This window comes from Taurulus bubalis (assembly GCF_910589615.1).
Source record: "Taurulus bubalis genome assembly, chromosome: 6".
Classification (NCBI taxonomy): domain Eukaryota; kingdom Metazoa; phylum Chordata; class Actinopteri; order Perciformes; family Cottidae; genus Taurulus; species Taurulus bubalis.
In genome coordinates this window covers 44,707-154,126 of record NC_136594.1, presented here as the reverse complement: position 1 = coordinate 154,126, position 109,420 = coordinate 44,707, and the positions used below count along the sequence as shown (strand labels likewise).

At 47.6% G+C, this 109,420-nt stretch overlaps 4 protein-coding genes across 4 annotated transcripts; 3 read left to right on the top strand and 1 right to left on the bottom strand.

Annotated features, from left to right (window-relative positions):
• Positions 1–373: 373 nt before the first annotated feature.
• On the top strand, positions 374–6,033 carry eif4a3 (eukaryotic translation initiation factor 4A3). The gene is made up of 11 exons (XM_079219598.1): positions 374–599; positions 1,498–1,570; positions 1,648–1,777; positions 1,855–1,987; positions 3,237–3,317; positions 3,399–3,540; positions 3,742–3,880; positions 3,961–4,076; positions 4,183–4,290; positions 4,843–4,970; positions 5,041–6,033. The coding sequence occupies exons 1-11, from the start codon at positions 449–451 to the stop codon at positions 5,055–5,057; spliced, it is 1,218 nt and encodes a 405-aa protein (XP_079075724.1). The 5' UTR covers positions 374–448; the 3' UTR covers positions 5,058–6,033.
• Positions 6,034–6,051: 18 nt separating this feature from the next.
• Positions 6,052–13,659, bottom strand: soul4 (heme-binding protein soul4). The gene is made up of 6 exons (XM_079219599.1): positions 13,597–13,659; positions 11,656–11,848; positions 10,281–10,366; positions 9,468–9,609; positions 8,927–9,104; positions 6,052–6,898 (listed from the first exon to the last, which is right to left on the bottom strand). The coding sequence occupies exons 1-6, from the start codon at positions 13,612–13,614 to the stop codon at positions 6,724–6,726; spliced, it is 792 nt and encodes a 263-aa protein (XP_079075725.1). The 5' UTR covers positions 13,615–13,659; the 3' UTR covers positions 6,052–6,723.
• A 35,861-nt stretch (positions 13,660–49,520) lies between these two features.
• tmem178a (transmembrane protein 178a) lies at positions 49,521–60,653 on the top strand (the record flags this gene model as incomplete). The annotated part of the gene is made up of 4 exons (XM_079219844.1): positions 49,521–50,103; positions 52,626–52,739; positions 60,056–60,193; positions 60,412–60,653. The coding sequence occupies 4 exons, from the start codon at positions 49,521–49,523 to the stop codon at positions 60,651–60,653; spliced, it is 1,077 nt and encodes a 358-aa protein (XP_079075970.1).
• A 6,288-nt stretch (positions 60,654–66,941) lies between these two features.
• sos1 (son of sevenless homolog 1) lies at positions 66,942–102,709 on the top strand. Its single transcript, XM_079219472.1, has 22 exons — positions 66,942–67,242; positions 68,880–69,005; positions 69,525–69,656; positions 69,741–69,905; positions 70,953–71,162; positions 71,769–71,912; positions 76,305–76,415; positions 76,522–76,620; positions 78,473–78,600; positions 88,327–88,988; positions 90,316–90,397; positions 92,776–92,892; positions 93,206–93,309; positions 93,611–93,833; positions 94,226–94,345; positions 95,109–95,271; positions 95,832–95,949; positions 96,040–96,212; positions 96,715–96,831; positions 98,484–98,757; positions 99,121–99,242; positions 101,754–102,709. Exons 1-22 carry the CDS (start codon positions 67,156–67,158, stop codon positions 102,189–102,191), a joined length of 3,915 nt encoding a protein of 1,304 aa, XP_079075598.1. The 5' UTR covers positions 66,942–67,155; the 3' UTR covers positions 102,192–102,709.
• The last annotated feature ends 6,711 nt before the right edge of the window (positions 102,710–109,420 follow it).

The window sequence follows — 109,420 nt, the reverse complement described above, 5'->3', positions numbered from 1 at the left end:
TTAACTATTCCTGATTGTACTACCTTAACTATTCCTGACTGTACTACCTTAACTATTCCTGACTGTTCTACCTTAACTATTCCTGACTGTACTACCTTAACTATTCCTGACTGTACTACCTTAACTATTCCTGACTGTACTACCTTAACTATTCCTGATTGTACTACCTTAACTATTCCTGATTGTAGTACCTTAACTATTCCTGATTGTAGTACCTTAACTATTCCTGACTGTTCTACCTTAACTATTCCTCTGACGCTGTGCGGTGCTGTGACCCTCCTGGCCTTTAGGTGTCGCTGTTCTCCCGCCCGCTGTTCCCTCAACCGGAAGCAGACCGCGTCGCATCCTCTACGTCATCAGCGCTACCCCGCTCTTTCTTCCGCGTGCTAGCAGCAGAACGTCGCACTCTTTTCTTGTTGTTGGTCTCACAGAAACAGCGCAGAGGAAGATGGCTGCTGTCGGGCTGCAGAGGAAGAGGCTCCTGCGGGACGAGGACATGACCAAGGTGGAGTTCGAGACCAGCGAGGAGGTGGACGTCACCCCCACCTTCGACACGATGGGCCTCCGGGAGGACCTGCTCCGCGGCATCTACGCTTACGGTACGACGGGGATCCACGCGGCCTCCTGGGCGAGGGGGTTAGCTTAGAATGCTAAAGCTAACTGTTTATCTCCGCGACGAGTTCAAGCAAAATAGAAGTTAATTCTACTGAAGTTCATCTTTTTAGTTTACAGAAGCTCCACGTGTATCATGTTATTTACTTTATACGGTTTGGTGTTTTAATATTAATCTGTTCCTCCAGTTAGCAGTAGCTTTAGTTAGCATTAGCTTGTTAGCAGTACCTTGAGTCAAGCGGAAGTATAGTGAGCCTCCACTGGGTCTGCTGGTCTCAGCTCCCACTGGGTCTGCTGGTCTCAGCTCCCACTGGGTCTGCTGGTCTCAGCTCCCACTGGGTCTGCTGGTCTCAGCTCCCACTGGGTCTGCTGGTCTCAGCTCCCACTGGGTCTGCTCAGGGTTCTTACGTTCATGGAAAACCTGGCACAGTCATAGAGTTTTAAAATGGTTATTTCCAGGCCTGGAAAAATCCCCAAAAGTGTAGTAAAAGTCATGTAAATGTGTTATATTCATGTGTTCATGTCGTTCATTTACTCCGAGTTTGAGATAATGAATATGCTTTTAAAAGAAAGACTCAAAATATAAGCAGGAATACATACAGGCATCTATATAAATGTTTATTCTTTTAATCAAAATCTTGTCTCATTCATTTGAGTCATTTAAGGTTTACTGTATGCTTTGTGTTCTCATTGTTAGTTTAAATACTACATTTACTCACTTTTTACTGTTTACACCCAGATTTCACTAAATGCTTGTAATGGACATTTGGGTTAAAGTCATGGAGAAGTTTTGGAAACCATTAGTCAAAATGTGTATGAACCCTGTCTACTGGTCTCAGAGGCCTGATGGTGCTGAATGACTCATTTAAAGGTTTTGTCTTTCAGGTTTTGAGAAGCCGTCAGCGATCCAGCAGAGAGCCATCAAGCAGATCATCAAGGGCCGGGACGTCATCGCCCAGTAAGACCTGAACTATAGGGACCTGTGGGGATTACCAATGTTCTGTAGGTGTTCTCTAACGGCCGGTCTCTGTTCAGGTCTCAGTCTGGAACAGGGAAGACCGCCACCTTCTGCGTGTCGGTGCTGCAGTGCCTGGACATCCAGGTCCGGGAGACCCAGGCCCTGATCCTGGCTCCCACCAGAGAGCTGGCCGGGCAGATCCAGAAGGTAAGCCCCGCCCACACGTCCACCGCCGGCCAATCGTCTGAGCTCTGGTGGTCTCTGATGGTCTGTCTCTGGTCCAGGTGCTGCTGGCTCTGGGGGACTACATGAACGTGCAGTGCCACGCCTGCATCGGAGGGACCAACGTGGGCGAGGACATCAGGAAGCTGGACTACGGCCAGCACGTGGTCTCAGGGACCCCCGGACGTGTGTTTGGTGAGTAACACGAGACCAGAGCCCTTCATAGACCTGCTGCTCTCTTTACGTAGAGACCACGTCAAAGGGATCTGCCCCCTCGCATGCTAAGTACCTGTTATTCATATATCTCTGGGCATACTTCATATTTAAACGTGGACCCGAATGGACCCGAGGACCCCCTGCATGGTGGAGGCGGACCAAAGCAGTCCTCTGGTTGGTCTTCCTCCGTGAGCTGAGTCAGCATGGTGCGCGTTAGGGCTGTGCGGTATACCGGTTCAAACCGTATACCGGTTTCAAAATTACACGGCCAAAGTGCATGCTGGGAAGTTGGGCGGCGAACAGCTGTTTGTGTGGCGTGTCTTCCGGTCTGCCTCTTCCTGTTTTTTTCGGTGCTGTAATTTTATAACAAGTGTGAACCATGACTGAGCCCAGTTACACTGACAGGTAAGTAGCTCCACTGCCTCCCAGTATTAAACTGTAAAAAGTCAATGTTGTTGCTGCTGTTGTTGTGGCTATGGACGGCTGTCTAATTGACTGGTGCTGTTAATGGAATCAATGTGTTTACTTGTTTAAAAAAATATATACCGTGAAACCGCCAGAATCTTACAAAATACCGTGGTATGAATTTTTGGCCATACCGCCCAGCCCTAGTGCTCGTCCACGTGGCCGTAAGTCCAGTCGGGTTTGTTACCTTAATCACGTTGTACCTACTAGGGGTGGGAATCACCAGAGGTCCACGATTCTATTTATACTGCGATGTATTGAGATTTATTCCCTTTTTTCCACCACAATTTGGGTGGATAGGTGGATTTCACGTGAGGAAGTGCGTCTGAATGACGGCCGCTTCAGCGCTGCTAGAGGACCCGCAGCCAGTTTGATGCTTTTTCTAACGTCTTTGAGCAGCGGCCTGTCTGCATGTTGTCCTGTGTGTTGCGCAACAGCTGTGAGAGCAGCGGCGCTACGAGTGACAGGAAGTCCAGACGGTTGATTTAAACGCGGACGGCGCATTTCTAATTTCTAAGTTCGTTAAATTATCATAATTATTAGAGGAAATTGTGAGGGTATTTGGTCCCCTCGGTTGGAGGCCAGGTCTGCTATTGGTCTCCTCGGAGGCCAGGTCTGCTATTGGTCCCCTCGGTTGGAGGCCAGGTCTGCTATTGGTCTCCTCGGAGGCCAGGTCTGCTATTGGTCCCCTCGGTTGGAGGCCAGGTCTGCTATTGGTCCTCTCAGTCGGAGGCGACCAATAGGAGTTTGTTTGTTTCCTCAGACATGATTCGCCGCAGGAGTCTGAGGACCAGAGCCATCAAGATGCTGGTCCTGGACGAGGCGGACGAGATGCTCAACAAAGGTGAGACTGAGCGTGTGCAGAAGCTGTGATGTCACATCTTTTTAAATGGCGATGTCATCGCTGACCTCTGACCCGGTCCAGGCTTCAAGGAGCAGATCTACGACGTGTACCGCTACCTGCCTCCGGCCACGCAGGTGGTCCTGATCAGCGCCACGCTGCCGCACGAGATCCTGGAGATGACCAACAAGTTCATGACGGACCCCATCCGCATCCTCGTCAAACGGTAGACCAGGACCCTGTAGACCGACCAGGACCCTGTAGACCGACCAGGACCCTGTAGACCGACCAGGACCCTGTAGACAGAACCCCGTGTAGTGTATTATAATAGAACCGTGTAGTGTATTATAATAGAACCTCAATATTCCTCAGTGACTACACACGTATACATGTGTACTAATACTCGTACGTGTGTATTAATACTCAGAGACGAGCTGACCCTGGAGGGCATCAAGCAGTTCTTCGTGGCCGTGGAGAGGGAGGAGTGGAAGTTCGACACGCTGTGTGATCTGTACGACACGCTGACCATCACGCAGGCCGTCATCTTCTGCAACACCAAGAGGAAGGTCAGCTCCTCCTCCTCCTCACGGGTCACCTGACCAGCGCCGCAAAGCCTTCTGGGAAGCTGAGTCTGTGTGTGTTTCAGGTGGACTGGCTGACGGAGAAGATGAGAGAGGCCAACTTCACGGTGTCGTCAATGCACGGAGACATGCCCCAGAAGGAGAGGGAGTCCATCATGAAGGAGTTCAGATCCGGAGCCAGGTGAGACCTGTCGACCAGACCGGGACCCCCCTGTCGACCAGACCCCCCCCCCCTCCCGTAGACCAGACCCTGTGGCTTGTTCCTCATGATTGTTGGTCTGTTGCAGTCGTGTGTTGATCTCTACGGACGTTTGGGCTCGAGGTCTCGACGTTCCTCAAGTTTCTCTGATCATCAACTACGACCTGCCGAACAACCGAGAGCTCTACATCCACAGGTACGCCTCACACCTGTATCACTGCACGGGAAGTAGTCCCACAGGTACGCCTCACACCTGTATCACTGCACGGGAAGTAGTCCCACAGGTACGCCTCATACCTGTATCACTGCACGGGAAGTAGTCCCACAGGTGCGCCTCACACCTGTATCACTGCACGGGAAGTAGTCCCACAGGTGCGCCTCACACCTGTATCACTGCACGGGAAGTAGTCCCACAGGTGCGCCTCACACCTGTATCACTGCACGGGAAGTAGTCCCACAGGTGCGCCTCACACCTGTATCACTGCACGGGAAGTAGTCCCACAGGTACGCCTCACACCTGTATCACTGCACGGGAAGTAGTCCCACAGGTGCGCCTCACACCTGTATCACTGCACGGGAAGTAGTCCCACAGGTGCGCCTCACACCTGTATCACTGCACGGGAAGTAGTCCCACAGGTGCGCCTCACACCTGTATCACTACATGAATATGATTTAAAAGTAATCAACAGTAGTGATACTCTTGAATAAAAGTGAAATAGTTCCCAGTTGAAACTCTGACCTCCTCCAGGATTGGTCGGTCCGGGCGTTACGGCCGTAAGGGCGTGGCCATCAACTTTGTGAAGAACGACGACATCCGCATCCTGCGGGACATCGAGCAGTACTACTCCACCCAGATCGACGAGATGCCCATGAACGGTACGCCAATCAGTGTTCAGATCAATACTTCAGGATCAATACTAATCAATAATAATCTTTGTCTCTGCAGTGGCTGATCTGATCTGACCCCGCCTCCTCTTGGAGCCCCGCCCTTTTACTTCCTTGTCTTTTTATTTCGTCATCAGTTTAACGTTCAAACGACTTTGAGATGTTTTTGTAAATAAAGTTGTTTTGGTTTCACTTCAATTTTATCAACCTTCTGCTCATGAAGATGTTTTAACACTTATTAACCATTTAATATAACCTGATGCAGACGATGTGGGTTGATGCCCCAAGTCCCTGTCATGTGATCACATGACTCACTTTATCATGTGATCGTATCACTGTATAATGATATTATTGTCTGAGGGTTCTTGATCTGGACTCTCAACTGAACACTTCAGACTTCTTTTGACACAAAGTTTTATTGTGAAAGGGAACAGGAAGTAACTTATTACATAATATAAGGTGCAGGATTAAAACACTACATATTTATCAAACTACTACAAGTTCATCTTTTACAAAAATATTCACTTTCTTGTGAAAAACTTCTTGTGAACTCGGCCTGGACCAGAATCAAGGACCTGGACCAGAATCAAGGGCCTGGACCAGAATCAAGGGCCTGGACCAGAATCAAGACCTGGACCAGAATCAAGGGCCTGGACCTAAACCAGAATCAAGGGCCTGGGCCAGAATCAAGGGCCTGGACCAGAATTAAGACCTGGACCAGAATCAAGGGCCTGGACCTGGACCAGAATCAAGGACCTGGACCAGAATTAAGGGCCTGGACCAGAATCAAGACCTGGACCAGAATCAAGGGCCTGGACCAGAATCAAGGACCTGGACCAGGACCAGGACCAGAATCAAGGGCCTGGACCAAAATCGAGGCCTGGACCAGGACCAGAATCGAGGCCTGGACCAGAATCGAGGGCCTGGACCAGAATCAAGGGCCTGGACCAGAATCAAGACCTGGACCAGAATCAAGGGCCTGGACCTGGACCAGAATCAAGGACCTGGACCTGGACCAGAATCAAGGACCTGGACCAGGACCAGAATCAAGGGCCTGGACCAAAATCGAGGCCTGGACCAGAATCGAGGGCCTGGACCTGGACCAGAATCGAGGGCCTGGACCAGGACCAGAATCGAGGCCTGGACCAAAATCGAGGGCCTGGGCCTGGACCAAAATCGAGGGCCTGGACCAGGACCAGAATCAAGGGCCTGGACCAAAATCGAGGCCTGGACCAGGACCAGAATCGAGGCCTGGACCAGAATCGAGGGCCTGGACCTGGACCAGAATCGAGGGCCTGGACCAGGACCAGAATCGAGGGCCTGGACCAGGACCAGAATCGAGGACCTGGACCAGGACCAGAATCGAGGGCCTGGGCCTGGACCTGGAACAGGACCAGAATCGAGGGCCTGGACCTGGACCAGGACCAGAATCGAGGACCTGGACCAGGACCAGAATCAAGGGCCTGGACCAGGACCAGAATCAAGGGCCTGGACCTGGACCAGAATCGAGGGCCTGGACATTAACTGTTGAACTGCTCCTTTCATGCTTTCATGTTTATGAGATCATATGAAGGTATGAATGTGTCAAAGGCATTCTGATTGACAGGAGAGGGCGGGACTTAGTCTCAGGTCTCACAAACCTGCTCTGATTGGTCACTTCGACAACAAAAATGAAACTCCTCTACAGCGAGCAGGTCAACACAGGCCAATCGGAGGCGAGCAGCAGAGCATGCTGGGAAGGCGTCTACGGGTCTCGCCTGAGGAACCAGATCTCGTTCCTGCGGTGGGCGACGCCCGGGTTCTCGTAGGCCGCCACCATGAACTGGTCTCTGCGGAGGTCGGCGGTGACACCCAGGACGTCCCACAGCAGGCGGCGCTGCTGGGTCAGGGTCTCCTCTGTGGTCGACCCGAAGAACGTCCTGCAGCCAATCAGAGAGCAGAACGGTAATTACTGTCGCTCTGACGGGACATGAACACACCACAAGTTAACTCTTTATTCAGGGCCAGTCTGTGACTGTAACGGTGCATTCAGGGCCAGAGACTGTAACGGTGCATTCAGGGCCAGAGACTGTAACTAACGGTGCATTCAGGGCCAGTGACTGTAACTAACGGTGCATTCAGGGCCAGTGACTGTAACTAACGGTGCATTCAGGGCCAGTGACTGTAACGGTGCATTCAGGGCCTGTGACTGTAACGGTGCATTCAGGGCCTGTGACTGTAACTAACGGTGCATTCAGGGCCAGTGACTGTAACTAACGGTGCATTCAGGGCCAGTCTGTGACTAACGGTGCATTCAGGGCCAGTGACTGTAACTAACGGTGCATTCAGGGCCAGTGACTGTAACTAACGGTGCATTCAGGGCCAGAGACTGTAACTAACGGTGCATTCAGGGCCAGTGACTGTAACTAACGGTGCATTCAGGGCCAGTGACTATAACTAACGGTGCATTCAGGGCCAGTGACTGTAACTAACGGTGCATTCAGGGACAGTGACTAACGGTGCATTCAGGGCCTGTGACTGTAACTAACGGTGCATTCAGGGCCAGTGACTGTAACTAACGGTGCATTCAGGGCCAGTGACTGTAACTAACGGTGCATTCAGGGCCAGTGACTGTAACTAACGGTGCATTCAGGGCCAGTCTGTGACTAACGGTGCATTCAGGGTCAGTGACTGTAACTAACGGTGCATTCAGGGCCAGAGACTGTAACTAACGGTGCATTCAGGGCCAGTGACTGTAACTAACGGTGCATTCAGGGCCAGAGACTGTAACTAACGGTGCATTCAGGGCCAGTGACTGTAACTAACGGTGCATTCAGGGCCAGAGACTGTAACTAACGGTGCATTCAGGGCCAGTGACTGTAACGGTGCATTCAGGGCCAGTGACTGTAACTAACGGTGCATTCAGGGACAGTCTGTGACTAACGGTGCATTCAGGGCCAGTGGCTGTAATGGTGCATTCAGGGCCAGTGAATTCTTTCAGGATTCGACTGTTTATCTCTGAGCAATGCCGTGTTCACACCGGACGCGACGCGAATTTGCGGCGCGACCAGTTTACATGTAAAGTCAATCCACAGACGCGCTGCGGCGCGAACTTGCGGCGAGATAGACGCGTTGGAGGCGGCGCGAACAGAACGTTTGACCTGGGGCGAACAAAGCGAAGGACGCGGCGCGAATTCGCGTGAGTTGAATTATCCCAACTCTGGCGGAGAAATCGCGTGACGCAAAGTTGCGGCAGCCAATCAGCGTTGAGAATCAGCGTTGAGAAGCTCCGCCCGTCACCACCGCCGTCTCCCCGTTGCTGAATGAAACTGCTGCTGCTCCGCCTGAACCAGCGCTGACAGCGGCTTCATTGAGACGCTGTTGTGGGACTACGGGTAATATTATGAACCCAGACACCATGGAGTTTGATGTTCCGACATATGTGGAGTTTACACAACAAGTATAAAGCAGAACTGGTGGTTATTTCCATGGTGGATGGCATAATCGGTATCGTTTTACGGAGATACGTGAGACGCAGTTCCTGGAGGAGTCGGTGAAATTCAGCGAGCTGTGTGCGGCTACGGATGATGTTATGAACCCGAACACGAGGGCGTTTCATGTTCCCACATGTTTAGGACTTCCACAACAAGTATAAAGCAGAACTAGTGGTTATTTATTCCATGGTCGATAGCGGAAATGAAAGCTTCGTCGCTTGTCTCTCACAGAGGCAAGCAACAGAGCTAAGCCACGCCCCTTTGGTCGCGCCACAAATTCGCGTTTGGTGTGAACGCCCTCTTTCTACTCGCGCGAGTAAACTTCCGCGGTGGACGCGGCGCCGCAAATTCGCGTCGCGTCCGGTGTGAACACGGCATCAGGATCAATGTGATCCTACGTTTCTTTACAGCGTTTGATATGAAGGATGATGATGATGATGATGATGATGATGATGCTGATGATGATGCTCTGACCTGGCGATGACTCTGATTGGCTCTCTGTACATGATGGTGACGTCGGGGTCGGATGGTTGGGGCGGGCGGGTCTGGAACTCTGCCGGCAGGAAGTAGTTGGTCTGCACGTCTTTCCTCAACGCACCGCCGTCTACCAGGACGGCGGTGACCACCGGCACCGTCATGCCCAGATACCGGCCTGCAGCCATCAATACAGCAATACTTCAATACCGATCACCTGTAGCCATCAATATGATCAATACTGATCACTGCTGGTAGCCTGCAGGGATCAATATGATCAATCACTTCAATACTGATCGCCTGCAGCAATCAATACCATCATCATTTCAATACCGATCACCAGTAGGCGATCAATACTGATCACATCTCATATACAGAGGGTGAAATAAGTATTGAACAACTCAGTGAATATATTTCTAAAGGAGTTATTGATATTAATGTTCACCAGATGTTGATAACGAGTGATCAGTTAGAGTGGTCAATGGGAGTGGGCGGGGTCAGTGGGAGTGGGCGGAGTCAGTGGGAGTGGACGGGGTCTGACCTGCAGAGTTCTCGTTGCAGATGAAGCGCATCAGTTTCATGAAGCCCATCGAGATGCTCTGTTCATACAGATCCTCTCCTTTAGTCACACAGGCCCAATGGCCTGCTGGGTAAAGACGCTCCTCATACAGCACCTCCCCCATCTGTAAGGGAGGAGGAGACATTACATCCAGCACCTCCTCATCTGTAAGGGAGGAGGAGTCATTACATACAGCACCACATCTGTAGGAGAGGAGGAGTCATTACATACAGCACCTCCCCATCTGTAAGGGAGGAGGAGTCATTACATACAGCACCTCCCCATCTGTAAGAGAGGAGGAGTCATTACATACAGCACCACATCTGTAAGGGAGGAGGAGTCATTACATACAGCACCTCCCCATCTGTAAGAGAGGAGGAGTCATTACATACAGCACCACATCTGTAAGGGAGGAGGAGTCATTACATACAGCACCTCCCCATCTGTAAGAGAGGAGGAGTCATTACATACAGCACCACATCTGTAAGGGAGGAGGAGTCATTACATACAGCACCTCCCCATCTGTAGGAGAGGAGGAGTCATTACATACAGCACCACATCTGTAAGGGAGGAGGAGTCATTACATACAGCACCTCCCCATCTGTAAGGGAGGAGGAGTCATTACATACAGCACCTCCCCATCTGTAAGGGAGGAGGAGTCATTACATACAGCACCTCCTCTGTAGGAGAGGAGGAGTCAGAACTGGTACAGTGATGAATACTGTGTCTGGACTAGTACTGTATACTAGTATATAGTACTGTATACTAGTACTAGTATATAGTACTAGTGTTTACCTTCTCATGGCAGGATACTGGAGTGAAGGGCAAGGGCTCCCTCTGCTGGTGGTTGCGGGTCATTTCCTGTATGGGGGCCATCATTTCTGGAATACAAAGTTCAGACACGAGTCAGCTGACTGAGAACCCTATACAGGCTCCGCCCCCTCACCTGGAGGAACTGACACTACTAGGTACAGGCTCCGCCCCCTCACCTGGAGGAACTGACACATGGTGGGTACAGGCTCCGCCCCCTCACCTGGAGGAACTGACACTACTAGGTACAGGCTCTGCCCCCTCACCTGGAGGAACTGACACATGGTGGGTACAGGCTGCGCCCCCTCACCTGGAGGAACTGACACATGGTGGGTACAGGCTCCGCCCCCTCACCTGGAGGAACTGACACTACTAGGTACAGGCTCTGCCCCCTCACCTGGAGGAACTGCCACATGGTGGGTACAGGCTCCGCCCCCTCACCTGGAGGAACTGACACTACTAGGTACAGGCTCCGCCCCCTCACCTGGAGGAACTGACACATGGTGGGTACAGGCTCCGCCCCCTCACCTGGAGGAACTGACACATGGTGGGTACAGGCTCCGCCCCCTCACCTGGAGGAACTGACACATGGTGGGTACAGGCTCCGCCCCCTCACCTGGAGGAACTAACACATGGTGGGTACAGGCTCCGCCCCCTCACCTGGAGGAACTGACACTACTTGGTACAGGCTCCGCCCCCTCACCTGGAGGAACTGACACATGGTGGGTACAGGCTCCGCCCCCTCACCTGGAGGAACTGACACATGGTGGGTACAGGCTCCGCCCCCTCACCTGGAGGAACTGACACATGGTGGGTACAGGCTGCGCCCCCTCACCTGGAGGAACTGACACATGGTGGGTACAGGCTCCGCCCCCTCACCTGGAGGAACTGACACTACTAGGTACAGGCTCTGCCCCCTCACCTGGAGGAACTGCCACATGGTGGGTACAGGCTCCGCCCCCTCACCTGGAGGAACTGACACTACTAGGTACAGGCTCCGCCCCCTCACCTGGAGGAACTGACACATGGTGGGTACAGGCTCCGCCCCCTCACCTGGAGGAACTGACACATGGTGGGTACAGGCTCCGCCCCCTCACCTGGAGGAACTGACACATGGTGGGTACAGGCTCCGCCCCCTCACCTGGAGGAACTGACACTACTTGGTACAGGCTCCGCCCCCTCACCTGGAGGAACTGACACATGGTGGGTACAGGCTCCGCCCCCTCACCTGGAGGAACTGACACATGGTGGGTACAGGCTCCGCCCCCTCACCTGGAGGAACTGACACATGGTGGGTACAGGCTCCGCCCCCTCACCTGGAGGAACTGACACATGGTGGGTACAGGCTCCGCCCCCTCACCTGGAGGAACTGACACATGGTGGGTACTGGCCACTGCCTGCCAGTGTGTCAGCAGCCGGTCCCGGTCCTCTTCACCCATTGGTTCTGGGTTGTCAGTGATGTCATCATCCAGCTGATCGTCGTCTAGTCCGTCCAGATCTTCCAGAGAGATCAGAGCCATGCTGAGGACCAGGTGACCTTTGACCTGAAGACACTGAGAAGAGACGGATTGTATGTATGTATTATGTATTGTTGCTGGACCAGAAAAGAACACAATGACACAATAGTCTGTATAGAGAATATATATATATATATATATATATATATATATATATATACATATATATATATATATATATATACATACATACATACATACATACATACATACATACATACAGGTAAAAGCCAGTGAATTAGAATATTTTGAAAAACTTGATTTATTTCAGTAATTGCATTCAAAAGGTGTAACTTGTACATTATATTTATTCATTGCACACAGATGCATTCAAATGTTTATTTCATTTAATTTTGATGATTTGAAGTGGCAACAAATGAAAAAATCCAAAATTCCGTGTAAAACTTGCTGGTATACGGCTGCGTTGACCCTGGATCTCAGGAAACAGAGTGGACCGACACCAGCAGATGACATGGCACCCCAAACCATCACTGATGGGGGAAACTTTACACTAGACTTCAGGCAACGTGGATCCTGTGCCTCCCAGAGTCTGGAGGAGGACAGGAGAGGCACAGGATCCACGTTGTCAACGCAGCCGTATACCAGCAAGTTTTAGAGCACTTCATGCTTCCTGCTGCTGACCTGCTCTATGGAGATGGAGATTTCAAGTTCCAACAGGACTTGGCGCCTGCACACAGCGCAAAATCTACCCGTGCCTGGTTTACGGACCATGGTATTTCTGTTCTAAATTGGCCAGCCAACTCCCCTGACCTTAGCCCCATAGAAAATCTGTGGGGTATTGTGAAAAGGAAGATGCAGAATGCCAGACCCAAAAACGCAGAAGAGTTGAAGGCCACTATCAGAGCAACCTGGGCTCTCAAAACACCTGAGCAGTGCCAGAAACTCATGGACTCCATGCCACGCCGCATTAACGCAGTAATTGAGGCAAAAGGAGCTCCAACCAAGTATTGAGTATTGTACATGCTCATATTTTTCATTTTCATACTTTTCAGTTGGCCAACATTTCTAAAAATCCCTTTTTTGTATCAGCCTTAAGTAATATTCTAATTTTGTGACACACGGAATTTTGGATTTTCATTTGTTGCAACTTCAAATCATCAAAATTAAATGAAATAAACATTTGAATGCATCAGTCTGTGTGCAATGAATAAATATAATGTACAAGTTACACCTTTTGAATGCAATTACTGAAATAAATCAAGTTTTTCAAAATATTCTAATTCACTGGCTTTTACCTGTATATATATGTGTATGTATATATATATATGTGTATATATATGTGTATGTATATATATATATGTGTATATATATATGTGTGTATATACATATATATGTGTGTATATACATATATATGTGTGTATATATATATATATATATATATATATATATATATATATATATATATATATATATATATACACACATATATATGTATATACACACATATATATGTATATACACACATACATATAAATATACATGTTTTTATTTGTATAGCTGAGGAAGCTGCGGTCCATCAGCACCAGGTCCTCACGCCCGTCGGCAGTCGGGCTCATTAGCCTCGTGATCTTAACCCGGTTCAGTTCTGGGTCCGGAGCTCCGAGAGAGAAACCAGGTGGACCCAGATCTTGGTCCAGACCCGGTCCAGACCCGCATCAGACCCTATAGCCCCGCCGGGGTCCAGAACCGGACCGGGTCTAGAGACTAGCTGTTAGCACGAGTCGTTAGCTCGGGTTACAAGCCGGGTCAGGACCGGTCCTCACCTGGTTCTGGTCGCACATGCACAGGTGAGTCCGGGTCCGGGCCTCCGTCACAACAACACGACGCTGCTCCTTCTTCTTCTGTTTCCGGTTCACTACACTTTTTGGGACGCTTCAAAATAAAAGCTTGCAAAGTCTGTTTTACTTTAACGTCTGCGTGTTGAGACTGTAGCGACTCATCAGTGACGTCACAGTGAGAAGAGTTTAACCGGATTGTAACTGGATTTCACGCAATGAACAAACAACTGTTCCTTTTCCTCCTTTTATTTTGGTAGGTTCCGCCTATTGAGCATTAAGATGAAAACCCTTTCAGTAGAAAACACAGAAATATATGAATGTTCACAACACAGCTCTGGAGACGCTGAGTCATCACGGCATTCTCTCTGACCTGTTTATTATTAACATGTATTTATTATCATATATTCATTATTAACATATATTTATTATTAACACCTATTTATTATCACCTATTTATGATTATCATCTATTTATTTTTATCATCTATTTACTATGAACATGCAGTTAAACCTGTGTTTATTATTAACATCTATTTATTATGAACATCATCTATTTATTAACTTACTAACTACTAACCAGTGATCTTTAACACAACTTGAGCACCTTGTTCTGTTCACCTTAAAGCCCTCACTCTATCACCCTGTATGACTCCTCTATCACCCTGTATGACTCCTCTATCACCCTGTATGACTCCTCTATCACCCTGTATGACTCCTCTATCACCCTGTGTCTCCTCTATCACCCTGTATGACTCCTCTATCACCCTGTGACTCCTCTATCACCCTGTATGACTCCTCTATCACCCTGTGACTCCTCTATCACCCTGTGACTCCTCTATCACCCTGTATGACTCCTCTATCACCCTGTGACTCCTCTATCACCCTGTGACTCCTCTATCACCCTGTGACTCCTCTATCACCCTGTATGACTCCTCTATCACCCTGTGTCTCCTCTATCACCCTGTATGACTCCTCTATCACCCTGTGACTCCTCTATCACCCTGTATGACTCCTCTAGCACCCTGTGACTCCTCTATCACCCTGTATGACTCCTCTAACACCCTGTATGACTCCTCTATCACCCTGTGACTCCTCTATCACCCTGTATGACTCCTCTATCACCCTGTGACTCCTCTATCACCCTGTGTCTCTATCACCCTGTATGACTCCTCTATCACCCTGTATGACTCCTCTAACACCCTGTGACTCCTCTATCACCCTGTGTCTCTATCACCCTGTGACTCCTCTATCACCCTGTATGACTCCTCTATCACCCTGTATGACTCCTCTAACACCCTGTGACTCCTCTATCACCCTGTGTCTCTATCACCCTGTGACTCCTCTATCACCCTGTATGACTCCTCTATCACCCTGTATGACTCCTCTATCACCCTGTGTCTCTATCACCCTGTGTCTCTACCACCCTGTGACTCCTCTATCACCCTGTATGACTCCTCTATCATCCTGTGTGACTCCTCTATCACCCTGTGACTCCTCTATCACCCCGTGTGTCTCCTCTATCACCCTGTATGACTCCTCTATCACCCTGTATGACTCCTCTATCACCCCGTGTGTCTCCTCTATCACCCTGTATGACTCCTCTATCACCCTGTATGACTCCTCTATCACCCTGTGTCTCCTCTATCACCCTGTATGACTCCTCTATCACCCTGTGACTCCTCTATCACCCTGTATGACTCCTCTATCACCCTGTATGACTCCTCTATCACCCTGTGACTCCTCTATCACCCTGTATGACTCCTCTATCACCCTGTGACTCCTCTATCACCCTGTGTCTCTATCACCCTGTGACTCCTCTATCACCCTGTGTCTCTATCACCCTGTGACTCCTCTATCACCCTGTATGACTCCTCTATCACCCTGTATGACTCCTCTATCACCCTGTATGACTCGTCTATCATCCTGTGTGACTCCTCTATCACCCTGTGACTCCTCTATCACCCCGTGTGTCTCCTCTATCACCCTGTATGACTCCTCTATCATCCCGTGTGACTCCTCTATCACCCTGTATGACTCCTCTATCACCCTGTATGACTCCTCTATCACCCCGTGTGTCTCCTCTATCACCCTGTATGACTCCTCTATCATCCTGTATGACTCCTCTATCACCCTGTATGACTCCTCTATCACCCTGTGTCTCCTCTATCACCCTGTATGACTCCTCTATCACCCCGTGTGTCTCCTCTATCACCCTGTGACTCCTCTATCACCCTGTATGACTCCTCTATCACCCTGTATGACTCCTCTATCATCCCGTGTGACTCCTCTATCACCCTGTATGACTCCTCTATCACCCTGTATGACTCCTCTATCATCCTGTGTCTCCTCTATCACCCTGTATTACTCCTCTATCACCCCGTGTCTCCTCTATCACCCTGTATGACTCCTCTATCACCCTGTATGACTCCTCTATCACCCTGGGACTCCTCTATCACCCTGTATGTCTTCTCTATCACCCTGGGACTCCTCTATCACCCTGTGTCTCCTCTATCACCCTGTATGACTCCTCTATCACCCTGTGTCTCCTCTATCACCCTGTATGACTCCTCTATCACCCTGTATGACTCCTCTATCACCCTGTATGTCTTCTCTATCACCCTGTATGACTCCTCTATCTCCTTGTATGACTCCTCTATCACCCTGTATGACTCCTCTATCATTCCGTGTCTCCTCTATCATCCTGTGTCTCCTCTATCACCCTGTATGACTCCTCTATCACCCTGTGTCTCCTCTATCACCCTTTATGACTCCTCTATCACCCTGTGTCTCCTCTATCACCCTGTATGACTCCTCTATCATCCTGTGTCTCCTCTATCACCCTGTATGACTCCTCTATCATCCTGTGTCTCCTTTATCACCCTGTATGACTCCTCTATCACCCCGTGTCTCCTCTATCACCCTGTATGACTCCTCTATCACCCTGTATGACTCCTCTATCACCCTGTATGACTCCTCTATCACCCTGGGACTCCTCTATCACCCTGTGTCTCCTCTATCACCCTGTGTGTCTCCTCTATCACCCTGTGTGTCTCCTCTATCACCCTATATGACTCCTCTATCACCCTGTATGACTCCTCTATCACCCTGTATGACTCCTCTATCACCCTGTGTGACTCCTCTATCACCCTGTATGACTCCTCTATCACCCTGTATGACTCCTCTATCACCCTGTGTGTCTCCTCTATCACCCTGTGTGTCTCCTCTATCACCCTATATGACTCCTCTATCACCCTGTATGACTCCTCTATCACCCTGTGTGACTCCTCTATCACCCTGTATGACTCCTCTATCACCCTGTATGACTCCTCTATCACCCCGTGTCTCCTCTATCACCCTGTATGACTCCTCTATCACCCTGTGTGACTCCTCTATCACCCCGTGTCTCCTCTATCACCCTGTATGACTCCTCTATCACCCTGTATGACTCCTCTATCACCCTGTGTGACTCCTCTATCATCCTGTGTCTCCTCTATCACCCTGTATGACTCCTCTATCACCCTGTATGACTCCTCTCTTACCCTGTATGACTCCTCTATCACCCTGTATGACTCCTCTATCACCCTGTATGACTCCTCTATCACCCTGTATGACTCCTCTATCACCCTGTATGACTCCTCTATCACCCTGTATGACTCCTCTATCACCCTGTATGACTCTTCTATCACCCTGTATGACTAATCTATCACCCTGTATGACTCCTCTATCACCCTGTATGACTCCTCTCTTACCCTGTATGACTCCTCTATCACCCTGTATGACTAATCTATCACCCTGTATGACTCCTCTATCACCCTGTATGACTCTTCTATCACCCTGTATGACTCCTCTATCACCCTGTATGACTCTTCTATCACCCTGTATGACTAATCTATCACCCTGTATGACTCCTCTATCACCCTGTATGACTCCTCTATCACCCTGTATGACTCCTCTATCACCCTGTATGACTCCTCTATCACCCTGTGTGACTCCTCTATCACCCTGTATGACTCCTCTATCACCCTGTGTGACTCCTCTATCACCCCGTGTCTCCTCTATCACCCTGTATGACTCCTCTATCACCCTGTATGACTCCTCTATCACCCTGTGTGACTCCTCTATCACCCCGTGTCTCCTCTATCACCCTGTATGACTCCTCTATCACCCTGTGTGTCTCCTCTATCACCCTGTATGACTCCTCTATCACCCTGTATGACTCCTCTATCACCCTGTGTGACTCCTCTATCATCCTGTGTCTCCTCTATCACCCTGTATGACTCCTCTCTTACCCTGTATGACTCCTCTATCACCCTGTATGACTCCTCTATCACCCTGTATGACTCTTCTATCACCCTGTATGACTCCTCTATCACCCTGTATGACTCCTCTATCACCCTGTATGACTCTTCTATCACCCTGTATGACTCCTCTATCACCCTGTATGACTCTTCTATCACCATGTGTCTCCTTTATCACCCTCTGACTCCTCTATCACCCTGTATGACTCCTCTATCACCCTGTATGACTAATCTATCACCCTGTATGACTCCTCTATCACCCTGTATGACTCCTCTATCACCCTGTATGACTCCTCTATCACCCTGTGTCTCCTCTATCACCCTGTATGACTCCTCTATCACCCTGTATGACTCCTCTATCACCCTGTGTGACTCCTCTATCACCCCGTGTCTCCTCTATCACCCTGTATGACTCCTCTATCACCCTGTGTGACTCCTCTATCACCTTGTATGACTCCTCTATCACCCTGTGTGTCTCCTCTATCACCCTGTATGACTCCTCTATCACCTTGTATGACTCCTCTATCACCCTGTATGACTCCTCTATTACCCTGTGTGACTCCTCTATCATCCTGTGTCTCCTCTATCACCCTGTATGACTCCTCTCTTACCCTGTATGACTCCTCTATCACCCTGTATGACTCCTCTATCACCCTGTATGACTCTTCTATCACCCTGTATGACTCCTCTATCACCCTGTATGACTCCTCTATCACCCTGTGTGTCTCCTCTATCACCCTGTGTGTCTCCTCTATCACCCTATATGACTCCTCTATCACCCTGTATGACTCCTCTATCACCCTGTGTGACTCCTCTATCACCCTGTATGACTCCTCTATCACCCTGTATGACTCCTCTATCACCCCGTGTCTCCTCTATCACCCTGTATGACTCCTCTATCACCCTGTGTGACTCCTCTATCACCCCGTGTCTCCTCTATCACCCTGTATGACTCCTCTATCACCCTGTATGACTCCTCTATCACCCTGTGTGACTCCTCTATCATCCTGTGTCTCCTCTATCACCCTGTATGACTCCTCTATCACCCTGTATGACTCCTCTCTTACCCTGTATGACTCCTCTATCACCCTGTATGACTCCTCTATCACCCTGTATGACTCCTCTATCACCCTGTATGACTCCTCTATCACCCTGTATGACTCCTCTATCACCCTGTATGACTCCTCTATCACCCTGTATGACTCTTCTATCACCCTGTATGACTAATCTATCACCCTGTATGACTCCTCTATCACCCTGTATGACTCCTCTCTTACCCTGTATGACTCCTCTATCACCCTGTATGACTAATCTATCACCCTGTATGACTCCTCTATCACCCTGTATGACTCTTCTATCACCCTGTATGACTCCTCTATCACCCTGTATGACTCTTCTATCACCCTGTATGACTAATCTATCACCCTGTATGACTCCTCTATCACCCTGTATGACTCCTCTATCACCCTGTATGACTCCTCTATCACCCTGTATGACTCCTCTATCACCCTGTGTGACTCCTCTATCACCCTGTATGACTCCTCTATCACCCTGTGTGACTCCTCTATCACCCCGTGTCTCCTCTATCACCCTGTATGACTCCTCTATCACCCTGTATGACTCCTCTATCACCCTGTGTGACTCCTCTATCACCCCGTGTCTCCTCTATCACCCTGTATGACTCCTCTATCACCCTGTGTGTCTCCTCTATCACCCTGTATGACTCCTCTATCACCCTGTATGACTCCTCTATCACCCTGTGTGACTCCTCTATCATCCTGTGTCTCCTCTATCACCCTGTATGACTCCTCTCTTACCCTGTATGACTCCTCTATCACCCTGTATGACTCCTCTATCACCCTGTATGACTCTTCTATCACCCTGTATGACTCCTCTATCACCCTGTATGACTCCTCTATCACCCTGTATGACTCTTCTATCACCCTGTATGACTCCTCTATCACCCTGTATGACTCTTCTATCACCATGTGTCTCCTTTATCACCCTCTGACTCCTCTATCACCCTGTATGACTCCTCTATCACCCTGTATGACTAATCTATCACCCTGTATGACTCCTCTATCACCCTGTATGACTCCTCTATCACCCTGTATGACTCCTCTATCACCCTGTGTCTCCTCTATCACCCTGTATGACTCCTCTATCACCCTGTATGACTCCTCTATCACCCTGTGTGACTCCTCTATCACCCCGTGTCTCCTCTATCACCCTGTATGACTCCTCTATCACCCTGTGTGACTCCTCTATCACCTTGTATGACTCCTCTATCACCCTGTGTGTCTCCTCTATCACCCTGTATGACTCCTCTATCACCTTGTATGACTCCTCTATCACCCTGTATGACTCCTCTATTACCCTGTGTGACTCCTCTATCATCCTGTGTCTCCTCTATCACCCTGTATGACTCCTCTCTTACCCTGTATGACTCCTCTATCACCCTGTATGACTCCTCTATCACCCTGTATGACTCTTCTATCACCCTGTATGACTCCTCTATCACCCTGTGTGTCTCCTCTATCACCCTGTATGACTCCTCTATCACCCTGTATGACTCCTCTATCACCCTGTATGACTCCTCTATTACCCTGTGTGACTCCTCTATCATCCTGTGTCTCCTCTATCACCCTGTATGACTCCTCTCTTACCCTGTATGACTCCTCTATCACCCTGTATGACTCCTCTATCACCCTGTATGACTCTTCTATCACCCTGTATGACTCCTCTATCACCCTGTATGACTCCTCTATCACCCTGTATGACTCCTCTATCACCCTGTATGACTCCTCTATCACCCTGTATGACTCTTCTATCACCCTGTATGACTCCTCTATCACCCTGTATGACTCTTCTATCACCCTGTATGACTCCTCTATCACCCTGTATGACTCTTCTATCACCATGTGTCTCCTTTATCACCCTCTGACTCCTCTATCACCCTGTATGACTCCTCTATCACCCTGTATGACTAATCTATCACCCTGTATGACTCCTCTATCACCCTGTATGACTCTTCTATCACCCTGTATGACTAATCTATCACCCTGTATGACTAATCTATCACCCTGTATGACTCCTCTATCACCCTGTATGACTCTTCTATCACCATGTGTCTCCTTTATCACCCTCTGACTCCTCTATCACCCTGTATGACTCCTCTATCATCCAACAACACAAAGTGTTTCCTGTGTCAAGGGAGAGGAAGCACAGTGTGACTTCCGTGAGCCGGACGGAGGTCAGAGGTCATTCAGACCGGAGAAGAAGAAAACATGGCGGTGAGCTGAGCGCAGGACGTTAAGTTGAAATGTCAGCCGTCCATTTAAAAACATCCAGGCTGCATTTTCTTGACCGCACTTATTTTAAAGTGCTAGGACGCAGCGCCTCGGCCCCGCCCCCTGAAGGGATGCATTATTCAGAAGGTGCTGAGGTCGACACTCTAACTCACGGAGGAGAGGAGCGGTGAAGCAGCTGGGAACTAAAGGATGCAGGCGTCAGAGAACTTCACGACGCTCGGCAGCCAGCAGGCGGCGATAAAGACTACGTCACCGATACGCCAAACACCATGGAAGAAGACTTTGGTCACGTGACGGACGACAGGCCGAAATGTAGAGAGGGAAATACATTTAGAGGATGTGGAGTCAGTTTACGTCGATGACTGAAGAGAGGAGGCGGAGTCAGTTTACGTCGATGACTGAAGAGAGGAGGCGGAGTCTGTTTACATCAATGACTGAAGAGAGGAGGTGGAGTCTGTTTACATTGATGAAGAGAGGAGGCGGAGTCTGTTTACATTGATGACTAAAGAGAGAAGGCGGAGTCTGTTTACATTGTTGACTAAAGAGAGGAGGCGGAGTCTGTTTACATTGTTGACTAAAGAGAGGAGGCGGAGTCTGTTTACATCGATGACTGAAGAGAGGAGGCGGAGTCTGTTTACATTATTGACTAAAGAGAGGAGGCGGAGTCTGTTTACATTGATGACTGAAGAGAGGAGGCGGAGTCTGTTTACATCGATGACTGAAGAGAGGAGGCGGAGTCTGTTTACGTTGATGACTGAAGAGAGGAGGCGGAGTCTGTTTACATTGATGACTGGTGCAAAACAGTCAAAGCTGATGGACAATGTTTCCCTGATTGCTCATGTTTTCTTCAGTATTCCTCCAGAGTACTGGCTGTGAGACAGTATTCCTCCAGAGTACTGTCTGTGAGACAGTATTCCTCCAGAGTACTGTCTGTGAGACAGTATTCCTCCAGAGTACTGGCTGTGAGACAGTATTCCTCCAGAGTACTGGCTGTGAGACAGTATATTCTAGCACTGGAAGCACACAGAACAGAGGGAGTGTTCAGCAGTGTCCTCGTCCTCTCAGCAGAGGACACGTCACATTAAATACACTAACAGATAAACTGACAGCTGCAGATCTAAATCTTCGTCCTTCACTCTGAAAGCTGGTCAAGAGCTTGAGGTCAGAAACACAAACTCATGATCACTGAGTCTGAGGAAATACAGAGTACTGTCTGTTTAACGGTATTCATTCAGAGTACTGTCTGTTTAACGGTATTTATCTAAATAACACCTCGTTCTTTAAGCCCCGTACCTCTGAGTCGTTCCAGGTTAGGAATCATCCCTTATTGGGCTAGGCCCTTATTAGTCCCACAGTGGGGAAATGTATTCTCTGCATCATCCTTTGTATTTAAGGAGCAGTGGGCCCTAGTGAAGCACCCAGAGAGCTCAGGGACACTACAACATGTGAACGATGGGGAGACTGGGGATCGAACCAGTGACCGTTGTGATTTCAGGACGACCGCTCATCCCCATGAGCTACAGCCGCCCACTGACTCCAACAGCTCCATAGCCAGAGTCCCATGAGAGGCTGAGAGACAAAGGGTTGCTGGGGAGGAGGCAGAACACAGTCAGGCCTCTAACCCGTGGTCTCTAACCTGTGGCCTCTAACCTGTGGCCCCTAACCTGTGGTCTCTAACCTGTGGCTCCTAACCTGTGGCCTCTAATCTGTGGCCCCTAACCTGTGGCCCCTAACCTGTGGTCTCTAACCTGTGGCCTCTAACCTGTGGCCCCTAACCTGTGGCCCCTAACCTGTGGCCCCTAACCTGTGGCCCCTAACCTGTGGCCTCTAACCTTTGGCTTCTAACCTTTGGCTTCTAACCTGTGGCCTCTAACCTGTGGCCCCTAACCTGTGGCCCCTAACCTGTGGCCCCTAACCTGTGGCCTCTAACCTGTGGCCCCTAACCTGTGGCCCCTAACCTGTGGCCCCTAACCTGTGGCCTCTAACTTGTGGCCCCTAACCTGTGGCCTCTAACCTGTGGCCCCTAACCTGTGGCCCCTAACCTGTGGCCCCTAACCTGTGGCCTCTAACTTGTGGCCCCTAACCTGTGGCCTCTAACCTGTGGCCCCTAACCTGTGGCCTCTAACCTGTGGCCCATGTGGAGACTGACCAGCACAACGCTGCTGTGGGTGGAGACCTTGGACTCAGCTGGCTTATTCAGGGAGTAAGAGCCACATCTTTGTTTGTCACTATGTGGTTTAACTTGATGGTTTAAAAACACTTTTTTAACCTGAGACAATGGACTGCTCATCACCATGGAGACAATGGACTCCTCATCACCATGGAGACAATGGACTCCTCATCATCATGGAGACAACGGACTCCTCATCATCATGGAGACAATGGACTCCTCATCACCATGGAGACAATGGACTCCTCATCACCATGGAGGCAATGGACTCCTCATCATCATGGAGGCAATGGACTCCTCATCACCACCATGATCATGGAGACAATGGACTCCTCATCACCACCATGATCATGGAGACAATGGACTCCTCATCACCACCATGATCATGGAGACAATGGACTCCTTATCACTATAGAGACAATGGACTCCTCATCATCATGGAGACAATGGACTCCTCATCATCATGGAGACAATGGACTCCTCATCATCATGGAGACAATGGACTCCTCATCACCATGGAGACAATGGACTCCTCATCATCATGGAGACAATGGACTCCTCATCATCATGGAGACAATGGACTCTTCATCATCATGGAGACAATGGACTCTTCATCACTATAGAGACAATGGACTCCTCATCATCATGGAGACAATGGACTCTTCATCACTATAGAGACAATGGACTCCTCATCACCATGGAGACAATGGACTCCTCATCATCATGGAGACAATGGACTCCTCATCACCATGGAGACAATGGACTCCTCATCATCATGGAGACAATGGACTCCTCATCACCATGGAGACAATGGACTCCTCATCATCATGGAGACAATGGACTCCTCATCATCATGGAGACAATGGACTCCTCATCATCATAGAGACAATGGACTCCTCATCACTATAGAGACAATGGACTCCTCATCACTATAGAGACAATGGACTCCTCATCATCATGGAGACAATGGACTCCTCATCATCATGGAGACAATGGACTCCTCATCATCATGGAGACAAAGGACTCCTCATCACCACCATGATCATGGAGACAATGGACTCCTCATCACTATAGAGACAATGGACTCCTCATCATCATGGAGACAATGGACTCATCATCATGGAGACAATGGACTCCTCATCATCATGGAGACAATGGACTCCTCATCATCATAGAGACAATGGACTCCTCATAACCATGGAGACAATGGACTCCTCATCATCATGGAGACAATGGACTCCTCATCACCATGTGGAGACAATGGACTCCTCATCATCATGGAGACAATGGACTCCTCATCATCATGGAGACAATGGACTCTTCATCATCATGGAGACAATGGACTCTTCATCACTATAGAGACAATGGACTCCTCATCATCATGGAGACAATGGACTCTTCATCACTATAGAGACAATGGACTCCTCATCATCATGGAGACAATGGACTCCTCATCATCATGGAGACAATGGACTCCTCATCATCATGGAGACAATGGACTCCTCATCATCATGGAGACAATAGACTCCTCATCACTATAGAAACAATGGACTCCTCGTCATCATGGAGACAATGGACTCCTCGTCATCATGGAGACAATGGACTCCTCATCATCATGGAGACAATGGACTCCTCATCATCATGGAGACAATGGACTCCTCATCACTATAGAGACAATAGACTCCTCATCACCATGGAGACAATGGACTCCTCATCATCATGGAGACAATGGACTCCTCATCATCATAGAGACAATGGACTCCTCATCACTATAGAGACAATGGACTCCTCATCACTATAGAGACAATGGACTCCTCATCATCATGGAGACAATGGACTCCTCATCATCATGGAGACAATGGACTCCTCATCATCATGGAGACAATGGACTCCTCATCATCATGGAGACAATGGACTCCTCATCACCACCATGATCATGGAGACAATGGACTCCTCATCACTATAGAGACAATGGACTCCTCATCATCATGGAGACAATGGACTCCTCATCACCACCATGATCATGGAGACAATGGACTCCTCATCACTATAGAGACAATGGACTCCTCATCATCATGGAGACAATGGACTCCTCATCATCATGGAGACAATGGACTCCTCATCATCATAGAGACAATGGACTCCTCATCACCATGGAGACAATGGACTCTTCATCATCATGGAGACAATGGACTCCTCATCACCACCATGATCATGGAGACAATGGACTCCTCATCACTATAGAGACAATGGACTCCTCATCACCATGGAGACAATGGACTCCTCATCACCATGGAGACAATGGAATCCTCATCACCATGGAGACAAAGGACTCCTCATCACCACCATGACTGACCACCTGGTGACCTGGTGCAGCCAAAACAACCTGGAGCTCAACGCTCTGAAGACAGTGGAGATGGTTGTGGACTTCAGAAAGAATGCAGCACCACCCGTCCCTCTCATCCTGTGTGACTCCCCTCTCATCCTGTGTGACTCCCCCGTCGACGCTGTGGAGTCCTTCCGCTTCCTGGACTCCATCCTAACCCAGGACCTCAAGTGGGAGCTGAACATCAGTTCCATCACTAAGAAGGCCCAGCAGAGGATGTTCTTCCTGAGGCAGCTGAAGAAATTCAACCTGCCAAAGACAATGATGGTGCAGTTCTACACTGCCATCGGTGAGTCCATCCTCTGCTCCTCCATCACCGTCTGGCACGCTGCAGCCACTGCCAAGGACAAGGCCAGGCTGCAGCGCATCATCCGCTCTGCTGAGAGGTGATTGGCTGCAATCTGCCGTCCCTCCAGGACTTGTTCGCTTCCAAGACTCTGAAGCGAGCTAGAAAAATCATAGCTGACCCCTCTCACCCTGGACACAACCTGTTTGAGTCCCTTCCCTCTGGCAGGAGGTTGAGGTCCATCAGGACCAAGACCTCACGCCACACTAACAGTTTTTTCCCATTGGTTCGTCCTTCGAGTGACCGTCCTCAGAGGCTCCGCCCATCGGCTCGTCCTTTGAGTCACCGTCCTCAGAGGCTCAGCCCATCGGCTCGTCCTTCGAGTCACCGCCCTTCGAGGCTCCGCCCATTGGCTCGTCCTTTGAGTCACCGTCCTCAGAGGCTGCGCCCATCGGCTCGTCCTTTGAGTCACCGTCCTCAGAGGCTCCGCCCATCGACTCGTCCTTCGAGTCACCGTCCTCAAAGGCTCCGCCTGTCCTTTTGTCATTGTCCTGATTTGTTCCACCTTTGCCTTGTACACCTTGTGTCCTTGAGTATATTCTTTGTCAGTTCGGTCGCTTCTCATAAGTCGTGTTTCACCAGTTTCCTCCTGTAATCCTTCTCTCTTCTTGTTGCTTCTAATTAAATCACTGTATTGCTCCTCCTCCTTCTCTTCCTCCTCGTCCTCTTCAATACTCCATGATTTATTCATCAGGGGATCAACAGATCATTATTATTATACTCTGTTTCCTGGATCTCACCTCCCTCTACGATCTGCAGGCGAGAGGCGGGGCTACAACACAGTCAGACTCTCACAGATTGTGAATACAAACAAAGGTTTAGATGTGCGTGATGTCTCAGGGTAAATCATTATCTCCCTGCAGGGGGCACAGCGGTGCATCAGCCCAGCGGGTGGGCAGGGTGCTGCTGGTGGGCAGGGTGCAGCGGGTGGTGCTGCTGGTGGTGGTGCTGGTGGGTGGCGGCTCTGGTCACCTCGGGCGTATTGGTTGAGGTTTAATGAACCGAGCAGCCAGTGCTCCTCATTAACTCCCTGTTGACGCCTCCGGCTGCGACCGCCTCGCCCTAATGAGCCGGGAGATGAAGGCAGCGTGGGCGTCGTCATGGCGACTGGACAGCTGAGGGTGTGTAAAGACTTAAAGATGGACGCCTCACATCGAATGCTCTCATTACTGAGCAGAGTTCAGAAGTTTGTGGCCTTCAAAGCTGCAGGAAGTTTAACTGTGAAGGAAAGCAGTTACTTATCCTGACAAACTGGAACTAAAATGATCTTTAAAATGATCGTCAACGTGTTGGACTGACGGACGAGAAACCAGTAGAGGAAACCATCATGTGATGGGAAACCAGTAGAGGAAACCATCATGTGATGGGAAACCAGTATTTTGTACCATCAGCTGCTCATTACTAGGATACTCGTATCATCATGTATGTTCCAGCTTATCATTTCAGTTAATTACAGGCAATTCTTTTAATGAATAAATGAATAGATGAAATAATAGAGCGATGAATGGATGATGGAGGCGATGGTCAGTTGAAGCCACAAAGCTTGTGGGATCTGAACTCATCACCAGATATCAGTATGCAGACAGAGGCCCGGTGTTTCTATTATTCTGTCCATGTCCATGAAGGTGTTCAACATGTCAGAGACGCTCCCAGAGATCAAAGAGTCTTTGTTGCTGCCGGAGCGTTCCGGCCTCATTAAAGATGATCAGAACAAAGATGGAGGACGTATGAAACGCTCATTAAAGCTGATCAGAATAAAGATGGAGGACTTATGTATATGTAGTAACACTATGTAGTGACGCAATGTAGTGACATGATGTAGTGACACTATGTAGTGACATGATGTAGTGACACAATGTAATGACACAATGCAGTGACCGATGTAGTGACATGATGTAGTGACACAATGTAATGACACTATGTAGTGCCATGATGTAGTGACACTGTGTAGTGACACTTTGTAGTGACATGATATAGTGACACAATATAGTGACACTATGTAATGACACTACGTAGTGACATGATGTAGTGACATGATGTAGTGACACTACGTAGTGACATGATGTAGTGACATGATGTATTGACACTACGTAGTGACATGATGTAGTGACATGATGTAGTGACACTACGTAGTGACATGATGTAGTGACATGATGTAGTGACACTACGTAGTGACATGATGTAGTGACATGATGTAGTGACACTACGTAGTGACATGATGTAGTGACATGATGTAGTGACACTACGTAGTGACATGATGTAGTGACATGATGTAGTGACACTATGTAGTGACACTACGTAGTGACGTGATATAGTGACACAATATAGTGACACTATGTAATGACACTATGTAGTGACACTACGTAGTGACATGATGTAGTGACATGATGTAGTGACACTACGTAGTGACATGATGTAGTGACACTACGTAGTGACATGATGTAGTGACATGATGTAGTGACATGATGTAGTGACACTACGTATTGACATGATGTAGTGACATGATGTAGTGACATGATGTAGTGACACTACGTATTGACATGATGTAGTGACATGATGTAGTGACACTATGTAATGACACTACGTAGTGACATGATATAGTGACACAATATAGTGACACTATGTAATGACACTATGTAGTGACACTACGTAGTGACACTACGTAGTGACACTACGTAGTGACACTATGTAATGACACTATGTAGTGACACTATGTAGTGACACTATGTAATGACACTACGTAGTGACATGATATAGTGACACAATATAGTGACACTATGTAATGACACTATGTAGTGACACTATGTAGTGACACTATGTAATGACACTATGTAGTGACACTATGTAGTGACACTACGTAGTGACACTATGTAGTGACATGATGTAGTGACACTATGTAATGACACTATGTAATGACATGTAGTGACACTATGTAGTGACATGGTGTAGTGACACTATGTAGTGACATGATGTAGTGAAACTATGTAGTGACACTATGTAGTGACATGATGTAGTGACACTATGTAGTGACACAATATAGTGACACTACGTAGTGACATGATGTAGTGACATAATGTAGTGACATGATATAGTGACACTATGTAATGACACTACGTAGTGACATGATGTAGTGACATGATGTAGTGACATGATGTAGTGACACTATGTAATGACACTATGTAGTGACACTATGTAGTGACACTGTAGTGACACTATGTAGTGAATACGGCCCGGCTCAGGCGCCGCAACAAAGTACACTGAAGACGCAGCGGTCCGAGCAAAAACAATGACAATTGTCAAAAAGGCTTTTTTTGGGTGCGCACGAGAGCTGGCGACAACGGAGAGCCTGCGGTCGCTATCGAGAGCCCCTTGGCCGGCCCAGAGCCGGAGCTTTATTCCCCCAGGAGCACCGGGCCCAGGTGCGTCTCATCACACCGTCCTGCAGGAAGCAGAGGGACAGACAAACAGACAGACAGACAAACAGACAGACAGGTAAGCAGACAGACAGGCAGGGGAGCCGTCACACATGGTGTAGTGACACTATGTAGTGACACTGTAGTGACATGATGTAGTGACACTATGTAATGACACTACGTAGTGACACTATAGTGACATGATGTAGTGACACTATGTAATGACACTATGTAGTGACACTATGTAATGACACTATGTAGTGACACTATGTAGTGACACTATGTAATGACATGATGTAGTGACACTATGTAGTGACATGGTGTAGTGACACTATGTAGTGACATGATGTAGTGACACTATGTAGTGACACTATGTAGTGACACTATGTAGTGACACGATGTAGTGACACTATGTAGTGACACTATGTAATGACACTACGTAGTGACACTATGTAGTGACATGGTGTAGTGACACTATGTAATGACACTACGTAGTGACACTATGTAGTGACATGGTGTAGTGGCACTATGTAGTGACACTATGTAGTGACATGATGTAGTGACATGGTGTAGTGACACTCTGTAGTGACATGGTGTAGTGACACTATGTAGTGACACTCTGTAGTGACACTGTAGTGACATGGTGTAGTGACACTATGTAGTTACATGATGTAGTGACACTATGTAGTGACATGATGTAGTGACACTATGTAGTGACACTCTGTAGTGACACTCTGTAGTGACATGGTGTAGTGACACTATGTAGTTACATGATGTAGTGACACTATGTAGTGACATGATGTAGTGACACTATGTAGTGACATGGTGTAGTGACACTATGTGGTGACACTATGTAGTGACATGGTGTAGTGACACTATGTAGTGACATGGTGTAGTGACACTATGTAGTGACACTATGTAGTGACACTATGTAGTGACACTATGTAGTGACATGGTGTAGTGACACTATGTAGTGACATGGTGTAGTGACACTCTGTAGTGACATGGTGTAGTGACACTCTGTAGTGACATGGTGTAGTGACACTCTGTAGTCACACTATGTAGTGACATGATGTAGTAACACTATATAGTGATATGGTGTAGTGACACTATGTAGTGACACTATGTAGTGACGTGGTGTAGTGACACTATGTAGTGACATGGTGTAGTGACACTATGTAGTGACACTATGTAGTGACATGGTGTAGTGACACTATGTAGTGACACTATGTAGTGACATGGTGTAGTGACACTCTGTAGTGACATGGTGTAGTGACACTATGTGGTGACATGGTGTAGTGACACTATGTAGTGACATGGTGTAGTGACACTATGTAGTGACACTATGTAGTGACATGGTATAGTGACACTATGTAATGACACTACGTAGTGACACTATGTAGTGACATGGTGTAGTGACACTATGTAATGACACTACGTAGTGACACTATGTAGTGACATGGTGTAGTGACACTATGTAGTGACATGATGTAGTGACACTATGTAGTGACACAATGTAGTGACATGGTGTAGTGACACTATGTAATGACACTATGTAGTGACACTATGTAGTGACACTATGTAGTGACATGATGTAGTGACACTATGTAATGACACTATGTAGTGACACTATGTAATGACATGTAGTGACACTATGTAGTGACATGGTGTAGTGACACTATGTAGTGACACTCTGTAGTGACATGGTGTAGTGACACTCTGTAGTGACACTCTGTAGTGACACTCTGTAGTGACATAGTGTAGTGACACTATGTAGTTACATGATGTAGTGACACTATGTAGTGACATGATGTAGTGACACTATGTAGTGACATGGTGTAGTGACACTATGTGGTGACACTATGTAGTGACATGGTGTAGTGACACTATGTAGTGACATGGTGTAGTGACACTATGTAGTGACACTATGTAGTGACATGGTGTAGTGACACTATGTAGTGACATTATGTAGTGACACTATGTAGTGACATGGTGTAGTGACATGATGTAGTGACACTATGTAGTGACATGGTGTAGTGACACTATGTAGTGACACTACGTAGTGACACTATAAAGTGACATGGTGTAGTGACACTCTGTAGTGACATGGTGTAGTGACACTATGTAGTGACATGGTGTAGTGACACTATGTAGTGACACTCTGTAGTCACAATATGTAGTGACATGATGTAGTGACACTATGTAGTGACATGGTGTAGTGACACTATGTAGTGACACTATGTAGTGACATGGTGTAGTGACACTATGTAGTGACATGGTGTAGTGACACTATGTAGTGACACTATGTAGTGACACTATGTAGTGACATGGTGTAGTGACACTATGTAGTGACATGGTGTAGTGACACTATGTAGTGACACTATGTAGTGACATGGTGTAGTGACACTATGTATTGACACTACGTAGTGACACTATGTAGTGACATGGTGTAGTGACACTATGTAATGATGCTACGTAGTGACACTATGTAGTGACATGGTGTAGTGACACTATGTAGTGACATGATGTAGTGACACTATGTAGTGACACTATGTAGTGACACTATGTAGTGACACTATGTAGTGACATGATGTAGTGACACTATGTAGTGACATGGTGTCGTGACACTATGTAATGACACTACGTAGTAACACTATGTAGTGACATGGTGTAGTGACACTATGTAATGACACTACGTAGTGACACTATGTAGTGACATGGTGTAGTGGCACTATGTAGTGACATGGTGAAGTGACACTATGTAGTGACATGGTGTAGTGACACTATGTAGTGACATGATGTAGTGACACTATGTAGTGAAATGGTGTAGTGACACTATGTAGTGACACTGTAGTGACATGGTGTAGTGACACTATGTAGTTACATGATGTAGTGACACTATGTAGTGACATGGTGAAGTGACACTATGTAGTGACATGGTGTAGTGACACTATGTAGTGACATGATGTAGTGACACTATGTAGTGAAATGGTGTAGTGACACTATGTGGTGACACTATGTAGTGACATGGTGTAGTGACACTATGTAGTGACATGGTGTAGTGACACTATGTAGTGACACTATGTGGTGACATGGTGTAGTGACACTATGTAGTGACATGGTGTAGTGATACTATGTAGTGACACTACGTAGTGACACTATGTAGTGACATGGTGTAGTGACACTATGTAGTGACACTATGTAGTGACATGGTGTAGTGACACTATGTATTGACATGGTGTAGTGACACTCTGTAGTGACATGGTGTAGTGACACTATGTAGTGACACTCTGTAGTCACACTATGTAGTGACATGATGTATTGACACTATGTAGTGACATGGTGTAGTGACACTATGTAGTGACTCTATGTAGTGACTCTATGTAGTGACATGGTGTAGTGACACTATGTAGTGACATGGTGTAGTGACACTATGTAGTGACACTATGTAGTGACATGGTGTAGTGACACTATGTAGTGACATGGTGTAGTGACACTCTGTAGTGACATGATGTAGTGACACTATGTAATGACATGGTGTAGTGACACTATGTAGTGACATGGTGTAGTGACACTATGTAGTGACACTATGTAGTGACATGGTATAGTGACACTATGTAATGACACTACGTAGTGACACTATGTAGTGACACGATGTAATGACACTACGTAGTGACACTATGTAGTGACATGGTGTAGTGACACTCTATAGTGACATGATGTAGTGACACTATGTAGTGACACTATGTAGTGACATGGTATAGTGACACTATGTAATGACACTACGTAGTGACACTATGTAGTGACACTATGTAATGACACTACGTAGTGACACTACGTAGTGACACTATGTAATGACACTACGTAGTGACACTATGTAGTGACATGGTGTAGTGACGCTATGTACTGACATGGTATAGTGACACTATGTAGTGACATGGTGTAGTGCCACTATGTAGTGACACGATGTAGTGACACTATGTAGTGACATGATGTAGTGACACTATGTAGTGACATGGTGTAGTGACACTATGTAGTGACATGGTGTAGTGACACTTTGTAGTGACACTATGTAGTGACATGGTGTAGTGACACTATGTAGTGACATGGTGTAGTGACACTATGTAGTGATATGGTGTAGTGACACTATGTAGTGACATGATGTAGTGACACTATGTAATGACATGGTGTAGTGACACTATGTAGTGACATGGTGTAGTGACACCATGTAGTGACATGGTGTAGTGACACTATGTAATGCCACTACGTAGTGACACAATGTAGTGACATGGTGTAGTGACACTATGTAATGACACTACGTAGTGACACTATGTAGTGACATGGTGTAGTGACACTATGTAGTGACACGGTGTAGTGACACAGTGTAGTGACATGGTGTAGTGACACTATGTAGTGACACTATGTAGTGACATGGTGTAGTGACACTATGTAGTGACATGGTGTAGTGACACTATGTAGTGACATGGTGTAGTGACACTATGTAGTGACACGGTGTAGTAACATGGTGTAGTGACACTATGTAGTGACATGGTGTAGTGACACTCTGTAGTCACATGGTGTAGTGACACTATGTAGTGACATGGTGTAGTGACACTCTGTAGTGACATGGTGTAGTGACACTATGTAGTGACACTCTGTAGTGACATGGTGTAGTGACACTATGTAGTGACATGGTGTAGTGACACTCTAGTGACACGGTGTAGTGACATGGTGTAGTGACACTATGTAGTGACATGGTGTAGTGACACTATGTAGTGACACGGTGTAGTGACACTATGTAGTGACATGGTGTAGTGACACTATGTAATGACACTATGTAGTGACACTATGTAGTGACATGGTGTAGTGACACTATGTATTGACACTACGTAGTGACACTATGTAGTGACATGGTGTAGTGACACTATGTAGTGACGCTATGTACTGACATGGTATAGTGACACTATGTAGTGACATGGTGTAGTGCCACTATGTAGTGACATGATGTAGTGACACTATGTAGTGACATGGTGTAGTGACACTATGTAGTGACATGGTGTAGTGACACTATGTAGTGATATGGTGTAGTGACACTATGTAGTGACATGATGTAGTGACACTATGTAATGACATGGTGTAGTGACACTATGTAGTGACATGGTGTAGTGACACCATGTAGTGACATGGTGTAGTGACATGGTGTAGTGACACTATGTAGTGACACTACGTAGTGACACTATGTAGTGACACTATGTAGTGACATGGTGTAGTGACACTATGTAATGACACTACGTAGTGACACTATGTAGTGACATGGTGTAGTGACACTATGTAGTGACACGGTGTAGTGACACGGTGTAGTGACACGGTGTAGTGACATGGTGTAGTGACACTATGTAGTGACATGGTGTAGTGACACTCTGTAGTCACATGGTGTAGTGACACTATGTAGTGACATGGTGTAGTGACACTCTGTAGTGACATGGTGTAGTGACACTATGTAGTGACACTCTGTAGTCACACTATGTAGTGACATGATGTATTGACACTATGTAGTGACATGGTGTAGTGACACTATGTAGTGACTCTATGTAGTGACATGGTGTAGTGACACTATGTAGTGACATGGTGTAGTGACACTATGTAGTGACATGGTGTAGTGACACTATGTAGTGACATGGTGTAGTGACACTCTGTAGTGACATGATGTAGTGACACTATGTAATGACATGGTGTAGTGACACTATGTAGTGACATGGTGTAGTGACACTATGTAGTGACACTATGTAGTGACATGGTATAGTGACACTATGTAATGACACTACGTAGTGACACTATGTAGTGACACTATGTAATGACACTACGTAGTGACACTATGTAGTGACATGGTGTAGTGACACTCTATAGTGACATGATGTAGTGACACTATGTAGTGACACTATGTAGTGACATGGTATAGTGACACTATGTAATGACACTACGTAGTGACACTATGTAGTGACACTATGTAATGACACTACGTAGTGACACTATGTAGTGACACTATGTAATGACACTACGTAGTGACACTATGTAGTGACATGGTGTAGTGACGCTATGTACTGACATGGTATAGTGACACTATGTAGTGACATGGTGTAGTGCCACTATGTAGTGACACGATGTAGTGACACTATGTAGTGACATGATGTAGTGACACTATGTAGTGACATGGTGTAGTGGCACTATGTAGTGACATGGTGTAGTGCCACTATGTAGTGACATGATGTAGTGACACTATGTAGTGACATGATGTAGTGACACTATGTAGTGACATGGTGTAGTGACACTATGTAGTGACATGGTGTAGTGACACTTTGTAGTGACACTATGTAGTGACATGGTGTAGTGACACTATGTAGTGACATGGTGTAGTGACACTATGTAGTGATATGGTGTCGTGACACTATGTAATGACATGATGTAGTGACACTATGTATTGACATGGTGTAGTGACACTATGTAGTGACATGGTGTAGTGACACCATGTAGTGACATGGTGTAGTGACACTATGTAATGCCACTACGTAGTGACACAATGTAGTGACATGGTGTAGTGACACTATGTAATGACACTACGTAGTGACACTATGTAGTGACATGGTGTAGTGACACTATGTAGTGACACGGTGTAGTGACACAGTGTAGTGACATGGTGTAGTGACACTATGTAGTGACACTATGTAGTGACATGGTGTAGTGACACTATGTAGTGACATGGTGTAGTGACACTATGTAGTGACATGGTGTAGTGACACTATGTAGTGACACGGTGTAGTAACATGGTGTAGTGACACTATGTAGTGACATGGTGTAGTGACACTCTGTAGTCACATGGTGTAGTGACACTATGTAGTGACATGGTGTAGTGACACTCTGTAGTGACATGGTGTAGTGACACTATGTAGTGACACTCTGTAGTGACATGGTGTAGTGACACTATGTAGTGACATGGTGTAGTGACACTCTAGTGACACGGTGTAGTGACATGGTGTAGTGACACTATGTAGTGACATGGTGTAGTGACACTATGTAGTGACACGGTGTAGTGACACTATGTAGTGACATGGTGTAGTGACACTATGTAATGACACTATGTAGTGACACTATGTAGTGACATGGTGTAGTGACACTATGTATTGACACTACGTAGTGACACTATGTAGTGACATGGTGTAGTGACACTATGTAGTGACGCTATGTACTGACATGGTGTAGTGACACTATGTAGTGACACGGTGTAGTGACACTATGTAGTGACATGGTGTAGTGACACTATGTAATGACACTATGTAGTGACACTATGTAGTGACACTATGTAGTGACATGGTGTAGTGACACTCTGTAGTGACATGGTGTAGTGACACTATGTAGTGACACTCTGTAGTGACACTATGTAGTGACACTATGTAGTGACATGGTGTAGTGACACTATGTAGTGACACGGTGTAGTGACACGGTGTAGTGACATGGTGTAGTGACACTATGTAGTGACATGGTGTAGTGACACTCTGTAGTCACATGGTGTAGTGACACTATGTAGTGACATGGTGTAGTGACACTATGTAGTGACATGGTGTAGTGACACTCTGTAGTGACATGGTGTAGTGACACTATGTAGTGACACTATGTAGTGACACTCTGTAGTGACATGGTGTAGTGACACTCTGTAGTGACACGGTGTAGTGACATGGTGTAGTGACACTATGTAGTGACACTCTGTAGTGACATGGTGTAGTGACACTATGTAGTGACACTCTGTAGTGACACTATGTAGTGACATGGTGTAGTGACACTCTGTAGTGACACGGTGTAGTGACATGGTGTAGTGACACTATGTAGTGACACGGTGTAGTGACACTATGTAGTGACATGGTGTAGTGACACTATGTAATGACACTATGTAGTGACACTATGTAGTGACATGGTGTAGTGACACTCTGTAGTGACATGGTGTAGTGACACTATGTAGTGACACTCTGTAGTGACACTATGTAGTGACACTATGTAGTGACATGGTGTAGTGACACTCTGTAGTGACACGGTGTAGTGACATGGTGTAGTGACACTATGTAGTGACACGGTGTAGTGACATGGTGTAGTGACACTATGTAGTGACATGGTGTAGTGACACTATGTAATGACACTATGTAGTGACACTATGTAGTGACATGGTGTAGTGACACTCTGTAGTGACACGGTGTAGTGACACTATGTAGTGACACTATGTAGTGACACGGTGTAATGACACTATGTAGTGACACTATGTAGTGACATGGTGTAGTGACACTATGTAGTGACATGGTGTAGTGACACTATGTAATGACACTATGTAGTGACACTATGTAGTGACATGGTGTAGTGACACTATGTAATGACACTATGTAGTGACACTATGTAGTGACATGGTGTAGTGACACTCTGTAGTGACACGGTGTAGTGACATGGTGTAGTGACACTCTGTAGTGACACGGTGTAGTGACATGGTGTAGTGACACTATGTAGTGACATGGTGTAGTGACACTATGCAGTGACATGATGTAGTGACACTATGTAGTGACATGGTGTAGTGACACTCTGTAGTGACACGGTGTAGTGACATGGTGTAGTGACACTATGTAGTGACATGATGTAGTGACACTATGTTGTGACATGGTGTAGTGACACTCTGTAGTGACACGGTGTAGTGACATGGTGTAGTGACACTATGTAGTGACATGATGTAGTGACACTATGTAGTGACATGGTGTAGTGACACTCTGTAGTGACATGATGTAGTGACACTATGTAGTGACATGGTGTAGTGACACTATGTAGTGACATGGTGTAGTGACACTATGTTGTGACATGGTGTAGTGACACTATGTAGTGACACTATGTAGTGACATGGTGTAGTGACACTATGTAGTGACATGGTGTAGTGACATGGTGTAGTGACACTATGTTGTGACATGGTGTAGTGACACTATGTAGTGATGTAGTTCTCCAGTGCTGATGTTTCTTGCCCGACAGAGAAAAGAGATTATTTCATCATCAGTTTAATTTGTTTCATATTTGTTTTTATCGACATGTTTCAACCAGGCTGCAATCTCCACTACTTCACCTTCATGCAAAGAGTTTATATAAACACAGACAGAGACACCTACTCTCTCTCTCTCTCTCTCTCTCTCTCTCTCTCTCTCTCTCTCTCTCTCTCTCACACACACATACACATAGCAGCGATCAATGAATGTGTCCTCAGGGCTCACACACCTTCAGAGCAGCGTGTGTGTGTTGGTTCAACACAGTTCAGTCCTTGTCATAACTGATCAATAAGATGATTATTAATACAGATTCAAATCACTGAGGCTACATCCTCATCATCATTATGATGATGATGAGGATTGTTTTCAGGTCTCGATTATGTTGAATTACAAAGAGTCACGAGGCAGTGGAAAACTTTTAATGTGTAACAGCTGCAGGAAGTGCTGACAGTCAGCTGTTTGTTTCACAATTATGTTGAAATGTGACATTTTAGATTATTAGATAATAACTGAAAGTATTGATTGATGATAAACAGAGAAAAGTGCAGATTAAATCTCATCACACGATTTATTCTGATTCTCTTGTGAATATGAATTTGTCTGCAGGGATCTGAGGACCTGATGGAGGACAGGTTGCTATCTATCGATTGATCATCATCATCATCATCCTCTTCCTCCTGACCTCTACCATCCTGCTGTTTCAGCACTTCTACACAGATGACATTCACACCTCAGAGTGAAAACACTGCTGCACTCTGACTGAGCGTTAATTAAAATACAGCGCATGATACCCCCCCACACACACACACTCTCTCACACACACACACACACACACACACACACACACACACACACACACACACACACACACACAGCTTCAAGATGACGATCAATACCTTCTGACTGGCAGTCTGATGCTAGCAATGCTAATGACACACTCAGAGCAGAGGATCGTGGGAAACGGCCCACCCAGGTATTGATCAGTAGAGGTGAGGGTGTTGAATCCCTGGGGAGCAGACAGCAGCTGCCCAGGAGCTACTGAGCAGGGCAGCGAGGTGGAATCAGACCCTCTACCATCAACCAAAAGACCTGGTGTGTGATGTACCCCCTATCTACCAAAAGACCTGGTGTGTGATGTACCCCCTATCTACCAAAAGACCTGGTGTGTAACGCACCTCCTATCTACCAAATACCTTCTGTGTAAAGTACCTCCTATCTACCAAATACCTTCTGTGTAACGTACCCCCTATCTACCAAAAGACCTGGTGTGTGATGTACCCCCTATCTACCAAAAGACCTGGTGTGTAACGTACCCCCTATCTACCAAAAGACCTGGTGTGTAACGCACCTCCTATCTACCAAAGACCTTCTGCGTAACGTAACCCCTATCTACCAAAAGACCTGGTGTGTGATGTACCCCCTATCTACCAAAAGACCTGGTGTGTAACGTACCCCCTATCTACCAAAAGACCTGGTGTGTAACGCACCTCCTATCTACCAAAGACCTTCTGCGTAACGTACCCCCTATCTACCAAATACCTTCTGTGTAAAGTACCTCCTATCTACCAAATACCTTCTGTGTAACGTAACCCTTATCTACCAAAAGACCTGGTGTAACGTACCCCCTATCTACCAAAAACCTTCTGTGTAACGTACCCCCTATCTACCAAATACCTTCTGTGTAACGTACCCCCTATCTACCAAAAACCTTCTGTGTAACGTACCCCCTATCTACCAAATACCTTCTGTGTAACGTACCCCCTATCTACCAAAGACCTTTTGTGTAACGTACCCCCTATCTACCAAAGACCTTCTGTGTAACGTAACCCCTATCTACCAAATACCTTCTGTGTAACGCACCTCCTATCCACCAAAGACCTTCTGTGTAACGTACCCCCTATCTACCAAATACCTTCTGTGTAACGTACCCCCTATCTACCAAATACCTTCTGTGTAACGTACCCCCTATCTACCAAATACCTTCTGTGTAACGTAACCCTTATCTACCAAATACCTTCTGTGTAACGTACCCCCTATCTACCAAAGACCTTCTGTGTAACGTAACCCCTATCTACCAAATACCTTCTGTGTAACGCACCTCCTATCCACCAAAGACCTTCTGTGTAACGTACCCCCTATCTACCAAATACCTTCTGTGTAACGTACCGCCTATCTACCAAATACCTTCTGTGTAACGTACCCCCTATCTACCAAATACCTTCTGTGTAATGTAACCCTTATCTACCAAAAGACCTGGTGTAACGTACCCTCTATCCACCAAATACCTTCTGTGTAACGTACCCCCTATCTACCAAAAACCTTTTGTGTAACGTACCCCCTATCTACCAAATACCTTCTGTGTAACGTTCCCCCTATCTACCAAAGACCTTCTGTGTAACGTACCCCCTATCTACCAAATACCTTCTGTGTAACGCACCCCCTATCCACCAAAGACCTTCTGTGTAACGTACCCCCTATCTACCAAATACCTTCTGTGTAACGTACCCCCTATCTACCAAATACCTTCTGTGTAACGCACCTCCTATCCACCAAAGACCTTCTGTGTAACGTACCCCCTATCTACCAAATACCTTCTGTGTAACGTACCCCCTATCTACCAAATACCTTCTGTGTAACGTACCCCCTATCTACCAAATACCTTCTGTGTAACGCACCTCCTATCCACCAAAGACCTTCTGTGTAACGTAACCCCTATCTACCAAAAGACCTGGTGTAACGTACCCCCATCCACCAAATACCTTCTGTGTAACGTACCCCCTATCAACCAAAAACCTTCTGTGTAACGTACCCCCCATCTACCAAATACCTTCTGTGTAACGCACCTCCTATCCACCAAATACCTTCTGTGTAACGTAACCCCTATCTACCCCTAAAAGCTTTGGTCATGTTAATTTTCAATTGTTTAGTAGAGAAATATGATACAAATTCAAATACCTAGCCTTTAATAAATAGCCTTTATAACATATAATAATGACAAATACTTAACAGATTTTTACATTTCTCCTGAAAAAAGGAGCAAAATAACTTTGATCACAGACAGTCGATGCTCCACAAATGAAAGGCCAACCTGATTTTGCTTTCGAGAAGGACTTAACGAAGAAGTTCAGGAGTGAATGGAGGGACACTGTCCTACGCAAATTTCACTTGGCGGCCAACCATAGTCTCCTGCTCTACTAATGGTGAGTTATCTGGTTTCATCCAGCCTGCTGGCCCTATGGACGAGGCTAAATGATTGGTTGTTGGCCTATGTGTTTGTTCTTTCTTGGAAAAACAAACAAACAAACATGTTCTGCAAAGCAATGTCGTCTTAATTTCTGTTGTAGGCTAGCTGTTGGTTGGCCCTTTTCGTCGTTGCTGTGCTCCGCTCTGTTTCGGACAAACACCAGACAGTGTGTTGTTGTTGAGTGTGTTGTTATCGTTATTGTTGTTGTTAATGTTGTTGCTGGATGTGTTAGCCTAATCATTTTAGAACTTTTTAGGCCTATTTTTTTAAGTGTCTTGTGGCTGAATCTGCTATCTGCTGATCTTTCAATACAATATATTGTGGGACTTTACGGCTGTATTAATTGATTGCCATAGGCCTACGGTTCATGTCTAATTCTATTGGGTAGGCTACCTGCTCAGCTGGCTTATTTATTAGCTTGTGAGATTCTAAATAATACCGTATGTCACCTTTTTGTGGCGGAGTTCGATTATAGGTGAAAAGTTAAACTACTATGCTACCATAGGCTGTAAAAAAAAAAGTGCATCCCCCAAAGCTACGTAAGGCCCCCCCGCAAATCAGTGCCTGGCGCCGGGCCTGAACGTACCCCCTATCCACCAAAGACCTGGTGTGTAACGTACCCCCTATCCACCAAAGACCTGGTGTGTAACGTCGCCCCTATCCACCAAAGACGCTTGAGTTTAATCTGTAATCGTCTCTGGTATGAAACTCCAGCGATCAGTGTGCTCAGCTGCAGCTTCCAATCAAATAACAGATGAACAGCGAGGGGGCATGTCCAGCATTAAAAGACTTCCTGGAAGCCTGCATTCGGGGCTCCTCGATCATGCTTAAATGGAGTACCCTAACCCTAACCCTATGCAGGTAAAACACCACGACACAACAGTTTGTGACACATAAACAATTTGTAACACTAATAATGGTACATTTATAAAATTACACCACCGAACTGCATGCTGGGTAGAGCTCACCCACTTCACAACAAGAAGAACCTCCGTCGCAGGAAGACACAGACCCTTCCGGTCTGCTGGTTGCAATAACGGTGTTATCGGACACACTCAAGTAACTACAACTTTCTATGCCATTTAAGTTGGGTTAGCTTACTTTTTTATTAAGATGAGCTAGTAGGTTTTACAGTGTACTATAAACAAGTGTACTGTAAGTATATGTGAAAGTGTGATGGCCCTGCTGATGGAACCGGTCCTGCCTGCTGCCATGGCCCTGCTGATGGAACCGGCCTGGAACAGGTCCTGCCTGCTGCCATGGCCCTGCTGATGCCCCTCCTCTCTACCTCCTTCTGCTTAATGGATCGTGGCTATCTGGATCACAGTCCATGCCTACTACTCATTTTATGAATAATTTCTGTCATATTCATGTAATGTGCTGTAACTCTGTTACGTTATTCATTCTGGCCACATGACATCTATTGCTTCTGTCCATCCGGGGAGAGGGATCCTCCTCTGTTGCTCTCCTGAAGGCTTCTTCCCTTTTTTCCCTGTGAAAATCTTTATTTGGGGAGTTGTTCCTGATCCGATGTGAGGTCCTGGGACAGGGATGTTATGTGTACAGATTGTAAAGCCCTCTGAGGAAAACTTGTATTTGTGATGTTGGGTTATACAAAGTAAACTGAACTGAACTAATAGTAAAGTGCCATGTGTATTTAAATATGAGGTATGAAGGATGTGCAGGGGAGTGACCGGTAGGAAATTGTCCTCGGGGTGACAGAGTCAGTCAGTGGGGGACCCGGGCTCTGTTAATGAGCCCGACTGCCGACGGGTGTGAGGTCTTGGTCCTGATGGACCGCAGCGTCCTCAGCTATACAAATATATATATATATATATATATATATATATATATATATATATATATATATATATATATATATATAGCTTCCTCAAAAAGACAATCAGCATACTGACTGATAATGAAAAGAATCAATAGCTGCAGAGAAAAGCGCCCGGACAGCCAATCAGAGAGTCAAAGTCAGGGCGGGAGAGTCCGGGTCGTGTTACAGGAAGCAGCAGAGCCCAGCAGGGACACTCTGAATTATTGATCAACTTAATGGGTGAACTTTCATTTTTTTCTGCCGTCACTTTGAGTTTTGACTCCGAGAGTCACCTGAGATTTCCCATGAGCCTCAGTGACCAGGACGCCAAGGAGACTGGTCCTGACCGCCAGAGAGGAGGGGGGGGTTCTACGGTCGACCCCTCCTCCCTCGTCCACCAACGTGACACAAATCAACCTAAAGGGAAGCTCGCCTCTTCCCAGGAAAGAGGTCCAGACAGATCCTGATCCCTCAGAGGACCAGTCCAGACCTCTGTCTCTTATTTAGATCCACGTTCCCCTTCTTCTCCACACCAGATGCATGGAGAGACGCAAGGAATCGAGGAAACAACAATACATAATAATAACAGTCATTGTGTCCTTCATAAAAGTTGAGGGAAATAATAGATCAGGAAAAGATAATAATTTCTAATAAATGAAGAAAGTTGTTTGTGGTCCTTTTGTTTTTCAGACCTACTATGTATATATATATATATATATATATATATATATATATATATATATATATATGTGGCATCACAAGGGAACAGTATTCTCTCTACAGTATTGGAGGGGCGCTACATTCCCACTCATGATCAGAGCCCATACCAAATAGAAAGCACTACGAAGTGGAGGACCTCGTAACCTGGACTTTGCTGTGTTTTTGTTGTTGTTGTTGTTTTAAGCAACCACTTTCTCCTCCGGCACTCTTTATGTTTCTTGGTGGACTTTTTGATTTTTGATTCAAAGGACTTCCCTGAGTTGCCTGTGGTAAACATTTAAACCCTCTGATTGTGCCTGTTTTTCAGCTCTCTTGCACTGCCCCACCCTACCAGCCCTAGATATATGCTGTGACACTACAATATATACATATATACAATATATGTATGAATGTATGTATGTATGTATGTATGTATATAACGATGAAGGAATTCCATAATGTTAGCATGTCCAGAAAGATGAAGACCTGTCAGCTAACTTAAAGCATCAGGTGTCACATAAAGCTTGTGCTTTTGGTTTTTACTCCATTGCGTGTGATGGGAGCTCAGACGGAACGGTCTATGGCGAGCACAAAGGAATGGCCTCTATGGCGAACACCAAGGAACGTCTTCTATGGCGAGCACAAAGGAACGGCTTCTATGGCGAGCATGAAGGCCGTTCCTTTGTGCTCGCCATAGAGGCCGTTCCTCGGCACTCGCCAAAAAGGCCGTTCCTTTGTGCTCGCCATAGAGGCCGTGGTAGACTTTCAAGTTATATGGATCAATTCCAATGTGTTGTATTAACTCATTTGATTTCATAGACAGTGGATGTGTTCGAAGCACAAAGGAACGGCCTCTATGGCGAGCACAAAGGAACGGCCTCTATGGCGAGCACAAAGGAACGGCTTCTATGGCGAGCACAAAGGAACGGCCTCTATGGCAAGCACAAAGGAACGGCCTCTATGGTGAGCACAAAGGAACGGCCTCTATGGCAAGCACAAAGGAACGGCCTCTATGGTGAGCACAAAGGAACGGCCTCTATGGCAAGCACAAAGGAACGGCCTCTATGGCGAGCACAAAGGAACGGCTTCTATGGCGAGCACAAAGGAACGGCCTCTATGGCAAGCACAAAGGAACGGCCTCTATGGCGAGCACAAAGGAACGGCCTCTATGGCGAGCACAAAGGAACGGCCTCTATGGCGAGCGCCAAGAAACGGCCTCTATGGCGAGCACAAAGGAACGGCCTCTATGGCGAGCACAAAGGAACGGCCTCTATGGCGAGCACAAAGAAACGGCCTCTATGGCGAGCGCCAAGAAACGGCCTCTATGGCGAGCGCCAAGAAACGGCCTCTATGGCGAGCACAAAGAAACGGCCTCTATGGCGAGCGCCAAGAAACGGCCTCTATGGTGAGCACAAAGGAACGGCCTCTATGGCGAGCACAAATGAGCGGCCTCTATGGCGAGCGCCAAGAAACGGCCTCTATGGCGAGCGCCAAGGAACGGCCTCTATGGCGAGCACAAAGGAACGGCCTCTATGGCGAGCGCCAAGAAACGGCTTCTATGGCGAGCACTGAGGAACGGCCTCTATGGCTAGCACAAAGGAACGGCCTCTATGGCGAGCGCCAAGAAACGGCCTCTATGGCGAGCACAAAGGAACGGCCTCTATGGCGAGCACAAAGGAACGGCCTCTATGGCGAGCACAAAGAAACGGCCTCTATGGCGAGCGCCAAGAAACGGCCTCTATGGCGAGCGCCAAGAAACGGCCTCTATGGCGAGCACAAAGAAACGGCCTCTATGGCGAGGACAAAGGAATGGGCTCTATGGCGAGCACAAAGAAACGGCCTCTATGGCGAGGACAAAGAAACGGCCTCTATGGCGAGCACAAAGAAACGGCCTCTATGGCGAGCACAAAGAAACGGCCTCTATGGCGAAGACAAAGAAACGGCCTCTATGGCGAGCACAAAGAAACGGCCTCTATGGCGAGGACAAAGAAACGGCCTCTATGGCGAGCACAAAGAAACGGCCTCTATGGCGAGCACAAAGAAACGGCCTCTATGGCGAGGACAAAGAAACGGCCTCTATGGCGAGCACAAAGAAACGGCCTCTATGGCGAGGACAAAGGAATGGGCTCTATGGCGAGCACAAAGAAATGGCCTCTATGGCGAGCGCCAAGAAACGGCCTCTATGGCGAGCACAAAGGAACGGCCTCTATGGCGAGCACAAAGAAACGGCCTCTATGGCGAGCGCCAAGAAACGGCCTCCATGGCGAGCACAAAGGAACGGCCTCTATGGCGAGCGCCGAGAAACAGCCTCTATGGCGAGCACAAAGAAACAGCCTCTATGGCGAGCACAAAGAAACAGCCTCTATGGCGAGCACCGAGAAACGGCCTCTATGGCGAGCGCAAAGAATAGAAACAGCCTCTATGGCGAGCGCAAAGGAACGGCCCTATGGCGAGTGCAGAGGAACGGCCTCTATGGTGAGCACTGTTGTCAACATGATTTGAGCACGAGGCTCTACCACAAATTATTTCCAGTTTGCTCTCCGACGTTGACGCTGAACTCGACACCTCCACCATCAGTCTGAGGTTCTACTGAGACTCTACTGCTGAACATTACTGATTCTACTGAGACTCTACTGCAGAACATCACTGGTTCTACTGAGACTCTACAGAAAAGGACGTAAAGATTTAGTGACAGAAACATATCGATTGTGTGAATGCTTGAAACATTTCACCATCATCTCTTGTGTGTATATTTGTGTGTAAATATATAAATATAAATATGCGTTGGTGTGAGAGAGAGAGACTTGGACAGAAGGAGAGCGAGAAAGTCCACACCCAGCTCAGAGGCACCATTAAGTGACATGACGTGTTGTTACATGAGTACTTCCGGTCTTTGATTTCAGAATAAGAGTATGAAATACGAGCTTGGTGTTGATGCAAAGTAGACATTTCCTTAGGCTCGTTCAAAGAGCTGCTTCTCACCTGAATCCAGACCAAGGCAGCGGCAGCATCATCATCATCATAATCATCTTCATCATCATAGCAGCAGCAGCATCATCAGCAGCAGCATGATAGCATCAGCATCAGCAGCATCATCATCAGCAGCAGCATCATAGCATCATCATCATCAGCAGCATCATCAACAGCAGCAGCATCATAGCATCATCAGCAGCAGCATCATCAGCAGCAGCAGCATCATAGCATCAGCAGCAGCAGCAGCAGCAGCAGCAGCAGCATCATCATCAGCAGCAGCATCATAGCATCATCAGCAGCAGCAGCATCATCAACAGCAGCAGCATCATAGCATCATCAGCAGCATCATCATCATCATCATCAGCATCATAGCATCAGCAGCATCATCATCAGCAGCAGCATCATAGCATCAGCAGCAGCAGCATCAGCAGCAGCAGCAGCAGCAGCATCATCATCAGCAGCAGCATCATCAACAGCAGCATCATAGCATCAACAGCAGCATCATCATCATCATCAGCAGCAGCATCATAGCATCAGCAGAATCATCATCATCATCATCATCATCATCATCATCATCATCATCAGCAGCAACATCATAGCATCAGCAGCAGCAGCAGCAGCAGCATCATCAACAGCATCAGCAGCAGCATCATCATCATCATCATCATCATCATCATCATCATCAGCATCATAGCATCAGCAGCAGCATCATCATAGCATCAGCAGCAGCATCATAGCATCATCATCATCAGCAGCAGCATCATCATCATAATCATCTTCATCATCAAAGCAGCAGCAGCATCATCAACAGCATCATTGTCAGCAGCAGCATCATCATCAGCATCTTCATCATCATCAGCATCATAGCATCATCATCATCAGCAGCAGCATCATAGTATCATAATCATAGCATCAGCAGCAGCAGCATCGGCAGCATCATCCCAATCATCATCATAGCATCATCATCATCATAAAATCAGCATCATAGCATCATCATCATCATAGCATCATCATCATCATCATCATCATAGCATCAGCATCATAGCATCATCATAGCATCATCATCAGCATCATAGCATCATCATCATCATAGCATCATCATCATCATAGCATCATCATCATCATGCATTGTGGGTTGCGTTTAAACGAGATGCATTGTGGGTTATGTTTAAACGAGATGCATTGTGGGTTATGTTTAAACGGGATGCATTGTGGGTTATGTTTAAACGAGATGCATTGTGGGTTACATTTAAACGAGATGCATTGTGGGTTACATTCAAACGAGATGTTTAAATGTAACCCACAATGCGAGATGCATTGTGGGTTACATTTAAACGAGATGCATTGTGGGTTACATTTAAACGAGATGCATTGTGGGTTACATTCAAACGAGATGCATTGTGGGTTATGTTTAAACGAGATGCATTGTGGGTTATGTTTAAACGAGATGCATTGTGGGTTACATTTAAACGAGATGCATTGTGGGTTACATTCAAACGAGATGCATTGTGGGTTACATTCAAACGAGATGCATTGTGGGTTACATTCAAACGAGATGCATTGTGGGTTACATTCAAACGAGATGCATTGTGGGTTACATTCAAACGAGATGCATTGTGGGTTACATTCAAACGAGACGTGTAGAATAAAGTTATTTTGGTGAATTAAGACTTTTTGAAAGTGAGATTTGGTTGTTTGTGTTCATCAAACTTGATTTGTGACAAATATCTTTTATTTAATACTTTTGTTTACAGGAATAATATTTACATATATATATATATATATATATATATATATATATATATATATACACAAAGTCAAATAAATTGGTGAACAACATTATTATGTGATTAAATAACATTTGCTCATGCATTTCAACGACGGCACAACGAGTTCATTAAAACTCTAATGATGATGATGATGTCATACAGAGTCAGACTCTTCTCCATTAATTTATATAAACCCACGACGTCACGCAGGGAACACGTGACCCCTCTCTGTGCTCTGCGTACACGTCCTGAAGGTAACGGAGCTTTATTGTGAAGGCCGTCCCAGCGCACTTCCGGTGCTGCTGCGTGTTACCTGATGCACCTTGACGCGTCTCTGACGGTCCAGCAGTCGGCATGACAACGCGCTCTCGAGGGCAAACGGGGAACGGCTGACGGGCGCGAGGATGGCAGCAGAAGATGACCAGTGACGGGACCAGCAACGGGACCAGTAAGGGGACCAGTAAGGGGACCAGTGACGGGAGTGACGGGACCAGCCCCGGGACCAGCCCCGAGCCCTGCACCGGGACCCGCACCAGCCCCGGGCCCGGCGCGCTCCATGCCCCGGCCATGGCGAGCGCGCGGCCGGACCCGATGGCGGTGTCCGCGGTGAGCCTCGCGCTGGGCGTGCTCTCGCTGCTGCTGCTCGTGTCCTCCATCTGCAGCGACCACTGGTACGAGACGGACACGCGCCGGCACAAGAGCAACTGCGACCGCAACGGATCCGAGTCCAACGACCAGAAGAACCGGGACATGCCCATCTACCACCTGCCGCTGGTGGACACCGGCAGCGGCGGCTCGCGGCAGCGGGACGTGGCGCGCATGAAGCCCGTGCACGTGGGCAGCAGGGAGGACGAGCTGCTGGAGAACTGGAGGGCCATCCTGGGGATGGGCATCCTGGAGACGGAGTGCGGGAGGCCGCTGTTCTCCGGCCACTCCGGCCTCTGGAGGAAGTGCTACTTCAAGGGCCTGGACCCGGACATCGACAAGCTCATCCAGCGGGGTATTTATGTACCTGTGTGTGTATACATATATATATATATATACACACACACATATGTACACATATATACACATGTATTTATATACCTGTACCTGTAATGTATATATATATATATATATATATATATATATATATATATATATATATATGTATATATATATATATATATATATATATATATATATATATATATATATATATATATATATATATATATATATATATATATGCTCGATGAGCTTATGTCATATCTGTGCACGTGGACATGACAATGACTTCATATATTCTCTTATCAGGTAAAATGCAATGTAATGCACATATATTTATATATATATATATATATATATATATATATATATATATATATATATATGTATATATATATATATATATATATATATATATATATATATATATGTATATATATATATATGTATATGTATATGTTACCCCTACATTTTTGTTGACTAATCGATTAGCTGGTTGAATGAACACAGCTCTTTACATGTTGTTGTTGTTGTTACTGGAGATCTGCTATATAAATATAAATATATATAAATATATATATATATATATATATATATATATATATATATATATATATATATAAATATATATATATATATATATATATATATATATATATATATATATATATATATATATATATATATATTGTTGTTGGTAGCTCCTCCCCTCATGGTAGCTCCTCTCATCATAGTCCCTCAGGTTTCTTCCCCTTTTTTCCCTGTGAAAGGGTTTTTACTATCTTTATTGAGGGAATTTTTCCTGATCCGATGTGAGGTCCCGGGACAGGGATGTCATGTGTACAGATTGTCAAGCCCTCCGAGGCAAACTTGTATTTGTGATGTTGGGCTATACAAAATAAACTGAATTGAATTGAATTGAATTGAATCATGAAGCTCATTAGGTGCGGCTGTATCTCAGGGGGATGAGTGGTCGTCCCACAAGGTAGCCGGCTCGATCCTCAGTCCCCCATAGCTCACATGTCGAAGCGTCCTTGAGCAAGACACTGAACCCCTAGCTGCTCCCGGGCACCCCACAGGGCAGCCCACCGCCCCCCAACCAAGGATGGTCAAATGCAGAGAAGAATTTCCCCAAGGGGATTAATTAAGGATAATTTGTTCTTCTTCTTGCTCCTCCCCTCATTGTAGCTCCTCCTATCATGGTAGCTCCTCCTTGCATAGTAACTCCTCCTATCATGGTAGCTTCTCCCCTCATTGTAGCTCCTCTCATCGTGGAAGCTCCTCTCATCGTGGTAGCTCCTCTCATCGTAGTAGCTCCTCTCATCGTGGTAGCTCCTCTCATTGTGGTAGCTCCTCTCATCGTAGTAGCTCCTCTCATCGTGGAAGCTCCTCTCATCGTGGAAGCTCCTCTCATCGTGGTAGCTCCTCTCATCGTGGTAGCTCCTCTCATCGTGGTAGCTCCTCTCATCGTAGTAGCTCCTCTCATCGTTGTAGCTCCTCTCATCGTGGTAGCTCCTCTCATCGTGGTAGCTCCTCTCATCGTGGTAGCTCCTCTCATCGTAGTAGCTCCTCTCATTGTAGTAGCTCCTCTCATCGTAGTAGCTCCTCTCATCGTTGTAGCTCCTCTCATCGTAGTAGCTCCTCTCATCGTAGTAGCTCCTCTCATGGTTGTAGCTCCTCTCATTCGTTGTAGCTCCTCCCCTCATTGTAGCTCCTCCCCTCATGGTAGATCCTCTCATCATGGTAGCTCCTCCCCTCATGGTAGCTCCTCTCAACATGGTTGCTTCTCTCATTCGTAGTAGCTCCTCCCATCATTGTAGCTCCTCCCCTCATGGTAGATCCTCTCATCATGGTAGCTCCTCCTCTCATTGTAGCTCCTACCTTCACGGTAGCTCCTCCCCTCATGGAAGCTCCTCTCATCATGGTTGCTCCTCTCATCATTTTCGCTCTACCCCTCATGGAAGCTCCTCCCCTCATGGTTGCTCCTCTCATCATGGTAGCTCCTCCCCTCATGGTTGCTCCTTCCCTCATGGTTGCTCCTCTCATCGTGGTAGCTCCTCTCATCATGGTAGCTCCTCCCCTCATGCAAGCTCCTCCCCTCATGGTTGCTCCTCTCATCATGGTTGCTCCTCTCATCATGGTTTCTCCTCTCATCATGGTAGCTCCTCCCCTCATGTTTGCTCCTCCCCTCATGGTTTCTCCTCTCATCATGGTAGCTCCTCCCCTCATGGTAGTTCCTCCCCTCATGGTTGCTCCTCTCATCATGGTTTCTCCTCTCATCATGGTAGCTCCTCCCCTCATGGTAGCTCCTCCCCTCATGGTAGCTCCTCCCTTCACGGTAGCTCCTCCCCTCTTGGAAGCTCCTCCCCTCATGGTTGCTCCTCTCATCATGGTAGATATGTATTATATATATCTATATATTTATTTATATATAAAAATATATATAAATATAAGTATATATACATATTATGTGGTTCAGGTGGTTCTTCAGCTCCATTACTTACCTGTCAGGTAATCCACTGTCTTTTCTTTCAGGTATTGCAGATCGCTGCACAGCTGTGAAGTATCACTTCTCTCAGCCAATCAGACTGAGGAACATCCCTCTGAACCTCACCAGGACCATCCAGCAGGACGAGTGGCACCTGCTGCGTGAGTACTCGACCAGGAACCCCTGGACCTGGTGCCTGTAGAACCCTGACTGTTACTCGACCAGGAACCCCTGGACCTGGTGCCAGTAGAACCCTGACTGTTCCTTGACCAGGAACCCCTGGACCTGGTGTCTGTAGAACCCTGACTGTTACTCGACCAGGAACCCCTGGACCTGGTGTCTGTAGAACCCTGACTGTTACTCGACCAGGAACCCCTGGACCTGGTGCCTGTAGAACCCTGACTGTTACTCGACCAGGAACCCCTGGACCTGGTGCCTGTAGAAGAACCCTGACTGTTACTAGACCAGGAACCCCTGGACCTGGTGCCTGTAGAACCCTGACTGTTACTCGACCAGGAACCCCTGGGCCTGGTGCGTGTAGAACCCTGACTGTTACTAGACCAGGAACCCCTGGACCTGGTGCCTGTAGAACCCTGACTGTTACTAGACCAGGAACCCCTGGACCTGGTGCCTGTAGAAGAACCCTGACTGTTACTAGACCAGGAACCACTGGACCTGGTGCCTGTAGAACCCTGACTGTTACTAGACCAGGAACCCCTGGACCTGGTGCCTGTAGAACCCTGTTACTAGGCCAGGAACCCCTGGGCCTGGTGCCTGTAGAACCCTGACTGTTACTTGACCAGGAACCCCTGGACCTGGTGCCTGTAGAACCCTGACTGTTACTAGACCAGGAACCCCTGGACCTGGTGCCTGTAGAACCCTGACTATTACTCGACCAGGAACCCCTGGACCTGGTGGCTGTAGAACCCTGACTGTTAATAGGCCAGGAACCCCTGGACCTGGTGTCTGTAGAACCCTGACTGTTACTATGCCAGGAACCCCTAGACTTGGTGTCTGTAGAACCCTGACTGTTACTAGACCAGGAACCCCTGGACCTGGTGTCTGTAGAACCCTGACTACGACCAGGAACCCCTGGACCTGGCGCCTGTAGAACCCTGACTGTTACTCGACCGGGAACCCCTGGACCTGGTGCCTGTAGAACCCTGACTGTTATTAGACCAGGAACCCCTGGACCTGGTGCCTGTAGAACCCTGACTGTTGCTAGACCAGGAACCCCTGGACCTGGTGTCTGTAGAACCCTGACTGTTACTTGACCAGGAACCCCTGGACCTGGTGCCTGTAGAACCCTGACTGTTATTAGACCAGGAACCCCTGGACCTGGTGGCTGTAGAACCCTGACTGTTTCTCGACCAGGAACCCCTGGACCTGGTGCCTGTAGAACCCTGACTGTTACTCGACCAGGAACCCCTGGGCCTGGTGCCTGTATAACCCTGACTGTTACTAGACCAGGAACCCCTTGACCTGGTGCCTGTAGAACCCTGACTGTTGCTAGACCAGGAACCCCTTGACCTGGTGCCTGTAGAACCCTGACTGTTACTCCACCAGGAACCCCTGGGCCTGGTGCGTGTAGAACCCTTACTGTTTCTAGACCAGGAACCCCTGGACCTGGTGCCTGTAGAACCCTGACTGTTACTCAACCAGGAACCCATGGACCTGGTGCCTGTAGAACCCTGACTGTTACTAGACCAGGAACCCCTGGACCTGGTGTCTGTAGAACCCTGACTGTTACTGGACCAGGAACCCCTGGACCTGGTGCCTGTAGAAGAACCCTGACTGTTACTAGACCAGGAACCCCTGGACCTGGTGCCTGTAGAACCCTGACTGTTACTAGACCAGGAACCCCTGGACCTGGTGCCTGTAGAACCCTGACTGTTACTCAACCAAGAACCCCTGGACCTGGTGCCTGTAGAACCCTGTTACTAGGCCAGGAACCCCTGGGCCTGGTGCCTGTAGAACCCTGACTGTTACTAGACCAGGAACCCCTGGACCTGGTGCCTGTAGAACCCTGACTGTTACTAGACCAGGAACCCCTGGACCTGGTGCCTGTAGAACCCTGACTGTTTCTAGACCAGGAGCCCCTGGACCTGGTGCCTGTAGAACCCTGACAGTTACTCGACCAGGAACCCCTGGACCTGGTGCCTGTAGAACCCTGACTGTTACTCGACCAGGAACCCATGGACCTGGTGCCTGTAGAACCCTGACTGTTACTTGACCAGGAACCCCTGGACCTGGTGCCTGTAGAACCCTGACTGTTACTCGACCAGGAACCCCTGGACCTGGTGCCTGTAGAACCCTGACTGTTACTTGACCAGGATCCCCTGGACCTGGTGCCTGTAGAACCCTGACTGTTACTTGACCAGGAACCCCTGGACCTGGTGTCTGTAGAACCCTGACTGTTGCTCGACCAGGAACCCCTGGACCTGGTGCCTGTAGAACCCTGACTACGACCAGGAACCCCTGGACCTGGTGCCTGTAGAACCCTGACTGTTACTCGACCAGGAACCCCTGGACCTGGTGTCTGTAGAACCCTGACTGTTAATAGGCCAGGAACCCCTGGACCTGGTGCCTGTAGAACCCTGACTGTTACTAGACCAGGAACCCCTGGACCTGGTGCCTGTAGAACCCTGACAGTTACTCGACCAGGAACCCCTGGACCTGGTGCCTGTAGAACCCTGACTGTTACTCGACCAGGAACCCATGGACCTGGTGCCTGTAGAACCCTGACTGTTACTTGACCAGGAACCCCTGGACCTGGTGCCTGTAGAACCCTGACTGTTACTCGACCAGGAACCCCTGGACCTGGTGTCTGTAGAACCCTGACTGTTACTTGACCAGGATCCCCTGGACCTGGTGCCTGTAGAACCCTGACTGTTACTTGACCAGGAACCCCTGGACCTGGTGTCTGTAGAACCCTGACTACGACCAGGAACCCCTGGACCTGGTGCCTGTAGAACCCTGACTGTTACTTGACCAGGAACCCCTGGACCTGGTGCCTGTAGAACCCTGACTACGACCAGGAACCCCTGGACCTGGTGCCTGTAGAACCCTGACTGTTACTCGACCAGGAACCCCTGGACCTGGTGGCTGTAGAACCCTGACTGTTAATAGGCCAGGAACCCCTGGGCCTGGTGCCTTTAGAACCCTGACTGTTACTCGACCAGGAACCCCTGGACCTGGTGTCTGTAGAACCCTGACTGTTAATAGGCCAGGAACCCCTGGACCTGGTGCCGGTAGAACCCTGACTGTTACTATGCCAGAAACCCCTGGACTTGGTGTCTGTAGAACCCTGACTGTTACTAGACCAGGAACCCCTGGACCTGGTGTCTGTAGAACCCTGACTACGACCAGGAACCCCTGGACCTGGTGCCTGTAGAACCCTGACTGTTACTCGACCGGGAACCCCTGGACCTGGTGCCTGTAGAACCCTGACTGTTACTCGACCAGGAACCCCTGGGCCTGGTGCGTGTATAAACCTTACTGTTTTTAGACCAGGAACCCCTGGACCTGGTGCCTGTAGAACCCTGACTGTTACTCAACCAGGAACCCATGGACCTGGTGCCTGTATAACCCTGACTGTTACTAGACCAGGAACCCCTTGACCTGGTGCCTGTAGAACCCTGACTGTTACTCCACCAGGAACCCCTGGGCCTGGTGCATGTAGAACCCTTACTGTTTCTAGACCGGGAACCCCTGGACCTGGTGCCTGTAGAACCCTGACTGTTACTCAACCAGGAACCCATGGACCTGGTGCCTGTAGAACCCTGACTGTTTCTAGACCAGGAACCCCTGGACCTGGTGCCTGTAGAACCCTGACTGTTACTAAACCAGGAACCCCTGGACCTAGTGCCTGTAGAAGAACCCTGACTGTTACTAGACCAGGAACCCCTGGACCTGGTCCCTTTAGAACCCTGACTGTTACTAGACCAGGAACCCCTGGACCTGGTGCCTGTAGAACCCTGACTGTTACTCAACCAAGAACCCCTGGACCTGGTGCCTGTAGAACCCTGTTTCCAGGCCAGGAACCCCTGGGCCTGGTGCCTGTAGAACCCTGACTGTTACTAGACCAGGAACCCCTGGACCTGGTGCCTGTAGAACCCTGACTGTTTCTAGACCAGGAACCCCTGGACCTGGTGCCTGTAGAACCCTGACTGTTACTACACCAGGAACCCCTGGACCTGGTGCCTGTAGAACCCTGACTGTTACTCGACCAGGAACCCCTGGACCTGGTGCCTGTAGAACCCTGACTGTTACGCGACCAGGAACCCATGGACCTGGTGCCTGTAGAACCCTGACTGTTACTAGACCAGGAACCCCTGGACCTGGTGTCTGTAGAACCCTGACTGTTACTAGACCAGGAACCCCTGGACCTGGTGTCTGTAGAACCCTGACTGTTGCTCGACCAGGAACCCCTGGACCTGGTGCCTGTAGAACCCTGACTACGACCAGGAACCCCTGGACCTGGTGCCTGTAGAACCCTGACTGTTACTCGACCAGGAACCCCTGGACCTGGTGTCTGTAGAACCCTGACTGTTAATAGGCCAGGAACCCCTGGACCTGGTGCCTGTAGAACCCTGACTGTTACTAGACCAGGAACCCCTGGACCTGGTGCCTGTAGAACCCTGACAGTTACTCGACCAGGAACCCCTGGACCTGGTGCCTGTAGAACCCTGACTGTTACTCGACCAGGAACCCATGGACCTGGTGCCTGTAGAACCCTGACTGTTACTTGACCAGGAACCCCTGGACCTGGTGCCTGTAGAACCCTGACTGTTACTCGACCAGGAACCCCTGGACCTGGTGTCTGTAGAACCCTGACTGTTACTTGACCAGGATCCCCTGGACCTGGTGCCTGTAGAACCCTGACTGTTACTTGACCAGGAACCCCTGGACCTGGTGTCTGTAGAACCCTGACTGTTGCTCGACCAGGAACCCCTGGACCTGGTGCCTGTAGAACCCTGACTACGACCAGGAACCCCTGGACCTGGTGCCTGTAGAACCCTGACTGTTACTCGACCAGGAACCCCTGGACCTGGTGGCTGTAGAACCCTGACTGTTAATAGGCCAGGAACCCCTGGGCCTGGTGCCTTTAGAACCCTGACTGTTACTCGACCAGGAACCCCTGGACCTGGTGTCTGTAGAACCCTGACTGTTAATAGGCCAGGAACCCCTGGACCTGGTGCCGGTAGAACCCTGACTGTTACTATGCCAGGAACCCCTGGACTTGGTGTCTGTAGAACCCTGACTGTTACTAGACCAGGAACCCCTGGACCTGGTGTCTGTAGAACCCTGACTACGACCAGGAACCCCTGGACCTGGTGCCTGTAGAACCCTGACTGTTACTCGACCGGGAACCCCTGGACCTGGTGCCTGTAGAACCCTGACTGTTGCTAGACCAGGAACCCCTGGACCTGGTGTCTGTAGAACCCTGACTGTTACTTGACCAGGAACCCCTGGACCTGGTGCCTGTAGAACCCTGACTGTTATTAGACCAGGAACCCCTGGACCTGGTGCCTGTAGAACCCTGACTGTTTCTCGACCAGGAACCCCTGGACCTGGTGCCTGTAGAACCCTGACTGTTACTCGACCAGGAACCCCTGGGCCTGGTGCGTGTATAAACCTTACTGTTTTTAGACCAGGAACCCCTGGACCTGGTGCCTGTAGAACCCTGACTGTTACTCAACCAGGAACCCATGGACCTGGTGCCTGTATAACCCTGACTGTTACTAGACCAGGAACCCCTTGACCTGGTGCCTGTAGAACCCTGACTGTTACTCCACCAGGAACCCCTGGGCCTGGTGCATGTAGAACCCTTACTGTTTCTAGACCGGGAACCCCTGGACCTGGTGCCTGTAGAACCCTGACTGTTACTCAACCAGGAACCCCTGGACCTGGTGCCTGTAGAACCCTGACTGTTACTAAACCAGGAACCCCTGGACCTAGTGCCTGTAGAAGAACCCTGACTGTTACTAGACCAGGAACCCCTGGACCTGGTCCCTTTAGAACCCTGACTGTTACTAGACCAGGAACCCCTGGACCTGGTGCCTGTAGAACCCTGACTGTTACTCAACCAAGAACCCCTGGACCTGGTGCCTGTAGAACCCTGTTTCCAGGCCAGGAACCCCTGGGCCTGGTGCCTGTAGAACCCTGACTGTTACTAGACCAGGAACCCCTGGACCTGGTGCCTGTAGAACCCTGACTACGACCAGGAACCCCTGGACCTGGTGCCTGTAGAACCCTGACTGTTACTCGACCAGGAACCCATGGACCTGGTGCCTGTAGAACCCTGACTGTTACTCGACCAGGAACCCCTGGACCTGGTGCCTGTAGAACCCTGACTGTTTCTCGGCCAGGAACCCTTGGACCTGGTGCCGGTAGAACCCTGACTGTTACTCGACCAGGACCCCCTGGACCTGGTGTCTGTAGAACCCTGACTGTTTCTCGACCAGGAACCCCTGGACCTGATGCATGTAGAACCCTGACTACGACCAGGAACCCCTGGACCTGGTGCCTGTAGAACCCTGACTGTTACTCGACCAGGAACCCCTGGACCTGGTGCCTGTAGAACCCTGACTGTTTCTCGACCAGGAACCCCTGGACCTGGTGCTTGTAGAACCCTGACTGTTACTCGACCAGGAACCCCTGGGCCTGGTGTCTGTAGAACCCTGACTGTTTCTCGACCAGGAACCCCTGAACCTGGTGTCTGTAGAACCCTGACTGTTACTAGGCCAGGAACCCCTGGACCTGGTGTCTGTAGAACCCTGACTACGATCAGGAACCCCTGGACCTGGTGCCTGTAGAACCCTGACTGTTACTCGACCAGGAACCCCTGGACCTGGTGCCTGTAGAACCCTGACTGTTACTCCACCAGGAACCCATGGACCTGGTTTCTGTAGAACCCTGACTGTTACTCGACTAGGAACCCCTGGACCTGGTGCCTGTAGAACCCTGACTGTTACTCGACCAGGAACCCCTGGACCTGGTGCCTGTAGAACCCTGACTACGACCAGGAACCCCTGGACCTGGTGCCTGTAATACCCTGACTGTTACTCGACCAGGAACCCCTGGACCTGGTGCCTGTAGAACCCTGACTGTTACTCGACCAGGAACCCCTGGACCTGGTGCCTGTAGAACCCTGACTGTTACTCGACCAGGAACCCCTGGACCTGGTGCCTGTAGAACCCTGACTGTTTCTCGGCCAGGAACCCTTGGACCTGGTGCCGGTAGAACCCTGACTATTACTCGACCAGGAACCCCTGGACCTGGTGCCTGTAGAACCCTGACTGTTTCTCGACCAGGAACCCCTGGACCTGGTGCCTGTAGAACCCTGACTGTTACTCGACCAGGAACCCCTGGACCTGGTGCCTGTAGAACCCTGACTGTTACTCGACCAGGAACCCCTGGACCTAGTGCCTGTAGAACCCTGTAGACGTGTGAATGATCTCTTCCTGTCCTGCAGACCTGCGGCGCATCACAGCGGGGTTCCTCGGGATGGCGGCGGCGGTCCTGCTGTGTGGGACCATCGTGGTGTCGGTAGGGTTCTTCTGGGAGGAGAGTCTGACGCAGCACGTCTCTGGGTTACTGTTCCTCATGGCAGGTAACACACCTGAGAACATTATGCTGATGAACTATTGATGAGCAGGAAACACTACCAACACCGGTGTTTCCTCTGACCTAACACCTGGTGTTTCCTCTGACCTAACAGACTCCTCTCACCTGGTGTTTCCTCTGACCTAACCTACTCCTCTCACCTGGTGTTTCCTCTGACCTAACCGACTCCTCTCACCTGGTGTTTCCTCTTCCTGTTTCCTTCAGGGATCTTTTGCACCATCTCTCTGTGTACGTATGCAGCCAGTGTGACCTATGACCTCTCCAGGAACCCGCCCTTCATCTACGGTCTGCCGGCTGACGTGGATCACGGCTATGGCTGGTCTCTGTGCTGTGCCTGGGCCAGTCTGGGTCTCACCGTGGCCGCCGGCTGCCTCGGTACCACCTTCCCTTTCCTGAGCCGAGCCGGAGCTCTGCGCTCCAAAACCGCCCGCCAGTCCTCCGTCTGAACCGTCGGTTGTCAATGAAACGGAGGAGGAGAAGCCGGAGGGCTGAATGACTGAAACCTTGGTTTGTTGAACTGGGCTGCACCCGGTTCATGCGACCCGGGTTCTGCACAGACTGCTGCGGGGCGTCGGCCTGCAGGTGGAGCCGCATGAGGTCAACACCTGTTTCTGAAACGTCTTCAATGAATTGCACTTCTGTCATTGAGTCACTCAACTGCGTCTGAACATCTGGTCTTGGCTGACCTCCAGTGGTCTAGCTCCTCAACTGCAGTGATGAACAGGTGCACCCAGTACACTGGGGCATCACCGGTGGCTGTGGTGTGACCAGGAGCTGTAGGAGCTAGCATGCTAACAGGCTAACAGAGTTACTGCAGCCAATCAGCATCCTTCTCCTCTGCTTGTTAATCTCACCTGCAGCTGGAACACGAGAACATGAACGTGTCCAGAGCGAGCTCCATGTGAACCTGTCCCAGGTAGAGATAGAGTGAGCATTGACCACTGTGGTGAATCTAGAAGATCCAGACCTCCAGTGAGAGACTATTAGCATTCACTGTCCCACTCGGCTTCATTTAGTTCCATCTGTGGCTTATTTCTTTTCTTGCTTTCTCACATTTCCATAAAAAAATAGTTCCACAAATTTGACTTCAGTCCCGTCTTTTATAAATTATCGTCACATAAATCAGATTTAGTCATTGAGTGAGGAACCCTGAGAGTCCTGACAGCGACCTGTAAATACTAAATGAAAAGAACTCTAACCCTCCTCAACGGGGCTGTAAGGAAGTATCGTGAGATTATGTTTTGTGGAACTGTATTGCTTCTCTCTGAACCTTTGAAACGCTGATGTTATGCACATGGTGGTGTGTTCTTTATGCTATGACAGCTTCCCTAAAGTACTGGAGCATATGATGTTCTGTTGACACCGTAGAGCCGCTTCCTGAAGCTCCTACCAGACCTTCAGCTGCACGACACACACTCCTACGATGACGGACTTTGAGGAGGAGTCACTTTTTTATTGAACAGTAGTCAACATGCTGAGTGATCGTGATGATGTCATGTCTGGTCTCCATGACGATGAGAGCAGACACGTTAGAGAGCCCTCAGAGGATTTCAGGTTTGACCCACACTCATATATGTATATATATATATATGTATGTATATGTATATATATATATATATATATATATATATATATATATATACATATACATACATATATATATATATACATACATACATATATATATATATATATATATATATATATATATATATATATATATATATATATATATACATACATATATATATATATATATATACATATATATATATATATATATATATATATATATACACATACATATACACACACACACACACACACACACACACACACACACACACACACACACAAGTACAGTGTTTTTACCTGATAAGAGAATATTTGAAGTCATTGAAGCAAGATCCTGAGCCACGGACTTTGAGCAGATTGAGGACCATGTGGAACATCTGGAGAACATGTGGAACATCTACAAGAGAACGTCTCAGAGTCCCTTTACTCGTCAAACACTGGACCTGGTCCACCAGCTGGTCTGAGATCAGAGCCGGCCGGTGGGTTTGATCTCCTCACACACAGGAAGTCCAGGTGTGAACAGGTGACCAGGTGTATGAACTGAATGCTGCTGCTTGGTGCTTTAGTATTTATTAAATGTAGGAGTTGACGTGCAGTCTTCTTCAGCTCAGTCTCAGATCTGTACCCTCTAATACCCTCTGGCTGATGGGGGCGTGAAGATCTCCTCATCAGGTACTCCTGATACCCCCTGAGACCTGTATTTGCCTCTGAAACACTCTTGTACCCCCTCGTACCCCTCTAATACTCTCAGATCTACAGATAACCGTTTAAACCCGAACAAATCCTCAGATGCCTTCTAGAATCTCTTTCTGATACCCCTCCGGAACCCTCTGATACCCCTCTGATGCCCTTCCTGAACCCTCTGATACCCGTCTTGTACCCTCTGATACCCTCTTGTACCCTCTGATACCCCTCCTGAACTTGCTGATTCCAATACCCCATCCTTTGCCCCTTGAGCTCCGTGGTACCCTGTTACCCCTCTGCTCAGTCTCTCTTCCCTCTTCTGTTGGCATCCTGGTGTTCAGCTGTAAATAAAAATTATAAACATCATGAGACTGATTTGCTCTCGTTTGTTTACAGATGTTTGTATTTACTTATTTGTAGTATTTATTTGATGTTAGTATTTAGTTATTTTACTTGTAGTGGTATTTAATTATTCTACATGTATTAGGATAGCTTTTAATAGTTTAGTTTGATTCTTTGTAGTTGTTATACTTAGTCTTTTGGCTGTTCATTTGTTTATTAATGGGTAATATGCAGGAGAGGCAGGTACAGGACCAGCATGCACCTGGGTAGGCCGATGCTTTTGACCAGAGCAGGAGAGGCAGGTACAGGACCAGCATGCACCTGGGTAGGCCGAGAGGCAGATGAGGATTCCCTTTGTTCTTTTGTTTGTTTGCTTTCTGTTTCGTTAAATTATGAGAAAAATGGAATCCTGTCTGGAAAATGTCTTTTGAATCGCAAATCCTCTGATTTATGTTATTGTTTTTGATTAATCGGACAAATGGCCACTACAATATATTTATACATCTAATGTCATTATAAATATATACTATGTGTTAACACTGCTGTGGTGCAACCAGATCTCTGCTCATCAAAAGAAAAGGTTTAGGGAACACAAAGTCTATTTCATGATGGAATCCTAAAACCTGAATGTATTTATTTATTTAGTCAGCAAGCTGTGAGGTTATTCTCTTTCCACTGTTATACACATGCATGTATATATATATATATTAGTGCTATCATATTAGCGCGTTATTAACGGCCTTAACGCAAACCAATTTTAACGTTAATGCATTTTCATTTTAAATGTTTTTCTGGCGAGCACCAGGACGGATGTAGCTCAACCGGAAGCAAAACAACAGGCAGCCGTTTGGGCGGAAGCTAGGCTAACGCTACGGCTAACGTTACGGTTAGAAATGAATGAATGGTGACGCGATACAAATGAATGATGAGACGTAATGAATGGAACGTTTACTTTCAACAAGTTGTCAGATGGTTCCCTTGACAAGACCAAAGCGGTATGAGCCGTTTGTCATTGTGAACTGAGCTATCATCATAGCCTCTCCAGCCTGAAATAATGAATGAATGAATATATACTTTATTAATCCCCAAGGGGAAATTTTTTGTCGTCATCAGTAGCGCCTTACAATTGAAGATACAAACACACAAGATAAAAGATCAAATATATAAAGAAGCAACAGGGATGAAAGATATATACAAATTAAAATAAAGTCATATATATATATATATAAATATACACAATAAAATAGAATAGAATACAACTAACTGGAGAATATATTTATATTTACAGCCGCAGAGTAGCTGATTAGGGGTGATGCTAACTCTGCGCCCCCTCATCACAGCTGATGCTAACTCTGCCCTCTCGTCATAGCTGATGCTAACTCTGCCCCCTCGTCACAGCTGATGCTAACTCTGCCCCCTCGTCATAGCTGATGCTAACTCTGCGCCCCCTCGTCATAGCTGATGCTAACTCTGCGCCCCCTCGTCACAGCTGATGCTAACTCTGCCCTCTCGTCATAGCTGATGCTAACTCTGCCCCCTCGTCATAGCTAATGCTAACTCTGCCCTCTCGTCATAGCTGATGCTAACTCTGCCCCCTCGTCATAGCTAATGCTAACTCTGCGCCCTCTCGTCATAGCTGATGCTAACTCTGCCCCCTCGTCATAGCTGATGCTAACTCTGCCCCCTCGTCACAGCTGATGCTAACTCTGCCCCCTCGTCACAGCTGATGCTAACTCTGCCCTCTCGTCATAGCTGATGCTAACTCTGCCCCCTCGTCATAGCTGATGCTAACTCTGCGCCCCCTCGTCATAGCTGATGCTAACTCTGCGCCCCCTCGTCATAGCTGATGCTAACTCTGCGCCCCCTCGTCATAGCTGATGCTAACTCTGCGCCCCCTCGTCACAGCTGATGCTAACTACGAAGAACACACTTATTGCAGCCGTAGCTAAACGGGTGCTACTGTGTGTAGCCTGTTAACGTTGTGGAGGACGGGGTCTAGCTGATATCATACGCATCGCTTCCAACAACAGGACCTACGAGTTGCCTTCGAGAGCCTCCATTATAAGCCACGTGCAGAAGTTGCAGGAAAGTGAGAGGCTCCGGTCCAGCAGGCGGGAGAGACAAAAGCAGTCGCGCTCACTGGTGATCACTGGACGTCCCTCAGAAAACCACCTCGGGGTCACGGCCCTTTTCTTTGATCCACAGTGGAAACTTGAGTCGTATGCTCTGACTGTAGACAGAAGAGAGGCACTTTATGAAAGTATCTGGAGATGGGACATCAACACAGAGTCGTCTCCCTGACAACGGAGAGTGCACATAACATGCTGGCAGCGGCCTGCAGCTCCTCTGAGCACCGAGCCGTCCCGGGACTCTCACCAGCCCGTGTGACAGTGCGTGGGCAGCATGCAGAAGAGTTGTGGGTCTTTAAGCATAGCCCAGCAAAGCAAGCGGAGCTCGAGCAGCAACAAGTCAACCATCATCAAAAGGAAGAGTCACTCGCACAGGAAGTGTCAACTAGATGGAACAGTACCCTGGAAATGATCACGTGAAAAATCAGCTTTTTCGCAACCTAACGCGTCTGTGCATTGACTTAACATGTATCCTGGACGCGCGAATATTTTGCAACAGTGTGAACACGGCATTAGGTTGCGAAAAAGCTTTGCGAATTTTTCGCCGGGCGTCGCGATAGAGGAGAAACGGCGTTGCGAATATTCGCAAATCCGCTTTTTCGCTTTTTCGCCGGCGTTGACATATTTCAACTCCAGCGAATAATTCGCCCGACACGGAGTTGCGAAAGCCAATCAGCGTTGAGAAGCTCCGCCCGGCATCACCGCCGTTACTGAATGAAACTGCTGGTCCGCTGAAGGAGCGCTGGAAGCGGCTTCATCATTCAGACACTCGTCCTGGAGGAGGAGCTGTGTGCGACTACGGATAATGTCATGAACCCAGACACGGGGCGGTTGATGTTCCCACGTGTGTGGGACTTCCTCAACAAGTATAAAGCAGAACTAGAGGTTATTTACCTGGTGGATGAAGGAAATAGTAAATGTTTTCAAGACAGAGATAAGCCCCACCCCCTTTCCCCAGCGATGGTTGCGAAAAAACGGATTAACCACAAAGAGCGAAATTTTCACCTGCAGCGCGATATAGGCGAAGTGGAGTTGCGAAAATTCGCAACTGTTTTGGTGTGAACACGGCATAACTGTTACGGTTCATTGTTCCGAAATAAGAGCGCGCCATGTGTGCACTTTATAATGTTATTTTGTATGCCCTGGTTGGCAGTTGTTTTTCAATAAAATAAAACTTTTTCATGTTGATAAGACCATTGAAATGAAAAAAAAGGGATTCATTGCGATTAATCGCGAGTTAACTATGACATAAATGCGATTAAATATTTTAATCGTTTGACAGCACTAGTGTGTGTGTGTGTGTGTAAGTGACTGTGTGTGTGTGTCGCTGCCACGCGCTGCCTCTGAAGCACACGCTCAAAATCAGAAGCTCCGGCCACGCACGTCACAACCTCCCCACCGCGCATGCGCAGCTGCTCAACAGTCTCCAGTCACAACAACCGTGCACTGTCAGCTCGCGGCCGAGAACCGTAACCCTTCAGGGGTCTTCAGTCCGAGAGAGGCCGGAGAGAACCGTAACCCTTCAGGGGTCTTCAGTCCGAGAGAGGCCGGAGAGAACCGTAACCCTTCAGGGGTCTTCAGTCCGAGAGAGGCCGGAGAGAACCGTAACCCTTCAGGGGTCTTCAGTCCGAGAGAGGCCGGGCAGAGAGCCGCAGGAGCGGGCACACAGCAGGAGCAGGAGGGGTAGAGGACCAGAGCCGCTCCGAGAGGCGCCAGCAGCCCGCTGATTCACAAACATAACCCGGTCCTCCTCTCAGCGGGTCCGAGACCCACCTGGACCACCTGGACCACCTGGACCACCCAGACCCACCCGGACCAGCGGCTCACCTGTCGGGTCACCTGTCGGCTCTCTAACCCGCTGCTGATGGATCATCTGCAGGCTGCTAGCGTTAGCGCACATGCTACATGCTAACAGGCTAATGCACCAAGAGGGTCCCGGTTCAGGTCCCGGTTCAGGCTCGGTTCGGGTCCAGTATGGAGTAGCGGGTCCATGCTGACCTCCCGGTGAACGGAACCCGTAAGAACCGACCTCCGGGGCCCTCTGGCCGCAGGCAGCGCCCGCTGAGCGGCAGAGGATGGTCGCAGAGACCGCAGCTGCTCTGGAGGACCGGCCCGTCGCCACCCTCCCTCCCGGACTCAGGCTCGGCCCGGAGGCCTTCATGTGAACCGGGTCGGTCCCGCTGCGGGTTCAGGTTCAGGTTCGGAGTCAGAAGCCATCATGCAGGCCGGGCAGCCGCAGTACGACTTCTTCAACGAAGAGAACGGACCCAAGTGGAGAGGCTTGCTGGTGTCTTCACTGGAGAAGGTACTCACTCATTCACCACTCATTACTCACTCACTCACTCATTCATCACTCTCTCACTCACTCATTACTCACTCACTCATTCATCACTCATTCACTCACTCATTACTCACTCACTCATTCATCACTCTCTCACTCATTCATCACTCTCACTCACTCATTCATCAATCACTCACTCACTCATTCATCACTCACTTATTCATCACTCACTCATTCATCACTCACCACTCATTCATCATTCACTCATTCATCTCTCACTCATCACTCACTCATTCATCTCTCACTCATCACTTACTCATCACTTACTCATCACTCATTCATCACTCACTCATTCATCACTCACTCATTCATCTCTCACTCACCTCTCACTCACCACTCACTCACCACTCACTCATTCATCACTCACCACTCACTCATTCATCACTCACCACTCACTCATTACTCACTCACCACTCACTCATTACTCACTCATCACTCACTCATTCATCACTCACCACTCATTCATCACTCACTCATTCATCACTCACTCATCACTCACTCATCACTCACTCATTCATCACACACTCACTCATCACTCACTCACTCACTCATCACTCACTCACTCATCACTCACTCACTCATCACTCACTCATCCATCACTCACTCATTCATCACTCATTCATCACTCACTCATTCATCACTCATTCATCACTCACTCATCACTCACTCATTCATCTCTCACTCACTCATTCATCTCTCACAGACATCTTAAACACAGTAACTGTAGTGACACTGGATGAAGTCAGTTTGTTGTTGGTCAAACAGAAACATGCAGACAAGGTGTGTTTACACACACACACACACACACACACACACACGGGTGTGTGTGTGTGTGGTAAACATTCAGTCTCTTCACTGCACCCTGTTTCCCTCACTAGGAACCATCGAGTACTTTACTAGTACAGTGATGAATACTGTGTCTGGAGAAGGTACTCACTCATTCATTACTCACTCACTCACTCACTCATTCATCACTCTCTCACTCACTCATTACTCACTCATTCATCACTCTCACTCATTCACTCACTCATTCACTCACTCATCACTCACTCATTACTCACTCACTCATTCATCACTCACTTATTCATCACTCACTCATTCATCACTCAGTCATTCATCACTCACTCATCACTCATTCATCACTCACCACTCATTCATCACTCACTCACTCATCACTCATTCATCACTCACTCATTCATCACTCATTCATCACTCACTCATTCATCACTCACTCATTCATCACTCACTCACTCATTCATCTCTCACAGACATCTTAAACACAGTAACTGTAGTGACACTGGTTGAAGTCAGTTTGTTGTTGGTCAAACAGAAACATGCAGACAAGGTGTGTTTACACACACACACACACACACACACACACGCACACACACACACACACAGGTGGAGTGTGTGTGTGTGTGGTAAACATTGAGTCTCTTCACTGCACCCTGTTTCCCTCACTAGGAACCATCGAGTACTTTACTAGTACAGTGATGAATACTGTGTCTTTAGTAGTACAGTGATGAATACTGTGTCTTTAGTAGTACAGTGATGAATACTGTGTGTGTGTGTGTGTGTGTGTGTGTCTCTCTCTCTCTCAGGTGCTCTACCAGGTGCACCCTAACCTGGTCTCCCAGCAGGAGGCGCTGCAGTACATTGAGCAGTTGATTCTGCTGCTGCTCAGCATGCTGTGTCAAGCCCAACCAAGAACTGTACAGGATGTGGAGGTACACACACACACACACACACACGCAGGAATGTTTTTTATGATTATTTACTAAAAGTACAACCCAGTATGTGCACATAGCTGTGTGTGTACACTGAAATGCCAGGAGGGTTAGGGTTCATCCTCTCTCACTGGACCAGGAGGGTTAGGGTTCATCCCCTCACTGGACCAGGAGGGTTAGGTCATCAAGACCACAGAGACCAGGACACCTTGACAAGTCACTTCTTTTATTGGAATACTGCTTCAACCTTTTTAAGTCCAGCTGTTAGTCCAGGTGTTTAGACCTGAGTCCAGGTGTTTAGACCTGAGTCCAGGTGTTTAGACCTGAGTCCAGGTGTTTAGACCTGGTGTAGACTAGATGTTAGACCAGGTCTAGACCAGGTGTTGGACCAGGTCTAGACCAGGTGTTGGACCAGGTCTAGACCAGGTGTTGGACCAGGTCTAGACCAGGTGTTGGACCAGGTCTAGACCAGGTGTTGGACCAGGTCTAGACCAGGTCCGTGACGGTCCCCCTCCACAGGACCGGGTCCAGAAGAGCTTCCCTCACCCGATAGACAAGTGGGCGATCGCTGACGCTCAGGCCGCCATCGAGAAGAGGAAGAGGAGGAACCCTCTGGCTCTGCCTGTGGACAAGATCCACCCACTGCTCAAGGTACGGCCTTCTTCCTAACCCTTCATCACCATCATCATCATCATCATCATCCCTGCTGTTTCCCATGATGCATTGTGTTGGCAGGAGGTGCTGGGGTACAAGATAGACCACCAGGTGTCGGTCTACATGGTGGCGGTGCTGGAGTACATCTCTGCTGACATCCTGAAGCTGGCAGGGAACTACGTGAGGAACATCCGTCACTACGAGATCTCTCAGCAGGACATCACTGTGGCTATGTGTGCAGACAAGGTACACACACACACACACACACATCACTGTGGCTATGTGTGCAGACAAGGTACACACACATCACTGTGGCTATGTGTGCAGACAAGGTACACACACACACACACACACACATCACTGTGGCTATGTGTGCAGACAAGGTACACACATCACTGTGGCTATGTGTGCAGACAAGGTACACACATCACTGTGGCTATGTGTGCAGACAAGGTACACACATCACTGTGGCTATGTGTGCAGACAAGGTACACACATCACTGTGGCTATGTGTGCAGACAAGGTACACACATCACTGTGGCTATGTGTGCAGACAAGGTACACACACATCACTGTGGCTATGTGTGCAGACAAGGTACACACACATCACTGTGGCTATGTGTGCAGACAAGGTACACACACATCACTGTGGCTATGTGTGCAGACAAGGTACACACACATCACTGTGGCTATGTGTGCAGACAAGGTACACACACATCACTGTGGCTATGTGTGCAGACAAGGTACACACACATCACTGTGGCTATGTGTGCAGACAAGGTACACACACATCACTGTGGCTATGTGTGCAGACAAGGTACACACACATCACTGTGGCTATGTGTGCAGACAAGGTACACACACATCACTGTGGCTATGTGTGCAGACAAGGTACACACATCACTGTGGCTATGTGTGCAGACAAGGTACACACACATCACTGTGGCTATGTGTGCAGACAAGGTACACACATCACTGTGGCTATGTGTGCAGACAAGGTACACACACATCACTGTGGCTATGTGTGCAGACAAGGTACACACACATCACTGTGGCTATGTGTGCAGACAAGGTACACACATCACTGTGGCTATGTGTGCAGACAAGGTACACACACACACACATCACTGTGGCTATGTGTGCAGACAAGGTACACACATCACTGTGGCTATGTGTGCAGACAAGGTACACACATCACTGTGGCTATGTGTGCAGACAAGGTACACACATCACTGTGGCTATGTGTGCAGACAAGGCACTCACTCACTCACTCTCTCACCTGTCTGTCTCCAGGTGCTGATGGACATGTTCCACCAGGACGAGGAGGACATCGGCGGCTTCCCTCTGATGGACGAGGAGCCGTCGGCCAATGAGGAGCAGAGTTACTGCGAGCTGGTGAGGAGCTTCATGGCCGACGGCCGGCAGTTCCTGAGGACGCTCAACCTGCTGATCAAGGTGTTCAGAGAGCCCTTCAGCTCCAGCGCCTCGCTCTTCTCTCAGCATGTACGTACTCACATGAACACATGACGCCCTGACAACCTGACAACCTGAACATATGAACACCTAAACACCTGAATACCTGACAACCTGAACACCTGACAACCTGAACACTTGACAACCTTAACACTTGACAACCTTAACACTTGACAACCTGAACACTTGACGCCCTGAACACTTGACGCCCTGAACACTTGACGCCCTGAACACTTGACGCCCTGAACACTTGACGCCCTGATCACCTGACGCCCTGAACACCTGACGCCCTGAACATATGAACACCTGACAACCTGAACACCTGACAACCTGAACACCTGACAACCTGAACACCTGACAACCTGAACACCTGACAACCTGAACACCTGACAACCTGAACACTTGACTACCTGAACACCTGAACACCTTAACACATGAAGACATGAACACCTGACGCCCTGACAACCTGAAACCCGAACACCTGAACACCTGACAACCTGAACATATGAACACCTGAAACCCTGACACCAGACACCTGAACACCTGACACCTTAACACATGAAGACATGAACGCCTGACACATGAACACCTGAACGCCTCCCGGTCGCTGTGATTGATCCGGTGTGTGTCCGTCAGGATGTTGACAGCATCTTCAGCCGGATCGTTGATGTCCACGAGGTGACGGTGAAGCTGCTGGGCCTGATCGAGGACTCGGTAGAGATGACCGATGAGGGCAGTCCTCACCCGCTGGTGGGGAGCTGCTTCGAAGACCTGGCGGAGGTCTGTGATGGTGGCCTGGACTTATGGGCCGCTAGTGTAACGTGTGTGTGTGTGTGTGTGTGCTTATGTGTGGTCTATACTTTTAATGGAAGGTTCATTTGAACAGTGAGAGGCGGAATATAAAGACAAATATCCAGAAAATCACATCATACAAATGAAAGTTATACATTTCTTTGCATTTGTTTGTGTGAAATAAGTATTTGATCCCCTGATACCAGCAAGAGTTCTGCCACAGACCGATTAGACCTGCAATAGACTGGAATGGACCACAGAGGAATGCTGACGATAACCCCAAGAACACTGCCTAGCATGGAGAAGGAGGCATTATGCTTTGGGGTGTTTCTCTGCTGAGGGGACAGGACGACTTCACCGCATCAAGGGAGGATGGACGAGGCCATGCACCGGGCCATCTTGTCCAACAACCTCCTTCACTCAGCCAGAACACTGGGGATGGGTCATGGATGAGTCTTCCATTACGACAATGACCAAAAACATACGGTCAAGGCAACAAAGGAGTGGCTCCAAAAGAAGCACATGGAGGTCATGGAGTGGCCCCAGAAGAAGCACATGGAGGTCATGGAGTGGCTCCAGAAGAAGCACATGAAGGTCATGGAGTTGCTCCAGAAGAAGCACATGAAGGTCATGAAGTGGCTCCAGAAGAAGCACATGAAGGTCATGGAGTGGCTCCAGAAGAAGCACATGAAGGTCATGGAGTGGCTCCAGAAGAAGCACATGAAGGTCATGGAGTGGCTCCAGAAGAAGCTCATGAAGGTTATGGAGTGGCTCCAGAAGAAGCACATGAAGGTCATGGAGTGGCTCCAGAAGAAGCACATGAAGGTCATGGAGTGGCTCCAGAAGAAGCACATGAAGGTCATGGAGTGGCTCCAGAAGAAGCACATGAAGGTCATGGAGTGGCTCCCGAAGAAGCACATGAAGGTCATGGAGTGGCTCCCGAAGAAGCACATGAAGGTCATGGAGTGGCTCCAGAAGAAGCACACGAAGGTCATGGAGTGGCTCCAGAAGAAGCACACGAAGGTCATGGAGTGGCTCCAAAAGAAGCACACGAAGGTCATGGAGTGGCTCCAGAAGAAGCACACGAAGGTCATGGAGTGGCTCTAGAAGAAGAACATGAAGGTCATGGAGTGGCTCTAGAAGAAGAACATGAAGGTCATGGAGTGGCTCCAGAAGAAGCACACGAAGGTCATGACGTTGCTCCAGAAGAAGCACACGAAGGTCATGAAGTGGCTCTAGAAGAAGCACACGGAGGTCATGGAGTGGCTCTAGAAGAAGCACACGGAGGTCATGGAGTGGCTCTAGAAGAAGCACATGAAGGTCATGAAGTGGCTCCAGAAGAAGCACATGAAGGTCATGGAGTGGCTCCAGAAGAAGCACATGAAGGTCATGGAGTGGCTCCAGAAGAAGCACATGAAGGTCATGAAGTGGCTCCAGAAGAAGCACATGAAGGTCATGGAGTGGCTCCAGAAGAAGCACATGAAGGTCATGGAGTGGCTCCAGAAGAAGCACATGAAGGTCATGGAGTGGCTCCAGAAGAAGCACATGAAGGTCATGGAGTGGCTCCAGAAGAAGCACATGATGGTCATGGAGTGGCTCCAGAAGAAGCACATGAAGGTCATGGAGTGGCTCCCGAAGAAGCACATGAAGGTCATGGAGTGGCTCCCGAAGAAGCACATGAAGGTCATGGAGTGGCTCCAGAAGAAGCACATGAAGGTCATGGAGTGGCTCCAGAAGAAGCACACGAAGGTCATGGAGTGGCTCCAGAAGAAGCACACGAAGGTCATGGAGTGGCTCCAAAAGAAGCACACGAAGGTCATGGAGTGGCTCCAGAAGAAGCACACGAAGGTCATGGAGTGGCTCTAGAAGAAGAACATGAAGGTCATGGAGTGGCTCTAGAAGAAGAACATGAAGGTCATGGAGTGGCTCCAGAAGAAGCACACGAAGGTCATGACGTTGCTCCAGAAGAAGCACACGAAGGTCATGACGTTGCTCCAGAAGAAGCACACGAAGGTCATGAAGTGGCTCTAGAAGAAGCACACGGAGGTCATGGAGTGGCTCTAGAAGAAGCACACGGAGGTCATGGAGTGGCTCTAGAAGAAGCACATGAAGGTCATGAAGTGGCTCCAGAAGAAGCACATGAAGGTCATGGAGTGGCTCCAGAAGAAGCACATGAAGGTCATGGAGTGGCTCCAGAAGAAGCACATGAAGGTCATGAAGTGGCTCCAGAAGAAGCACATGAAGGTCATGGAGTGGCTCCAGAAGAAGCACATGAAGGTCATGGAGTGGCTCCAGAAGAAGCACATGAAGGTCATGGAGTGGCTCCAGAAGAAGCACATGAAGGTCATGGAGTGGCTCCAGAAGAAGCACATGAAGGTCATGGAGTGGCTCCAGAAGAAGCACATGAAGGTCATGGAGTGGCTCCCGAAGAAGCACATGAAGGTCATGGAGTGGCTCCAGAAGAAGCACATGAAGGTCATGGAGTGGCTCCAGAAGAAGCACACGAAGGTCATGGAGTGGCTCCAGAAGAAGCACACGAAGGTCATGGAGTGGCTCCAAAAGAAGCACACGAAGGTCATGGAGTGGCTCCAAAAGAAGCACACGAAGGTCATGGAGTGGCTCCAGAAGAAGCACACGAAGGTCATGGAGTGGCTCTAGAAGAAGAACATGAAGGTCATGGAGTGGCTCTAGAAGAAGAACATGAAGGTCATGGAGTGGCTCCAGAAGAAGCACACGAAGGTCATGACGTTGCTCCAGAAGAAGCACACGAAGGTCATGAAGTGGCTCTAGAAGAAGCACACGAAGGTCATGGAGTGGCTCTAGAAGAAGCACACGGAGGTCATGGAGTGGCTCTAGAAGAAGCACACGGAGGTCATGGAGTGGCTCTAGAAGAAGCACATGGAGGTCATGGAGTGGCTCTAGAAGAAGCACATGGAGGTCATGGAGTGGCTCTAGAAGAAGCACATGGAGGTCATGGAGTGGCTCTAGAAGAAGCACATGGAGGTCATGGAGTGGCTCTAGAAGAAGCACATGGAGGTCATGGAGTGGCTCTAGAAGAAGCACATGGAGGTCATGGAGTGGCTCTAGAAGAAGAACATGAAGGTCATGGAGTGGCTCCAGAAGAAGCACACGAAGGTCATGACGTTGCTCCAGAAGAAGCACACGAAGGTCATGAAGTGGCTCTAGAAGAAGCACATGGAGGTCATGGAGTGGCTCTAGAAGAAGCACATGGAGGTCATGGAGTGGCTCTAGAAGAAGCACATGGAGGTCATGGAGTGGCTCTAGAAGAAGCACATGGAGGTCATGGAGTGGCTCTAGAAGAAGCACATGGAGGTCATGGAGTGGCTCTAGAAGAAGCACATGGAGGTCATGGAGTGGCTCTAGAAGAAGCACATGAAGGTCATGGAGTGGCTCTAGAAGAAGCACATGGAGGTCATGGAGTGGCTCTAGAAGAAGCACATGGAGGTCATGGAGTGGCTCTTGAAGAAGCACATGGAGGTCATGGAGTGGCTCTAGAAGAAGCACATGGAGGTCATGGAGTGGCTCTAGAAGAAGCACATGGAGGTCATGGAGTGGCTCTAGAAGAAGCACATGGAGGTCATGGAGTGGCTCTAGAAGAAGCACATGAAGGTCATGGAGTGGCTCTAGAAGAAGCACATGGAGGTCATGGAGTGGCTCTAGAAGAAGCACATGACGGTCATAGAGTGGCTCTAGAAGAAGCACATGACGGTCATGGAGTGACTCTAGAAGAAGCACATGACGGTCATGGAGTGGCTCTAGAAGAAGCACATGGAGGTCATGGAGTGGCTCTAGAAGAAGCACATGGAGGTCATGGAGTGGCTCTAGAAGAAGCACATGAAGGTCATGGAGTGGCTCTAGAAGAAGCACATGGAGGTCATGGAGTGGCTCTAGAAGAAGCACATGGAGGGCATGGAGTGGCTCTAGAAGACGCACATGGAGGGCATGGAGTGGCTATAGAAGAAGCACATGGAGGGCATGGAGTGGCTATAGAAGAAGCACATGAAGGCACACAATCCCTCCTGAGAAACTGCTGAGCTACAAGAAACCTTTGACCTGTGTACTACCAGCCACGGTTTCTCCATCACATACTGAGTCATGTTTTGAGGGGATCAAATACTTATTTCACACAATCAAATGCAAAGGAATATGTAACTTTTATATGATGTGATTTTGGGGATTTTATTTTTTAATATTCTGACTCTCACTGATCAAATAAATCTACAATTCAAATTATAGACTAGATTATATATAAAAGTGTGCGTGTGTGTGGTGGTTGTTGGAACACTGATCCTAACGAGATGTTTTATTCTGTTGAGTTAAACACATTTCTCTTCTATCTGACGTCTGATTGGTTGATAGGAGCTGGCGTTTGACCCCTATGAGACGTACGCTCAGGACACCCTGCGCTCCGGTTTCCATGAACACTTCCTGGGTCAAGTGTCCAAACCAGGAGCAGCCTTACACCTCCAGGTAAACCCTGTGGTGGTAGTGGTGGTGCTGGTGGTGATGATGATGATGATGATGATGATGATGATGATGATGATGATGATGCAGTAAAAGTGCTCTCTGTCTTCAGTCCATCTGTGAAGGTTTTAAAGAGGCTGTTCAGTATGTTCTGCCCAGACTGCTGCTCACTCCTGTTTACCACTGTCTGCACCTGTTTGAGATCCTCAAGGTAAGACTACTACACCTGCTCCACACCTGTACTACATCTGTACTGCACCTGCAACACACCTATACTGGAACCTTTATCCTCCAGTCATTTCTTATTCTAGTGACGCTACCTGGAACCTTTATCCTCCAGTACTGTCTTATTCTAGTGAAGCTATTAGGAACCTTTATCCTCCAGTACTGTCTTATTCTAGTGAAGCTATTAGGAACCTTTATCCTCCAGTACTGTCTTATTCTAGTGAAGCTATTAGGAACCTTTATCCTCCAGTACTGTCTCATTCTAGTGAAGCTAATGGGAACCTTTATCCTCTAGTACTGTCTTATTCTAATGACGCTACCTGGAACCTTTATCCTCCAGTACTGTCTTATTCTAGTGACGCTAATGGGAACCTTTATCCTCTAGTACTGTCTTATTCTAGTGACGCTAATGGGAACCTTTATCCTCCAGTACTGTCTTATTCTAGTGACGCTAATGGGAACCTTTATCCTCCAGTACTGTCTTATTCTAGTGACGCTAATGGGAACCTTTATCCTCCAGTACTGTCTTATTCTAGTGAAGCTATTAGGAACCTTTATCCTCCAGTACTGTCTCATTCTAGTGAAGCTACTAGGAACCTTTATCCTCCAGTACTGTCTTATTCTAGTGAAGCTATTAGGAACCTTTATCCTCCAGTACTGTCTCATTCTAGTGAAGCTAATGGGAACCTTTATCCTCTAGTACTGTCTTATTCTAATGACGCTACCTGGAACCTTTATCCTCCAGTACTGTCTTATTCTAGTGACGCTAATGGGAACCTTTATCCTCTAGTACTGTCTTATTCTAGTGACGCTAATGGGAACCTTTATCCTCCAGTACTGTCTTATTCTAGTGACGCTAATGGGAACCTTTATCCTCCAGTACTGTCTCATTATAGTGAAGCTATTAGGAACCTTTATCCTCCAGTACTGTCTCATTCTAGTGAAGCTACTAGGAACCTTTATCCTCCAGTACTGTCTCATTCTAGTGAAGCTACTAGGAGCCATTTAATTCTATAATTAGTTTAGCATTTAAATATTTAGTTTGGGCCCAGTACCTGTAATTCAGACTCAAATAGCAGACTTAAAGATTTGAAGCCAGTTTATGTCGACCCGTCTGGTTTAACAATGCCCACCATGTGTCCCAGTATCACACTGATGTCAGCTGCATGCTCCCAGTCACACCAGTATCATTTAGATCCAGTCCTGGTCTGGGACTTTTAACTGCAACTGTAAACTCCTTTGGCCCAGTTGAGGTTAAATCTCTGAAATACCTCCAGTCATGTTCTGCAGATTATTTCAGGGCTGAAGGGGGGGCAGGAGCTTTATCCTGATCTGGTTCTGATCCTGGACCCTGCAGGAACAGGACAGATAAGCTCAGACCAGATTCTGCTTTATTTCACTGAGTCTGTTTAGATTATGCTGCTCGACCTCGACTAAGATCTTGGTTGGATCTGGTTCTGGTCCAGTACCTTCTGTAGGCCAAATATATCAGGCTTAGTCCTCCCTCTTCTTGCTTGCCTTGAAACTTACTGGTTCTCGTCTAGTCTGGTCCAGAGTCTTCTCTTTATCCAGCAGTTAAAAGGATCTGGTCCTGATCCTTTTTATATCTGCTAATTGTATAGTACAGATCAGCTCCTGGTCTACGGTGGTTCCTGAAACCTTTGCTGTGTAGTGTTTGGTGCTTCACCTGTCCTTGCAGGTGAAGCACCTTGGTGCTTGGGGGGTCCCGGACTTTACTGGGGGTCCCGGACTCTATTGGGGGCCCTTTGCTGGGGGTCCCGACTGCAAACGGGAAACTGTGACCGACTCTTTCTTCCACGTCTTTATTGTTTCTGCAGCAGCTGGAAGAGAAGAGTGAAGAAGAGGAGGATAAAGAGTGTCTGAAGCAGGCCATCACCGCTCTGCTCAACCTGCAGAGCAGCATGGAGAGGATCTGCTCCAGGAGCCTCGCCAAGAGGAGGCTCAGGTACCTCACCTGCACACACCTGTACCTCACCTGCACACACCTGTACCTCGCCTGCACACACATGGACACATCTGTGCACACCTGCATCTCACCTGTGCACACCTGCATCTCACCTGTACACACCTGCATCTCACATGAACACACCTGTACTTCACCTGCACACACCTGTACCTCACCTGCACACATCTTTGCACACGTCTCAAGTTTTCATTCATGAGGCCTTTGAGTTGTAGTGTTTTTTGGGGGGGTTCTCGTTGTTCTTTTATGCGGTGTTGTGGTTCTTTGAGTTCTAGTGCTTCTTAGTTGGGTTTTAGTGGTCCTGTATTAGGTTCTAGTGGTCATGTGTGAGTTGTAGTGGTCCTGTATGAGGTTCGAATGGTCCTTAATGAGGTTGTAGTGGTCCTTTATGGGGTTCTAGTGGTCCTTTATGAGTTATATTGCTATTTAATGGGGTTGTAGTGGTCCTTAATGAGGTTCTAGTGGTCCTTTTTATGAGTTGTAGTGGTCCTTAATGAGGTTCTAGTGGTCCTTAATGAGGTTCTAGTGGTCCTTTATTTAATTAAATTCAGTTTATTTTGTAGAGCCCAAAATTAGGAATTTAACTATAGACCTGAAACAGCCCTAACTATAGCCCTGAACCAGCCCTAACTATAGACCTGAACCAGTGCTACCTATAGACCTGAACCAGCCCCAACTATAGACCTGAACCAGCCCCAACTATAGACCTAACTATAGACCTGAACCAGCCCTAACTATAGACCTGAACCAGCCCTAACTATAGACCTAACTATAGACCTGAACCAGCCCTAACTATAGACCTGAACCAGCCCTAACTATAGACCTGAACCAGCCCTAACTATAGACCTGAACCAGCCCTAACTATAGACCTGAACCAGTGCTACCTATAGACCTGAACCAGTGCTACCTATAGACCTGAACCAGCCCCAACTATAGACCTGAACCAGCCCCAACTATAGACCTAACTATAGACCTGAACCAGCCCTAACTATAGACCTAACTATAGACCTGAACAGCCCTAACTATAGACCTGAACCAGCCCTAACTATAGACCTAACTATAGACCTGAACCAGCCCTAACTATAGACCTGAACCAGCCCTAACTATAGACCTGAACCAGCCCTAACTATAGACCTGAACCAGCCCTAACTATAGACCTGAACCAGCCCTAACTATAGACCTGAACCAGTGCTACCTATAGACCTGAACCAGTGCTACCTATAGACCTGAACCAGTGCTACCTATAGACCTGAACCAGCCCCAACTATAGACCTGAACCAGCCCCAACTATAGACCTAACTATAGACCTGAACCAGCCCTAACTATAGACCTAACTATAGACCTGAACAGCCCTAACTATAGACCTGAACCAGCCCTAACTATAGACCTAACTATAGACCTGAACCAGCCCTAACTATAGACCTGAACCAGCCCTAACTATAGACCTGAACCAGCCCTAACTATAGACCTGAACTAGGGCTGTGCGGTATACCAGTTCCAGATTTCCATACGGTATGAATGTTTCATATACCGTCATACCGGTGGTTACACGTAACAACTGTTGTTGCGGCGGTCAACTAGACAGCTGTGCCGTCAGCGACCAGCGCCGTCAACAAGCCGTTTATCCTCAAGAACAGCAGGCGGCAACATTTATTTTTTACAGTTTAATACCGGGAGCAGTGGAGCTACTTAGCTGTCAGGGTAACTTGGTTCACTTATGGTTCAAAATTACACGGCCAAATTGAATGCTGGGAAGTTGGGCGGCGAACAGCTGTTTGTGTGGCGTGTCTTCCGGTCTGCCTCTTCCTGTTTTTTTTGTGCACAAACTCTACCCAGCATGCAATTCGGTGCTGTAATTTTATAACAAGTGTGAACCATGACTGAGCCCAGTTACACTGACAGGTAAGTAGCTCCACTGCCTCCCAGTATTAAACTGTAAAAAGTCAATGTTGTTGCTGCTGTTGTTGTGGCTATGGACGGCTGTCTAATTGACTGGTGCTGTTAATGGAATCAATGTGTTTACTTGTTTAAAAAAATATATACCGCGAAACCGCCAGAATCTTACAAAATACCGTGGTATGAATTTTTGCCCATACCGCACATCCCTAACCTGAACCAGCCCTAACTATAAACCTGAACCAGTCCTAACTATAAACCTGAACCAGTCCTAACTATAAACCTGAACCAGTCCTAACTATAAACCTAAACCAGTCCTAACTATAAACCTGAACCAGTCCTAACTATAAACCTGAACCAGTCCTAACTATAAACCTGAACCAGTCCTAACTATAAACCTGAACCAGTCCTAACTATAGACCTGAACCAGTCTTAACTATAGACCTAACTATAGACCTGAACCAGTCCTAACTATAGACCTGAACCAGTCCTAGCTATAGACCTGAACCAATCCTAACTATAGACCTGAACCAGCCCTAACTATAGACCTGAACCAGTCCTAACTATAGACCTGAACCAGTCCTAACTATAGACCTGAACCAGCCCTAACTATAGACCTGAACCAGTCCTAACTATAGACCTGAACCAGCCCTAACTATAGACCTAACTATAGACCTGAACCAGCCCTAACTATAGACCTGAACCAGCCCTAACTATAGACCTGAACCAGCCCTAACTATAGACCTGAACTAGGGCTGTGCGGTATACCAGTTCCAGATTTCCATACGGTATGAATGTTTCATATACCGTCATACCGGTGGTTACACGTAACAACTGTTGTTGCGGCGGTCAACTAGACAGCTGTGCCGTCAGCGACCAGCGCCGTCAACAAGCCGTTTATCCTCAAGAACAGCAGGCGGCAACATTTATTTTTTACAGTTTAATACCGGGAGCAGTGGAGCTACTTAGCTGTCAGGGTAACTTGGTTCACTTATGGTTCAAAATTACACGGCCAAATTGAATGCTGGGAAGTTGGGCGGCGAACAGCTGTTTGTGTGGCGTGTCTTCCGGTCTGCCTCTTCCTGTTTTTTTTGTGCACAAACTCTACCCAGCATGCAATTCGGTGCTGTAATTTTATAACAAGTGTGAACCATGACTGAGCCCAGTTACACTGACAGGTAAGTAGCTCCACTGCCTCCCAGTATTAAACTGTAAAAAGTCAATGTTGTTGCTGCTGTTGTTGTGGCTATGGACGGCTGTCTAATTGACTGGTGCTGTTAATGGAATCAATGTGTTTACTTGTTTAAAAAAATATATACCGCGAAACCGCCAGAATCTTACAAAATACCGTGGTATGAATTTTTGCCCATACCGCACATCCCTAACCTGAACCAGCCCTAACTATAAACCTGAACCAGTCCTAACTATAAACCTGAACCAGTCCTAACTATAAACCTGAACCAGTCCTAACTATAAACCTAAACCAGTCCTAACTATAAACCTGAACCAGTCCTAACTATAAACCTGAACCAGTCCTAACTATAAACCTGAACCAGTCCTAACTATAAACCTGAACCAGTCCTAACTATAGACCTGAACCAGTCTTAACTATAGACCTAACTATAGACCTGAACCAGTCCTAACTATAGACCTGAACCAGTCCTAGCTATAGACCTGAACCAATCCTAACTATAGACCTGAACCAGCCCTAACTATAGACCTGAACCAGTCCTAACTATAGACCTGAACCAGTCCTAACTATAGACCTGAACCAGCCCTAACTATAGACCTGAACCAGTCCTAACTATAGACCTGAACCAGTCTTAACTATAGACCTGAACCAGCCCTAGCTATAGACCTGAACCAGTCTTAACTATAGACCTGAACCAGTCCTAACTATAGACCTGAACCAGTCTTAACTATTGACCTGAACCAGTCTTAACTATAGACCTGAACCAGTCTTAACTATAGACCTGAACCAGTCTTAACTATAGACCTGAACCAGTCTTAACTATAGACCTGAACCAGTCCTAACTATAGACCTGAACCAGTCTTAACTATAGACCTGAACCAGTCCTAACTATAGACCTGAACCAGTCTTAACTATAGACCTGAACCAGCCCTAGCTATAGACCTGAACCAGTCTTAACTATAGACCTGAACCAGTCTTAACTATAGACCTGAACCAGCCCTAACTATAGACCTGAACCAGCCCTAGCTATAGACCTGAACCAGCCCTAACTATAGACCTGAACCAGCCCTAGCTATAGACCTGAACCAGTCCTAGCTATAGACCTGAACCAGTCCTAACTATAGACCTGAACCAGCCCTAACTATAGACCTGAACCAGTCCTAACTATAGACCTGAACCAGTCCTAACTATAGACCTGAACCAGCCCTAACTATAGACCTGAACCAGTCCTAACTATAGACCTAAACTAGGGCTTTGCGGTATACCGGTTCAAACCATATTCCGGTTTCAGATTTCCATACGGTATGAATTTTTCATATACCGTCATACCGGTGATTACACGTAACAACTGTTGTTGCGGCGGAATTTGTTCATAACCAATATTTTAAATAACAAAGAATAAAAGATGAACTTACATGTGACCGACTAATGTTCAGTCGAATACTGAGTGTGTTCAACAATAAGAGCTGAACACACATGGTCCCGGTCTGGTGGACTCCTCCCATCCTCCCCGTTTCCCTCCCGACATAAGTGTGTGTGTGTGTGTGTGTGTGTGTGTGTGTGTGTGTGTGTGTGTGTGTGTGTGTGTGTGTGTGTGTGTGTGTGTGTGTGTGTGGGGGGGAAGTTTCGTCAGTATCTGGGCGGTGCTGCTTTGCTGCTTATTGTTCGCTATTTGTTAGGAAGAAAAGAACACAGAGGAAAACACTACTTCTGCGGTTTGTTTTATAAAGTTACAACTTTGTTACTCTTCGATAACAAGAAGAAGAGAGAGAGAAAAAGAGGAAGGAGGCAGAGGAAAAGAAGGAGAGGACAGATGGTTGGATGATTGGCAGGTGGATATGAGGACGTAGGTGACTTCCGTTTCATTATTTGCTTTTGGAGGATGTTGGGTGTGTATAGATAGATGATAGATAGATATATACTTTATTAATCCCCAAGGGGAAATTTCTTGGATGGAGGCTGACGGTGTAGGTAGAGGCTGACTGTGTAGATGGAGGTTGACGGTGTAGGTAGAGACTGACGGTGTATATGGAGGTTGACGTGTATATGGAGGCTGACGGTGTAGATGGAGGCTGACGGTGCATATGGAGGCTGACGGTGTAGATGGAGGCTGACGGTGTAGATGGAGGTTGACGGTGTGTATGGAGGCTGACGGTGCATATGGAGGCTGACGGTGTAGATGGAGGCTGACGGTGTACATGGAGGTTGACGGTGTGTATTGAGGTTGACGTGTGGATGGAGGTTGACGTGTGTATGGAGGCTGACGGTGTAGATGGAGGTTGACGGTGTAGATGGAGGTTGACGGTGTAGGTAGAGACTGACGGTTTATATGGAGGTTGACGTGTAGATGGAGGCTGACGGTATAGGTAGAGGATGACGGTGTATATGGACGTTGACAGTGTAGATGGAGGCTGACGGTGTATATGGAGGCTGACGGTGTAGGTAGAGGCTGACGGTGTATATGGAGGCTGACGGTGTATATGGAGGTTGACGGTGTAGGTAGAGACTGACGTGTAGATGGAGGTTGACGGTGTGTATGGAGGTTGACGTGTAGATGGAGGGTGACGGTGTATATGGAGGTTGACGTGTAGATGGAGGTTGACGGTGTAGATGGAGGTTGACGGTGTAGATGGAGGTTGACGGTGTGTATGGAGGTTGACGTGTGTATGGAGGTTGACGTGTAGATGGAGGGTGACGGTGTATATAGAGGTTGACGTGTAGATGGAGGTTGACGGTGTAGATGGAGGTTGACGTGTAGATGGAGGTTGACGGTGTAGATGGAGGTTGACGGTGTGTATGGAGGTTGACGTGTAGATGGAGGTTGATGGTGTATATGGAGGTTGACGTGTAGATGGAGGTTGACGGTTTAGGTAGAGACTGACGGTGTATATGGAGGTTGACGGTGTGTATGGAGGTTGACGTGTAGATGGAGGTTGACGTGTAGATGGAGGTTGACGTGTAGATGGAGGTTGACGGTTTAGGTAGAGACTGACGGTGTATATGGAGGTTGACGTGTAGATGGAGGTTGACGTGTAGATGGAGGCTGATGGTGTATATGGAGGTTGACCTGTAGATGGAGACTGACGGTGTAGATGGAGGCTGACGTGTAGATGGAGGCTGACGGTGTAGATGGAGGTTGACGGTGTAGATGGAGGTTGACGGTGTAGATGGAGGTTGACGTGTGTATGGAGGTTGACGTGTGTATGGAGGTTGACGGTGTAGGTAGAGACTGACGGTGTATATGGAGGTTGACGTGTAGATGGAGGCTGACGGTATAGGTAGAGGATGACGGTGTATATGGACGTTGACGGTGTAGGTAGAGGCTGACGGTGTATATGGAGGCTGACGGTGTAGGTGTAGGTTGACGGTGGAGGTTGACGGTGTAGGTTGACGGTGTAGGTAGAGGTTGACAGTGTAGGTAGAGATTGACGGTGTATATGGAGGTTGACGTGTAGGTAGGTGCTGACGGTGTATATGGAGGCTGACGGTGTATATGGAGGTTGACGTGTACATGGAGGTTGACAGTGTAGATGGAGGCTGACGGTGTACATGGAGGCTGACGTGTACATGGAGGTTGACAGTGTACATGGAGGCTGACGGTGTACATGGAGGTTGACGTGTATATGGAGGTTGACGTGTATATGGAGGTTGACGTGTATATGGAGGTTGACGTGTAGGTAGAGGCTGACGGTGTACATGGAGGTTGACGGTGTACATGGAGGTTGACTGTAGGTAGAGGCTGACGTGTATATGGAGGTTGACGTGTAGGTAGAGGCTGACGGTGTACATAGAGGTTGACGTGTATATGGAGGTTGACGTGTAGGTAGATGCTGACGGTGTACATGGAGGTTGACGGTGTACATGGAGGCTGACGGTGTACATGGAGGTTGACTGTAGGTAGAGGCTGACGGTGTACATAGAGGTTGACGGTGTACATGGAGGTTGACTGTGTAGGTAGAGGCTGACGGTGTATATGGAGGTTGACGTGTACATGGAGGCTGACGGTGTATATGGAGGTTGACGTAGAGGTTGACGTGTACATGGAGGCTGACGGTGTAGGTAGAGGCTGACGGTGTATATAGAGGTTGACGTGAAGGTAGAGGTTGACAGTGTAGATGGAGGTTGACGTGTAGGTAGAGGTTGACGGTGTAGATGGAGGTTGACGGTGTAGGTAGAGGTTGACGTGTAGATGAAGGTTGACGTGTAGGTAGAGGTTGACGTGTAGATGGAGGTTGACGTGTAGGTAGAGGTTGACGTGTAGATGAAGGTTGACGTGTAGGTAGAGGTTGACGTGTAGATGGAGGTTGACGTGTAGGTAGAGGTTGACGTGTAGATGAAGGTTGACGTGTAGGTAGAGGTTGACGGTGTAGGTAGAGGTTGACGTGTAGATGGAGGTTGACGGTGTAGGTAGAGGTTGACGTGTAGATGAAGGTTGACGTGTAGGTAGAGGTTGACGGTGTAGGTAGAGGTTGACGTGTAGGTGAAGGTTGACGTGTAGGTAGAGGTTGACGGTGTAGATGGAGGCTGACGGTGTAGATGGAGGCTGACGGTGTAGATGGAGGTTGACGTGTAGGTAGAGGCTGACGGTGTAGATGGAGGCTGACGGTGTAGATGGAGGCTGACGGTGTAGATGGAGGTTGATGTGTAGGTAGAGGCTGACGGTGTAGATGGAGGCTGACGGTGTAGATGGAGGTTGACGTGAAGGTAGAGGTTGACGGTGTAGATGGAGGTTGACGGTGTAGATGGAGGCTGACGGTGTAGATGGAGGTTGACGTGTAGGTAGAGGCTGACGGTGTAGATGGAGGCTGACGGTGTAGATGGAGGTTGACGTGTAGGTAGAGGTTGACGTGTAGGTAGAGGTTGACGGTGTAGATGGAGGTTGACGGTGTAGATGGAGGTTGACGTGTAGGTAGAGGTTGACGTGTAGGTAGAGGCTGATGGTGTAGATGGAGGCTGACGGTGTAGATGGAGGTTGACGTGTAGGTAGAGGTTGACGTGTAGGTAGAGGTTGACGGTGTAGATGGAGGTTGACGGTGTAGATGGAGGTTGACGGTGTAGATGGAGGTTGACGTGAAGGTAGAGGTTGACGGTGTAGATGGAGGTTGACGGTGTAGATGGAGGCTGACGGTGTAGATGGAGGCTGACGGTGTAGATGGAGGCTGACGGTGTAGGTAGTTGTGAAACTGCTCACATACTTGAGGGGTTTAGGCTGTAAACTGCTTAGTGAGCTGCTGCTGAAGTTTAACTTTCCTCCAGTTCTTCCTGTTGTTCTGAGCTTTAAACACTACAACCGGTTTAGTGAAAATAAACAACTTTTTCACAATAAAAGCAACCTGCCGGTGGAAGGCTTTTATTTACAACAGCAGGAAATGTTGAACGTCATCACGGCTCTGTGTGTGTTTCAATCAGGAGAGACTTAGAATTCAACAATACATTTATCACATCGGTATAACAATGGAATCGTGCAAAGTCTTTGTTGGTTGGACTCTACCAGGTCAACAGAGGGCAGTTCTGACCCGGCAGAACCCCTGCAGTCCAGACTGGTGGTGCAGAAGCTGCAACCCGGTGATGAATGAGTATGACTGCATGACTGGACGTGACGGGGTGGAGGAGGGTCGCATTCGGTTTCGGGCTGAAATGACAGCAACAGAGCAGAGAACCCTTTAAAGTTTGACAGCAACGATCTGATTGGCTTAGAGACACCGTGCTGCATCTGGTTGATTGCTTACAAGTGGACGCCCCCAGATCAGCTGATAGTGTGATCGCTGGGAGAAATAGACTGAGATGTTATGTCAACAGAGTCTTCCTTTAAAGGTAACTGTGATATAGAGGACTTGTCTTTAAGGGTAACTGTGATATAGAGGACTTGTCTTTAAGGGTAACTGTGATATAGAGGACTTGTCTTTATGGGTAACTGTGATATAGAGGACTTGTCTTTAAGGGTAACTGTGATATAGAGGACTTGTCTTTAAGGGTAACTGTGATATAGAGGACTTGTCTTTAAGGGTAACTGTGATATAGAGGACTTGTCTTTAAGGGTAACTGTGATATAGAGGACTTGTCTTTATGGGTAACTGTGATATAGAGGACTTGTCTTTAAGGGTAACTGTGATATAGAGGACTTGTCTTTATGGGTAACTGTGATATAGAGGACTTGTCTTTATGGGTAACTGTGATATAGAGGACTTGTCTTTATGGGTAACTGTGATATAGAGGACTTGTCTTTATGGGTAACTGTGATATAGAGGACTTGTCTTTAAGGGTAACTTTGATATAGAGGACTTGTGATTTCAACCGTGCTCATGGTCTTCATCAGCAGAGTCGGTCGTGTTCACTCTGTTGACGTGATGCACTTTGCGTCGGGTGGTTTTTGTACATAGTTTATTTAATGCTTCCGTTGAATACGATTTTCTATATTTCTAGAAAAGCAGATATTAAGTCTGGATGAAAGTATTTGTTATTAATGCTCGAACTCATTGATGATCAGTGATATTATAGATGCATGTTTACTGGCTTCACTTTGGTTTACTGTGAGACCAGGTTCAGGTTTACTGAAATCAGACGGCAACTCCTCCTGACTTCTTCTTCTCCTGTTCTCTCTCTTCTTCTGTGGTCCGCAGCGAGTCGGCGTGCCGTTTCTACAGCCACCAGATGAAGGGCAAGCACCTGGCCATCAAGAAGATGAACGAGATCCAGAAGAACATCGACGGCTGGGAGGGCAAGGACATCGGCCAGTGCTGCAACGAGTTCATCATGGAGGGCACGCTGACGCGCGTGGGCGCCAAGCACGAGCGCCACATCTTCCTGTTCGACGGCTTGATGGTCTGCTGCAAGTCCAACCACGGGCCGCCGCGGCTGCCGGGCGCCGGATCCCCCGCAGAGTACCGGCTGAAGGAGAAATTCTTCATGCGCAAAGTCCAGATCAACGACAAGGACGACAAGGAGGGCGAGTACCGGCACGCCTTCGAGCTCGTCCTGAAGGACGGGAACAGCGTGGTGTTCGCCGCCAAGTCCGCGGAGGAGAAGAGCGGCTGGATGGCGGCCTTGATCTCGCTGCAGTACCGCAGCACGCTGGAGCGCATGCTGGACTCCGCCATGATGCAGGAGGACAAGGAGCAGCAGGTGAGGCTGCCGGGGGCCCAGCTGTACCGCTTCGCCGAGCCGGACTCGGACCAGAACGTCGTGTTCGAGGACAACGTCCAGTCCAAGTCCGGCATCCCCATCATCAAGGCCGGGACGGTCCTGAAGCTGATCGAGAGGCTCACCTTCCACATGTACGCAGGTGAGGCGTGATGTCACACAGGTGTTATAGAGGTGATGTCACACAGGTGTTATAGAGGTGATGTCACACAGGTGTTATAGAGGTGATGTCACACAGGTGTTATAGAGGTGATGTCACACAGGTCTTATAGAGGTGATGTCACACAGGTGTTATAGACGTGTCGTCACACAGGTGTTATAGACGTGTCGTCACACAGGTGTTATAGACGTGTCGTCAGACAGGTGTTATAGACGTGTCGTTAGACAGGTGTTATAGACGTGTCGTTAGACAGGTGTTATAGACGTGATGTCACACAGGTGTTATAGACGTGTCGTTAGACAGGTGTTATAGACGTGATGTCACACAGGTGTCGTCACACAGGTGTTATAGAGGTGTCGTCACACAGGTGTTATAGAGGTGTCGTCACACAGGTGTTATAGAGGTGTCGTCACACAGGTGTTATAGACGTGTCGTCACACAGGTGTTATAGAGGTGTCGTCACACAGGTGTTATAGAGGTGATGTCACACAGGTGTTATAGAGGTGTCGTCACACAGGTGTTATAGACGTGTCGTTAGACAGGTGTTATAGACGTGTCGTTAGACAGGTGTTATAGACGTGTCGTTAGACAGGTGTTATAGACGTGATGTCACACAGGTGTTATAGACGTGATGTCACACAGGTGTTATAGACGTGTCGTTAGACAGGTGTTATAGACGTGTCGTTAGACAGGTGTTGTAGACGTGATGTCACACAGGTGTTGTCAGACCGGTGTTATAGAGGTGTCGTCACACAGGTGTTATAGAGGTGATGTCACACAGGTGTTATAGAGGTGTCGTCACACAGGTGTTATAGACGTGTCGTCACACAGGTGTTATAGACGTGTCGTCACGCAGGTGTTATAGACGTGATGTCACGCAGGTGTTATAGAGGTGATGTCACACAGGTGTTATAGACGTGTCGTCACACAGGTGTTATAGACGTGTCGTCACACAGGTGTTATAGACGTGTCGTCACACAGGTGTTTTAGACGTGTCGTCACACAGGTCTTATAGACGTGTCGTCACACAGGTGTTATAGACGTGTCGTCACACAGGTCTTATAGACGTGTCGTCACACAGGTCTTATAGACGTGTCGTCACACAGGTGTTATAGACGTGTCGTCACACAGGTGTTATAGACGTGTCGTCACACAGGTGTTATAGACGTGTCGTCACACAGGTGTTATAGAGGTGATGTCAGACAGCGTGATCGGGTGAGAATCAGGATCAGGTGAAGAATCAGGTGAAGAATCAGGACCAGGTGTCTCTACAGAACTGAACTGGTTGGTCTTCTGTTTCCTCCTTCAGATCCAAACTTTGTCCGAACATTTCTGACCACCTACAGATCGTTCTGTAAACCTCAGGAGCTGCTGGACCTGCTCATGGAGAGGTGAGGACCCACCTGTGTACTTACTCACTGGAAAGGAATCTCAACACTAAAAACATTCAGATTAACGTTGACGACGTTCACTGGAAACTCTTTCTTTGGGTTATTTACATCATACGTCTCTAAGGATGTTTCACTCCACTGCTATCATCAACGGGAGTCACAAAGACCTGATCTCAGGTCTGTGACAGTTTCAGGTTTCAGGTCTGATCTCAGGTCTGTGACTGAGAGGGCCAACGAGCTAAACTGTTTCTTCAATAGGTTTAGTTCACAGCCCTCATCCGTCTCCCCCACTCACCACACCTCCCTCTATGCCCCCCCTGCTGAGCTGCACAATCACTGAGCCCTCAACATCTACTGGCTCTCCCACTGAGCCCTCAACAACAATGGGCTCTTCCACCCTCCCCCCTCTCTGTGTAGACTGACCAGGTGAGAAGACAGCTGGAGAAACTCCACCAAGGCAAAGCCGAGGGACCTGATGGCATCAGCCCCAGGGTCCTAAAGACCTGCGCCACCCAGCTGTCTGGTGTCCTGCAGCACCTCTACAACCTCAGCCTGAGGCAGGAGGAGGTATCGGTGCTGTGGAAGACGTCGTGCCTGGTCCCTGTCCCAAAGAAGTCGATTCCATCCGTCCTCAACGACTACCGACCGGTAGCCCTCACCTCCCATGTGATGAAGGTGCTGGAGAGGCTGGTCTTGGCTCACCTCCGACCGCAGGTGAAATCATCGCTGGACCCTCTACAATTCACTTACCAGCCTCATGTGGGTGTGGACGACGCCATCATCTACCTGCTGCAACGAGCTCAGTCGCACCTGGATGGAACAGGTGTCTCTGTGAGAGTCACTTTCTTTGACTTCTCCAGTGCATTTAACACCATCCAACCACTGCTACTGGGGGAGAAGCTGCGGGTGGTGGGGGTAGACTCGTCCACCGTCTCCTGGATCACTGACTACCTCACAGGCAGACCACAGTGTGTCAGAATGGGCCGTGTGCTGTCTGGAACGGTGGTCAGTGATGTTGGAGCCCCACAGGGAACTGTTCTGTCGACGGCTCCTAGACCTCTGAGTGTTCTGGGAGAGGACGTGGACATGGAGGAGGAGTACAGGTACCTGGTGTCTCATCACATGGAGGAGTACAGGTACCTGGTGTCTCATCACATGGAGGAGTACAGGTACCTGGTGTCTCATCACATGGAGGAGTACAGGTACCTGGTGTCTCATCACATGGAGGAGTACAGGTACCTGGTGTCTCATCACATGGAGGAGTACAGGTACCTGGTGTCTCATCACATGGAGGAGTACAGGTACCTGGTGTCTCATCACATGGAGGAGGAGTACAAGTACCTGGTGTCTCCATCACATGGTGGAGGAGTACAGGTACCTGGTGTCTCATCACATGGAGGAGTACAGGTACCTGGTGTCTCATCACATGGAGGAGGAGTACAGGTACCTGGTGTCTCATCACATGGAGGAGGAGTACAGGTACCTGGTGTCTCCATCACAAGGTGGAGGAGTACAGGTACCTGGTGTCTCCATCACATAGTGGAGGAGTACAGGTACCAGGTGTTTCCATCGACAGCCGACTGAACTGGAAGGCCAACATCAACGCTGTGTACAAGAAGGGGATGAGTCGACTCTTTTTCCTGAGGAAGCTTGGATCCTTCAATGTGTGCAGAAGATGCTGGAGATGTTCTACCAGTCGGTGGTGTCCAGCGCCCTGTACTTCTCCATCGTCTGCTGGGGAGCAGCATTGGAGCCGGTGACGCCAACAGACTTAACAAGCTAGTGAAGAAAGCCGGCTCCATCATCGGCTGCAAGCAGGAGTTTCTGGAGCAGGTGGTGGAGAGGAGGACGCTGAAGAAACTTTTGTCCATATTGGACAACCTGGACCACCCTCTCCACCACCTGCTGCAACAAGGACCGCTACAGGAGAACATTCCTGCCGACGGCATTAAGGCTTTATAATAAGTCACCACTTACCAGATCCTCTGACTGATTAATCACTGTACATGTTTATGTTCATCCACACTTCACATATTACATACATAACTTCCATTTTTGCACTCCCATATTGTCTGTTATTGATTGTTTATTACACCTCACACACTTAATATACAGATACATACATACATACTTGCACTTCTACTGTTTGAATTTAATTCCTAAATTAATACTGTGCTTTTCTTTCATCCCAGATATTTTTATTTTATTAGTATTATTATTGTATATATCTTTCATCCCTGCTGTTTTGATATCTTATTTTCTGTCTAAATTGCTGCTACTCGACACCAAATTTCCCCTTGGGGATTAATAAAGTATATATTCATTCATTCATTCATTCAGGTTTAAGGTCTGATCTCAGGTCTTCTGTGATGTTTCAGGTTTGAGATCCCGGAGCCGAGGCCCAGCGAGGTGGATCCCATGGAGGGAGGAGAGCAGCCGCTGAGTGCCGAACTCAAACGCTTCCGCAAAGAGTTTGTCCAGCCGGTCCAACTCAGGTAGAGTGACACCTGCTGGAGGGTCAGTGGCAGTGCAGGGAGGCAGAGTCCAGGGCGGCAATGCTGGTCTAAGAGCTGCTGATCTGGATCAAGGTGTGGAGGGTTGCTGGTCTCATTTCACTCAGTTAGGAACCTTCGTAAAAGAAAAACCTGGTTCCACAACAGCCCTGGCCTCTGACACTCTGAACGTGTCCATATTACTGTTGTATTGTCATGTGATCACATGACATGATTAGTCACATGACTTGCATCAGCTGATTAGCTGAGGTCATGATGTATCTGTGATGAGCTCAGTATGATGTCACCTCTGCAGAGTGTTGAATGTGTGTCGCCACTGGGTGGAGCACCACTTCTACGACTTCGAGAGAGACGCTTACCTGCTGAGACGACTGGAGGAGTTCATCGCATCAGTCAGAGGTACGTACCTGCCAGTCATCACCTGTCAGTCAGAGGTACGTACCTGCCAGTCATCACCTGTCAGTCAGAGGTACGTACCTGCCAGTCATCACCTGCCAGTCATCACCTGTCAGTCATCACCTGTCAGTCGTCAGTCAGAGGTACGCACCTGCCAGTCATCACCTGTCAGTCAGAGGTACGCACCTGCCAGTCATCACCTGCCAGTCATCACCTGTCAGTCAGAGGTACATGCCTGTCGGTCATCAGTCAGAGGTACGTACCTGTGAAGAGCTTGCTGATATAAATACATACTTTGTTGCAGGTAAGGCAATGAGGAAGTGGGTGGAGTCGATAACTAAGATCATCCAGAGGAAGAAGCAGGTTCAGGTGAGCGTGCCCAGTCCCAGCATAACCTTCCAGAACTCTCCTCCTCCTATCGAGTGGCACACCTGTAAACCAGGAAACACCGAGCAGTTGGACCTCATGACGCTTCACCCCATCGAGATCGGCCGGCAGCTCACTCTCCTCGAGTCTGACTTCTACAGGTAAGGGTGCCTGTACCTGTAGTCCACTTAAACTGTCAAGAGGAACAACTAATAATAATAATCAGGATTAATATAAACACGTGTGTGTATCTTAATATAATACATTACTTTGTTCTTCAGCAAAATTTGACCCTTTAAAATGTTAGTGAGCATGCATCGTGAATATATTCATGCTTGTCCAGTTGGTGTTCTTATTCATGTATCTGGGTAGTTGTACATGGATGATAATGCCCCCTTATGTCCACAACCTCCTAAATTACATTCCTCTTAGAAAACGTCAATTCGTTGGATCTTGAGTCACTGGCAGGTGACGGCATGTGCCGCTGTTGCCTCCTTTTACTTGAGTTTGATTATGAAGTTCCATGCTGTCTTACTTGTGTGACCTTCTGCAGGGCAGTGCAGCCGTCTGAGCTGGTTGGCAGCGTCTGGACCAAAGAAGACAAAGAGATTCACTCCCCCAACCTGCTGAGGATGATACGACACACCACCAACCTCACACTGTGGTTTGAAAAGTAGGACATCTCTCTGACATCAAACAAACTAAACTTATACAAAAGTATTTACAAGGTGACTTCAGAGACATCACACCTTTATTCACACCCTCGATCTCGCCGTCAGCTGCAGATCCAACTGTATCACAAAGACAGCCCAAAACGTTGCTCTCCATCTACGCCACCAACCTCATTTTATAGTTTTATAGTTCACTCCTCTAACCTCAACTCAAACCCACCTCCAACCTTTCATCCAACCACACTTTAAACTACAACTCAACCACACCTTTAACCTCATCTTCAACTACACCACCAACCACCAACCAAACCTCATCTTCAACTGTACCTCCAACCACACCTCAAACCTCATCTTCAACTGCACCACCAACCAAACCTCATCTTCAACTACACCACCAACCAAACCTCATCTTCAACTGTACCTCCAACCAGCGCCAGCCTCTTTTCCAACAACTTCTACAACTAGACGTCCAACTTAATTTATAACCTCACCTCCAACCCTTCCTCAAACTATACTTCCAAACAGATATCCAACCTCAACTCAAACTACTCTTCCAACCACATCTCCAACCTGATCTCCATCCGCACCTCCAACCACACATGCAACTTTAACTTGAAATACATCTCAAATCACATGGCACCTTTTCCTTAGCCTGTAAATACACCTTTGCAATCCTCCTCTAGCCCCTTCACCGTGGCACTGCTCCAACCATGAGCCAGTCAAACATGTATGAGTTGTTACCGGTCCTATCTGATCCCTCTGCAGGTGTATGGTAGAAACTGAGAACCTAGAGGAACGAGTTGCCGTCGTGTCTCGGATCATCGAGATCCTGCAAGTTTTTCAGGAACTCAACAATTTTAACGGAGTTCTGGAGGTTGTCAGTGCCATGAACTCCTCTCCGGTCTACAGACTGGACCACACCTTTGAGGTAACAATACACTAATGCTTTGAAACTGCTTCAGACTGTTAGATCCATCTGTTGATCTGCCATATCTGTATTCTTTCTCTAGGACTGAAACTCACTGTGAATGTACTAAATATGTTGTTGCAGCTTAGGCCCCACAGATGGAAACACAGAGGGCCAATTCAACAGGAACATCCTATTTGTATGTCAGTAAAGAAATTCTGAAACAATCGTCTCGCCAAACAAGTTCCATCTTAAAGTCAGTTTACAATGACATAGGTCTCCATTAATACTGCTGTCCACACACTCGAATGCAAGAGTCATACAAAAAAGAACCTCACAGGTATTTTTGAGTTGCTCAGAAGAAGTGAGCAAGGCATTACCTGTGGTCTGCACTCACACCTGCACCTAAGTCTAATGTGTCCTACCTGTTCAGTCGGCTCAACGCTGTAACACTGCTTCCTTCTACCACTGCTGATCATCGGCAAAAATAAATTGCATTCTGCCATTAGCTGTAGATTTTTCAAACTCTTAGTTTACAAACGCTGGGAAAAATAATATATGATGTGGTTTTTCGTTTTCAGCAAATTCCGAGTCGGCAAAGAAAAATCCTGGAGGAAGCTCATGAGCTGAGTGAAGATCATTACAAGAAGTATTTAGCCAAGCTGCGCTCCATCAACCCCCCTTGTGTCCCTTTCTTTGGTATCTTATCTCATCTCACACCACATCTTATAAAGGATTTAAACATGGAGGTCAAATGTTAAATACGCAGTCACTCTCTTGGTTTGTCAGGAATCTACCTGACCAACATCCTGAAGACGGAGGAGGGTAACCCCGACTTCCTGCGCAGACACGGAAAAGATCTCATCAACTTCAGCAAGAGGAGGAAAGTGGCTGAAATCACCGGAGAGATCCAACAGTACCAGAACCAACCGTACTGTCTGAGAGTGGAGAACGACATCAGGGTCAGTGTGGTTACTGTTCACCCTGACCCCTAACCCTGTCACTTACTGTTCACCCTGACCCCTAACCCTGTCACTTACTGTTCACCCTACCTCCTAAACCTGTCACTTACTGTTCACCCTACCCCCTAAACCTGTCACTTACTGTTCACCCTGACCCCTAACCCTGTCACTTACTGTTCACCCTACCTCCTAACCCTGTCACTTACTGTTCACCCTACCCCCTAAACCTGTCACTTACTGTTCACCCTGACCCCTAACCCTGTCACTTACTGTTCACCCTACCCCCTAAACCTGTCACTTACTGTTCACCCTGACCCCTAACCCTGTCACTTACTGTTCACCCTACCCCCTAACCCTGTCACTTCCTGTTCACCCTACCCCCTAACCCTGTCACTTACTGTTCACCCTACCCCCTAACCCTGTCACTTACTGTTCACCCTGACCCCTAACCCTATCCCTGCTGAGTCAGAGGGTAACCCTGTTCTCTCTGTTTGTGGAGCAGAAGTTCTTTGAGAGCCTGAACCCGATGGAGGACATGTCAGAAAAAGACTTTGCTGATCATCTATTCAACAAATCTCTGGAGATAGAACCTCGAAACGTCCGATCATTGCCTCGGTTTGTAAGTATCACCATGGAAACACACACACCTGCAGCAGTCACCTGCTGAGACATCACGGAACATCCTTGATTAGCCTTTCATTAATGAGTAGTATAAAGCCTTCAGTGTTTTCAGAGCAGGCTGTTAGACGTCCTTCAAATGTCCTCAAGAGAAGTCCGTCTCGGTTTAAAAGTAAAAAATAATTTGGACGTGTGAAGTTGGAAAGAAGTGATCTGACCAGAACTCTGTAGCCCACCGCTCATGACAACTGTCAGAGGAAGGGGTGCATTGTGGGTATTGTAGAGTGAACGGTGATCCTGCCAGAGTAGCAGAGGCAGGACCTATAACTGTTTTTTCCAAACAAGCTCTAGGTTTTATTGAGTGTTTTACAGCTCTAGGTTCCTACAGTAGGCTGTAACTCCTCTCAACCCTATCCAGCGAGTACGAGTCTATACCTTCTCTCTATTGACGCATCTCATCATCATGACTAACACTAACCCTTACCTTAAGTCTTCACCCAGAGATACTTACCTTAAGTCTCTTTGGTAGACTCAATCGTCACATCTGAATCCCACGGTGGATGGTCAGGAAAAGAGGGTTTAAATTGTTTTAAAGAACCAGAATACTTTGTTTGGTTTCAGCCACTTACGAATGCTAAGGCCGAGTTTTATTTAATGTTTATCTCACATACATCAATTTCAAGTCCATGAAACAGTTTCAGTGTCACATGCAACTAAAAAGATTGTTTAAGTTCTATCCAGACTCAGAGAAAAACACTTCTTCTCTCCTGCCGTCTGGCAGAGACTAAGCTTCACAGACACACTTCTCCTGGTAGCAGAAGCTTCTTCCAGACTAAAGCAGGGAGCAACTTCTCCTGGTAGCAGAAGCTTCTTCCAGACTAAAGCAGGGAGCAACTTCTCCTGGTAGCAGAAGCTTCTTCCAGACTAAAGCAGGGAGCAACTTCTCCTGGTAGCAGAAGCTTCTTCCAGACTAAAGCAGGGAGCAACTTCTCTTGGTAGCAGAAGCTTCTTCCAGACTAAAGCTGGGAGCAACTTCTCCTGGTAGCAGAAGCTTCTTCCAGACTAAAGCTGGGAGCAGGCTGTTTTTTCTCCTGTTTTACTAAAGATGCTTATTAATTCCAGTTTTCTCAGAATCTGGTGCAATCCCTATTCAGACTGAGATCTGGTGAAAGTACTTTTTCCTCTCTGTGCATCAGCTCTTGTACCTCACAGACACACTTAACCCTCCTCCTTTTCTTCACGGGTCAATCCTAGATCCTGTCTCTAAGGTCAACCACTTGGGGTTTGTTGCCTAACATGGTATCACTGCTGTATCCTATTACACAGGAGGGCTTTTTACAATACACATAATATAGAAAAGATCATAAAACATAGCAACTTCTAGCATTTTATATTGTCTAATCACAAACTAGAATTGAATGAAAACAGTATATATGTTAAATGGTTGTGCTAAAAAGATAAAAGGTTACATGTTATAATAGTTATAGTTTTTACTTTAATATTTTTCCACGGTCTTTCAACAGTATTGTAGGCACCAGTTTTAACCAAAGAAGAAGAATATGTGGAATAAAACAGACGATCTTAAACAGTCCATCAGTTTGAAAGGAGTTACAGGAGTGTGAAGATAAATATGTTTAAATATTACCCCCACAGATGAAGAAGTACACCTGTCCTCTGAAGTCTCCAGGGATCCGTCCGACCTCAGCGAGGCCTGGGACTATGCGGCATCCAACACCGCTGCAGAACGAACCTAGGAAGATCAGTTACAGCCGCATCCCCGACAGCGAGGCTGAGGGGGGGGCTGTCTCGGCCCCCAATTCCCCCCGCACCCCTCTGACTCCGCCCCCTGCCTCCGCCACCTCCAGCTCCACAGACCTTGGCAGTGTGTTCGACTCGCCGCAAGGTCCCAGCAGCCCCTTTCACTCCAGTAAGGCCGCCTGTCTGCACACTGTCCCACCGATCACAAGTCTGACATTGGCTCCACCCATCTGCACACTGTCCCACCAATCACAAGTCTGACATTAGCTCCACCCATCTGCACACTGTCCCACCTATCACAAGTCTGACAGTAGCTCCACCCACCAATGTACTGTCCTACCGATCACCATCAGTGTCCGACGTTCTGACAGAGTGTCCGACGTTCTGACGGAGTGTCCGACGTTCTGACGGAGTGTCCGACGTTCTGACAGAGTGTCCGACGTTCTGACGGAGTGTCCGACGTTCTGACAGAGTGTCCGACGTTCTGACAGAGAGTGTCCGACGTTCTAAAGGTTGTTTTCTCTGGTCTCAGGGTCCTCCTCGGTCTCTTCCATGGTGAGTTTCAGTCGTGGTTCGGAGGACGTCCCTATTCCTCCTCCTGTTCCTCCTCGCAGACGTCCAGAGTCGGCTCCAGCCGAGTCCTCACCCTCAAAGGTAACAAACGAGTCCACTTTTCTGTTGTGTTCAGATTTGATACTAGAACAACTCGTGTTCTCTGAGTCAGAAGACGTGAGGTTCCTGCATCCTGACCTAGAGGTGCTCAGAGGTTCTACAGGTGTAACTTAGTGTTGGTTACAGTGTTTCTACAGGTGTAACTTAGTGTTGGTTACAGTGTTTCTACAGGTGTAACTTAGTGTTGGTTACAGTGTTTCTACAGGTGTAACTTAGTGTTGGTTACAGTGTTTCTACAGGTGTAACTTAGTGTTGGTTACAGTGTTTCTACAGGTGTAACTTAGTGTTGGTTACAGTGTTTCTACAGGTGTAACTTAGTGTTGGTTACAGTGTTTCTACAGGTGTAACTTAGTGTTGGTTACAGTGTTTCTACAGGTGTAACTTAGTGTTGGTTACAGTGTTTCTACAGGTGTAACTTAGTGTTGGTTACAGTGTTTCTACAGGTGTAGCTTAGTGTTGGTTACAGTGTTTCTACAGGTGTAACTTAGTGTTGGTTACAGTGTTTCTACAGGTGTAACTTAGTGTTGGTTACAGTGTTTCTACAGGTGTAACTCAGTGTTGGTTACAGTGTTACTACAGGTGTAACTTAGTGTTGGTTACAGTGTTTCTACAGGTGTAACTTAGTGTTGGTTACAGTGTTACTAGAGGTGTAACTTAGTGTTGGTTACAGTGTTTCTACAGGTGTAACTTAGTGTTGGTTACAGTGTTTCTACAGGTGTAACTCAGTGTTGGTTACAGTGTTACTACAGGTGTAACTTAGTGTTGGTTACAGTGTTTCTACAGGTGTAACTTGGTGTTGGTTACAGTGTTTATACAGGTGTAACTTAGTGTTGGTTACAGTGTTACTACAGGTGTAGCTTAGTGTTGGTTACAGTGTTTCTACAGGTGTAACTTAGTGTTGGTACAGTGTTTCTACAGGTGTAACTTAGTGTTGGTTACAGTGTTTCTACAGGTGTAACTTAGTGTTGGTTACAGTGTTTCTACAGGTGTAACTTAGTGTTGGTTACAGTGTTTCTACAGGTGTAACTCAGTGTTGGTTACAGTGTTACTACAGGTGTAACTTAGTGTTGGTTACAGTGTTTCTACAGGTGTAACTTAGTGTTGGTTACAGTGTTACTAGAGGTGTAACTTAGTGTTGGTTACAGTGTTTCTACAGGTGTAACTTAGTGTTGGTTACAGTGTTTCTACAGGTGTAACTCAGTGTTGGTTACAGTGTTACTACAGGTGTAACTTAGTGTTGGTTACAGTGTTTCTACAGGTGTAGCTTAGTGTTGGTTACAGTGTTTCTACAGGTGTAACTTAGTGTTGGTTACAGTGTTACTACAGGTGTAACTTAGTGTTGGTTACAGTGTTTCTACAGGTGTAACTTAGTTATGGTTACACTTAGTGTTGGTTACAGGTGTAACTTAGTGTTGGTTACAGTGTTTCTACAGGTGTAACTTAGTGTTGGTTACAGTGTTTCTACAGGTGTAACTTAGTGTTGGTTACAGTGTTTCTACAGGTGTAACTTAGTGTTGGTTACAGTGTTTCTACAGGTGTAACTTAGTTATGGTTACACTTAGTGTTGGTTACAGGTGTAACTTAGTGTTGGTTACAGTGTTTCTACAGGTGTAACTCAGTGTTGGTTACAGTGTTACTACAGGTGTAACTTAGTGTTGGTTACAGTGTTTCTACAGGTGTAGCTTAGTGTTGGTTACAGTGTTTCTACAGGTGTAACTTAGTGTTGGTTACAGTGTTACTACAGGTGTAACTTAGTGTTGGTTACAGTGTTTCTACAGGTGTAACTTAGTTATGGTTACACTTACTGTTGGTTACAGGTGTAACTTAGTGTTGGTTACAGTGTTTCTACAGGTGTAACTTAGTGTTGGTTACAGTGTTTCTACAGGTGTAACTTAGTGTTGGTTACAGTGTTTCTACAGGTGTAACTTAGTGTTGGTTACAGTGTTTCTACAGGTGTAACTTAGTTATGGTTACACTTAGTGTTGGTTACAGGTGTAACTTAGTGTTGGTTACAGTGTTTCTACAGGTGTAACTTAGTGTTGGTTACAGTGTTTCTACAGGTGTAACTTAGTGTTGGTTACAGTGTTTCTACAGGTGTAACTTAGTGTTGGTTACAGTGTTTCTACAGGTGTAACTTAGTGTTGGTTACAGTGTTTCTACAGGTGTAACTCAGTGTTGGTTACAGTGTTACTACAGGTGTAACTTAGTGTTGGTTACAGTGTTTCTACAGGTGTAACTTAGTGTTGGTTACAGTGTTTCTACAGGTGTAACTTAGTGTTGGTTACAGTGTTACTACAGGTGTAGCTTAGTGTTGGTTACAGTGTTTCTACAGGTGTAACTTAGTGTTGGTACAGTGTTTCTACAGGTGTAACTTAGTGTTGGTTACAGTGTTTCTACAGGTGTAACTTAGTGTTGGTTACAGTGTTTCTACAGGTGTAACTCAGTGTTGGCTACAGTGTTACTAACGCTGCCCCCTCTCTGCCCCCCTCTCAGATGAAGCTGGACAGCCCCCCTGCTGTGCCCCCTCGTCAGCCCACCTGTAAGCTCCTCCCCCCTCGTTACTCTTCGTCTCTGTCATCGTCGTCTCCCCCCGACAGCCCCCCCTCCCTGCCTCCTCGGGAGCCTCTCGGCTCTCCTCTCCACCTCCTCCCCCCTCCTCAGGGTCGCCCTCGCTGTGACCTTCAGGCCTTTTTCCCGTCCAGCACCTTGTCCTCACCCCCCATCAGCTCTGCCCCCACCGCCTCCTCCTCCCCGCCCTCCCTTCCTCCACTCACTCCCGTCACCCCTAGCCCCGCCCCCGCCTCCAGGCTCCTCCCCCTTGACGCCCCCCCCGTGCCTCCCCGGCACAGCGTCCCCAAACTTCCTCCCAAGACCTACAAGAGGGAGTCTCTGACCGCTGCCCTCCTGTTGGACACGCCCCCTGCACTGTGATTGGACAGCCTGCTGAGGAGGCGGAGCTTGATGAGCTAACTCTACAGCAAATTGGCTGAAAACAAACAAAACAATGGATTTAAAGACAAAAACATCTGACTGATCAATCAGGATGTTGAATAAAGATCATGTGCCCTTATTTTGAAAACAAACTAATCTTGTGCCCTTATTCTGAAAAACAAACTGATTGTATCCTCCAGCTGCAGAACTTTGGAGAACATTAGTCTGCTTGTCAGACCTGATGAACAGAAAGGATTGTGGGTAATGTAGTGCTTCACGGACTGAAGTGGACTCTGGGTCTGAGGTGTCTTCAGGTACTTGACCAGAACCAAAGCGGTACTGTATCGGTTCTGATGGACCTGATTGTTCATGAATGTCTATTCCTTAAAACAAGGGAATAAACTTTGTAAACTGAGCTGGAAGGACGACAGAAACCCGCTTCCTGGTCTTTATTCATAATAATAATAATAATAGTTGTTGTTTACTGACTGAGAACACGCGTCACCTTTAACCTTCAATAAATAACACTGAAATATAACATGCTTGATTCTGATTGGTCGGATATTGCTTCGCCATCACTCCCTCAGCACAAAATATATGTATTATTTATTTACTATTATATATATTTAACCCTCGTAATATCCTCCCGTTTGCCATACACCTGCTGTCCTCTGGGGTAAAAAATGACCCCACCTCTTCAATAGACGTTTGTCATGTTCAGCTCCACCTCTTCAATAGACGTTTGTCATGTTCAGCTCCACCTCTTCAATAGACGTTTGTCATGCTCAGCACCACCTCTTCAATAGACGTTTGTCATGTTCAGCTCCACCTCTTCAGTAAACGTTTGTCATGTTCAGCACCACCTCTTCAGTAAACGTTTGTCATGTTCAGCACCACCTCTTCAGTAAACGTTTGTCATGTTCAGCACCACCTCTTCAGTAAACGTTTGTCATGTTCAGCACCACCTCTTCAGTAAACGTTTGTCATGTTCAGCACCACCTCTTCAATAGACGTTTGTTATGTTCAGCTCCACCTCTTCAGTAGACGTTTGTCATGTTCAGCACCACCTCTTCAGTAGACGTTTGTCATGTTCAGCACCACCTCTTCAATAGACGTATGTCATGTTCAGCACCACCTCTTCAATAGACGTTTGTCATGTTCAGCTCCACCTCTTCAATAGACGTTTGTTATGTTCAGCTCCACCTCTTCAATAGACGTTTGTTATGTTCAGCTCCACCTCTTCAATAGACGTTTGTTATGTTCAGCTCCACCTCTTCAATAGACGTTTGTTATGTTCAGCACCACCTCTTCAGTAGACGTTTGTCATGTTCAGCACCACCTCTTCAGTAGACGTTTGTCATGTTCAGCACCACCTCTTCAGTAGACGTTTGTCATGTTCAGCACCACCTCTTCAATAGACGTTTGTCATGTTCAGCACCACCTCTTCAGTAGACGTTTGTCATGTTCAGCACCACCTCTTCAGTAGACGTTTGTCATGTTCAGCACCACCTCTTCAGTAGACGTTTGTCATGTTCAGCACCACCTCTTCAATAGACGTATGTCATGTTCAGCACCACCTCTTCAGTAGACGTTTGTCATGTTCAGCACCACCTCTTCAATAGACGTATGTCATGTTCAGCTCCACCTCTTCAGTAGACGTTTGTCATGTTCAGCACCACCTCTTCAGTAGACGTTTGTCATGTTCAGCACCACCTCTTCAATAGACATATGTCATGTTCAGCTCCACCTCTTCAATAGACGTTTGTCATGTTCAGCTCCACCTCTTCAATAGACGTTTGTCATGTTCAGCTCCACCTCTTCAATAGGTGTTTGTCATGTTCAGCACCACCTCTTCAATAGGTGTTTGTCATGTTCAGCTCCACCTCTTCAATAGGTGTTTGTCATGTTCAGCTCCACCTCTTCAATAGGTGTTTGTCATGTTCAGCACCACCTCTTCAATAGGTGTATGTCATGTTCAGCACCACCTCTTCAATAGGTGTATGTCATGTTCAGCACCACCTCTTCAATAGGTGTATGTCATGTTCAGCACCACCTCTTCAATAGGTGTTTGTCATGTTCAGCACCACCTCTTCAATAGGTGTTTTTCATGTTCAGCTCCACCTCTTCAATAGGTGTTTGTCATGTTCAGCACCACCTCTTCAATAGGTGTATGTCATGTTCAGCACCACCTCTTCAATAGGTGTTTGTCATGTTCAGCACCACCTCTTCAGTAGACGTTTGTCATGTTCAGCTCCACCTCTTCAATAGACGTTTGTCATGTTCAGCTCCACCTCTTCAATAGACGTTTGTTACGTTCAGCTCCACCTCTTCAATAGACGTTTGTTACGTTCAGCTCCACCTCTTCAATAGGATTTGAAACCTTTGAACATGCGGTTGGTCCATGGCGCTCGCTCTCGCTCTCGCTCTCTCTCTCTCTCTCTGCTAGCTAGCTCGGTCCTCTTCCTCCGGTTCTTCCACATCAGTTGATTCTTCAACATAATAAGTGCAGTCCTACTTCTTCAGATTCTACCTTATCACCATGTTCCTTCACTTCATACCGTCTTGGTGATGTGGGGCTTCTTCAGAGGAAGAAGTAGCATGTGGTCTAGATGTTGGATCACCTCATCATTAGTTTCCTTCTCTTCTGACCCTGAATCCTCCTCATTATGTCCAGTGTTGTCCTGGTCGATGCTGGACATTTTGACCCCAGAGGACAGCAGACGTTATTATATTCAATAAATCACACATACGTGGACGGGCACGTGGACTTCAGCTCTGCCTTCAACACTATCATCCCGTCTCTGCTGCAGGACAAGCTCTCCCAGCTGCACGTGCCCGACTCCACCTGCAGGTGGATCACAGACTTCCTGACTGACAGGAAGCAGCACGTGAGGCTGGGGAAACACGTCTCAGGCTCTCAGACCATCAGCACCGGTTCCCCCCAAGGCTGCGTTCTTCCCCCGCTGCTCTTCTCCCTGTACACCAACAGCTGCACCTCCAGTCACCAGTCCGTCAAGCTCCTGAAGTTCGCGGATGACACCACCCTCACTGGACTCCTCTCTGGTGGGGACGAGTCTGCCTCCAGGTGGGAGACTGACCACCTGGTGACCTGGTGCAGCCAGAATAACCTGGAGCTCAACGCCCTGAAGACAGTGGAGATGGTTGTGGACTTCAGAAAGAATGCAGCCCCACCCGCCCTCTCATCCTGTGTGACTCTCCCGTCGACGCTGTGGAGTCCTTCCTCTTCCTGGGCTCCATTTCCCAGGACCTCAAGTGGGAGCTGAACATCAGCTCCATCACAAAGAAGGCCAAGCAGAGGATGTTCTTCCTGAGGCAGCTGAGGAAATTCAACCTGCCAAAGAAAATGATGGTGCAGTTCTACACCGCCATCGTTGAGTCCATCCTCTGCTCCTCCATCACCGTCTGGTACGCTGCAGCCACTGCCAAGGACAAGGGCAGGCTGCAGCGCATCATCCGCTCTGCTGAGAGGTGATTGGCTGCAATTTGCCGTCCCTCCAGGACCTGTTCACTTCCAGGTCACTGAAGCGGGCAAGAAAGATCGCAGCTGACCGCTCTCACCCTGGACACAACCTGTTCGTGTCCCTTCCCTCTGGCAGGAGGCTGAGGTCCATCAGGACTACGACCTCACGCCACACTAACAGTTTCTTCCCGTCGGCAGTCGGGCTCATCAATAGAGCCCGGGTTCCCCACTGACTGACTATCACAGGACTATTCATGGACCATTCTTTCGGACCATTTATTTTTATTTTTATTAGGGTCACAGCGACTGACGTAGTCAGTCCTGAGAGGACCCTATTGAAATACACAGGATTATTTTTCATTATTAGGGTCCGAGCGACTGACGCAGTCAGTCCGAGAGGACCCTATTGAAATTGCTGGGATTCTTATTATTAGGGTCCGAGCGACTGACGTAGTCAGTCCGAGTAGGACCCTATTGAAATACAAAGGGTTCTTATTATTATTATTCCTCTGATTTTTATTTTTATACATTGGGCGCCTTTTTGGGGGACTTGTCATATTCAAAAACTCACCAAATTTGGAAAGTTTGTCAGGTTTGGTGAAAATAGAGATCTATTAAAGCCGGAAAGAAAAGTTCCAAAAAATGGCTCTCTAGCACCCCCTACAAGTTGGACTGGCGACGCCCCTCGCCCAGAATTTTTTTTTGACTTGAAAAAATTCACACATGTCCGTCTCCACCTGCTCTACAAAAAAGCCTCTCAGACCCATAAAGTCCGCCTATGAATATTTTCCGCCATCTTGGATTTTGTGAAAAACACATTATTGTAGTTTATTCCTAAACGCTTGGTCCTTTTCATACCAAACTTGGTAGTTATCATCAATGGCACTGGATCATCAATACTGCATTGTAATTTCTTTGATATCTCATTGCGTTGAGGAGATATCGACCAATCAACCTGTTAGGGGCGTGTCTTGTTTTTAAACATTCATAACATTAAAACTATTTGGACAAACGACTCCAAACTTGGGGTATATGCGCACATTGCATCCCCTAACTTGCAATAAATCAGGCGTCCAATTTGAACAATAGGGGGCGCTACAGTACTTCGGCCAATTTGCCATTTTCGGCCCATTTATGCTAATTTTAGCATATATTTGCATTTACGCCAAATACTACTCCTCCTACAAATTTCAGACAATCGACTTAAATGCTGTTCTAAAGTGATAACAACACCCTCAGGAGTATGGCTTGTGCTCCGTGCGCGTTTTCACTTTTAGAAATTGACGTTTACGGGGACGCAAAGACGCGCCTACTTTGAGCTAACCGCTATATGAGAGAAAGCTGCTTTAACTCCTCCATATATGATGCTATTACCCCAATACTCCTCATGCATGATACTGGTCCATGCCTGAGGACATGTACATGACAAATGTTCAGATTGTCATAGCGCCACCCACTGGCCAAAGGAAATCAGCCAAACTGCATCCCATTTACAGGCAATTTAAATGACCTGGTGTAATCTTTACATAGAGAAACATGATGTGTGTGTGTGTGTGTCATCCTCGACTCTGCTTTCAACCCGCCTGATCAGTAAATCACATGGTACCTTATTGCTTAAATATAACATACTTATATATTCATAGTAACCTACTAGCGCCACCTACTGGCCAAAGGAAATCAGCCAAACAGCATCGGATTTAAATAAAAATGACAGCGCCCAATTGCATGCTGGGTAACGCTCGCGCACAAAACAAAACAAGAAGAGACAGACCAGAAGACACACCACACAAACAGCTGTTTGCCGCCCAACGCTGAGACAGTCTTTCCCAGCATGCCTTTCGCCCGTGTAATTTGGAACCTTGACGGATGCCAGTGACGCTGAAACCTAAGTAGCTCTACTGCACTGCCAGGATGGAACTCTAAAAATGAATTGCTAGTCCCTGCGCTTGTTGAGGCCATGCATGGGTTTGGCTGGTTTCCTTCTGAGGCCAGTCGGCGACCCGCCGGCTACCCCAAACAGGCCGGGATAAGCGAGGACCCGCTCACAGCTGCTTGCAGCTTTAATTCTTCATGATTCTTATTTTAGAACATTGGGCACCTTTTTGGGGGACTTGTCATATTCAAAAACTCACCAAATTTGGAACACTTGTCAGGTCTGGTGAAAATAGAGATCCATTAAAGCCGGGGAAAAAAGTTCCAAAAAATGACTCTCTAGCGCCCCCTACAAGTTGGACCGGCGACGCCCCTCGCCCAGAATGTTTTTTGACTTGAAAAAATTCACACATGTCCGTCTCCACCTGCTCTACAAAAAAGCCTCTCAGACCCATAAAGTCCGCCTATGAATATTTTCCGCCATCTTGAATTTTGTGAAAAACACATTATTGTAGTTTATTCCTAAACGCTTGGTCCTTTTCATACCAAACTTGGTAGTTATCATCAATGGCACTGGATCATCAATACTGCATTGGAATTCATTGGATATCTCATTGCGTTGAGGAGATATCGACCAATCAACCTCTTAGGGGCGTGTCTTGTTTTTAAACACTCATAACATTAAAACTATTGGGACAAACGACTCCAAACTTAGGGTATATGTGCACATCGCATCCCCTAACTTGCAATAAATCAGGCGTCCGATTTGAACAATAGGGGGCGCTACAGTACTTCGGCCAATTTGCCATTTTCGGCCCATTTATGCTAATTTTAGCATATATTTGCATTTACGCCAAATACTACTCCTCCTACAAATTTCAGACAATCGACTTAAATGCTATTCTAAAGTGATAACAACACCCTCAGGAGTATGGCTTGTGCTCCGTGCGCGTTTTCACTTTTGGGAATTGACGTTTACGGGGACGCAAAGACGCGCCTACTTTGAGCTAACTGCTATATGAGAGAAAGCTGTTGTAACTCCTCCATCCATGATGCCATTACCCCAATACTCCTCATGCATGATACTGGTCCATGCCTGAGAACATGTACATGACAAATGTTCAGATTTTCATAGCGCCACCTACTGGCAAACGTAAATCAGCCAAACGGCATCGGATTTACATCTAATTTACATGACCTGCTCTACTCTTCACATAGAGAAACATGATGTGTGTGTGTGTGTGTCATCCTCCACCCTGCTTTCAACCAGCCTGAACAGTAAATCACATGGTACCTTATTGCTTAAATATAAGATACTTATATATTCATAGTAACCTACTAGCGCCACCTACTGGCCAAACTAAATCAACCAAACTGCATCCCATTTACATACAATTTAAATCACCTGGTCTACTCTTCACGTACAGAAACATGATGCACAGTATATGTTCACATTGTCGTAGCGCCACCTACTGGCCAAAGGAAATCAGCCAAACAGCATCGGATTTAAATCAAAATGACAGCGCCCAATTGCATGCTGGGTAACGCTCGCGCACAAAACAAAACAGGAAGAGACAGACCAGAAGACACGCCACACAAACAGCAGTTAGCCGACCAACGCTGAGACAGTCTTTCCCAGCATGCCTTTCGCCTGTGTAATTTGGAACCATGATAGATGCCAGGGACGCTGAAACCTAAGTAGCTCTACTGCACTGCCAGTATTGAACTGTGAAAATTAATTGCTGGTCCCTGCGCTTGTTGAGAGCATGCATGGGTTTGGCCGGTTTCCTTCCGAGAACAGTCGGTGACCAGCCGGCTACCCCAAACTTGTCGGGATCCAGCGAGGACCCGTTCACAGCTGCTCGCAGCTTTATTT

Bases quoted from the DNA above. Each gene is read 5' to 3' on its own strand.
- eif4a3 (XM_079219598.1), top strand. From the start codon at position 449: ATGGCTGCTGTCGGGCTGCAGAGGAAGAGGCTCCTGCGGGACGAGGAC. The intron at 600-1,497 runs GTACGACGGGGA...TTTGTCTTTCAG, and splicing joins CCGCGGCATCTACGCTTACG to GTTTTGAGAAGCCGTCAGCG. The intron at 1,988-3,236 runs GTGAGTAACACG...TTGTTTCCTCAG, and splicing joins GACCCCCGGACGTGTGTTTG to ACATGATTCGCCGCAGGAGT.
- soul4 (XM_079219599.1), bottom strand. The intron at 10,367-11,655 runs GTGAGGGGGCGG...TTTGTATTCCAG, and splicing joins CCATGTGTCAGTTCCTCCAG to AAATGATGGCCCCCATACAG. The intron at 9,105-9,467 runs GTCAGACCCCGT...TGATGGCTGCAG, and splicing joins CTGCAACGAGAACTCTGCAG to GCCGGTATCTGGGCATGACG.
- sos1 (XM_079219472.1), top strand. From the start codon at position 67,156: ATGCAGGCCGGGCAGCCGCAGTACGACTTCTTCAACGAAGAGAACGGA. The intron at 90,398-92,775 runs GTGAGGACCCAC...GTGATGTTTCAG, and splicing joins CTGGACCTGCTCATGGAGAG to GTTTGAGATCCCGGAGCCGA. The intron at 94,346-95,108 runs GTAGGACATCTC...ATCCCTCTGCAG, and splicing joins CTCACACTGTGGTTTGAAAA to GTGTATGGTAGAAACTGAGA.